The sequence below is a fragment of the Antechinus flavipes genome, chromosome 2 (genome assembly GCF_016432865.1).
Source record: "Antechinus flavipes isolate AdamAnt ecotype Samford, QLD, Australia chromosome 2, AdamAnt_v2, whole genome shotgun sequence".
Taxonomy (NCBI): domain Eukaryota; kingdom Metazoa; phylum Chordata; class Mammalia; order Dasyuromorphia; family Dasyuridae; genus Antechinus; species Antechinus flavipes.
The window spans coordinates 683,735,182-683,870,657 of NC_067399.1; the positions used below are offsets into that span (position 1 = coordinate 683,735,182).

Genomic DNA, 135,476 nt, shown 5'->3' on the forward strand with positions numbered 1-135,476 from the left:
GCTATAATAAAAATTAAAAAAGAGAATAATAAATCAAATCATATTGCCAGTCATGTGGCTCCTCCCACCATCGCAGGCACTTCCCAAACAGAATTCCTTTTCCTGGCCACACACACACACACACACACACACACACACACAGAGAGACACACAGACACACACACACAAACACACACACATACACACACACAATCACACAATCACACAATCACACACACAAAATGCTCTCCTTTGAGGAGAGGGACTGTCTGCTTTCTTATGTGCATCCCCAGGGCTGAGCCAGACTTTAACCAACGCTCGTCTCTTCCTTCACCCATCCACTTCAACCCACATTTGAATAAGCATCTGGGCCCTAAAACTGCTCAAATGTCCATAGCAGAAGACCTCAAGTCAGAGAGCGCTCCCAATCTCCTCCATTCTACCACAGCTCCAGGAAAATCTGTGAGGAGCCGCTGGGTGACGCTGCAGTGGATAGAGTGCCAGCCCTGGAGGCCAGTTAGGTGGCGCTGTCGTGGACACCATGTCTGAAGTAAGGAAAACTCACCTCTGTGAATTCATATCTGGCCTCAGACACTTATCATAAGACTCTGAACAAGTCATTTCACCCTGTCTGCCTCAGTTTCCTCATCTGTAAAATGAACTGGAGTAGGAAATGGCAAATCGCTCCAGTATTCTTGCTAAGAAAACCCCCAAAAGTCAGACAATTGAAACAACTCATCAACAATAAAGCAAAAAGCTCACTTTTCAAAGGTCCTGTTTGTCCCTTCAGAAATGACTTTTCTTTCTTTATCTCAACCAGATGACAGCTGTTGGGGCGGAGGAATAGGAGGAGCAGTAGGGGGGCAGGGAGGATTCAAAATATAAGTTTTCATGACTTTCTCAAATATGTATTTTAATCCATCTTTAATCACTTTCCTTCCCAGCCTAAGTCCCGCATTCACCCTCTCGAACTCCCAGTCTGGTTCTGACAGAGTTGGAGGGCAGCTTCCATTTAAAATAGAATCACAGGCAAATGACTTCATTTGCAAGGGACTTAGTGAAGATGACAGAGTGGGAAGGTGAGGAGAAATGTCAGCTCAAAAAAACACTTCTTTCTTTGAAATGAATTAGATGATAAAATCATAGATTTAGAGCCGGAAGAGACCTCAGAAGCCCCCGAGTCCAAGATTGAAATTCTGCAAATAAGGAAACTGAGGTAGAGGGCATGATTCATCCAGGATCACACAATTAGCAGTCGTCTGAGGCAGGATTTGAATTCTGGTCTTGATTCTAGATCTGGTCCTTTACTCATGGAGCCATTTCATTGCCTTTACATTAAGCATGATTTCATCAGGATGGCAGCTCCCCTCAATGCCACGGCATCCTTATCCAATGCAATCAGCAAATTGTGTTAGGCTCTCTCTGTCTGGCCCTGCACTAAGGATGGGCCCAAGGCATACGCTGCCAGAGACGCAGAGATAAATGGGAGGGGAGCACTAAGCCTGCGGGGTCCGGAAAGGCTGCCTAGAGGAGGGGGCCGGATAACAAGTATGACATATGACTATAGATGCACTGTGCAACCTGAGAAGGAAGGCAGGAAGAGGGAGGCAGGAAGAAAAGCATTCTGGGCAGAGAGGCTGACTAGGAAAAAAAGTATGGAGGAGGGCAACGCGGTGGCAAAATCCGAAACCAGCCGGCAGACCAGTCTGGGGGGATGGTGGGGTTCGTGACGAGGAGGGTAGAAGAGGCTGGGCGGATGAGTGGGAGCCAGAAGTTTATCACCGACCCAGAGGCAGAGGAAGTTTATCACCGATCCCAGAGACAGTGGGAGCCACTTTTTCTCTGAGGAGGGACTGACATGATCAGAAAGTCCCATGGCAGTGATGTGGAGAAGGGAGACTGAAGCCCCCCAACCAGCAGCAGCAGGTCACCGGGTCCTTGTCCCTCATGGGGCAGAGGAGGCTTCAAGTGGGAAGACAAAGTCAGTGGGTGGCAGTTCTGACCCAAAACCCAGTATTTCCCCCTCCACTACACTGCAGCTCTTTAGACCTGGAGCAATGAGGACCTACAAGAATCGGGGTTCTTCCCATGAACGGTCACTGAAAGCAAACCCCTAACACTCCTCGAAGGCAGATTCGTGGCTCTGAACCACCTTGGTCTTGGGCAAGACAGAACTTTTTAGCTTTCGCTAACTTGTCTGCACAAGAGGGATAAAAAGTATTCTTCTTGTTTACCATATATTTCTACCATGTTTAACATATATTGGATTACTTGCCATCTAGGGGAAGGAGTGGGGGAAAGGGGGAAAAAATTGGAACACAAGGTTTTGCAAGGATTAATGTTGAAAAATTATATACATATATATATATATGTTTTGAAAATAAAAGACTTTAATTTTAAAAAATACAAAAAAAAAAAGAGGAAAAAAATACCCTCCTTACATCTCTTTGAGGATCCAGAACCACGTAGTGGATAGAACCATGTAGGGTGGAAGCAGAGGGAAAGGCCCAGAACACATCCTAAAGGGAGAGAGCTGCCAGGGACTCCAGCTCGGGGGGAGCCCAGGCTGGCGGGGACTGAACGGGGAGGAATCTCTCAGGTAAATGGGGGGAAGAGGCGCTCTGAATGAGCCCGACCTGCTGCTGGGATTTCGGGGGACACGGATGCCTGAGAAATGGCAGTTTTCTTCTGTTTTTCTGCAGAGAATCGTCTTGGAGCTAGAAAGGGCAGAACAAAAGTGGCTCATGGGAAGTTAACCCCCAAATTGAGGAGGGGCAGCAGCAAGTGAACCCCTAAGTGTCTTTGAGGGGTTGGGGTCCCCTTGCCAAGTGTCTTTAAGGATTGAAGGAGAACATGGGACTGCAGAGTCACTGCCGGGGACCTGTAGGAGAATGTGGCAAGTGAGAGAGCGGCCACGGGCAAAGATCATCCTGGATGGCCAAAAAAAAGGAGGGAGAAGACCGTGTACAAACAAGAGGCCAGTGAACTTGACCATGACGCCTGGCAAGACAGTGAAGGCGGGGCAAGAAGTCCCGAGAGGGACCGTGGAGCCGGAGCCGCCCGACCCTGGCAAACAGCGTTCGACCGGTGCTTACTGGGGGGTGTCTGATAGAACGCAGGCTCCTGGAGGGCAGGGGTTGTTTTTGCCTCAGGGCCGAGCACCCAGTAGGACTCAGAACTTGTCATCAGGCGCATTCAGTTAAGAAGGCCGCCCTCGTCACTGCTTCGCGACAACGCGGCAGGAGGTGTCCCCAGGGTGCTCGTGATCGGGCCCTTGGAACATGTTCATCAACAGCTTAGACGAAAGCATGAGTAGTGAGGTCTCCGGGTGTGCCGGGAGCCAGAGGGAGCAGAGGCTAGCTCACTAAAGGACGCTGGGTGAGGGCTCGGAGGTCAATGGCCTGGAACGGTGGGCACAGACGCAGCGGGATGGGCGGGGCTGCCACCGCAGGCCAAGGTCCCCCGACACTGGAGCCATCCAAGCTGCTTGGGAGGAGGCCATGGAGGGGCCTTTGTCCAGGTTTTCTATGGGCCCTGAGGTCCTTTCCAGCCCAAGGAGACAATGTGTGCAATGAACCACAAAATGCTCAGATATCCGGGCCATCAGAGCGCCGTCATTTCATCAACGAACAAAACTGCCATCGGGGATCCTTCAGCCGAGCGGTCCGAATTACGGGACAGACCTTTGCCAGGAAGGGGCGCTGCCCCCGTGAGCCCGGCTGCCTGGGGAAGGGGACGGCAGCTCCTCCAGGAAGTCTCACCGACTGGGGGGCTGCAAGCGGGCCCGAGCCACTCTGCTCCTCACAACGGTAGAGCAGGATTCCAGAGGCCGCCCACCCCGGGAGGGCAGAGGGAGACGTTTCCTTTTTGCTCACAGCCTGAGCACACATTTGTGAAAGAGGTTCTATTGTTCTTGCTTTCTCAAAGGGGCCAGATAAAAACAGGAAGCTGGGGAGAACATCTCTGGGGATGTGCCAGAACTTTCTGTCACTCGGCCTTCCTTCTACAAGGAGGGCAGGAGGTTCTTCTGCCCTCACATTCTCCCCCAAACAATGAGAGCCCCGAGCTCCTGGAGGCAGGGGCACGAAGGCCCTTCTGCTTTCTTTCTTCCTCCCTGGGTACAGGTAAGAAAATAGCAATCCTCTACTTATCACTGCCTAGCTGTGTGACCCTAGCCAAGTCACTTACCCCCAATTATCTCAGCAAATAAAATAAAATAAAATAAAATAAGTAGCAATCCTGAGGAAAAGAGCTTCTTTCCAGCTCGGGTCAATCTCACAGATGAGGTCTGGATGACAGGGCAGCAAAAGCCAACAGGACCCCAAAAGGCTTACTCTTCATCATCAGGTAGGCAGGGCCTCCACCACTACAGATTGCAGCCCCTCTTGGACGGAGCAGACTGCCTTCAGGAGCGTCTCTGGGGGACAAATCCCTCATCCGAGGCCCGCTTCTGGGAAGGAGCCGACCGTCTGTCCAGGTTCAGGATATCCCAGGGCCTGGGCTCCTCTGGAGGCATTTTCAAGATGTTTGTTCATCCCTGGGCCACGAAGAAGACGTACGACTGGTCGAGTTCAGCAGCCTTTATGAAATGCTGCGGGAGAGGCAAGAACGTGGTTCGGCCCTCAAGGAGGCCCCCAAGGGAGAGTCTAATGGGGACCGTGGAGGATCATGGTCCCAGAGTGTGACTGGGGGGCACTCTTGGGACCACCTCCTCTCCTTTCGGTCACCGGTTGGGGCTCAAAGGTGGACCCGGCTCCTTAATGACCTAGATCCGGTCGGGCTTCTCTGGCAAGTTTTGTGTAAAATAGGACCAGGAGCTATGATAAAGTCGGGCCAAATTCAGTCCCCAGGAGTCCCTCCCTCAATAATAATGATGCTCATTCCCAAGGGCCGTAATGTTACCCTGAGGAAGGTCCTCCCAACATGGCTAGCCCTCTACGCAGAAGAGGAAACTGAGACTGAGACAGATCAGCTGACCAGCGCAGGGCCACAGAGCTAGCAAACAGGAGAGGAGAGGTTTTTACCCGGGTGTCCACGCCCAGGGCTTCAGCCAACACCCCACAGTCTCCCCTCTCTTCCTCAGACCTGCGCAAAGCTGTCAATTCTTACATTATTTCCAAAATAGTTGGCTAATTTTTTTTTAAGAAAAAGAGGCTTATTTTTAGCATTCTAAAATGTACATCCAGATGGACAGATCTAAGATGGAGCTGAAACATGCTACACTAAAAAATTGTCCTATAAAGTACAAAGTTCATCCTTTACCAACTTTTTCGGGAATGGCTCTGGGCGGGGGACTCCTCCATCTCAGACTGCTGGGGGCTGGGAGAGCTGACCACCCCCGCCCCAGCTGCGGAGGTGACGGCCTGGGCTTCCGAGAACACATCTCGCCACCTAACTGGGGCACTGAGGAAAGGGCGGTGACATTTTCCCAAGACACTGTGTCTATCTATACACAGGGCTTGGAAAGAAATGCAGACACCAGCCACAAAAACTCACCTTTAAATAGGTCTTAGTTCCCTCACCGGCACCCTGGGAAGTGAGTCCATTGTTATTACTCATTCTCATTTTTCAAAAAAGAAGCTGTTGACATCTCTATTCAAATCAATGTTTGGATTACTCAAATTGATTGTACCCCAACTCACCCCACCCCACCCAAAGAAGCTCTCCTCACAACTCCTGAAGTCACCTCAGCCGCTTCCCAGCCGGCAGCTGCTCCCCTCACCTTTGGGGAGTTCTGCTTCCTCCAAAAGCTTCAGTGTCCCCAGAGTCATTTTTAATGATTTTATCTTTTTTTTTTTAATGATTTATCTTTTTTTATTTTTGGTGATAGTTTTCATTTCTTCTTTTGACAATTATTCCTATCCCCTGACTAATTCACTATTAAAGAATGACTTAATCTTACCTATATGTTGATATCAATTCTGTATGTAATTTGGATGGTAAAATTTTGTCAGGGATTATAGAAGCACAGAATTCAATGTCAGAAGGGAGTAGGACATCCTCGTGATGATCTTTGGGGGCTTGCATCAGAGTGAAGGGAATGCTGGGGCTCAAGACATGCTGGGTTCTTGGTCCCTGCTCTGACCTTCAGGATGTCATACAGAATAGGTTCACATCATGGTGGGCAATAGGGCCATCTGTTTTTTTTTTTTTTTTAAATAGGTCAGGGAGATATCTCAGGTTCATCTGATTCTCTTCTTATTTCTGATATCACAGTAATGGCGGTATCAGTCACCCAGGTTACACAAGAGATAGTTTCCCATATGGATGATTCCAAATAGAGTCCCAGGCAGCAGTAAAATCCAATTCTAAAACAGAAAAAGTCTCGTCTCAAAAACCTAAGCCCAGAAAATCAGCACTTCTTCTGGACTGCCACTGAGACTATTTTGTTTTCTTAATACATTTTTTTCTAAGTAATCACTTATGTCCTTTAAATTTTCTTTAAATTCAATCATTCCTCCTTAGCTGTTAGTTGCTTTCAAAAACTCAGTTTTGTTCGTTTATTACACTGATTTTTAGTTTTAGCTATTTCTCATTAGATTCACAAAATTTCTTCTTTTGTTCATAGTGTAGGGCTAATTTTATTTCCTACTTTTCCAAACTTCATGGTTACTGCTTTATTCTCTTCCTATTTTATTAATATATCCCTGTGGAGAATTTTTCCTCTGTCCTATAAAGTTGCATATTCATTCTTTGCATTCTCTTTAAAATTTTATTGTTCCTCTGATAGTTCTTTGATATTCTTAGTCTCCAGATGGATCTTTATCTTTTGCTCATGTTTTCTATATAGACATTTGGATGAGTTATAGCATATGAAGAATGTGTTATATTTCTGCTTTTCTATTAATTAGAGAGAAATACAAACTGAACCCACTCTGAAGCGTCACTTTTCTTTTACTGAAAAAGATATAAACAGTAGATGTTGGAGGGACTGCAGGAAGATAAGCATAGAAATACACTGTCCCGAGGAGGAGGAATCGGCCCGACCATTGTGGGAAACAATTTTGAATTGTGTAAGAAAGTGACTGTAGACTGGCTAAATGAATCTTGGCATATGAGGAAAATGGAATATCCTCCTGCCAGAAGAAATGACGATTATGAAAAACTCAGTGAAACTGGAAAAGTCTTGGATGTGCCGGTGCAGAGGACAGAACGCAGAGCCACAAGAGCAAGACACAACAGCTGAGAGAATTTTTGTAAGAGGCACATCAAGTGCTCACTTCTGGCTGGCCCCGGAGGGCTGCTCTTGTAATAATTGTGACTATGGAACTTTTTGTCACTTGCGTCAGGCCCATCCAATGATTTTGCTTAATTGTTTCCTGTTTTTAAAAGATGAAGTTTTAGGGAGGAAGGAAGGGAGACACGTTGAAAAGTGGTTAGACAATAAGTCATAATCCATCAATAAAATCATGTTTAAGGAGTTGAATTATTCTCTTTTAATACCTGGGTTTCAGAGAAAACAAAGATTTAGGACTGGAGAGCCCTAGAGCTGGGGGGGAGGGGCACTCAATGGCCCAGATTTGACATCCCATTTGTCTAGATACTCCTGTAAAAGTTTAGTCCAGCAGCAGCTTAGCTCTCCTTTGGGAGGCAGAGGCAGGAACACAAATCCTGGGGGAAGGTGGTGTTTGATGGGGGGAAGAGACCCCGGCCCCCACTGACGAAACACGTGGTGACTGCACCCAGCTGAACGGGAGGAACACGCCTCCCGATTGGTCAAATGGAGGCGGTCCCCCCAGAATCGCTGCCGTGGTCACCAAGGACACCGAGAACGATGCCCGCCCGCACTATTTCTTCAAGCTGGAATTTACCTGACGCTTGGTTAAATTACCTTCCTCCTCCTTATTTTTTATAAATTTTACGTAATCAATTTGAAGCATTAATTGGCTTTTTTATTTAAGAAAATCGTCACAAGGTCTCCGAGGTCTCCATGGCAACCAGTTGGAACCGGTAAATGCAAGTACAGCCGCACAACAGTGAAACTGCTTGAAATATCCTCAGAAGCAACATTGAAAAAGAAAATAGTAATAAGAGAACGCTGGCGGATTCGGAACACCAAATTAAGTGTTACTAACCTAAAACAGGGGAACAGTGCTCTGGGGCACTGGCTCCTTCCTTGAATACCTCGCGTCCCCTTCCCAAGAGGTTTCGGAAGGAAGCTGGTTCACCTCATCTCAGCATTATGGAGCTCTGTGCCCCCATCGCCCTCCCTCTCCTGTCAAGCCGTGCTTTCTCCGAGCACCTCCGGGCGGCTGACCAACAACAGCGCCCCCAGCAGGCCTGACTCAGGCACCACAGTCAGGTTCTTCTCCCTTCTCCTGACACATTACAGGATACAATGTTGCAGCGTGTGGCTCTGGGAATTGCAGCCCTGACATCCTGTCCCCCGCTGCCAGGCCCAGGAGAACAGTGTGGAGATCGGACTGTGAAGGAAGAATGGAGCGTCAGCACCCACTGGCCAGACCCCTTAATTACTTTTTGAATACAGAACTCAGAGAGGTGGCAAGTTTGTAGTCTCCTGGGAGCAGAAGTGGGCGGCTAAGGGGCTTGGTGGATGGGAAACCGGGCCAGGAGGCGGGCAAGACTATTTTCCCAAGTCTGAATTCAGCCTCAGACGCTCACTAGCTGCGTGACAAATCATGTGACCTTCCCTTCCTCAGTTTCCTCCTCTGTAAAAAGTGCTGGAGAAGGAGACGGCAAGCCCCTCCACCATCTCTGCCAAGAAAACCCCAATTCTTCGGTCACCGAGAATTGGACATGACTGAAACGACCGAGCAACAAAGAACAAATAAATTCTATGACTGTATTCTTTCTGCTTTCTTAATGAACTCCTATGTTTTGGAATGTAACACACTGCTGCACAGGGAGAAGAATCCTGGCTCAAATGGCTGAAAATAGCCTCTATGTTAAGTCCCTTAATTTTGGCTGTTAGCTGCCTCAGAGGTTGGTTGTGCAAAAGTAAATGCCGGCTTCTCCCGGTCTCATTTACCTGTGACGTACCACCACCCAGGAGGCAGGGAGGGAGGAACGGGCTCATGTCCAGGCCAGAGCACCCCTGGCTGCCCGGGATTCATTCCCCTTCCAGAGCTCAGGGCTCAGGGAACCCCCACAGCTCAGAAAAGTCTCTAAAGCAGAGCATCCATGGGCAAATTCTGCGCCGTACCACCAGCCAATTCCTAGACCTGATTTCCTGCTCTGAACTTGAAAGCGCTTGTGGGAGCTCATTGTGTAGCCAGTCCGAGCTCTGCTTCCTGGCCAGTTCAATTTGTCTAAGACAAGCAGCCGGCCCTCAGGCCCGATCCTGACTGAGGGGCAGAGCCAGGATTCCAATCCAGGTCTTGCTCCAAATCCCATCCTTCTCTCCCCATGGCTTTCCTGGCTGCACCTTTTGAAAATGCACAAGGTTACCACTGGTCCTGCGTGGGGGAGATTAGATATCAGAGACTTCTTGCCATCAGGATGCAGGACCTACTTATCCTTGCTAGGTCCTCCAAGAGGTGATCCTTAACATGCTTTTCAGCTCAGCACAGTAAGCGTTTAATAAGTGCTCCTTAACTGGCTGATTGGCTGGCCAGAACGGCGGGCAGTCACCCTCCCTGGGCGTACCTTGGGCCCTGACACAAACCGCACTTCACCTCCATGTTTCCGCTTGGAATAAACACCATTGTGTACTCTGAAATTTACCCACGGTAGCGCTGGTCCTTGGTTTATGTCTTTTGATTTGCCGGGATGGCTAAATTATTTATCAGCATCAAAGAGCTGGCCTTCTTTCCCACTGACACCAGACGCTAGTGAAGGAGAAAGGCCCGGCCCAGCTCCTCCAGATGCCTGTACGTGAAAATTACGGATTTCAACTAGTTTGGAAAATGCAAATTTCAAAAAAAGCATCATGTGAGCCTTTTGATTTAAACTCTGCCCTTTCTGGGTGCTAGGTTTGGACCCAAGCATGGGATTCTCTCTGAGCTTGAAATGCAGGAACCGAACATTCCTAGGTAGGAGACAGAGGGCACCCTGGCCTTGGCATCCAACCCAAAGCCCATGCCAGTCTCCCCTGGCACCTTCTTCCCTGCCTTGGGCTTCCTGGTTTCCTTCAATCCCCAACTAAAATCACACTTTCAAAGAAGCCTTTCTGACCCTTTTAACGCCAGGGTCCTCCTGCTGCTGATTGTCCCCGGTAATCCTCTCTCTCCTTTGTAGCTCGTTCCTGGCATCCCATTCAGGAGCTCCTGGAGAACATAAACTGGCTTTTGCCTTAATCTCAAATCTTAGCGTTGTTAGTGAATGCTTGCGGACTGACTCCCCGTTAGCACTTGGAACTGGACCAAAACCCCTGGACCAAAGGAGACCGGGGAAGTTTCGGGGAAAGGCTCAGGATGGCTTGGCAGAAAGTAAATGGAGCCCCGACCTGACTTCGGTGCTGAATTCATTGTGCCTACCAGGGATGATGAAAGTTCACTTATTTATGAGAGGCAAGGAGGGAAAAGGAGAGGAAGCCAGCCTGTGGGACCCACGCTTTCACTGCAGATGCAGGGACTGGCCCCTCTCCGGAACACGGAGCCGCTTGCTCGGCTCTGCTTGAGAGCACGCCAATGTGATCGTGTTGAAAGGGTCTCGGAAGGGAGAGCCCAAGGCATTCTAGAGGCCTGTGGCAAGGCCGGCTCGGGCTTCTCACGCCCAGGAGGGAGACCCGGCCCACACTGGGACTGAGCACCCGAGCCCAAGTGGGCTCAGATAGCTGCCAGAGTACTCAAAGAGGCTGGAGGGCGGGGGGAGAGGCTCCCTCTACAGATGCGGAGAGAGGTTTGTCATCAATCAGACTGGAGCTCCACATCATTTCTCCACTCGAATCCCCAGGCAAGCAAGTCCAATCAGCTCCAGGGATGGGTTTTGCCTTCTAAGCCCCAGACAATCCATCACAAGTGACACCCTGCCTGCGAATGACAGGCCCCCCGCCTGCAAGTGACACAGCCCTAAATACAGACCCAGGAGGCAGGGAGGGAGGAACGGGCTCATGTCCAGGCCAGAGCACCCCTGGCTGCCTGGGATTCATTCCCCTTCCAGAGCTCGGGGCTCAGGGAACCCCCACAGCTCAGAAAAGTCTCTAAGGCAGAGCATCCATGGGCAAATTCTGCAGGTGAGCCAGGAGGCGCCGTGCCCCGGGGCAGGAGAGGGAGGCAGTGGGGGTGGGGGGTCAGCTCCTGCCAAATAACTGGGGTGGCCCATTCTGTGCACCCCTTCCCTTAAGCTGAATGGGTTTGAGTGCCCAAGGGGGGGCAGGACAAAGAAAGGAGAGGGAGAAGGAGGAAAAGAGATTGAGAAAGACAGAGACGAGGCAGAGAGAGACAGACACAGAGACAATGAGAGGAACAAGAGACAGAGAGATGGAGAGACAGAATGAGAGAGGAAAGAGAGACAGACACACACAGAGACAGAGACAGAGACAGAGAGGGGAAAGAGACAGGGAGATAGAGACAGAGACAGAGAGGGGAAAGAGACAGGGAGATAGAGACAGAGACAGAAAGATGGAAAAAGAGAGAGACAGACGGAGAGAGGGAGGCAGAGAGAGGAGAGAAAGAGATAGAGACAGAGACAGAAACTGAGATAGAGAGGAGAGACAGAAACTGAGATAGAGAGGAGAGACAGATAGAGACAGAGATGGAGACAGTATAAGACAGAGACAAAAAGAGAGAAGAGAGAGAGAAATGACCAAGTGCGCCCAGATCCTGGGAAGAGAAAGCGGGACTCCAAAAGTGGGACAAAAGAGCCGAACGCACAGTGCAGCCTCAGAGCCCCCCGGACCTTCCACATGCCAGGCCAAGTAAGTTAGAGTGCCCCCCCACCCCGCCGCCGCCGCCGCCGCTGCAGCCCCCGCGGGACCGTCCTTGCCAGCCGGCCGCCGCCCAGTGCCCACCGCCCGGTGCCCGCCGCCCGGTGCCCGCTGCCCGCCACCCGCTGCCCGGCGTCCGGGCGCACTCACCATCTTCGCGCTCGTCGAACACCGGCCTCTTGGCCGCGGCGCCCGCGGAGGACGAGACGGACGCTCCCATCCTTTTCTTCCACTTGCTCCAGTGAAACATTGGCGGCCAAGGCGAGCTGGCATCCCCGCCCGCCCGCCCGCCCTCCTGCCCTCCCTCCCTGTGGCTGCTGCGGGCACAGCCGGCTGCCTGGCCCCTCCCGGAGGGAGCTGCCCCTGAGCGAGCCGGGAGTGGAGCGTGCGTGGGGTGTGAGTGTGAGTGTGTGTGTGATGTGTCCGCGCGCGCGCGTGTCTGTGTGTGAGAGCGCGGGGGCGAGCACCAGCCAGAGAGGCACCGGGCCGCTCTGCGGCTCCTGCCCAGCCCAGCCCCAGCTCCGGCCGCACACTCTGGGCGAGCCGACTAAGCCTGGGGCAGGCGGAGCGGAGGCAGGGCGGAGGGAGGGAAGGAGGAGGGGCCCCGGCCTGCCCCGCCCCGCCCCCGCCCGGCACCCGAAGGGAGGGGAGATTAGGGAGCACGGCGAGCAGCCTGCGTCCCTCCCCCCCGCTGAGTCCTCCCGGGTCTGTCGCCCCCCTTCCCCGCCTTCTCCTCTTTCCCAGCCCCCATGCCCTCCTCTCCCTTCTCTCCCCCTGCCCTGCCTCCCGGCTTCCGCCTTCTCGCTCCCCGTTCCCCTTTTTTCCTTCCCCCTGCCCCTCTTCCCTTCCCAACCCCAGCTCCCAGCGCCGGAGCGCGGCCCGCAGCTAGTTAGAAAGAAATCCCCCGGAGCCCGTTTGCAGAGCGAGCCCACTCACGAGGCTCAGCCTTCCTGCCCCCTCTCGGGGCAAACTCGCCCCCAGGCTGGAAGTCGTACCTGGGAGGCACCTTGGAGCGTTTCCAGTTCCACCCCTCCCCCATCTGGCATCGGGAGAAACTGAGGAAGCCAAATGAGAGTCAGAGAATTACCCCCTGTCACACAGCAAGAAAGTGGCAGAATGTGCCCTTTAACGGGGGTTTCTGAGGCTCCCGGCCAGGAGGCCTCCTGGTCCCTGCCGGAGCATCCAAGCTCGGGGGGCTCCGTGGGCACTGGGCAAGCCCCAGCAGGCCCGGACTTGGGTAGAAGAAGGGGGCTTAGGGAAAAGCGGGAAGACTGATCTTCTGTTCCTCCAGCCCCGAGGGAGCAACGTGAAACACTAGCCCAACTTCAGCCTCTTGCCTCAGTCTTTCCAGAGTCCCTTGGGCCCAAGTGCAGGAGACAGAGAGACCGGGCATTTGGACACTTGGCCCTGGCAGAAGAGACTGGAGGCTGCCCTTGTATGTCCTGCAGAACTAAACTGGGAATGTGATTCTGGCTCTCCTGAGGTTGGATCAAGAGCCTCAGCCCTAGTCCTTCGCTCCCTGCCACCCCAAGCTGGAGAGGCAAGTGGCAGTAGTGTCCAAACTTGTCTCTTTTTCTAGCGGGGGAGTCCATTTCCCCCCCTTTGCTAGTGCACAAAGATCAGCCTCTTAGGTCCCATGGGCAAGCCCTGGCTCCCAGTCTCCTCCCCCGAAACCCAAAGGCCATTCTACCGAAGGTTCACTTTGACCCCGGTACCTGTAGATTGATTCCGGGCACTCTTGCCAAAGGTCTCTTCCGTGGGCAGTGAGGCACCGCAGTTCAGCCAACGAGGACTGGGTGGACCCAATAGTGACAGAAAAGCTTTCCCTGCCCTGTAGGAGCCACATTTGTTCCCGAAGTTTATGGTGCCAGAGGAGATCAGCATCTCCGGAAGGGACCTCCTATAGCTGGGCTCCCTCCTCGGGTGCCAAAAACTCCCTCGGTGATCTGCGGTGTCAACAGACCTTCCCTGTGGCACCCGGGCCACACCTAGACCACATCTTGGGTAGAGCGTGTAGGTAGAAAATGAGCATGACTACCCACACTAGTGTGGAAAGGCAAATGAAAAGGGGCCATCTTCTGAGAATGAAAAATCAGATTCTGAACCTGTGCTCTGCTATTTACTGCCTTTGTGATTCTGGGCAAGTTCCTGACCCACCCAACCCTTCCCTTCCTCCTCAGTAGAATTAGGCTTTTGCATTTGGATGGTCCCTAAGATCCTCCCCTTCTTGCTCTAAAGACTAGGAACTCCAGCCCAGACTCTATGAGAGAGTAGAGGAAGGACCACAGTACTGGAATGAAAGTGACAGCTTCTGAAAGACCTCTTCTTGCTTTTCCATGAGCTCCTTGAGGGCTTAATTTTTTACCTTGGCATCCTCAGTACTTAGGGAAGGGCCTGGCACTATGTAAATACTAGATAAATGTGTGGTGGATGGAATTATTTTCCTTAGAAAGCAATGTTAATAGCAATTGGGCTGGTTTTTAACTACTGAGTTACTTGTTCCTAGTTACTAGTCCTTGTTTACCTGCCCAGATGTCTTTATCAGTAACCAGGTGAGCCCTCTCAGTAAATCTTTCAATGAAACATTGTATGTATAGACACTAAGGCTAAAACCAAGGATAAGTAGCAGAAGAATATATGGCTCAATAACTTCAGATGAAAATTCTCCTGGAGTTTATTGCAAAATGTCTCCCACACCCTCTTCCCCATCACTAATTCTCTTCAGCAATGAGTAAGTGCTGGGCAAAGCAAGAGTCAGCCTGACATGGAGATCGTGCTCAATATGTCATCACCTTGATGTTTTAATTTTCAAGTTTTACTCTCTATTGCAGGAGTACAAAGCATGCTGCCTAAAACTCAGTTTCCTTTTCTTCAGTCCCTAATGTAAAATAAATTGTTTCAGAAATTGGGTTGTGGGTTTTTTCCTCTGATTTTTCCCAGTGGAGTACAAGTAACATGTTTTAGGATACCTACTCTAATGGGATGACACCTCCCACATGCTTTATTATCCTAAGAGAGAACTGGGAATTCTAAACATTAAAAAAGTTGCATTCATGTCACTAAAAGTAGAAAAAAGACATTTCTTCCCAAACCCAAAGACAGGAAACAAACCAAATTAAGACTGACAGAATCCATAGGACATTTTCATAAAGGAACCGAAAGTTTGACTCACCTAGAAATTCAATTGTTAGACAGAAGCTTCAATATTAATGAATCTTATAAGCAGTGAGGAAATTAAAGGAATTGAAGAGATTAAGACAGAGAGCAGTTAACTTTAGATCCCGAGTGAACCACACTGGTTGCATCTTGTAACTCAATTCTAGAGCTACCCCACAATATATTCAGTTATGGGTCTGGTCCAGTTGCTGTTTTGGAAGAAAACATTATTCAGTTGTGGAATTAGGAGAAAATCTTTCTTTCCTTTTTTCCTTCCTTCCTTCCTTCCTTCCTTCCTTCCTTCCTTTTTTCCTTCCTTCCTTCCTTTTTTCCTTCCTTTCTTCCTTCCTTCCTTCCTTCCTTCCTTCCTTCTTTCCTTCCTTCTTTCCTTTTCTTTTTTTCTTTCAAGTCTTCTTTCACAAAATGCCTAACATGGAAATGTTTAAATGATTGAAAATGTATAACTTTATATCAGATTGCCTACTATCTCTGGGAGGGAAGAAGGAAAGGAGTAATTTAGAACTCAAAACTTTTTTTAACGTTAAAAAATTAGTTTTAAAATATTATTTTTAATAAGTAAAAGAAAGGCCAGAAGTTCCTTCAAAAGGATTTTTTTTTCTTTTTTAACATGGATGTTCTTAGATCATGAATTGAGCTGTTAAAAGATGATAAAAATAAATATAGGAAAACAAATATTTGAGGGGTATATTTTATTTTAAAACAGATAATGATAACTTTATTATAAAAGGAGTGAGTTTTAATCTGAAAAGAGTTTGACTATAACTCATAAAAATTAAGAAAATGTTTAAGGAGATTTAAAGATGTAACCCTCAATATATCAATATAAGTCAAGTCTCAGGTATTTGCTTAGGTTTGAAACCCCCAGATTGGGTTAGTTTTAATTTATAAGAAAAGAATAAATGATATGTAAGTGTTAGGAAAACATGAGAAATTAGTTAGGTTTCAACTATATCTCTCCTTTTCTATTCATAAGCAAATATCTGTACTAAAAACTAAACTACTGAGAGCAGTAGAAGTTTTATCAGTATAATGAATAGATTGATACTGGAACATCTCTGAGTTCCTATAATAGGATACAAGCATGAAAAATCTTACAATTTTAATCTGTATTGTCAAATTATAATGAAAGGATGATATCTTCCAAAAGAGGGAATTAGACAAAATAATATCATAAAGATATATTTTTTGTATTGATATAAAAGTTTTCCACCAAATGGAAGAGTAAAATTTGAGAAAGCAACAGGATTAGATTTTTTTTCTCTAAGAATTACATGTATATGAGATGATTGATGCCAGTTCCAATGATCTTGTGATGAAAAGAGCCATTTACATGCAGAGAGAGGACTGTGGGAACTGAATGTGGTTTGCAACATAACAGTCTCACTCTTTCTGTTGTTTGTTTGCATTTTGTTTTCTTAGTTTTTTTTCTTCTTTCTAGATCCAATTTTTCTTGTGCAGCAAGATAACTATAAATATGTATACATATATTGGATTTAACATATATTTTAACATATTTAACATGTATTTGACATGTATAGCCAAGGGAGGGGGTGGGAGAAAGGAGGGGAAAATTTGGAACACAAGTTTTGCAAGGGTCAGTGCTGAAAGATTACCCATGCATATGTTTTGTAAATAAAAAGCTTTAGTATAAAAATAATAACAATAATAATAAAATAAAGAATTTTTTTAAAGAATTGTATATGATTGGCTATCAAATATATTGAATTGAATGCACTGAAATTCAATCTTTGAATAATAAGTTCTCAAAATGGGATAAATGATTTTACATATAAAATTGCATTCATAACTATGAAGAAAGTGAAGTTATTTCCCCATTTTTAAAGTACCTGTCTGCTAATTTTAAAAAGACAAAAGAGTTCATTTTACAATTTAAACCCTTATGACTTTTTTTTGAGATTCTTATCAGGTACAAGGTTTAGGTAAAGTCAAAAACAGCAAGTGATATGCAAAAAACCCTGAAATTCCTTGAAGTTTCAGAATTGGAGAACCAAATTTAAGATATTGTAATAAATTGTATTAAGCCTTATTATTGGCAGATTTTAATCTAGTAACCTCTGCAAATGATTTGGAACCAGAGAAGCAGATCCCCCTTCAAAGTTGCCCTGAGAATAAGGCCTCCAGATTTCTCCCACCAAAAAAACCAGAATTGTGCCTTAAGGCAAATATAGACTAGTGAAAAACAACTCGGACTTGGGGCAGGACTCGGGGCAGAACGGGGGACAACAAGAAGACCCAAAGAAAGACTCCAGGCCTGGGGTTTAATGGGTGTGAAGTGTAAACCTCCAGGCTGACTCTGCAGTAACAGGATTGGGGAATCCTGGGGCTAATGGGGTCTGAGGGAGCCTCAATCTGAATCTCCTAGAAAGTGTGGGGAGTCTGGGAAAATTGAAGGAGTCTCAGCTGATTAGGAGTAGCTGTGCTGCTGGGATGTGACCCTAGCTGAGAAGGAGCCAGCATGCCAGAAGTGGGGCATGGATGCTGTGGGCACTAGCAGGAGGAGGATTTGGGGTGCCAGGTCAGAGGGGAGAGTTGAAATGAAGCCAGAAACACTGCGCCCCCACCCCAGTTTTAGAGATGTTTACACTAATAGTTCTCAAAAAAAAAAAAATGAAAAAGGCCAAGAAGAAAGAATCCAATCGTAGAAACTTACAGTAGGAATAGGCAAATCCTGAATTCATCTTGAGAGGAAGATGGAAAATTATTTTTAAAAAAAAGTCTCTTCTACTTTAAAGAATAATATTGAATGACTTCTTGCCCAGAAAAAAAATTATAGAACTCAAAAAAATTTTAAAATCAAATGAGAGAAACTGAGGAAAAGCTAAAAACTAAATAAAAACCATCCAAGAAAAAAACAAAGATTATAAAAAAATAAATAAATAAAAAAAAAAAAAATAAAAATAGGTAACCAACTAGAAAAGGAAATCCCAGGATCTTTTTTTTTTTTATTTTCAAAACACATACATGGATCATTTTCAATATTCACCCTTGCAAAACCTTATGTTCCAAATGCTTTCCCTCCCTTCCCCTCACCCCCTCCCTAATCCAATATATGTTAAACATATACAATTCCTCTCCACATGTTTCCACAATTATCATGCTGCACAAGAAAAATCAGATCAAAAAAGGAAAAAAAAATGAGGAAAAAAATACAAAATGCAAGCAAACAACAACAAAAAGAGTGAAAATACTCTTGTGATCCATACTCAGTTCCCACAGTCCTCTCTCTGAAGGCAGATGACTCTCTTCATCATAAGACCATTGAGATCCAGAGTCTTTAAGAAAAAAAAAATAATTCTTTGGAAATTAGAATTGGGCAAGGGGAAGCCAATGAAGCTCTAAGAGAAAAAGAAATAATAAAACAAATCTTAAAAATGAAAAAAAAAAACAGAAGAAAATGTGAAACATAAGAAAAACAACAGATCCAGAGAACAAATCAAGAAGAGAAAACATAATTATTGGACTAATAAAGCTGTGACCAAAGAAAGAATCTTGACAGGATAATACAAAAAACAATCACTTTGTCCCAGAGAGACAGAACTGAAGGAGAAAGTAGAAATAGATAAATAAATAATAGAAAAATCATCACCCCAAAGAGAGCCTGCAAGGAAAAACGTATAGGAATATTATTGCTAAATTTCAAAAGCCCAGATCAAAGAGAAAATTCTATAATAAACAAAAATTCAAATATGCTAGACTAAAAAGAAATTGTTTATATTTTTTACATGAAAATGTATATCATATGTTTAAAATTGACATCAGTAATTGGGTAGCTCAAAAGAAAGATTAGGACAGAGCTGAGTATGATCTAACTCTAAAAAGTAAAACTGTCTAGGAAAAGGTAAAATTAATAATTGTTATACAAATGAGGTGCAGAAGAATAAACACAGAGGCATTGGTGGGGTAGAGCTGGTAGTTCTGAAAACTTACTCAGATCAGCAATGGGTTAAATAGGGAACAATGCATATATATATATTTGAAGGGTATAGTCCCCTTCAAAATCTATAAAGAAATAAAGGAGGAGAGAATAGGATAAGATGGGATTTAGAAGGATATATAGATTTATGGCAATGGGACAAGGTGTGTAGGTTAATGGGAAAGGGAAAGAGTGATGGGAGAAGATGAGGGAGAGATCCATGTCTGTGGGGAGGTTAAATAATATTAGGCAAGTTAAAAGCAGAATTTAAGTAGAAGAGTTAGCAGGGATAGGAAATGAGATATATATATATATAAATACTATAACAAGGATCAGGAGTAGAATTCTTTTTTTTTTTTAAAGTAAGGCTAATAATCATTGATCTCAAAGTCAAATTTAAAGATTCAATCAATAGAGAAATCTACATTATATGTCATCCATATTAATATTGGTTTAGATGCATGTCCACATATCTGTAAACTTATATATGTGTATGTAAGGTATATATATGTGTGCATCTAGATATATGCATTGTGCATATGGCTGTGGGTCTGTGAATTTATATGAAATTTATCAGTGCTTAACTGTAACCTACTTTGGGGAGGGGAGGATGAAAAGGGGGAAAAGAATAAAGTAAAAGAGAACAAAAGAATAACATACAAGGAAGCAAAGAAAATATGGGCAGTAGTGAATATAATCTCTTTTATTATATATGCTTTCTTGAAGTGGAAATCTATTGTTATGTATTTTGAATCCTCTCTGGGTACATGAATTTTTTTCTTTTCTTTTTCTATTTTCTTTTCTTATTTTGTAATTATTTTTAATAAATATTTTTTAAAGGATTGAGGCAAAAAATATAAAAACAACACAAATATAAAAGTCTTTTAAAACTATAAAAGTATATATGTCAATAATTCTTACTGATTAGTAATTAAGTAATATTATTACTATATTAATATTAGTACATTTACAATATTGCAAGGTTCAAAGACACACAGTGCCAAAATGTTGCACAGGTCTATCACTAAAAGAAATAGAAATGAAACTGATTGGTATAAATCAGCTGCTTTGTCAATACATGGGATCCATCATTACTAACATTTGGAAACAGTTATGAACAAAATAATAAAGAAGTATCTGTGTCTAAAATGAAAACCAATGGTAGAGCAGACTAGAAATTTTCCTTTGTCCTTACTGAAGAGAAATTCTGAAAGTTAATTAAACCAAAATGAATATTGAGTAATTAAAAGATTAAATGTTCCAGGGATTTTGTTTCTCTTAATGACAGAATTCCAACTCATCATTTCAGAATTTATTTTTTCCAGTCCATCACCAATTCCCCATAATTTCTCCTTCAAATTGTTTCTCTGATTTTCCCTTTCTCTACATTCACACTGTCCCCATCTTAGGCCGGGGGTTTCATTTTAGAATTTTGATACAGATCAACAAATGCTAGTTATTGTAGGCCCCACATTGAAAAAGGCTGGCTAGAGCCTTTAACCGCCCTTCCTGCACACTCAAAGAGCCCAAGCTTCCTATCATAGCCTTCATGTTTATTAGCACATACTCAAACACAAACACTGATTTTTGATGACTTAGCTGTCCTGACTTTGCATTCAGTCCCTACAATCAGAACTCCACAACAATCTTTTAAATTACATTTCAAATCATGAGTAAGAAACTTCGACTTTTCTATGGCAGCCCATATAACTCATCTGAAAACTGACTCCATACTGATCCACCAGTTATTTTTCCATATTTTTTTATTGTTTGCTGACACTTGGGAGGAGTGGGACCCCTTTTTGTGATTTCAGGGTATTGTACCTATTTGCTTTCCTTGTCCCAATCTTTCATCCAATTAGAAATCAGATTAACCCATGTTGTTTTGTTTCCTTATAATTAATTTTTATTTGATTAATTGTTTTTAACATACAAAAGTCTGTCTCTCCTTGTATTGGGGGTCCAGGCCTAAGCTGAGGAGATCTGCTCTTGGTTTGTTAGACAATTGGCAAGCATTGCTTAATAAATCCAAATGTTCAGAAGATCAAACCTTTGTTTTCTGAGTCATTTCATCTTCCACCTGCCACAGCAGCCGGGAAGCAGAAAATCACATGTCAAAAAGCACCAATTTGAATCACAAAAGAAATTATTCAATAAAGATGAGCAGTGACAGAAACTGGAGAATAGTATCATTTTTTTAAGTGAAATCAGCTTTCAACCAAAATTGCCCGCTCTGCAAAACTGAGCATGTTGTTTCATGAGAAAGGTTGGTTCTTTAATTCTGTTTAAAGATTTGTTAGTCATTTATTCATTCAATAGAAACCATGGTTAGATACTCTTTTGACTTAAAAATTGAGAATAAGAATAAAAGAAAAGAAAAAAAGAATAAAAAAGCAAAGTATGAGTAAGTGGTGATTTGATCCATGTTTGCTATAGGAGGAGAGGGATCAGCCAGAAATAGCATCTGGGAAAGAGCTGTTTAAAGGGGGGAAGGGGGTGGAACCACATTCTTATATGAAATGAGAGGAAATTAAAAATATATACCACTAATAGAATCCTCAGATCTGTGTTGGGGGAGAGACAATTGTTTCTCTACTTGCGCAGATAAAAGGGTTATTGTGACAAATAAAATGAGATGTGATGCACCTTGTGCCATATAAATATGTAATATGGCAAACAGGATATCATGGGGAGAAAACCAAGCTTAATTACCAATTTGGATGTTAAAAGATTGAAATCACCTACAAAGAGAGATTTAAAAATATGTTGAAAAAACATGATCCAGATCAACTATGATAGACTTGGTTCTTCTTAGCCATTCAGTCATCCAAGACAATTCCAATAAACTTTGCATGGAAGTTGCCATCCACATGCAGAGAGAGAACTATGGACACTGAATGTGGATCAAAGCATTTTATTTTCATCTTTTTTTCTTCTGGTTTTTCCCTTCCAACATGACTTACATGGGAATATGTAAAAAATGAATGTTCATGTATAACCTATAATATATCTATAATATGATAAATGTTTATTATTATAAATCTATATATAATTTTTAAAGGGGGAAAAAAAGAAAATATGATCCCCAAATTATACTGATCCCAGGAAACCCATCCAAAATATAGGTGCGCATACAGATTTAAAGTGACACACTGGAATGGAATATGTTGTTTCAGCTGAACAACAACAGTAGTTTAAATCAGAATTTCTAATAAAGCAGTAGTAAAAATTCATATCTCAAAGAGACAAATAGGAAAACTGCAAATGTAGACAATAAAACATTATCAGTTTGAAATTCATATGTACCACATAACATAGCAGCTAAATATTTATAGAAAATATTATGAAATGCAAAAAAATAGAGATATTAAGGCATCGGTAATAGGAACCTTTACTGTTATTCTTTTGGACCTTACAGAAAATTATGGAACTGAACAGAATGTTAGGAAAAAACTGACGTGCCTAAAGAAATTGCTGAATTCACAGAGAATTATGAAAATTGTATTGCTTTCAGATTCACATGGAATTATTATAAAAATTGAGAGTGATCCCAAGCAGTCCCAATAGACTTCGGCCAGAAAGTGACGTCTGCATCCAGAAAAGGGGCTAAAGAGACTGAATGTGAATCAACACATGCTATGTTTGTTTTTTTTTCTGAATTTTTTTCATCTCTTCTATGGTTTTTCCCTTTTTGCTCTGATTTTTCTCTCCAATATGATTCATAAAGCAATGTGTATTAAAAATAAATAAATTTGAGGTCAGCTAGGTGGTGCAGTGGATAGAGCACCAGCCCGGAAGTCAGGAGGATCTGAGTTCAAATGTGATCTCAGACATTTCACACTTACTAGCTGTGTGACCCTAGGCAAGTCACGTCACTTAACCCCAATCACCTTGCAAAAATAAATAAATAAATAGGAAATAAATTTACTAGGGAAAAAAGAAAAAATATAAATAAAACTTGATTCTGCTAATAAAAAAATAATAAATAAATAAAACAACAAATGAATAATCCTGAACCAAGAACGATGATGGAAATGTTGAAAATCAAAGTCAAGATAAACAGAATGGGTTTTAACAACTCATTTTTTAATTAAAAAAAAATAAAATGTATGTAGAATTAGCCTACATGAAATAAAAATTGGGCCAGCTAGGTGGCATAAGGAATAGAGTACTGGACCTAGAGTCTGCATGATTCTTTTTCTTGAGTTCTAATTTGACCTCAGATATTTACTAGCCGTGTGACCCTAAACAAGTTATTTGATCCTGTTTGCTTCAGTTTCCTCATCAGTAAAATAAGCTAGAAAAAGAAATGGCATGAAAATCCCAAATGGTCATAAAAAATCAGATGCAACTGAACAACAACAATAAAATTAAAACTCAAATAAAGTGGATTAATAGTTTTTTTTAAAAAAGTAAACTACCCAAGGAAATAGGAAATAATCCCAAAAATCCAATCTCAAAAAGGGAAATTAAGCAATCAAAACACATTCACTTTCAAAGAAGTGAACTTCAAGATCAGATTTACAAGGAAGTCCTGTTAAATAATTTTAAAAAGAAATGTCCCCGGGTTACATCAACAGATGTAATCTCCAAAGCAGAGTAAGATGGCCCTTCTTCCGCTCCTCCTATGAGACATAACATGTAAACCAGGAGCGGCAAAGGTGAACAACTAAGACTATTGATGCAAAAATATCAAAGAAGAGTCTGGCAAAGCGGCGCAAGGAAAGCTCGCTCATTAGGACCAAGTTCGATTTTTAGTGGTTCAACAATGATTTCAAGGAATCACTTTATCCAACGAGGGGAGCTTGCGCTCCAGTAGACCTCCCTGAGGGGACCTCTCCCTCTGCTTATGCAGATTGTGGCCCATCTCCATGCCTGCTCTGGCAAAAGTCACAGGCGATGGCCCACTGCGGCATCGGGTACTCCGGTCACACTCTCACCACATGATGAGGATACTGAGGGTCAGACGGGAGCCCAGATTTGAGTGGTCATAGTTAAAAACTGGACAATAAGCTGGACCTGAAGGCAGTTCTTGCAGTGGAGGAACTGCCCTATGTCCCCCTAGTGACGTTTGAGTAAGGAGGGGGATGAGGAAGATGAGGAGAGAAGGAGAAGGAGAGAGGAAAGGAGGAAGAGGAGAAGGGAGAGCACCTTCATTTGAATCAGGACTACAGTCAAGTTAGGCTCGCCTTCTTAGTCTTCAAATACAGGGCGTTTTCTGCCCTCTGTTCTTCCCACTTGTTGCGGAGGGAGAAAGGCTGGGAGGACCGTGTAGCAAGGCCGTACCCGCTCGGAAGGACATCCCAGGCTTGGAAGGACAGAAGGACGTCCCGGCTTGGCAGGATGGAAGGACGTTCTGGCTCGGAAGGACATCCCGGGCTCGGAAAGACAGAAGGACCTCCCAGGCTCGGAAGGACATCCTGTGGCTCGGCCCACCAGCTCGGGCCAGAGCAGCGCTTCAGGGCAGAGCAGGGGTGTAAAGTCCGGGCAGGAGAGCTTAGGGAATCAGGATAGTGGTCGACAAGGGCCATTGGACTTTCCCATGTCTGTGCACCTCGTTGGGTGCTCACCCTCCTCCTGGATTCAGGTCTGCCGGGACCCGCTGGCATCTGCGCTAGGCTCCAAATCCCCCTTCCTGGGGGGTGGGGGGGTGGGTGGGGAACGCTGCCCTTTTGGATTCTATCTCGACTCAATTAACGCTGGCTCGAGCCAAAGAGCAGCCAAAGGACCTGCCCGGAGCATCCCAAGCAGGTCTCTGCTCACCACCCCCACCCCACCCCCAAGTTCTCTGACTTCTCCACATTTGAGCTCCGTACCAGAGGCAGTTCTTGCTTTTTGTGGTTCACATTTCACAAATCCAACTTTCCGTAAAAAACTCTGAAGGACAGTATTGTTTGCAGACAGCAGATCATCCGGAAGATGGCAGCGAGCCGCCGGCAGAGCGTCTGATAGGCTGGACGATCTCCTGTCAGCGGGGAGGGGGTTCGTGCCGGAGAGCCCGTCTGCGGAGAGGACGGTGGGAACCGAGCCGGACCACAGCAGAGCTGCTTCACCTCGTTGATTCTCGTTCGCTTGTATTTTGTTCTTTCTCCTTGTTTTTTTCCTTTTTCATTTCATTTTTCTTGTGCAGTGTGATAGTTGTGGAAACACGTACCAAAGAACTGCACGTTTCACATATATTGGATTACTTGCCATCTAGGGAAGGGAGGGGAGAAGGGAGAGAGAAAAATTGGAGAACAAGGTTTTACGAGAGTGGATGTTGAAAAGTATCCATTTGAAATGAATATAAACTGTTTGCATTTTTGTTTTTCTTCCCGGGTTATTTTTACCTTCTGAATCCAATTCTCCCTGTGCAACAAGAGAACTGTTCGGTTCTGCACACGTATATTGTATCTAGGATATATTGTAACCCATTCAACATGTAAAGGACTCTTGCCATCTTGGGGAAGGGGTGGAGGGAGGGAGGGGAAAATTGGAACAGAAGTGAGCGCAAGGGAGAATGTTGTAAAAAATTACCCTGGCATGTGTTCTATCAATAAAAAGTTATTAAAAAAAAAAGAAAGAAAAAGAAAATTATCCATACACGTGTTTTGAAAATAAAAAGCTTTAATTTAACAATGCAAAAAGAAGGTACCGCAGCCACCCCTGGGATAAAGTGGATACGGGGGGAGAGCGGGGAGGGAGGGGAAATAGGCCCAGACTAGAAATCGACTTTCCTGCACAGCGCTGTTAACTTTACGTCAGAATTCTGTTTGTTGCGAGTGTTTACTGTCTGGATTTCGCTATTTTGTGACTTGTGGAAAGGCATTATTTTGTGTATTATGGATCACACGGGCCGCCAGCCACTTGGAGACGCCCCGGCGCAGCCAATGGAGAAGTCTGGAACGTGGCGGAGTTCTCCTGCCCCGGACTTTACTTTCCAGGGATGTCCGCACCGAGGATGAGGTCGATGAGCAAGTCTCCAGAGCTAGCTCCGGGCTCTGAGCCAAGTGTGGCGAGGGGAGGTATTAGACTGACCGGCCGACTGAGGGAGCCCTTGTACTGACCCCCTTGTGTGGCCCGTGAAACCGGGCCGTGGACCAGCGCCGAGCCAGCAAAGTGAACTGCTACATTTGGATTCTCTTAGGGAGCTGTTTAGAATCACCTGGCAGGAGAAGGTACAAAACAGCGGGGCCTGGAGCTAAACTGCCAGACACTGGAACTCCACGGCAGAGAGCACAGCTCTGACCGGCTGCCACGGGGCTGGCCACGATTTTACTGGCCATGGGGCTGCCACGGGGCTGGTCATGGGACTGGTCCCATCCAATGCTAAAGGTATGGCTGCCAGAAAGATTGTTTTCTGGAGAACTCACACAAGGCAGGCTGTCCCACAGTGGTCAGAAAAAGTGGTAGGAGGGCACTGACGATGTCTCTGAAGAACTTTGGAAAGGACTGTCTGATGAGGGAGACGGCACAGGACCCCCGGCCTGGCGTGACCTCTTCAGAGTGGGTGCCGTGCTCCCTGAGTAAAAAACTGAATTATCTCAGAAGAAACAGGAGACTCCACCCCAAGGGTTCCCACGGGCCTTCTGTGCCCAACCTGTGCCCCAGCATTCCGCGCTGGAGCTCTTCCTGGTCTGGTCAGCCACAATCCGCCCCTTGTGACCTGGCTCTAACATGGTGGGGCCATTTTATTCCTTTTTGAGAATAAAGGACAACCTAAACCTAAACCTTTATAAACTCTGAAGTGACCAGCTGGGGGCAAATCCCCACGGCATGAAAATAGTTCTTTATATAGGGTCTGTGCCAGGGATCACCTGGCCAAGCCAGAACCCCCATCTGGCATATGACAATGTGCTCCCCTTTTCCTGCTCCACCGGCGCCTACTGCCCCCAAAGGTGCCACCGGCCTGATTCTGGTGCTTATGGGGACTTTTCCTCTGACTCTGACGCTCTTGGGGTGGGTGCTTGGTCATGAGACTCGGGCTCCCTCCCAGGGTTGGCTCCCCTTAAGGGTTAGCCCATTTCCAAACACCTCCCTCCCCCCCAGACTGGACTAGCCAGTTCAGCGCCCCCTCCTACGACTCCCACTGCCCATCCCCATCCACCCAACTGAATAAGTCTAATGCTGCTTGCCAGCAGCCCTTAGAAAGCAATTGCCGGCCTCCATCCCTGACCCTGGCCAGCTTCTCAGCCCCAGCACCGGGCCCTCCATGACTGGGGGTCGCCATCCTGTCCACAAGTGGGAGGTTTGGTCCGAGCTCTCACCATATCCACAGCCTGGTCCGGCCCCATAGAAAAGGGAATGGGGTTCAAAGGAGACCTCGGGTCCTCGAAACCAGATTTTGGACATGGAGCATCCTAGCACCAGGCTTAGCGGTCCCAAGGGCAAGCAATTGGGGGGGGGGGGGCTGTGGCTCGGGATCAAAGGAGATCCCAGCAGCTGATGCAGCCCTCTGAGGGGACCAGTCTGCCTGAAGGGACCAGCCCATCCCAGGGGACCAGTCCGCCCAAGGGGACCAGCCCCATCCCAGGGGACCAGCCCACCCCAGGGGACCAGTCTACCTGAAGGGATCAGTCCACCCCAGGGGACCAGCCCACCCCAGGGGGACCAGTCCGCCTAAGGGGACCAGCCCCATCCCAGGGGATCAGCCCACCCCAGGGGATCAGCCCACCCCAGGGGACCAGCCCCATCCCAGGGGATCAGCCCACCCCAAGGGACCAGCCCACCCCAGGGGACCAGTCCGCCCCAGGGGACCAGCCCACCCCAAGGGATCAGTCCGCCCCAGGGGATCAGCCCGTCCCGTATCCCTCTGCACGCACTTCTTTGCTTTCTATGGCCGGGACAAGCAGCCCAGGATTTCCGAGCAAGGGGCGCTGGCCCACCGCAGCCCCTAAGGAGTGAGTCCATCGAGCAGCCGCCCCAGCCCCAGTTCTGCTTACAAAGGGCCAGCTCTGCTCTCTCCCTCGCGGCCCCGCGCTTTTGCCCAGCCCCGGGAATCTCGCACTCTGTGCCGGGCTCCCTTCCCTCCGAACCTCGGCCGGCGGGAGCCCCCGGACCGTTGGTGACGTGGTACCAGCGGGCCACAAAAGGGAAGCCGGCAGGGGCTGCGCCCGCTCCCCCGGCACCTCCTTTGAGGACAGGGCAGGGCCCGGGCTCTTGCCAGCCGCTTTGGGCCAGCAGGGGCTCCCGGGCCAGGCTGTGCCCCGAGCCTGGGCTTCTGGCGCAGGACATGGGGGAGGACCCCGGGAGACCACAGTTCTCCCTCCCCTGCGAGGTGGGCCGGCGTCCCGGAGCCCCCTGGAAGGGCTCCCTTGTGTGGAAGCGCCCCCTAGAGACGTGGAGTCAGTCTGAATGGAGAGCCAGGCGAGGGAGAGCCGGTGCCCGCCGGGGACAGTGAGGTGACTTACTCCCCCAACCCCCCTCCCCTCTGCTCTGGGCTCCGTGTCCTCCCTGGCGCTTCCTCCCTCGGACCCTCCCTCCCTCCCTCCCTCCCTCGGACCCTCCCTCCCTCGGACCCTCCCTCCCTCGGACCCCCTCTCTCTCTCTCTCTCTCTCTCTCTCTCTCTCTCTCTCTCTGAGCGCCTGCCTTTACTTCCCTGAGAAACCCCCGGGGCTGTATTTGCCCTAATCCAGGATCTCTGCTGCTTTGTGGCCTAAACTCACGGGGGTTACCCCTGGGCCCCCAGTCCCTTCCTCTGACTGGCCTCCCCCCTCACCGGCCGGCTCGGGTCAGCCAACCGCACGCTCTCCCCTCGGGGCCGGATCTGCGGGTGCCGGGGTTTGGATCCCTCCGTTCCGTCTGTCGCCCCTCCCCCTAAATAAATCTACCTCTGGCCAAAGAGAACGGCCAAGCGAGGCAGGCACGGGTTTATTTGGATCTGGGAGCTCTGACCCGTCCATGTGAGCGGGCTTCGGCCAGCGGGGAGATCCCTGAGCCCTGGGGACTGCAGCGGGGCGGGCCCTGTGGGGCAGGAGGCGTCCTCACTGCCCAGGGCTGGTCTATACCGGGCAGGGCCGCGGGCGGCGTCCAGATGAGCCGGCCCAAGCCCAGGAGGGGGTTGTCCGGGGCGCGTTAGAGCGGGGACCGGGGCTGGCCACACCTTCCCCCCCACCCCGCAGATATCAGGTGGCCTCTCTGTAAAACCTTGTCTTCCAGGGATAGCCAAGGAGCGCGCGGTGAGCACCTAATGTGTGCCAGGGCTCGGGCCAAGGAGGGGATGGCGATCCGCGCCTGCCCTCGGGGCGCCTGCCCTCTAACGGGGTGGGAAGTGAGAACTGGGTACCACGTGACCCCGCCGTGCCTCCGTAAGTTCCACCTGGGATGGTGCCCCCAGGCGGGGGGCAAATCCTGAGGAGAGAAGCCAGGCCCGGCTCGAGGCGCAGGCGCACTGCTGCAGACCGCCGCCAGCAAGAGCCGGTCCATTGCGCAGGCGCACTAACCTCAGGCCGCGGGCTCACGAGGGTGAATGTCCCTCAGCGGCCGCCGTATGCCCTTCTAGCGTGTGTTGGTTCCCATAGTAACACCTACCGTGGCCCCGCCCCCGGCTTTATTCCTATGCTGGCTGTGGGAGGGAGGGACCTGGCCAGCTGCAGAGGCAAGCACAGGTCCGAGGGTCGCTGCAGGTAAGAAGTTCACTGAATCGCTCGGTTTCTGGTTCGAGTCATGGTATTCAGAGCCGGGCTCTGGGGTCTCCCACTCCTGGCCCCCAAAGGATAGAAAATACGGGGGGAGAGAGAGGTGCTCTCGCTGGACCCCTCCCCATAACCGTCCCTGTTACACCTGCGGGAGGGGAAAGGTTTGGGAACCAGTATTTATTAAACATCTATTGTGTGCTCAGCGCTTCTCTCCTTGTATCTTCCCAATAAGCTTGCGCGATTGGTGCTGTTATTAGCCCCATTTTACAGATGAATAAACTGAGGCAGGCAGAGACAAAATAGCTGGTCCAGGGTCACACATCTAAGAAGTGCCTGAGGCGGGTCTCTTGGTCACAAGCCTAGTCCAATCTTTATTTTCTGTGATTCTGTCACACTTGGCTTTTCTTCTACCTTAGTGGAAGTCCTTAGTGTGGTCCGAGATCTGCTGAAGCAGGACTCCAAGCTGCCTCCCCCAAGCCCAACAGACTGGTGTTCTTCAGAGTATTATGCATTCACGTTATGCATCACCATTCATACACTTTATTTCCTAGAGACAGTAAGCACCTTGAGGGTAGGACTTGTGTTCACTTCTGAATTTGTATAGTATAAGTGCTTAATGAGTTGGTTAATTAAATGACTGATAACATACTGCTGTTGCCCACCCAGATAAAAGGCAAAATCCTTGAGGATGGAGGACTATATATCTTTTCTTTTTGTATCCCGTGCCTGGCAGCCAGCTAGTCAGTAAGCATGTATTAAATACCTACTGTTTGGTCTGCACACCCCACTAAGCGCTACAGATATAAAAAGAGGCAAAGGAACAGGCCCTGCCTTCAAGGATCTTACAGTCTAATGAGGGAGACCACAGGCAGACATATGTAATTACCTGCAGGATAAACGGATGATGATGAACAGAGGGAAGGCACTGGAGTGGAAAGGGGTTAAGGAAGCCTTACTGTAAGCGGTGAGATTTTAGCTAGACCTGGGAGGCCAGAATAGAGGAGGAAAAGCTTCCCAAGCATGGAACGTAGCCAAAGAGAATGCCTGGAACCAAAAGATGGAGAGTCTTGTGGGAATGGAGTCAGGAACTAAAAGTGTGAGGAGCCTGGAAAGAGAGAAGAGGCACGTTAAGAAGAGCTCTGAAGGCAAACAACATTTTGTTTTCTCCTGGAGACCATAGGGAGTCACTGGAGTTTATTTATGTTCTAACCTACATTTTAGGAAGACTGCTTTGGTGACTGGATGGATAGATTAGCGTGGGAAGCCAAGGCAAGCAAACTACTGACTAGCAGCTAGTGCAATAGTCCAGGTTTGATATAATGAGGGTATCAGGGTGGGAGAACTGCCTGAGCAGGGTGGGGCATATTAGGGAGATGCTAACCAATGAAGGTTGCTGCAGAGCTGAAACTGGACCAGAGCTGATATAGAGCTGAAATGGACCAGAACTGAAATAGATCAGAGCTCGTGCAAAGCTGAAATGGACCAGAATTGAAATAGACCAGAGCTGGTACAGAGCTTAAATAGACCAGAGCTGGTACAGAAATGAAATGGACCAAAGCTGGTGCAGAGCTGAAATGGACCAGAACTGGTACAATGGTGAAATGAACCATAGTTGGTACAGAGGTGAAATGAACCAAAGCTGAAATAGACCAGAGCTGATACAGAAGGGAAATGGACAGGAGCTCGTGCAGAGGTGAAATGGACCAGAGCTGGTATAGAGGTGAAATGGACCAGAGCTGAAATAGACCAGAGCTGATTCAGAAGGGAAATGGACAGGAGATGGTTCAGAGGTGAAATGGACCCGAGCTGGTACAAAGCTGAAATAGACCAGAGCTGGTATAGAGGTGAAATGGACCAGAGCTGAAATAGATGACCTGTGCAGAGGTGAAATAGACCACAGCTGGTGCAGAGATGAAATGGATCACAGCTGGTGCAGCTGAATTGAACCAGAGCTGGTGCAGAAGTGAAATGGACCCGAGCTGGTATAGAGCTGAAATAGACCAGAGCTGGTATAGAGGTGAAATGGACCAGAGCTGAAATAGACCACAGCTGGTGCAGAGATGAAATGATCACAGCTGGTGCAGCTGAATTGAACCAGAGCTGGTACAGAGGTGAAATGGACAGAGGTGATGCAGAAATGGACAGGCATTGGCACCATATTGGGCTGAGGGTAGAGAGAGACATTGTGGCCAGAATGACTCCTAGGTTAGGAGCCTGGTGGCCTGGGAAGATGGGAGTATCCTCAGCAGTAATAAGAAAGAGGGGAAGGATGAGGGAGGCTTTATTAGTGCAGAGGGAAAGGGAATGAGTTTGCTTTTGGACATGTTGAGTTTGAGATGTTGATGGGACTTCCAGTTTGAAATGTCCAAAAGAAAGGCCATGAGAATGTTGATGAAGACTGTCAACTTCATGGCATGAGCATTGACTAAAGGAACTTGAACTATGTACTTAGAGAAGGTGCTGAGGAGAAAATGGAAAGGGGGACAAGATGCTTTCTCACTGTCTTCAAGTGAATAGCAGGAATAGAGAGAAGCTGCATGGATATTAATATACTGAACCTTTCAGTAATTGGTCATTGTTTTTGTTGGATTTTTTCTCTTAAGTATTTAATCACTGAGACCTTGAGAAGATCTTGACATATAGAGTGCACTTGTGCAGAAAAGTTGATCTGTATGTAAACGTGTTGATGGTGAAGAGTGTTTTGGAGGACATGCCTTTGCTGTGCCAAGCTAAGCGTTTGATAATTGGTCCCACGCTGCACTTTAGTGTTGGAGAAGAGGAAATTCTTCCTCACAGAGACTTAATTTTCAGCTTTGCTTCTTCCCGTGACTTCTGGTCTTATCCTCCAGTCCGATGCAGAACAAGGCTAGTGCCTCCATAAAACAGCCACACAAATGGGGAGTGGGAGGGAAGGATGAGGAGACAGAGAAGGAGGGAGGGAGAGAAAATCCGTACATGCAGGCATGCACATCCCATTAATTAAGCTCATATTGTGTGTCAGGCACAATGCTAAGTCCTGAGAACACGGAAGGAAGTGTGGTGACAGTTTCTACCCCCAAGGTGCTTGCATTCTAATTGAGGAAGAGGTCATCAGAAGGTAACACCACACCTAGAACACCTAGAACACACCACAGCTCTGGACAAGTCACTTTTCTCTGTTTGCCTCTGTTTATTCATCTGTAAAATGGTTTGGAGAAGGAAACGGTAGACCACACTAGTATCTTTGCCAGGAAACACCCGGATGGAGTCAGGGAGAGTGGGGCACAGCTGACTGAACTGGTTGAAAACGAGAGCTGAAAAGGAAGGAGCTGGGCCAGCCGGCCAACTAGGCAGGACAGCTCCTCTGTGGAAGATGGCAGCCTCGGAGCCAGAGGCACCCTCAGCACAGTGAGAGAGCCGTGCACGGGAGCTTTGTGCGGAAGGAGCCTGGCCCCCTGCAGTGCCCCACCCCACCACCTTCCGGGTGCTCTGGACTCTTCAGCCTCATTGCCCACTCCCCATGGTCACACACAACCCCCCTTCATTTCTGTTCTCAGGTCACCCCTTACCACAAATCATGAGTCCTGCTTGGAGACCTGGTCCTTTGCTGCGCTAATAGACAGGAAGGGGCTGCTCACTCAGAGAGCCCGAGTGGCCGATCGGCCACATGGAGAGCCCCGTCAGAACCAAGAACCTGTCTGTCAGCGTCCCCAAAGATGTTCACAGTATTATTGAGGGGATCGTCTCCTCTTTTTCCCCTACTCTGGACTTGAGCAAAAGAGGCCTTGAACATCTAAGTGAAGAAATCTTCAAAATCTCTCATCTGAAAGTAAGTGCCGGCCGTGCAGCGACCTGTGACCTGGGGGGAGCTAGGGGGGCGCCCACGGGGGGGGGCTCCCACTGTCCACAGACGCTCCTTGTCTCAGTAGAACTCTCAGCCCTCCGTGGGAGGGGCCGGTGCCTCGAAGCTTCAAGGCTCAGTCTGCTGGGGGAGGAGTAGAGATTGAGGTCACTTGGAAGAGCCAGTGTGGGTAAAAGGTTTCAGGCACAAAGCCCTAAGCGGTTGCTGCTTTGAACTGTATTTAACTGGTCAGGAGAGACCCTTGGGCTCTGACCTGACGTTGAGTTGTGTGTGTGTGGGGGGGGGTATTCCAGCCCCCACACACATCCCCGGGCCAGGAGGCAGCTTGTGGGAGGCTGGGTCTGAGAGCGCAGGGACAGCCGGAGCCCGGGGGGCCGCCCAGAGCCTGCTCCCTTAAGGAGCCTCTCAAATAGCTGTGCCCCGTATTTAAGGGGACATCCATGGGTCTGTTGAGATGTCGCGAGCCGAGCGAGCCCGCTTTGCTCGCTGGGGGCGCCCCGGCTTGGCCGTGTCCGGGTGTATCTGGGCCAGCACTGGCGGCGGGCTCGGGGAGGGCAGGGGCTGGAGAGGGAGGTTCCACAGGGAGGGCCCTGCCCGAGGAGCCAGCTTCCCGAGAGCTCAGGAAGCCGAGGCTGGGGGGGCAGGGGAGCCTCAGCCGGGAGCGGGGAAGGAGCTGGTCAGCCCAGGGACCCCACTCGGCCTCGCGCCTTGCCGTGGGCTGGCGCCATGGAATCTAATTCTGTTTTTTGTCGTTATTGTTGTTTGTTTGTTTTTTGTTTTCCTGAAAGCAATTGCATCTCCAAAGAAATGAACTCAGCATAATTCCTAAAGATTTCTTTCAGCTCCTGCCAAATCTTGTTTGGCTGGATCTCCGGCATAATAAAATTAAAGCTATTCCTTCTGGAATTGGATCTCACAAGTAAGACTTACGTTTTGTTCCTACAGCGTAAAAAGTAATTTGGTTTGTGGTCTGTTTGAATAGACCGAGGGGCCGGTTCTTACTTTTCTTCAGCAGGCACCTCAGTATTGGGGCTTCCCGCTCAGGGGTCCGACAAATGACCGCATGGCGGGGGCCCCAGGGGCCCCAGGCTGGGAGGGAGTAAGTCCGAGGCCGGCTTCTCTCCTTGGAGAGCCCAGGTGGGAGATGGTGACCCAGGCCCTCCCCACTCAGCCTTCAGAATGAGGAGAAAGCCTCCCGGCCCTTGGGAAGTGTGAACACAGGTGGTGACCTCGGGCCCCGATGGCAGGGCCGAACGGGTGAGGAGGAAGCTCTGGCTCCCCTTCGCCTCTGGGACCCTTGGCCTGGATGCCACGCGAGCTCCTGCTCGGGCCTGGCCAGCCCGGGAAGCGTCTAGCTCTGCTAAACTGAGGTGTGAGAGGGCACAAAGTAGGCCGGTGAAGGTGGGGATGGGACCCTGCTGGACCCTCCATCCAGCCGCTCTGCCCTTCCCGTGTTCCTCCTCTCGATCCCTCCCCCTGCCCATCAGTCCCAGTGTCATGTCACCCGCTCACTCCCAGATCCACAGAGCCAGCCCCCAGCTTGCTCCTGAGCCCCCGGCCAAAAGGGAGCCGTTGTCCTTGTCTCCCCCTCCCCCCGGCCCCAAGCAGAGTGGAAATGGAGAAGCTGCTCTTGGTGTTCCCTGTTGTGCAGGCGGCCCGAGTTCTAACGTCTTTCTCTTCCAGTTTGTTCTTGTGTGTTTTTCCAGACATTCAGAACCTCCTCTCTTGGGGTTCCACGGGATTCCCTGTTTCATTGGGCATAGACGTTTGTAATTGCTTTGATATTTTCGTGCTCATGATTCCAGTTTTAAGTAGCCTTTCTATTGACTTACCTGTTTGTGTTCCAGGTCTTAAATTTTCTTCCTCTTGTAATCTTGAGTGGTTTGGGGCTATTTTCCTTAATATTTTTGAGTCTCTGACTCCCCTCATCCCTTTAATAGCAAATTTACCACAGTTATTGAAGCCACATCTTCCTCCTCTACAGGGGGATTTACTTTGCACTGGACTTCGTCCCCTCCCTAAGAAAGCAAGACTGTCCTGTGGCCCCTGATGCTGTCCCGGCTCCAGGAAGGTGGGGCGAGCCCCCTGCCCTCCGTTCTTGGGTCTGGGCTCAGTTGTGATCTGCTGCTTGTAGAATGGTTTGGGACTCACGGGGGCTGCGGGAAGGCAGTGCCTTCATGGGATTAACATCCTCCATAGGGGGCTTCTTGCTTCCTCATCTCATGAATCTGGCTGATTGCTCTGCCTTTGGAACATGCTTCCTCTTCAGGAAGCTTTTGAGAGCTAATGGGGACTAGAGAATATGGCTAGTGATTTATCTTTTTTAAAAATTTTCAATTGTATTTTATTTTCCGAATACACGTAAATGTAGTTTTTAACATTTGTTTTTGTAAGACTTTGTGCTCCAAATTTTTCTCCCTTCCTTAATGTCCCCCTCCCCAGATAATCTGATGTAGGTTAAATATGTGCAGTTCTTTTAAGCATATTTCTATATTTGTCATGCTGTGCAAGAAAAATCAAATTAAAAGTGAAAAAACCATGAAAAATAAAACAAAAAGTGAAAATACTATATTTCGATCCATATTCAGTTTTCATAGTTATCCCTCTGGATGGGGATGGCTTTTTCCATCCCAAGTCTATTGGAATTGTCTTGAATCACCTCATTGCTGAAAAAAGCCACGTCCATCACAATTGATCATCACATAATCTTATTGTTGCTGTGTACATTGATCTCCTGGTTCTGCTCATTTCAGCATCAGTTCGTGTAAGTCTTTCCAGGCCTTTCTGAAATCCTCCTGCTGCTCATTTCTTACAGAACAATAATAATCCATAACATTCATATACCACAATTTATTCAGCCATTCTCCCATTGATGGGCATCCACTCAGTTTCCAGTTTCTGGCCACTACAAACAGGGCTGCCACAAATATTCTTGCACACATGGGTCCTTTTCCCTCCTTTATGATCTCTTTGGGACACAGGCCCAGTAGTAACACTGCTTGGTCAAAGGGGATGCACAGTGTGATAACTTCTAAATTGCTCTCCAGAATGGCTGGATGTGTTCACAACTCCACCAACAATGCATCAGTGTCCCAGTTTTCCCACATCCCTCCAACATTTACCATCCTTTCTTGTCATTTTAGATAATCTGAGAGGTATGAGGTGGTACCTCAAAGTTATTTTTAATTTGCATTTCTCTAATTGATAGTGATTTAGATTTTTTCAGGTGACTATGGATGGCTTTGATTTTGTCATGTGAAAATTGTCTGTTCATATCTTTTAACCATTTATCAATTGGGGAATGACTTGTATTGTTAGAAATTTGACACAATTCTTTATATATTTTAAAAATGAGATCTTTATCACATATACTGGCTGTAAAGATTTTTTTCCCAACTTTGTATTAACCTTTTAATCTTGTTTCTGTTGGTTTTGTTTCTGCAATGTTGGAATCTTTACAAACTGTTAACTCATTAGAGTTGATAGAGACAAAAATTATATAGTTTAACATGGTTCAGTGTCACTGATCTGATCTTACAAGGAGATGTTTTGGGCCATAACCTGAAACAAGGTGCTAAGTAGAACTAATTGATATAATGCTTGTGTTCACACCTTTACTCATTGGAGTTCACAAGTATGGGAGATTCACAAAGTTAACTGTGTAACTGTGAATTCACACCTCCCCTGAAAGCTCTTAGGCCAGAGAGCACTCTGGGAGAAATCCCACAATCCCTCTCTCTCGAAGGAGCATAAATAGAACTTCAGGGAGTCCAGTCAGCGAATTCAGCTGAAGATTGAGAAGGAAGCATCAGTTCAGTGGAGGAGAAGCCCTCTCTCGGAGGCACAACCAGATTCATCTTCATCTCACACCATTGTGGTGGCTGGGCTTCTGCACCTCCCCCACTGAGACCAAGCTAGTCTGAAAGACTCTCCAGAAAGCTGCTCAGCCTCAGACAAGGAGACAAGAGATCCATTCCATCTTTGTGCTGATTGGAGGCTGAAGAAAGCAGAGGCAAAGGACAAGCTGCAAGAGCTCTTAGAACCAAGGAGAGAGAGAGGCCTCAACTAACCGGGCTATTTTGGAAGGAGAAAATAAACTTTTGCATTTTAACACCTACTTTTGCATTTTAACACCTGGCTGCATTTGGGTGATTATTATTTTCAACTGAAACTAAGGCTGCCTCCAGAAAACCTCCCCAAGAAACCTGCTCCCAGAAAGAACCATTATTATATTTTAAAGAAGGAAAACACCAGAGTGCAAAAACTTTATAACTTAACATAATCCAAGTTGCCCATTTTGCCTTTCGTAATATTCTCTAGTTCTTCCTTGGTCATAAATTCCTCTCTTCTCCAGATCTGAGAGGTAGACTATCCCTTGCTCTCCTAATTTGTTTGTGGTATCATCCTTTACACCCATTTTGACCTTATTCTGGTATGGGATGTGAGGGGTAGATCTATGCTGAATTTCTGACATATTATTTTCCAGTTTTCCCAGAAATTTTTGTCAAAGAGTGAGTTCTTATTTCAGAAGCTCTTGTTTGGGAGTTTATCAAATATCAAATAGATTACTATAGGTCTTAATTATTGTGTCATGTGTATCTAATCTATTTCAATGATCTACCAAGCTATTTCTTAGCCAATACCAAATGATTTTGATGTCTGCTGCTTTATAATATAGTTTTAGGGTTTCTAAGCTACAATCCTTTATATATTTTTTCAATAACTCCCTTGATGTTCTTGACCTTTGTTCTTCCAGATGAGTTTTGTTATTTTTTTCTAGTTCTAGGGAATATTTTTTGGCAGTTTGATTGGTATAGCACTGAACAAAGAGATGAATTAAGGCAGAATTGTCATTTTTATTATATTAGCTTGGCTTACCAATGAGCAATTGATATTTTTTCTAGTTCTTTAGATTCGACTTTATTTGATGAGAAATATTTTGTATATAATTCTTGAGTTTGTCTTGTCAGGTAGACACCCAAATATTTTATTTTGTCCAATTATTTTAAATGGAATTTCTCTTTCTATCTCTTGCTGATGGACTTTGTCAATAATATATAGAAATGCTGATGATTTGTGTGGGTTTATTTTATATCCTGCAACTTTGTAAAGCTGGTAATTGTTTCCAATAGGTTTTTGGATGATTTTCTAAGATCTTCTAAGTATATCATCATATCATCTGCAAAGAGTGATAGTTTTATTTTTTCATTGACTATTCTAATTTATTTTTCTTTTCTTCCTGCTAACGCCAACTTTTCTAGTACAATGTTGAATTTAAAAAATGCTCTCATTGTTAATAGGAATTGGGTGCTATATTTTGTGAAAAGTGGTTTTCTGCTTTATTGAGATTATCAGATGATTTCTGTTGATTTTATTATTGATATGGTCAATTATGGAAGTAGTTTTCCTGATATTGAACTAACCCTGCATTTCCTGGTATAAATCCTACTTGGTCATAGTATATTTTCCTATTGATAAATTACTGTAATGTCTTTGCTAATATTTTATTTAAAAATTTTGCATCAATATTCATTAAGGATATTGGTCTTTAATTTTCTCTGTTTTGGCTCTTCCTGGTTTAGGTATCAGTGCCATATTTGTGTCATAGAAGGAATTTGGCAGGACTTTTTCTTTATTTGTTTTTCCAAATAGCTTACCTAGTATTGGAATTAATTATTCTTTAAATGTTTGATAGACTTCACTTGTGAGCCCATCTGGCCCAGGAGATTTTTTCTTATGGAGTTCAGTAATGGCTTTTTCAATTTCTTTTTCTGAAATGGGACTATTTAAGTAATTTATTTCCTTTTCTGATAATCTGGGCAATGTATATTTTTTGTAAATATTCATCCATTTCGGTTAGAGTGTCGGATTTACCCATTGGACAAAATAGCTCCTAATTATTGCTTTAATTTTTTTGTCATTGGTGGTAAATTCACCTTTTTGATTTTTGATGCTAGTGATTTGGTTTTTTCCCTTCTTTTCTAATCAAATTAACCAAAGGCTTATCTATCTATTTTGTTGTTTTTTTTAAAATAAAATCAACTCTTAGTTTTATCAGTTAGTTCAATAGTTCTTAGTTTCAATTTTCATTACTCTCTCCTTTGAGTTCCAGAATTTCTAATTTGGTATTTAATTGGAGAGTTTTAATTTGTTATTTTTCTAGCTTTTTTCGTTGCATGCCCAATTCATTGACGACCTCTTTCTCTGTTTTTTTTTTTTCTTGTAGCTATTTAGAGATATAAAAATTTTCCTAAGAACTGCTTTGGCTGCATCCCATAGATTTTGGTATGTTTCCTCATTATTGTTATTTTCTTGGATGAAATTATGGACTGATTCAGTGATTTGTTATTTGATCCACTCATTTTTAAGAAATAGATCATTTAATTTCCAATTGTTTTTTAGCCTGTCTTTCCCTGGTCCTTTATTGAATGTTATTTTTATTGCATTGTGGTCAGAAAAGGAAGCATTTACTATTCCTGTATTTGATTGTGAGGTTTTATGCCCTAATACATGGTCAGTTTTTGTGTAGGTACCATGTACTGCCAAAAAAAGGTGTGTTCCTTTCTGTCCCTATTTAATTTTCTCTAGAGGTCTATCATATCTAGATTTTATATGCAAAATTTTCTATTAACCCTTCCTAGTTTCTCGTTTATTTTGTGGTTTGAATTGCCTGATTCTGAGAGCAGAAGGCTGAGGTCCCCCACTAGCATAGCTTTGCTGTCCGTTTCTTCCTGTAACTGGCTTAAAATCTTCTCTAAGAATTTGACTGCTCTACCACTTGGTGCATACACATTTAATGCGTTACTACTACATTGTTTACAGTACTCTTTATCAAGGTGTACTTTCCCTCCTTATCTTTTAATTAGATCTATTTTTACTTTTGCTTTATCTGACATCAGAATTGCCATCCCTGCTTTTTTTTTAATTTCAGCTGAAGCAGAATAAATTTTCCTCCAGCCTTTTACCTTTACTCTGTCGGTGTCTCTCTATGTCAGAGGTGTTTCTTGCAAACAACCTGTTGTAGGATTCTGTTCTTTCATCCACTCTGCTATTTGCCTCCGTTTTATGGTGAAATTCGCCCACTCACATCGTCAGAATAACCAGCTCTGTATTTCCTTCCATCCTGTTTTCTCTCCTGTATATACTTTTGCTCACTCTCTCTACCCTGTCTATAATAGCAGGGTTTTTTTTCTGGTGTTTCTGACCTCGTTTCTATCCTGTCCCTTCCTTTTCTGTCTCTTTTCTCCTCCCACTTCTTTATAAAATTAGATAAATTTCTATACCCAACTGAATGATTAAGTTATTCCCTCTTAGAGCCAGAACTGAGGAGATCAAGCTTTAGACAATGCCCATCCCCCTCCCTTTTTCCTTGATCTTTTGCACCTCTTCATGTAAATTGTCCCTTTATTCCTCACCTTTCCTCTTTTTTCCCACCCCTTCACGTCTTTTTCTTTAATGTCATCACATTGCAGTCCATTCACAACCTTACCCTCAGTCCCTGTAATGTCCTCCTCCTCTGCCCCGGTGACAGTTCTCAAGAGTTACAGATGCCATTTTCCTCTCTAGGGATGTAAACAGTCTAACCTCTAAATAATATATATATATATATTCCCCGTTTGCCTTTCTATGGTTCTCTTGCATCCTGTGTGTGTAGATTAAATTCCCTGTTTACTTCTAGGGTTTTCAATAGAAATGATTGAAAATCTCTTCCTACACTGAAGAGTCCTACATCATGTCCCCTGAAAGAAGATGCTCCATCCTGCTGGTTAGCTAATTGTTGGTTGTAACCCCAGGTCCTTTGCCTTCCAGAATATGGTACTCCAGGCCCTCTGATCCTTTACTGTAGAAGCTGCCAGGTCTGGGTTAATCCTGGCTGTTGCTTCTTGATATTTGAATTGTTTTTGTCTGGCAGCTTTTCCTTGAGATTATCCTTCTGGGTTTTCCTTGTGGCATCTCTTTCTGATGGTAAATCCGTGAATATCTACCCCTCTGTTGGGGTAATCTTCCTTAATGATCTCTTGAAGCATACACTCCAGGCCCTCTTTTTTTGGTCATGACCCTTCAGGTAGATCAGTGATTTTTACATTGTCTCTTCTGGATTTTTTTCTCAGGTTAGCCGTTTTTCCAATGAGATAATTTCATATTTTCTTCCATTTTTTCATTCTTTTTAGTTTATTTGACTGATTCTTCTTGTCTCATAGAGTCATTAGATACTTTTCTTATTTTTAATGTGTGATTTTTCTTCAGTTAGCTTTGGCATCTCTCTTTCTATTTGCTTAATTCTACTTTTGAAGTGTTGTTTTCTTAAGTGGATTTTTAAAAATTTGCGTTTGGCCAATTTTATTTTTTAAGGAATTACTTTCCTTTTCTAAGCCATTGACTCTTGCACACCTCATTTCATTTCTCCTTTTATTTCTACCTCTCTTACTTCCCTTGTGAAGTCTTTTATGAGCATTTCCAGGACACCTATTTGGGAGATAAATTCCAGTTTATCTCATTCTGCATATTCTGTCCTTGTTTGTGTTTGTGTTTTGGTCTGTCCGGTCACCATAGTAGCTTTCTGTGGTCAAGGTGCTTTTCTGTTTCTTTCCTTTTCTTTTGGTAATTCCTTTTTTTTTTACTTTTATGCTTGGGCTCTCCTCCTGGAATAAAGGGGGGCTGTCCCAAGCTTCCTGTGCAGCTTCAAGCTTCAGCTTTGAGCACAGAGGGGCCCCTTGTGTTTGCAGGGAGCAGTTTGCCTTCTCTGTTCAGAAAACAGCCTGGTTTCCCAGAATTTGCCTTCTGAGCTGGGACTGGAGGCTGCCCCATTGATCTGTTTCTCTACTGAGCCAGGACTGAGGAGCTCAGTTGCTGATTTACTGTCGCTGAGACCTTCTCACTGGCTTTCCCAGAGTCAGAGTTGGGCTAAACCCCCTTTTTTCTCCAGTGAGACTGATCTTTTTTGAATTTTTTTGGTCCATCTTGAGCTGGAGAAGGGTTCCATTCCTTCAGACTCGGCCCAGAGGCTTGGTTCTGTATGGTTTTTCAGGGAAACTGGGAGAGCTCGAGCAGCTTACTGGCTTTACTCTGCAGCTCCAGCCCTGGACCCCTGTCTTCTGATGGACATCTTGAAATCTTAGTATTAATGTACTTTATTCCAACTCTAGGAGATCAGTAGTAATGAGGGCTATAGCTCAGCAGTAATAGTTATCTCTTCCATATCGTGACCTTACCCATCATGATTTTGATATATCATAGGTTGACATAAGAAATTAAATGGGAATTTTTTAGGAGCTTTGGAGAAGCCACAGATGACACGAAGGCCAGCAGATGAGCCAAAGGCTATAACCATTTAATCCCAGATTTTGCAAGATTCTGTAAATACCTCATAAAGGAAAAATAAAAAATTCAAGCCCTCCTATAGTCACACAGTCAATAAATGTCTGAAACTGGGTTTTCACTCAGGTCTTCCTGTCTTTGAGGGAGCTAATATCAAAGATGGAAAAATACAGAGAGAAAAGTGCAATTCTAACAAGATGGGGGGGGGGTAGGTGGGTTGTGAAGACCACCTTGTGAGGGGCTATCAAAGCCAAGCAGAAGGGCACAGCCAATATGGCAGAGGAGGAGGGAGCAAAAACCCTCTCCCTCTGCAGCTCCAAGAAGAAGGCTGCATTTAGTTGTAATCCTCAAATCAAACCAGCGGGTTATCTTTATGACCCCGAGATCACCGATCCAGAGGACTGGCAAGGGACCAGGAGAGGAAATGTGGAACAGAAACAGGCCTGGATCATGGACACAGTGTCCAGAGCCCAAACCCTCAAAAGGGAACAATCATCTGCAAGCCAAACCTCCCAGAAAAATATGACTCGCCCACGGATCAGTTAAAATTCTTAGAAGAAATGATGTAAGAAAGTATAAATGAATGAGAGTGATAGAGGAAAGAATTGGAAAAGGAATGAGGACTATGGAATGTAAACTTGGATAAGAGTCTCGCACAAGAGCTTTCAGTCTCGAATAAGTAAAAGACTTCCTCAAAGTAAGAATGGACCAAACAGAGGTGTTTGTGACTCTATGAGTTAGGAAATAGTAAAAGTCAAAAGATGGAAAAAATTAGAGACATGTAAAACATCTCTCTTTTTTAAAGCTGTTTTGGGCAGAGATCATTTAAGCGTCTTTGAAACAGAGATGAGATTGATTCATAAAAGAAAACTGCCTGGATCTTTGAACCAGAGGGCAGACTAGAAATAAAAAGAATCCTCACCAATCACATCTTTAAAGAAAATTCCAAATCAAAACTCTCACGAATGTCAGAGCCAGAGGAGCTGGTCAAAAGAAAAGGAGTCCAGTCCTTGTTCTGTGAGCGGGCAGAAGAATTCAAGTGCCAGAGAGCCCCAGGAGGGATGATGCAAGATTTATCAGCCGCCACCCGTTAGGAGCGGAGAGCATGGAACACGGTATTCTAAAAGGCAAGAGTTGTACTCAGCAAAAATGAGTGTAAGCCAGTGAGGGTTGTGGGGGATGCGGGTAAGAGACAGGTAAGGCCAGGAAAAGAATAGAGGACTTCTACATTCCTGATTAAAAAAAAAAAACCCAAAGCCAGATAGAAACGTGGACATAAAGAGAATCATAAAAAGGTAGCTAGAATGCAAAGTGAAAAGGAAGCATTGTGCACAAACGAGATATTCTAAATTATAACATGAGAACAGTTCTGAAGGCTGCTGAAGGAAAATGTTCTAAACCTCCAGAGAAAGAACTTGTTATGGAAGCGTGTATTATATGCTCCCGCATATATATATAGCAAATGTTGGCCTTCCCTAATGTGTGTTGAGAGGGAGGGAGACAACTCGGAACTTAAAATGTAGCCAAAATATAAATAAAAGAGAGAGGATTTTTTTAAAGTAAATGTAAGCTAGTGATTAGAAAAGACTAAGGATGGCACAAATGATCCAGACATCCCCAGAGACCCAAAATATCAGAAGTCACCCAGGAAATAAGGGAGGAGGGCCAGGAGTGATTTGGGATGATTGAAAGGGGGAAAAAAAAGTTGGAAGCATTAGAGAAGAAAATGGGAGAAGTGGTGTGATATAATCAGGGGACTATATGAACCAGGATGGGGAGGGGCAGGAAGTCCTTAAATGGACCTACCTTTGAGGTACTAGAGTGAACTTGTGCAATCTGAACCATCTCATTAACATTGTGAAAATGAACATTAGAAAAATTTAAGAACTTGCATGAACACAATGATTGATTATGCTTTGAGGACAGATGGTTCAGAATCAAATTCTGAAGAGCTTGGGGAGACATGCACGGTAAGATGTAGTTTCACACGTGGTCAGTAGGGAAATTTGTATTTATTTATTGCAGGGTCTTTTTGGGAGGGGGAGAGGAGTGGGGTTGTGAGTGTTTGGTTCTGATTTTTTCTCTCCAGTTAGAGTGGCAAGGGGGGGGGGTGGAGTGGAAGGGAAAGAAGCTGGGGGAGGGGGTAGAAAGGAAAGAAGCTGGGTGTTTGTCAACTTTTTAAAATACACCCAAAAGCCAACTGGAGTCATTGCCATTGAATTTGAAGGCAGCCTTTGGAACTTAGCAGAGAAGGGACCAACATGATCAGAGTGGGCCGGTTCCGGGACAGACGGACGCGGGGCCGGTTCCGGGACAGATGGACGTGGGGCCGGTTCTGGGATAGACAGATCTGGGGCTGACTGAACCACTTAGTCCAGGTGTAAGGAGGGGATATTCTGAACCAGGGGAGATGGATGTTGGGCACCTGTGCAGCCTCTGAATCTTAAGTCGGGAGCTGAGTGTGGCGCCAAGGGGGCCGGCCTAAGGTGGGGGGGTGGGTTGGCAGGGAAGGTGAGGGTCTGGACAGGATGTGCTGGAGGCGCCGTCTGAACATTTGGTGTGAAATGTAGGCTGAGAAGCGAGAGTCTGAGAGGTCAGCAAATGAGAGGAAGGGGCCCATGGAGCCCTGGGGTTGCCCCCCACTGGGGCGGAGAACCCCCGGAAGGAGAGACTTGCCACCAAGAGAACGGTCAGAGGGAAGAGAGCGGCTGGATGATTCTGGCTGGATCCTGGTCTCTAGAGGGGGTAGAACGACCTGCCAGAGTCACCCAGCCCGGACGGGTCAGCGGCCGCCTCTGCACTCAATGACTCCTGACTCCAGGCTGCACCCTTTGCACCGCGCCAGCTGCTGCCTGGAAGAACGGGGGCTGATGGGAGGCCGTCGACAGAGCCCTTAAAGAAAGCAGTTTGAACAGGGCTGAGGTAACAGTGTAGATGGTGTAGAATGGAATGGCAGAAGACGTTAGGGGCATAGACCTTATAGGGGCCCCACTGTGGGGGAAGGATTGCCCCCGGAGGGCAAGGGCCCGGGAATCTGGCACAGAGAAGGATCGCCCCCGGAGGGCAAGGGCCTGGGAACCTGGCACGGAGAAGGATCGTTCCCGGAGGGCAAGGGCCCGGGAGTCTGGCACAGAGAAGGATCATACTTGGAGGGCAAGGGCCCAGGAGCCCGGCGCAGAGAAGGATCGCCCCCGGAGGGCAAGGGCCCGGGAACCCGGCACGGAGAAAGATCACCCCCAGAGGGCAAGGGCCTGGGAACCTGGCACGGAGAAGGATCGTTCCCGGAGGGCAAGGGCCCGGGAGTCTGGCACAGAGAAGGATCGCCCCTGGAGGGCAAGGGCCCGGGAGCCTGGCACAGAGAAGGATCGCCCCCGGAGGGCAAGGGCCCGGGAGCCTGGCACAGAGAAGGATCGCCCCCAGAGGGCAAGGGCCTGGGAACCTGGCACAGAGAAGGATCGCCCCCAGAGGGCAAGGGCCCGGGAGCCTGGCACAGAGAAGGATCACCCCCGGAGGGCAAGGGCCGGGAGCCTGGCACAGAGAAGGATCGCCCCCAGAGGGCAAGGGCCCGGGAGCCTGGCACAGAGAAGGATTGCCCCCGGAGGGCAAGGGCCTGGGAGCCTGGCACAGAGAAGGATCGTTCCCGGAGGGCAAGGGCCGGGAGCCTGGCACAGAGAAGGATCATACTTGGAGGGCAAGGGCCCAGGAGCCCGGCGCAGAGAAGGATCGCCCCTGGAGGGCAAGGGCCCGGAACCCGGCACGGAGAAGGATCGCCCCTGGAGGGCAAGGGCCCGGGAGCCCGGCGCAGAGAAGGATCGCCCCTGGAGGGCAAGGGCCCGGGAGCCCGGCGCAGAGAAGGATCGCCCCTGGAGGGCAAGGGCCCGGGAGCCCGGCGCAGAGAAGGATCGCCCCCAGAGGGCAAGGGCCTGGGAACCTGGCACGGAGAAGGATCGTTCCCGGAGGGCAAGGGCCCGGGAGTCTGGCACAGAGAAGGATCGCCCCTGGAGGGCAAGGGCCCGGGAGCCCGGCGCAGAGAAGGATCGCCCCCGGAGGGCAAGGGCCCGGGAACCCGGCGCAGAGAAGGATCGCCCCTGGAGGGCAAGGGCCCGGGAGCCCGGCGCAGTGAAGGATCGTTCCCGGAGGGCAAGGGCCCGGGAGCCTGGCACAGAGAAGGATCGTTCCCAGAGGGCAAGGGCCCGGGAGCCTGGCGCAGAGAAGGATTGCCCCCGGAGGGCAAGGGCCTGGGAGCCTGGCATGGAGGAGGATTATTCCCGGAGGGCAAGGGCCGGGAGCCTGGCACAGAGAAGGATCATACTTGGAGGGCAAGGGCCCAGGAGCCCGGCGCAGAGAAGGATCGCCCCTGGAGGGCAAGGGCCCGGGAACCCGGCACGGAGAAGGATCGCCCCTGGAGGGCAAGGGCCCGGGAGCCCGGCGCAGAGAAGGATCGCCCCTGGAGGGCAAGGGCCCGGGAGCCCGGCGCAGAGAAGGATCGCCCCTGGAGGGCAAGGGCCCGGGAGCCTGGCGCAGAGAAGGATCGCCCCCGGAGGGCAAGGGCCTGGGAACCTGGCACGGAGAAGGATCGTTCCCGGAGGGCAAGGGCCCGGGAGTCTGGCACAGAGAAGGATCGCCCCTGGAGGGCAAGGGCCCGGGAGCCTGGCGCAGAGAAGGATCGCCCCTGGAGGGCAAGGGCCCGGGAGCCCGGCGCAGAGAAGGATCGCCCCTGGAGGGCAAGGGCCCGGGAGCCCGGCACAGTGAAGGATCGTTCCCGGAGGGCAAGGGCCTGGGAGCCTGGCACGGAGAAGGATCGTTCCCAGAGGGCAAGGGTCCAGGAGCCTGGCACGGAGAAGGATCACCCCCGGAGGGCAAGGGCCTGGGAGCCCGGCACAGAGAAGGATCATACTCAGAGGGCAAGGGCCCAGGAGCCTGGCGCCGAGGGCAGGGATCACCCAGTGAGGAGCTGAGTCGTAGCAGGTTTGGAAGGAGCTGAGATGAAAGGGAAAAAGGGACAAGGGAGAGGGGGGATGATAGTAGCGCCGGCTGCTGGAGAAGGGGCTGGGCTTGGGTTCGGGGGGGGGGGGCTCACTGCCGCCGAGCGAGCTCTTCCGTGAGCGTGGGGACCCTCCGCAGCCCCAGGAACCGCCAGGATTGAAAGACCAGGGGCCCAAGGGCTGGGGGCGGAGGAAGCTCTCGGCAGGAAGCCGTTGGTTCTGGGGCAGTGAGTTCTCCTTATGCCGCTGAGGACGGCCTGAAGCAGTTGGTCAGCCCGGGGTCAAAGGGCCTGGGAGGGGATGGCCTTTGGGCCCGGAACCCCAGGGTCACGATGGTCAGCGCGGTGGCCAGATCCGAGAAGTTCCTCGCGCCCCCGTTCTCAGCGTCGGCCCTCGGACCCCCCCGCACGCGTGAGGGGCCAGCGCGGGGCAGCGGGTGGAGGCCCCTGGGAGGGGGGGGCACGGGCGGGGGGGCGTCCCCAGCAGCCGGCACAGAGCAGAGGAGCCGGGGGGTCCGGAGCCCAGCAGGGCGGACCCTGGGCCTCCAGGCTCAGTTCCCAGGCCCGTGGGCTTCCGGGCCCAAAGACGGGCGGGGCAGGAGCGTGGCCCGAACTTGTAGCTCCCAGACGCCCTCGCTCCGCTTTCTAATTTTCCTCTTTTGTTTTAAAGGAACCTGAAAACTTTGCTTATGGAAAAGAACCCCATAAAAGCACTGCCGGTGGAGCTGGGTAAGCGCTTTCTCCTTCAGCAGAGCTTCCCGCCAGCCAACTTCCCCTCCTCCGCACAGCCCGGGTCCCTGGGGAAGGAAAGTCCCCCTGATCTCGGCCAGCCCGGGTCCCTGGGGCAGCGGGAGGCCGGGGAGCACCCGTCCAGCCCAGGGCCCGGGGAGGTCGGCAGGAGCCCCCTGAGAACCGCCGAGCCGGTGCCCACCGTGACCGGGGGTCCCTGGCCAGGGGGTGTCTCTGCTTGGGGGCAGGACTGTGGGGGCGTGGGCGGTGGCCCAGGCCCCCTCCTCCCAGGTCAGGGCACGAGCAGGAGCCGGGTGAGGAGGAAGCGGCCCCTCGGTGCCAGCCTGGAAGAGCTGAAGGATCCTGGAGGAGCCCCCAAAAAGGGCCGCACAGACCCCGCAAGCTCAGGCAGGGCCCCCAGAGCCCCGCTTGGGCAGAGAGATCAAAGTCCAGAAATCGGCTGGAAAAGGAGCAAAATGGAGAAAAATCTGGGAAATCAGAACGTGCTCCGGAGAAGCCTCTGGGAAAAATAAAATGGGGCTCCCCATGGAAGAGGGGGAGGGGATTCTGAAAGTCGGGTAAGAGGCGGGAAACGGGAAGAGGAGCGACCAGGGACACAGGAGGGCCGTGACAAGCGAGCCAGCGGCGGAGCAGAAGGGAGCGGAGGCCTCCTGGGGGGCAGTGAGGCTCAGGGGGGCAGGGGAGGGCCAGGGTCCCCTCTGGGGGCTGCCCAGGCCGAGAAAGACCCAGGAAAGTGCTCACCGGCCTGGGGGCCCTCCTGGCACCTGGCACCTAGACCGAGACGCACCCCAGGAAAGTGCTCACCGGCCCCCCTTTTTCTTTTGCAGGAAACTTGATGTCACTGAAAGCCCTGAACCTGAGGAACTGCCCTCTGGAGTTCCCTCCCCCCCAAGTCATCCACAAAGGCCTGCCAGCCATCCTGGCCTTCCTCCGCGCTTGGGCCCTGGAGCACTCTGCCTCCCTGCTACAGCAAGGTGGGCCATGGGCCCGGAGGCCCCCCGAGCACTGACCCGGAGCCTCCGGATATGATGGAGCCGGGCGCCGTGGTCAGGCTCGCTTTATCGCTGTAGGGGCAGTGAGTGAGAGGTGGGGGTCTGTCCCAGAGGGGCAGCGCTGTCAGGGCCGCACTGTCAGGGACGCACTGTCAGGGGCCGCACTGTCAGGGACGCACTGTCAGGGGCCACGCTGTCAGGGCCGCACTGTCAGGGGCCACGCTGTCAGGGCCGCACTGTCAGGGGCCACGCTGTCAGGGGCCACACTGTCAGGGGCCACACTGTCAGGGATGCACTGTCAGGGATGCACTGTCAGGGGCCACGCTGTCAGGGCCGCACTGTCAGGGGCCACACTGTCAGGGACTCACTGTCAGGGGCCGCACTGTCAGGGACTCACTGTCAGGGGCCGCACTGTCAGGGACGCACTGTCAGGGATGCACTGTCAGGGGCCACACTGTCAGGGGCCACACTGTCAGGGACTCACTGTCAGGGGCCACACTGTCAGGGATGCACTGTCAGGGATGCACTGTCAGGGGCCACACTGTCAGGGACGCACTGTCAGGGGCCACACTGTCAGGGATGCACTGTCAGGGACGCACTGTCAGGGATGCACTGTCAGGGGCCACACTGTCAGGGACGCACTGTCAGGGGCCACACTGTCAGGGACGCACTGTCAGGGGCCACACTGTCAGGGATGCACTGTCAGGGACGCACTGTCAGGGATGCACTGTCAGGGGCCACACTGTCAGGGACTCACTGTCAGGGGCCACACTGTCAGGGGCCACACTGTCAGGGACTCACTGTCAGGGGCCGCACTGTCAGGGACTCACTGTCAGGGGCCGCACTGTCAGGGACTCACTGTCAGGGGCCGCACTGTCAGGGACTCACTGTCAGGGGCCGCACTGTCAGGGACTCACTGTCAGGGGCCGCACTGTCAGGGACTCACTGTCAGGGACTCACTGTCAGGGGCCGCACTGTCAGGGACTCACTGTCAGGGGCCGCACTGTCAGGGACTCACTGTCAGGGACTCACTGTCAGGGGCCGCACTGTCAGGGACACACTGTCAGGGCCTCACTGTCAGGGACGCACTGTCAGGGCCGCACTGTCAGGGCCGCACTGTCAGGGACTCACTGTCAGGGACTCACTGTCAGGGACGCACTGTCAGGGCCGCACTGTCAGGGACGCACTGTCAGGGACGCACTGTCAGGGACGCACTGTCAGGGGCCACACTGTCAGGGGCCACACTGTCAGGGACTCACTGTCAGGGGCCACACTGTCAGGGACTCACTGTCAGGGGCCACACTGTCAGGGACTCACTGTCAGGGGCCGCACTGTCAGGGACTCACGGGTCAGGGGCCACACTGTCAGGGACTCACTGTCAGGGGCCGCACTGTCAGGGACTCACTGTCAGGGACTCACTGTCAGGGGCCGCACTGTCAGGGACTCACTGTCAGGGCCTCACTGTCAGGGACGCACTGTCAGGGCCGCACTGTCAGGGCCGCACTGTCAGGGACTCACTGTCAGGGACGCACTGTCAGGGACGCACTGTCAGGGACGCACTGTCAGGGACCACACTGTCAGGGGCTCACGGGTCAGGGGCCACACTGTCAGGGACTCACTGTCAGGGACGCACTGTCAGGGCCGCACTGTCAGGGACGCACTGTCAGGGGCCACACTGTCAGGGACTCACTGTCAGGGGCCACACTGTCAGGGACTCACTGTCAGGGGCCACACTGTCAGGGACTCACTGTCAGGGGCCGCACTGTCAGGGACTCACGGGTCAGGGGCCACACTGTCAGGGACTCACTGTCAGGGGCCGCACTGTCAGGGACTCACTGTCAGGGACTCACTGTCAGGGGCCGCACTGTCAGGGACTCACTGTCAGGGCCTCACTGTCAGGGACGCACTGTCAGGGCCGCACTGTCAGGGCCGCACTGTCAGGGACTCACTGTCAGGGACGCACTGTCAGGGACGCACTGTCAGGGCCGCACTGTCAGGGCCGCACTGTCAGGGACTCACTGTCAGGGACGCACTGTCAGGGACGCACTGTCAGGGACGCACTGTCAGGGACCACACTGTCAGGGGCCGCACTGTCAGGGGCTGCACTGTCAGGGACTCACTGTCAGGGACTCACTGTCAGGGGCCGCACTGTCAGGGACGCACTGTCAGGGGCCTCACTGTCAGGGACGCACTGTCAGGGACGCACTGTCAGGGACGCACTGTCAGGGACCACACTGTCAGGGACGCACTGTCAGGGCCGCACTGTCAGGGACGCACTGTCAGGGGCCGCACTGTCAGGGACTCACGGGTCAGGGGCCACACTGTCAGGGACTCACTGTCAGGGGCCGCACTGTCAGGGGCCGCACTGTCAGGGACTCACTGTCAGGGGCCGCACTGTCAGGGACGCACTGTCAGGGGCCTCACTGTCAGGGACGCACTGTCAGGGACGCACTGTCAGGGACGCACTGTCAGGGACGCACTGTCAGGGACCACACTGTCAGGGGCCGCACTGTCAGGGACTCACGGGTCAGGGGCCACACTGTCAGGGACTCACTGTCAGGGGCCGCACTGTCAGGGACTCACTGTCAGGGACTCACTGTCAGGGACTCACTGTCAGGGGCCGCACTGTCAGGGACGCACTGTCAGGGGCCTCACTGTCAGGGACGCACTGTCAGGGACGCACTGTCAGGGACGCACTGTCAGGGACGCACTGTCAGGGACCACACTGTCAGGGGCCGCACTGTCAGGGACTCACGGGTCAGGGGCCACACTGTCAGGGACTCACTGTCAGGGGCCGCACTGTCAGGGACTCACTGTCAGGGACTCACTGTCAGGGGCCGCACTGTCAGGGACACACTGTCAGGGCCTCACTGTCAGGGACGCACTGTCAGGGCCGCACTGTCAGGGCCGCACTGTCAGGGACTCACTGTCAGGGACGCACTGTCAGGGACGCACTGTCAGGGACGCACTGTCAGGGACCACACTGTCAGGGGCCGCACTGTCAGGGGCCGCACTGTCAGGGACTCACTGTCAGGGACTCACTGTCAGGGGCCGCACTGTCAGGGACGCACTGTCAGGGGCCTCACTGTCAGGGGCCACACTGTCAGGGACGCACTGTCAGGGACGCACTGTCAGGGACCACACTGTCAGGGACGCACTGTCAGGGCCGCACTGTCAGGGACGCACTGTCAGGGGCCGCACTGTCAGGGACTCACTGTCAGGGGCCGCACTGTCAGGGACGCACTGTCAGGGACGCACTGTCAGGGACCACACTGTCAGGGACGCACTGTCAGGGGCCGCACTGTCAGGGACGCACTGTCAGGGGCCGCACTGTCAGGGACTCACGGGTCAGGGGCCACACTGTCAGGGACTCACTGTCAGGGGCCGCACTGTCAGGGGCCGCACTGTCAGGGACTCACTGTCAGGGGCCGCACTGTCAGGGACGCACTGTCAGGGCCTCACTGTCAGGGACGCACTGTCAGGGACGCACTGTCAGGGACCACACTGTCAGGGGCCGCACTGTCAGGGGCCGCACTGTCAGGTGCACAAATTTCTTTCTCTTCCCCTCCCCTCCCCTCTTTTCCTCCCTCCTCTTCCTTCCCCTCCCCTCCCCCTCCTTTCCTCCCGTCCTCACTAAGTGAAAGGTCCCGGCCCGCAGGCCCCAGGAAGAGCGCGGGGAGGGGGGAGGACACCCACCCCCTAAGCCTTCGCTACGGGCTCTGCCCCCCATGGCTTGTCCCCCCTGGAATTACACAAAGGGAAATGACGGGGCCTTTGCCCCCGTTCCCCCTCCAGGCCTGGGGGCGGCGCAGGGGCCTGAGGATGGAGCTCTCCGTTGGGGAAGGGCTAGTAAGTGGACTCCTGGGGGAGGTGCAGGAGCCCAGAGTAGCCAGAACAGGAGAACGGAGCCGCCAGGGCCAGGCGACCCCCTCCCTCGCCACCCCTTTGTTCTAACCTAAGTGGGGATGGGGGATAGTGAGGGGAGAGGCCACGAAGCAGGGTCACGGGGCAGGGTCACGGAGCAGGGTCATGGAACAGGGTCACAGGGCAGGGTCATGGGGCAGGGTCACAGGGCAGGGTCATGGGGCAAGGTCACGGAGCAGGATCATGGAACAGGGTCACGGGGCAGGGTCATGGGGCAAGGTCACGGGGCAGGGTCATGGAACAGGGTCACAGGGCAGGGTCATGGGGCAAGGTCACAGGGCAGGTCATGGAGCAGGGGCCACGGGGTAGGGTCATGGGGCAGGGTCACGGGGCAGGGTCACGGGGCAGGGTCATGGGGCAAGATCACGGGGCAGGGTCATGGAACAGGGTCACGGGGCAGGGTCATGGGGCAGGGTCACAGGGCAGGGTCACGGGGCAGGGTCATGGGGCAAGATCACGGGGCAGGGTCATGGAACAGGGTCACAGGGCAGGGTCATGGAGCAGGGTCACAGGGCAGGGTCATGGGGCAGGGTCACGGGGCAGGATCACGGGGCAGGGGCCGCAAGCGGCTGCTTTCCCCGCAGAAGCCGTCCCGATGCAAAAGGCGAACTCTGTGAAAGAGCTCTCCGGGGCCAGGTCGGAGGCCGAGCCGCCGGCCTCGGCGGGGGAGGACTCCCGGGGGAAGGACTACCACTTCCCGCTGGTGGAGAGACTGAACCTGGCCGGGGTCACGGAGTCCAGTCCCGACCTCTCGGAGGACGTGTCCAGCGACGAGGGGATGAAGCAGTTCTGGCAACTGAGGCAGGAGATCGTGGCCGCCGAGAAGGCCGACATCCTCTCCAACCAGCTGCCCCTCGAGCTGCAGAACCGCGCCAAGGAGCACCTCCACAAACCCAAGTACAGCTTCAGGTAACTTCCCCGGGGCGCCGACCTGTGTGCCCCGGAACCTGTGCCCCCCCTCCCCCCGGCCAGCAGCAGAGGGATCTGTTTCTTGGGGGAAGCGTTTCCGAGGGGAGACGTCAGGGCTCTCCCCTGCCGTGCCTGTAAAGCCCGGAGCCGTCAGCCCCTTCCTGCCCCCCCCCCCCCCCCCGTGCTCAGACCCAGGCGGGCCCAAAGCCGCCCCCACTGACACCTGGGAGCCCCTGCTGGGGAGCCCAGCAGCCCCTGCCCCGGGTGGGAGAACCCGGCCCAGGGGGTCCCAAGAACCTGGCGTTCTGGGGTTGATCAGGGCGGGGCTCGCTCCCTCCCCTCCACGGAGACCCCCTCCTGAGCGCTCGGGCCCTGGGGCTGGGCCCTCTCCCTGTCACCTCCCTCCCTGCCAGGAGAGACGCGGGCGCCCGCCATCCCCGAATCCCACGGCAGCATCTCCTTCCGGGCTTCCTCAGAGCCCTCCGGGGGCGGGGCCGGGCACAGGTCCGAGTGGGGGAGGGTTAACGGCGGCCGGTCTCTGACTGGGTCCCTCCCTGAGAGGGCACAGGAAGCGGGAGTGGGGCGGGGCCCCCAGAGCGTGAGTGACGGGCCTCGGGCGCCCGAGGGAGGACTGAGAGGGCACAGGAAGCGGGAGGGGGCGGGGCCGGGGCCACAGACGTGAGAGAGGAGACTCCCCGACACCCAGGCCTGGGGCTGTGATGGGGGAGGGGGTGCACGGAGCCGTCCGAGGTGATGGTTGGACTGCAGGGGGCGCAGCAAGGCGGGGTGTGAGTGTGACGGCGCCCGGGGCTCCCCAGGGGGAGTGACGGGGCCAGGGACCCCCTGAGTGTGGGAGAAGCTCCCTCCGGGCCGGGTTCTCGCTGCCTTCACCTGCGCCTGCCCGAGGGTCCCGCGGCCTTGTCCTTTTCCTTCCGGTTTTCAGCCTGCCGGGGAGGCCGCGGGGAGGCTGCCTCGGGGCGCAGGGAGGCCGGTCCGGGGCCGCAATGTCCTTGTTAGAGGCTTTGGGCGCCTGGGCTTCGGTTCAGCCTTTAAAGGGCCCCGAGTCGCCCTCGCTGTCTCCGGGCTCGCTCGTGTCGGCTGCAGTCGGGGCAGCTTGGGGCGCCCTGTGGGGGCGGCCGGGGCGCGGGTGACCTAGTTCTGCTGGGGCCGCTCCCTGTGAGGGGCCCGGACACGGGTTTTCTGCTGCCCGAGGGCTGGCTCCAGAGGCTCCGGCGCCTTTTCTCGCTGCCCCCCGCGGTGCTGCCCCTGGGCCGGGGGAGTTCCAGAGGCGGGGGCGGCTCACGGCCTGCCCCGGTCACCCCGGACATCGCCCCCGACCACGTCTGTCGCGGCGCGGGGGGCGGGGCAGCTCCCAGAGCGGGGGCCGACACGGAGCCTGGGGGGGGGGGCACGATGCGGAGCGGGGATTAGGGCTGCTTTGTGGGCTCTGCTCCCACGGGTCCCACGGTCAGGGAGAGAGCGAGGGACCACTTTCCTTCTCGGCACAGTGACGCTCCCAGCTGTGCGTCCGTGGCAGACCTTGGGGCGCTGCACTTAGGGGAGCTGGCCGGGGAGGAGGGAGGTTCATGGAGAGACCAGGCCTAGGAAGGTTCCTCAGCAAAATCGGAGACAAGCAGCAGACTGCGAGCGCCCCCCACCGGCTGCGACGAGGAACCGTGATGAGTCACCATGAGATTGGATGAAGGCTGGGAGACCCTCCTCAGCCGCCCTGGAAAGGGGGCAGCTCATTCTGGAGAGCAGATGTGGTGGGGAATCCTTGGGAGGGATGGAGCTGGAAACAGCCTCAGCAGGGGCCCTTCCCACCGGAGACCGTGCTCCCCATGTCCCGGAGACTGTGCTCCCCACGCCCGGAGACTGTGCTCCCCACGCCCGGAGACTGCGCCCCACGGCCCGGACGCTGTGCTCCCCACAGCCCGGAGACTCTGCACCCCACGGCCCAGAGACCCTGCTCCCCACAGCCTAGAGACTGTGCTCCCCACGGCCTAGAGACTGTGCTCCCTACGGCCCAGACACTGTGCTCCCCACAGCCCGGAGACTCTGCGCCCCGCGGCCCAGTGACCCTGCTCCCCACAGCCCAGACACTGTGCTCCCCACGGCCCAGAGACTGCGCGCCCCATGGCCCGGACACTGTGCTCCCCACAGCCCGGAGACCCTGCGCCCCGCGGCCCAGAGACCCTGCTCCCCACAGCCCGGAGACTCTCTCCCCACGGCCCAGAGACCCTGCTCCCCACGGCCTAGAGACTTGCTCCCTACGGCCCAGACACTGTGCTCCCCACGGCCCGGACACTGTGCTCCCCACGGCCCGGACACTGTGCTCCCCACGGCCCGGAGACTGTGCGCCCCACGGCCCGGAGACTGTGCGCCCCGCGGCCCGGAGACTGCGCCCCACGCCCGGAGACCCTGCGCCCCGCGGCCCGGAGACCGTGCGCCCCACGGCCCGGAGACTGCGCCCCACGGCCCGGAGACCGTGCGCCCCACGGCCCGGAGACTGCGCCCCACGGCCCGGAGACCCTGCGCCCCGCGGCCCGGAGACCGTGCGCCCCACGGCCCGGAGACTGCGCCCCGCGGCCCGGAGACCGTGCGCCCCACGGCCCGGAGACTGCGCCCCACGGCCCGGAGACCGTGCGCCCCACGGCCCGGAGACTGCGCCCCACGGCCCGGAGACCGTGCGCCCCACGGCCCGGAGACTGCGCCCCACGGCCCGGAGACCCTGCGCCCCGCGGCCCGGAGACCGTGCGCCCCACGGCCCGGAGACTGCGCCCCACGGCCCGGAGACCGTGCGCCCCACGGCCCGGAGACTGCGCCCCACGGCCCGGAGACCCTGCGCCCCGCGGCCCGGAGACCGTGCGCCCCACGGCCCGGAGACTGCGCCCCACGGCCCGGAGACCGTGCGCCCCACGGCCCGGAGACTGCGCCCCACGGCCCGGAGACCGTGCGCCCCACGGCCCGGAGACTGCGCCCCACGGCCCGGAGACTGTGCGCCCCACGGCCCGGAGACTGCGCCCCACGGCCCGGAGACTGCGCCCCACGGCCCGGAGACCCTGCGCCCCGCGGCCTGGAGACCGTGCGCCCATGGCCCGGCTTCCTAAAGCTCCGTGGATGCTCCAGGCAGCGGACACCAGCACTCATCAGTCTGTGTCACTGCGGGGTGGAGGCCATGGGGGGCCTGGGGCGCTCGCCACCATGTGGATCTCCCAGAGTGGGGGCCGCCCGGCAGGACCCGCCCCAGGGGGCGCAGGGAACGCTGCCCACATGGCTGCCGGTGCCTGCGGAGACTTGGGGCCGGCACTCGCTGACATCGGGACGGTTTGATGGGAATGAGGGGAATCTCTGAAGCTTGAAGGAGAACTCGGTGGCCGACCAGCAGGAAGTCGTCCCTGAGAAGGCAGCTTTTCCTCCCTTAAAAGGACCAAGGGAACCAGGGACACAGGGACTCGTGGCTCCGGAGGGAGGCGCCGAGGTTCCAGTTGGGCCCCGGTGCTTGGGAGGGATGCCCGAGGGCAGGGAGAAGCCGGAGCGCTTGGGGCATCTCGGCCGGTGCTGGCGGCCCCCTCCCCACCCAGGAGAAGGCGGGTCCTGGGGAAAGGGCTGGGCTCTCCCAGGGTTCTTAAAGACGTCAGTCAGCAGCGGTGATGACTTTTACCCCAGCCTGAAATTGGACCTTCTCTGGCAGACTGCCAGCCCAGGAGGGGTCTCTCCGGCGGTGACGGGCTCAGGCCGGTTCTGGCCGGATTTATGAGGTGCAGGGGCTGCTGCCCACAAGAAGCCCACCCAGCTTCTGAGCCGCGGGGGCGGGGGCGGGCCCAAGTCATCCCCAAGGAGGCAGCGCCCCCATCGCCTTCCAGGAGCCGTCACCCTCGCAGGGAGGCTCTCCCGGACGTGCCCCCGATAACGCCTCGCCCGCTCGGCCTTTGGCTCCACAGGAAGGTGGGGGACGGGGCCAGGCCGGGAACAGAAGCTGCTCAGGCTGGCCTGGCAGGTGAGGGGCCCTCCCCCGGAGCAGGCGCTGACCCGGCGGCCCGAGGGGTCCCTGAGCGACGCGGGGCTCGAGACGTGGAGGGGCCGGCGCCGTGGGTCCCTGCCCGGAGGGGCCGCCGAGCTCAGGGTGCGCGTCCTTGGGGCCGTTAGTGGGTCTGTAGCGGGAATCCTCATGGTGAACCGTGTGGGGGCCGCGGATGACGAGCCTGGGGCCCCAGAGGCCCCTGTGGCCCCAGCCCTGAGCCAGCAGTGATACTCGATAAAATGTTACAGGATGAGGGAAAGTCTTAGCAAAAGGGGAATAAATAATAATAAAGATGTTCTTGAACAAGGAAAATAAAACCTTTTCGGAAGGGAGAAGACCCTTTCCTTGCGGCCACGCACTCCCGGACCCCGCCTCCCCCACTGTGTCCTGAGAAGGGCCGGGTGCGCAGTGGGCGGAGCCCCAGCCCTGATGTCGGGAGGACCCGAGTGCAAATCGTGGCTGGGGACCCCGGGCACCGAGCCCGCTGCCCCAGCAAACATACCCAGGGGCACATGTGTTTTTGTTAAGGCCGCCGCTGAAAAAGCCGTATAATTCTCGAAAGAAAACCCCTTCCTCCAAGAGCATATTTCCTGAAATCCCATCCCACGAGACACAGATTCAGATCAAGAAAGACGAAGAGAAACACTTGGCCGCCCTCAAGGAGCTAAAGGAGAAGCAGGCGTTGATAGAGCAACGGAAAAGGTAAGATGGCGGAGGCGCTCACCAACTTTGCGCCGCTCCCGGTCCTGGGGATCGCCGACTGAGGCTGCGCGGGCCCCGGGGTCTCCAGCTCCTCGGGGATGCGCCCCGGCCCCTCCCGCTGTTCCCTAGTGTGCCCGAGGCTCCCTCCCTCGCTGCTGACACCACGGGTCCGGCCCCCTTGGCCCTGGCGGCCTCCCCCATTCCTAGAGGTTCCTCAGGGGCTTCCAGGCAGGGTCCCCCCGCGCAGCAGCTCTGGGGGAGGCGGGGCTCGTGGCACTGGTCTGTGTGTCCAGGAGGGCCTCGGGCCCAGGAAGGAGCTGGACATTTGGGGAGCCGAAGGCCCCTGGGCAGCCCCCGGACATCCTCCGCCCACAGCGCGGGCCGGCCGCTCCTGGCGACAGGTGAGCCCCCATAAAGGTGGTTGTGGACGGGAAAGACCCCCCCTCCGGTGGTGGGTGAAGGTGAGTCGCTGTGACGCGGACGGCGGCACTTGGGGTGGGGGGCCCTGCTCCCAGGCCCATGGGGACGCCGCCGGATCCAGGAAAGGCTCTTCTCCTTCGTCCTCGAGAGCGGTGTCTAAGCTGGGAGGCTCTCCTGCCCCTCCCTGAAGCGCCCGTCCCCTCGAGGCCCCAGTGATGGGAGGTCCCAGGGAGTGTCCCCCAGTGACTCATCCCGGCTCCCCCAACCTGGCAGGTGGTCTCTGACTACATCTCCCCGTGCCCCCAGTGTGAGTGATTGCCCACCCGGAATTAGTCTCCAGCCCTTTCGAGTCCCAGCCCCCCTCCCCATCTCAGTTCCTTCCGCTAGTTCCTTGTCCCGGGCCGGCCCCCATCGCCGAGTTTCAGTGGCTTTGCCGAACTTGTTTCGTTTCTCGGCTGCTCTAGTTTTCGTCACTGTGGAAACTAAACTCTGGTCCAGGTCTCCCAGCCGAGCTGCCCTTTGGGGCCGTGGGTGTCCTCAGGGTCTTCCATAACCCACCATCTCCCCTCCCCCCTCCCCTCTTCCTCTCTCCCTCTGTAAGAAACAAAACGTCCTCCCAAGAACTCCTCACCCATGACTGCAAAGGCTGCCTTTTATTCCTGTCCCGAAGAGCAAGGCCCTCCCCCAGGCTCATCGTGGGTCTCATGGACTTGGTGATTCTCCTCCCCAGACCTGGCCAGGCCCTGCCCCCGGGGGGGCAAAGGGGCCAGCCTAGAACCCATTCTCTGGTGCTCTGGGGGGTTTCATTTTTCCAATTTAATTTTTCTAGCTCTGTGGAAACCAAATGTCCATCCATTTCTCATCCTCCCTCCCTTCCTTCCTCCTTTTCTTCCCTCCTTTCTTCATCCTTTCCTTCCTTCCTTCTTTCCTTCATTCCTTCCCTCCATTCCTTCCCTCCTTTCCTTCCCCCTTCCCTCCTTTCCTTCCTCCCTCCCTCCCTCCCATTTCTTCTCCCTTCCTTCCTTCTTCCTTTCTTTCCTCATCCCCTTTCTCCCTTACCTTCCTCTCTGCCTTCCCTCCCTGCCCTCTTTGCACACAGGGTACCAGACCCTTACCTGCAGGTGCTCTTAAAATGTTTTTTTCCTTCCAATAGCTGAAACCTTCGGAGAATCTTGGGCTTCCTGGCTAGATTTCCTCCTTGCGGACAGGCCTTCAGCCCAAACCGCTCCCACACTTACTGTTGGCTACCAGTCCATCCCGGGCCAAGCCCCACGGGGTCACTGCCTGGGTCCTGAGTGAACATGAATTGCAGCCATCTCTGCTTTGGCCAGAAGCCCTGAGGGCCTCTCCCTCCCAGACTTATTTCTTTAGTTTTTTCCTCTTTTTTGACCTCTCCCTCCCAGACTTATTTCTTTGGGTTTTTCCTCTTTTTTGACCTATCCCTCCCAGACTTATTTCTTTAGTTTTTTCCTCTTTTTTGACCTCTCCCTCCCAGACTTATTTCTTTAGTTTTTTCCCTCTTTTTTGACCTCTTTCTCCCAGACTTATTTCTTTAGTTTTTTCCTCTTTTTTGACCTCTCCCTCCAGACTTATTTCTTTAGTTTTTTCCTCTTTTTTGACCTCTCGCTCCCACACTTATTTCTTTAGTTTTTTTCCTCTTTTTTGACCTCTCGCTCCCACACTTATTTCTTTAGTTTTTTTTCTTTTTTGACCTCTCCTTCCCAGACTGATTTCTTTAGGTTTTTTCTTCTTTTTTGACCTCTCCCTCCCAGACTTATTTCTTTAGTTTTTTTCTTCTTTTTTGACCTCTCCCTCCCAGACTGATTTCTTTAGGTTTTTTCTTCTTTTTTGACCTCTCCCTCCCAGACTTATTTCTTTAGTTTTTTCCTCTTTTTTTGACCTCTCGCTCCCACACTTATTTCTTTAGTTTTTTTTTCTTCTTTTTTGACCTCTCCCTCCCAGACTTATTTCTTTAGTTTTTTCCTCTTTTTTGACCTCTCCCTCCCAGACTTATTTCTTTAGTTTTTTCCTCTTTTTTTGACCTCTCGCTCCCACACTTATTTCTTTAGTTTTTTTCTTCTTTTTTGACCTCTCCCTCCCAGACTTATTTCTTTAGTTTTTTCCTCTTTTTTGACCTCTTTCTCCCAGACTTATTTCTTTAGTTTTTTTCTTCTTTTTTGACCTCTCCCTCCCAGACTGATTTCTTTAGGTTTTTCCTCTTTTTTGACCTCTTTCTCCCAGACTTATTTCTTTAGTTTTTCCCTCTTTTTTTGACCTCTCGCTCCCACACTTATTTCTTTAGTTTTTTTCTTCTTTTTTGACCTCTCCCTCCCAGACTTATTTCTTTAGTTTTTTCCTCTTTTTTGACCTCTTTCTCCCAGACTTATTTCTTTAGTTTTTTTTCTTCTTTTTTGACCTCTCCCTCCCAGACTGATTTCTTTAGGTTTTTCCTCTTTTTTGACCTCTTTCTCCCAGACTTATTTCTTTAGTTTTTCCCTCTTTTTTGACCTCTTTCTCCCAGACTTATTTCTTTAGTTTTTTCCTCTTTTTTGATCTCTCCCTCCCAGACTTATTTCTTTAGTTTTTTTCTTCTTTTTTGACCTCTCGCTCCCACACTTATTTCTTTAGTTTTTTTCCTTCTTTTTTGACCTCTCCCTCCCAGACTGATTTCTTTAGGTTTTTTCTTCTTTTTTGACCTCTTTCTTCCAGACTTATTTCTTTAGTTTTTTTCTCTTTTTTTTTGACCTCTCCTTCCCAGACTGATTTCTTTAGGTTTTTCCTCTTTTTTGACCTCTTTCTCCCAGACTTATTTCTTTAGTTTTTCCCTCTTTTTTGACCTCTTTCTCCCAGACTTATTTCTTTAGTTTTTTCCTCTTTTTTGACCTCTTTCTCCCAGACTTATTTCTTTGGGTTTTTTCTTCTCTTTTGACCTCTTTCTCCCAGACTTATTTCTTTAGATTTTTTCTTCTTTTTTGACCTCTTTCTTCCAGACTTATTTCTTTAATTTTTTTCCTCTTTTTTGACCTCTTTCTCCCAGACTTATTTCTTTGGGTTTTTTCTTCTTTTTTGACCTCTTTCTTTCCCAGACTTATTTCTTTAGTTTTTGCCTCTTTTTTGACCTCTCGCTCCCACACTTATTTCTTTAGTTTTTTTCTTCTTTTTTTGACCTCTCCCTCCCAGACTGATTTCTTTAGGTTTTTTCTTCTTTTTTGACCTCTCCCTCCCAGACTGATTTCTTTAGGTTTTTTCTTCTTTTTTGACCTCTCCCTCCCAGACTTATTTCTTTAGTTTTTTCCTCTTTTTTGACCTCTCGCTCCCACACTTATTTCTTTAGTTTTTTTCCTCTTTTTTGACCTCTCGCTCCCACACTTATTTCTTTAGTTTTTTCCTTCTTTTTTGACCTCTCCCTCCCAGACTGATTTCTTTAGGTTTTTCCTCTTTTTTGACCTCTTTCTTCCAGACTTATTTCTTTAGTTTTTTCCTCTTTTTTGACCTCTCCCTCCCAGACTTATTTCTTTAGTTTTTTCCTTCTTTTTTGACCTCTCCCTCCCAGACTGATTTCTTTAGGTTTTTCCTCTTTTTTGACCTCTTTCTCCCAGACTTATTTCTTTAGTTTTTCCTCTTTTTTGACCTCTTTCTCCCAGACTTATTTCTTTAGTTTTTTCCTCTTTTTTGACCTCTTTCTCCCAGACTTATTTCTTTGGGTTTTTTCTTCTCTTTTGACCTCTTTCTCCCTGACTTATTTCTTTAGATTTTTTCTTCTTTTTTGACCTCTTTCTTCCAGACTTATTTCTTTAGTTTTTTTCCTCTTTTTTGACCTCTTTCTCCCAGACTTATTTCTTTGGGTTTTTTCTTCTTTTTTGACCTCTTTCTCTCCCAGACTTATTTCTTTAGTTTTTTTCCTCTTTTTTTGACCTCTCCCTCCCAGACTTATTTCTTTAGTTTTTCCTCTTTTTTGACCTCTTTCTCCCAGACTTATTTCTTTAGGTTTTTTTCCTCTTTTTTGACTAGGAGAAGGAGGCCATTCTTTGCCTCAGTTGTTTGCTAGCCTTAATCACTGAACGGTTGCGGCCTGGGGCAGAGAGAGCTCTTGAAGACCCGCTGCTTACTAAGGGCCAGGTCTCCGTCTCCAGGGGTCCTGATTGAGGTCTGGCCACTGGACCCAAATGGCTCCGGAGGGGACAGTGAGGCTGGTGACCTTGTCCCCTCACTCCCCTGGCCATTGTAGTATCCCCTCCCAGAGGTCCTGGGCCTCTTTGAGAAGGAAGGACAAACAGCAGTTGAATAGGGGGTAACACCATCAGATATACATAGTAGTATTGAGGTTAGGAAGGGACCCCAAAAGGTTGAGGGTCGCAGACCGGAGTCACAAGGTGTCTCAAAAGAATTTGCAGGCTTTTCCCCATCTCCAAACCAAGGGGTAAAGTTGACTGGGATTGTAAGGCCGGCGGGCTAAGTTCCAAAAGGATTTAGCAAAGCCCCAAGAGCAAGGAGACCTTTGTCCTGTTCCTCTTGTCCTGAAGTGTTCATTTTGTGGCCAGGGCTAGAACCGAGGAGGGGTCTCGGGGTTCTCCCTGCCCAGCAGATCACCTGTCTGGCCATCAGCAGGCTTTGCAGGGCCATCCTGAGGCCAGAAGGCTTTAGAATCATGGACAAATTGTGTGAGCAGGAGCCCTCCGAGGTCAGTTTACCCTAGCAGGAGCCTCGAGGCAAGGAGGTGAGGGCCTGCCCATCTTGGGGGGCCGCTGGGGGGAAGGGGCTGCAGCAGATGGGCAGGCAGAAGGCCCGACCGTGGGCACGGCCCCGGGGGTGGAGGGTGGGGTACCACAGACAGAGAAGGGGGGCAGCTGTCCCTTCACATTGGCTTGTACTCAGCTCAGCCTAAGTCTCCTCTGAGCCCCACCAGCTGGAGGCCCCCGGACAGACCTTGCAGTGACGGCTCCTCCCGTCTTCCCCTCGCCAGCTCCAGGTCATCCGCCATCACCCTGCCCACTCCTCTCCACCGTGTCACGCCCCGTGGCGACGTCCCGGCCAGCTCTCCCCAGGCGCCCCTGCTCTGCCTGTTTGGGGAGCTCCCTGAGACCCTGCCGGCTCCTTGGAATCTCGTTTTCCTTCCCGGAGGGGCCCTCGACCCAGCTTTAATGACTGACCGGAACAGAAGGAGGGAAGCTCCAATGCCGCGCGTTTGCAGATTCCGTCAGCCCCTTTCACCGTCCCAGGCGCGACACACCTCCGCCGGCCCCTCCATCTCCTTGTCCTGGGACCTCGGATTCTAGTCGAGGGCGCCATCTTGCTCCCTCTGCCCTTTCCCACCCAAAGCCGAATTAGAAGCAGAGGGAGCGGCTGAGCCTCGGGCCTGTGGCCCGTTGGTCCTTCGGCCCCTGCGCTGGCTCGCCAGCCGACCCGCCCCAAGCGCTTCTGTTCTGTTCTTTACTGACTTATGATTTATTCTATTTGAGCTTAGGAAATAAAGAAGCGTTTCCATAACAGTAAATAAAAAGGGGGAAAGATGATTGCCCGTGACACTGAAAAGCCGTTCCGTCCCACCGCCTCTTCCTCTTAAATGCATAACAAGTGTCACTTAGCACGCTTCCTTTTTCTTTCTCCCCCCTCCCCAGACCACCCAGAGGTGGCTGCTGTTAGATACAAACGTGGGCGTGTGTAAGAAAGTCATCCGCTGCTACTTCTGCTTTTCCATTTTCCTTCCCAGCTGCTTTGGGGTGAATTTGGCCATTTATACTAGAACGACTCGGTTGCCCAAAGCTGTTCTTAAAACAGTATTGCTGGGGCAGCTGGATGGCTCAGTGGATAGAGCACCAGCTGGAAAGTCAGGAGGACACGAGTTCAGATCCCGCCTTAGACACTTAGCACATCCTGGCTATATGACCCTGGGCAAACACTTAACCCCGATTGCCTCAGCAAAAACAAAGAGCTGCATTGGTGTTACGGTGGACGGCGCCGGCCACTCTTGTTGGCCTCCCGGGCTGACGGCCATCCCCGGCTCTTTGCCACCTCACAGAGGGTGTGCAGCCGGTTCTCCTTTCCATTGGAGAGCAGACCCGGGTGGTCAGGGCCAAGGGCTAGCAGTTTCAGGGCTCTCCAGTTTGCAGTCGCACCAACTACAGTGTTCCCTCCCTTCCTCCTTCCCCCTTTCTTCCTGCCCCCGGGGCTAGCTTCCAGGTGTTCTCCATCAGTGATAGGTTTAGTGGGTGGGATCTTAGTCACGGGTCCCTGCCCCCAGCGTGGGAGGGGAGATGATGGTGTTCTCCGAAATGACTTGCTTTGGCCTGAGCTTTAACCATGGACCACTATGTCCCAAGGCAGGATGCCGATCTTCAAATCCAGCCACTTGGGAGCTGTGTGAGCACGGGCAAGTCCCTTCACATCGTGTACCTCAGTTTCCTTGTCTATAAAATGAGCTGAAGAATGCCCCGCCAGTATCTCTGCCAAGAGAACCCCCAGTGGGGTCACAGAGACTCGGAGCGAAGGCCATTTAAGCGTCTCCCATGACATTCGGTTAACTTAAGGCGCTGTGACTTGTCTAAAATGCCCTTTGTTTGTTCCAGAGAGAAAACAATGCTCCAGAAATGGCGACAACGAACCAAAGGAACAAAGAAAAAAGAGGTCCTTGGGGACACGCGCCATCTGCCAAAGGACATGGTACGTTCCGGGTCTGAGGAGTTATGGTCACTAGGGGGAGAAGAAAAGACCACGGGGTCCTTGGGAAAGCCGCCGACTGGATCCCTGCTTTCTCCAAGAAGTGGCTCCGGGGGAGCCGACCCGCTCGTCCCCTTAGGGCCCAGTGTTTCTGTCCACGGCAGCCGGGGGGCTGGACCTCGCACAATCGGGAGGAAACTCGGTTCGTCCGGACGCACCACTCGTTGGCGCTCATAAGGACGGCTGCATAGGCCACGGAACTGGGAGCTTGGCTTCTCGTAGCTAACGTAGAGTTTGCAAGGATTAAAAAACAGGATGGAGGGGGGTGAAAGTCCTGGTTTCCGATGGTTGCGAGGAAGCAGGGGCCCTGCAGCGGAAGGGCGGAGGGGCGTTCTTGCGTCAGAGGACAAAGAGATTGGGCCGGCTCCAAAATCGTGGAGCTGGAGACTTCACAAAGTTGGGGGCAAAAAGACAAAGTGGAGTCATTAATGCAGATCCTTAACGGACCTTCCCCCGAGCGCCCATTCAAACACTTGGTCTGTTTAGATTTTGGATGGATCCGTCGTAAGGGATGTGGGGGCGGGGGGAGGAGAGGCCAAAAGTGGAAGCCAAGTCACAGTCGTGATGAGAGAGAGCGCCTTGAACACTCCCCCTCTGCTCTGTCCCTAAGTCGGGTTCCCGAGGGTTCAAGGCCCTATTGGAGAGGGCAGATTTACATATCATCGGGCAGACAAATGACAAAAAGGCAAAGTAACACAGTAACGATCGTCAGTATTAAGTAACACCGTCTCCCTGTAGCCCACTCCTCGTCCGTTTATTGAGCACGCTTCATCCGGGGGCCCAGATGTTCCCGGGACTCAGCAGTCACTGGAAATGCCTTCCCTTGGACTCCGAAGGGGCTCGTAGAAGATTCGCTTCTCTGATCTGGAATCACTCGCACCTGAGATCCCTGGTAGTTCTGCCCAAATCTGCCGGTAAAACTTACTACAGTCTCCTAACCTTGGCCTTTCGGTAACTCACTCAAACCTTACGGTTCTGATTCTGTTAACAGAGCTTTAAGAAGAGCTTTGAATTAAGAATCCGTAATTCACCTGAAACGGCAGAGAATTTCACTTTTTACACACTACTTGCTACTTCCTAAACCCTCACGTGCACAGGCTGAAGGACGGACCTTCAAAAGAAACTGATTTGGCAAATGAGCCTGTGTCTAATATTGCCAGCCAGAAACTTCTAAATAAGGAAATAAGTTTGCTTTCTTTATTATCATCAATGCCATTTAAAATCTGCAATCCTTAATCTGGTTTTGAGAACTCATTACTTCCAATACTCAGGTACAGCAAGGTCAGCCCTTCCAGAAGATCGTTCCAAACTGGAACTTCCATTTCACACGCAAAGTCCTAGGGAGAGAACTCATGGCTAAAAGGTCCCGGGCTCTGAAAGCCTTGTTTTCCCTTTGTGGGATTCTCACGATGTTTGCCTCCGGTGTAGTCCTCACCCAGGAGGGTGTTTTCTTAAGTAAAATAATCTCAGATCATCGGTGAATCAAGGGAAAGGTTGGGGGAGGGGAGAATTACCTGTCATAGCGATGGAGGAAAGTAGATGATGATGACTACACAAGATTAGAGGGGATCCTGGAAAGTGAAATGTGTCATTCTGATTTGATGAAATGTAAAAGATTCAGCACAAACAAAGGCGATGCAGCCAAAATTAGAAGGGAAGCAGTCAGTGGGGTGGGTGGGAGACGAGAGATTTTATTGCAAGGTTTCCTGATAAGGTCTCCTTTGTCAAATACAGAAGAAGTTCAGCCAAATTCATCAAAATGAAATCCATTCCCAGTGATCAAAGGATATAAAGTTTTCAGGAAAAAAACCAAAGCTACCGATTATCACGTGAAAAATTTCTAAATCACTAATAATGAAAGAAATGCCCAAACATCTGTGAGATTTCACCTTACAGCTCTCGGATTGGCTGACATTATCGAGAAGAAAAATGACACATGCTGAAGGGGACATGGGAGAAGAGGGGCACTGAGGCTCTCTTGAAGTGTGAAGTGAGCCAGCCGTTCGTGGAACTACGTCCGAAGGGCTGTCGTATTGTGGATCCCCCTCTGTCCATCAATACCACCATTGGGCCCGTATCCCAAAAGAGGACCGGGAAAGGAAAAAGACTTTGTTTATTCAGAAGCATTTATGACAGCTTCTTGTGGAGGCAAAGAATTGGAACCCAAGGAGATGCCCATCCGTCGGGGAACGGGCTGTGCTATGTGACTGCGATGGAACACACTGTGCTGTAAGGAATGATGGGGATCATTTCAGAAGAAGCTGGGAAGAGTTCCCCGAACTAAATCAAAGTGAAGTGACAGAACCAGAACGTTGTACACAGTAAGAGCAGTTTGGGGAAACAGATTTCAGAGGGTTCAGAGACGGAATAGACAAGGGGCTGCTCCCTATGAATCCACATCAATCTTTTTAGGCAACCCCCCTTTTTCCTCCTCCTCAGCCTTCCTAGAGTTAGACTAACCCTAAATTCCTCTGGAGCTCTGGGTCAGAGTACTCTCCTGTCTAGCCCTTCCCCTTGAGATCTGTTTCCCAAATGAGTGAGTGTGTCCCCCTGTGACCAGCTCTCCTTCCCTCATCCATCACTTGTGACCTGCTTGTGCCCGAACTCTCTGGTCCAAGCCATCTCCCTTTTGGGATCCTAAGAAGGCCACTGAGAGGTCAAGGGTCTTCCTCTTCAGCTCCGATGCCTATTCTAGGTCTGGCCCATCCTGTTTGCCCCAGCACCAAGTGCTTCTAGTTTTGCTTAAACCTTTAACATTGATTTACAAAGGAACATTTACTTCAAAGACGGAAGGAAACGGCAGAATGAACATTCTGCCCCATTTCCCTTTCTCCAGCCCCTCAGAGGCAAACTCTCTCCTGCACCTCCTTCGTTTCTGGGGAGAATAGGCTCAGGCCGGATGCACTTTCTGCCAAAACTGGACAGGGAAGAGTCTGTGGGTCCGTTTTTGGCCTAATGAGTTTGCTATGCCCGTGGGACATCCGGATGGAGAGCTCTAGCCACGGCCACGCTCCTGTTAGAGGCTCCCGCTAGATTTTGGTTATCCGGAAAACAAGCCCAAATAGCAGAGGGCAAGTAAACTCTGCATTAGAAGGGACCGAATACAAATGGCTGACGGACAGTCAGAGAGTCACCTGGCCTGGATGGACCAGCAGACAGGGTCCCTGATACCCCAATACTCAGATGGCAAAGGTGGGAGCGGGAGGGGACCAGGGCCCCATTTCTGGAAGAGGAAGCAATTCTGCAGGCTCCGGGCCACTCTCGATGCTGACTCCCGGGGAAAGCCGAGTCTGGCCTTTAAAAGGAAGGCCCGTGAGTACCTCGGAAGGGAACGCGGGCTTTCGGAAAGCCAGCATGGTGGCTTCGTCCAGAACAAGCCAGGCCGGACGAAGCGCACCTCCTTCTGTGACTGAGCCGGTAGTGTCGGCCGAGCCCACCGGGATGTGTCTCTCTGGTTTATGAAGGAGCGGGGATCAGGCAGTGGTACGGTTGGCGCGGTCAGCCGCAGAGTTAATGGCAGGAGATCTGCGGGGGCCCTCTGCGTGGCCGTGGCTGCCTCCCCCGGAAGGCCGGACCCGGGACAGACGCGGCAGACGGCACCATCGGCGCCAAAGCGGATCTGCCAGGCTGGAGCAGCGGCTGAGCCGGGAAAAAGAAATTTGCCGGGAGCACAGGTAACAGTTTTGAAATAAGGTGGAGGAGGCATGGAGAGCCCTGCACTCAGCGGAACCGGAGGTCCAGGCAGCTCTCTGGAGTGGGGGCAGGGCCAGGTGGTGACCAGGACCCAGAAGCCTCCCGGCCCTGAAATAGGTATGTTCCGAAGAAGAGAGGGTTCTGGCTGTCATCAAGAACTTGAAAGGCTGCCGTGTGGAGGGAGGATGCGAGAGCAGAACCGGAGCCCAAGGCTGGCAGCTGAGAAGAAAATTCCTCTTCACGTTGGGAGAGTCTCCCTCCCAGTGAGAGTTGGGGGGCAGGGGGAGCTGTCCAGCAATGACCACCAAGGTCCCTGGCGCGTCTTCAAGGCAGCAAGACTGAGCGGAAACGGGAAATCGGGAAGGAGTTTTCTGGAGTGAGTCCCAAGGGCAGAGCCCCTGGCGCTGCCCCTCAGGTCCAGCGGGGCGCCCCCCTGCACACGGACCAGAAGAGGGCTCCGGGCCTGCCCTGCAGCCCCTCAGTACGACAGAGGACATTTCTGTGAAATTTAATGACATTTCGGGGCTGTTAGCTCCAGGCCTGGCTGCCAGGGGCAAGAAGGGCACGAGAGGGGCCCAGGGACATCTTGTCTCTGTCCTCGGCCCCAGAAAGATTGGGCCAGACTTGTGGAACACACAGGGGGCCGTCTCGGGCATTAAAGGGATGGACTCGCCCATCTGGGAAGGACAAGGTGGGTGCGAGGGAGGGGCCTGGTGAGCCAGGAGATGAGCTATGGAACTGAACGTGCAGCTGCCGGACCTCGCGTGCTCCCCTTAGGTTTGGGCTCCCCTTCTGCCTCCCTGCCTCCCTTTTCCGTCTCAGTCCATTCTCCACTGCCCAAATGATCCTCCCGATGAGAAGCTTCACATGCCCATTCAGCAAACTCCCACGGCTCCCCATCGCCTCCAGGAACTTGGCCTTCAAAGCCCCTCGTGACCTGGCTCCCTCCTCCCTTTCTAGCTCACCATCCTCCGCTGCTCCATGAGCAAGGCCCTCCATCCCCTGGTCTGGGCATTCCTCCCCCACCTGGGGGCGCCCCCTCCTCCTGCCTTCCCTGACCCTCCTCAGGCCTCAGATCCCCCCTTCTGCAGGGGAACTTTTCCTGGTCACGTCACTCATGTCGCCTTGGAAAGCCAAGGCCGAACTTGCATGGACGTTGGACAGATTGGCCAGAGAAACACGGACGGCTCCGCATTCACTCCCATGGGCTCCGCGTTCACTCCTCGGGGGTTTCCTAGGTTTGTTCAGAGCAGCAAAGAAGTGGGCTCGTCTCAGTCGGGGTGGGGGGAGTTTGGGGGGGTGATTGGTCTCAAACACTGGCCCCACGCCTCCTCTTCTAACTGAAAGCAGTCGCCCGATAGACCTGCCCAGATGCATTTTTCTGGGAACAGGCAAGGACTTTGGTGGGGTCACCCCTGGGCACTTATGTCCGTAGATGTCAAGGGCATGCTTCCAGTCGGGGGGAGTGGGGTGGAGGGGGGCTTCAGGCCAATGCATGAGAACCTGTAGGTCCGACCTGTCATCTCGGTAACCGAGTGGCCATCACTAAAAACTTACCTAGCCCGCTGAGCTTCAGGCTTCGGGTCTCAAAGCTACGCTCCTAACCATGTTTAAAATTGTGTTTAAAACCTTGAATCATTTAAACAATAACAACCACAAAGTTCTACGGGATCCCTCGGGCTCAATTGTTCTTATAGATGTTATTGATGGACTGTCATCGCAAGGAATCTGATGTGTCATTTTGAGCCATTTTCAACAAGGCGGCAAGTATTTAATCGTAAGTGCTCATAAATGTTTAATTTGAAAATTCCTCTTTCTCGCTAACTGTAGCAAAAAGAAGAGAAATAGAAGGAAACAAAACCATCGCTCTGCAAATGAAATGATGGTTTACTTAGAGGATCAACTAAAAATCTAGTTGAAATAACTTCAGCAAAGTCACAGGAGCTAAACTAAATGCATAAACAGTCAGCACTTGTACATATCACCAATAAAATCCAGCAGGAAGAGGCAAAAAGAAATCCCATATAAAATAACTGTAAACAATATAAAATATTGCAGAGTCTACTTGCCGAGACAAACCCAGGAACTATACAGACACGATTACAAAATGCCTTTCACATAAATAAAATCCCATCTAAAGAATTGGAAAAACATTCATTGTTCCCAGGCAGGCCAAACCAATAGAATAAAATGACAATTCTACCTAAAGTAGTCTGATTATTCAGTGCCTTACCAATCAAACTATCTCCCAATTATTTTATAGAGCTAGGAAGAACAAAAGGACATCCATCAGTGAGGAAAAAATATGAAGGAAAGTGGTCTAGCCTTATTACATTAGACTATTGTAAAGCAGCAGTCATCAAAACTATCGAGTACTGGCTAAGAAATTAAGAGTAGATGATCAGTGAATAGGTTAAGTACACAATACATGATAGCAAAGGATCATATTAATTTAATAAACTCAAAGGTCCATGTTTGGACTTTGACCAAAAAAATCTGGGATAAATGGAAAACAGTATGGCAGAAACTGGGCACAGATCGACCATGTGCTAAGATTAAGTCAAAATGGGTACATGGTTTAGACGTGGATGATACCGTAAGCAAATTAGGGGAATGGGGAATGGTTTACTCATCAGATCTATGGAGAAGGAAAGAATTTAGGGCCGAGGACCAACCGAAGAGAACATTATGAATGCAACATGGACAATTTCGGTTATATAACACTTGACGGTTGGGGTACGCTGCTACCAAAATTACAAGGAAAGGAGAGAAGGGGGGGTAAAAAAAGCATCTCTGATAAAGGTCTCATGTCTTAAATATGCAACTGAGTCAATTTTGTAAGAATACCAGTTCCCAGTTGATAAATGGTAAAAGGGATATGAACAGGCAGTTTTTGGACAAAATCTTATAGTTATCTATAGTCAGATTAAAAAATGCTTTGTCACTGAAAAAATCTAAATCGCTCTTTATGACAGAAATGCAAACTGAAACTACCCTGACACACCACTCACACTAAGCACACTGGCCAATATGGCAGAAAAGGAACATGTAAACTGCTGGAGTTGTGAACGGATCCAAATGTTTTGGAAAGCAATTTAGAACTATGCCCAATGGGCACATCGCTCCGACCCAGCAATACCAGTACCAGATCTGCATCCCGAAGGAGAGGGGCGGGGAAGGGGGAGGAGCTATCTGTACGAGGGGATTTGTGCCGCTCTTACTGTGGTGGCAAAGAATCGGAAGTTAAGGGGCTGCCCGTCTGGGGAACGGCCCGACGGGGGCTCCGCGATTGAGAATGTCACCAGGCTGGGAGAAATGGCCAGGAGCCGGTTTCAGCTGAGCTGCAGTTTAGAAACTGAGGCAAAGTGGAGTGAGCAGAACCAGGAGCACATTGTACCCAGTCACAGTCCCGCACGAGGGGCGACTAGGAAAGATGGTCTAGTCTCAGCCACGCAACGATCCAACAAAAGCCCAAGGCCTCGTGATCAGACGGACGTCTCTGTTGAGGAAGAATTGATGGTACTTTACAGACTGAACCATTCTCTGTCTCTGTCTCTGTCCTTTTTAGTTCAAATTGTCTTCCACAAAGTGACTAACATAGAAATGTTTTATAGGATTGCTTATGTTTTACCCATATCCGATTGTTTGCCGTCTCAGGAAGAGGAGAAAGAAGGGGAGGCTGAAATTGGAACTCGGAACACCTGTTTCACAGCCAATTGGGTGGTTTGGATTTTCTTGCTTCTGAATAATTACCCAGACACCTTAGACTTCATAATGTAATAATGGCCACCTTTCATATGGGGCTAAAGTGGTTACCTACATTGCTACCCTGGAAGGAGTTACTTTAAGTTCCTTACAGCCAGGGAAACGGAGGCAAGCAGGCCGAAGATCCTTGCTTAGGATCATACGCCTGGGGTCTGAGGCCACATTTAAGCTCACCCTCCCAGCTGTAGGTGGGGCTCTGCCCACCACCCCATTAGCGGTCCCTCAGACTAAAGATCAGGAGCACCTCAGAGCCCACCCATCAAGCCCTTGTTTTTCAAAGGTCTAGAGAGGTCCCTGCGCCTCCTTTCCCGGCCCAGTGTTACTGCTTGTGAGAACCGGCTTGGTTAAAGCAGAGCCTTGGAAATACCCAAGAATGGACTTGGAATATCCCCTTATAAAACAGCCGCGCGCTCTCGTGGGCCGGCCCTTGTCTCGGGGTCAGCCGCGCTCTCGTGGGCCGGCCCTTGTCTCGGGGTCAGGCGCGCGCTCTCGTGGGCCGGCCCTTGTCTCGGGGGTCTCGTGGGCCGGCCCTTCCCGGCTCACCAGTCGGCCTCGTGGCTCCGGGGCGCTCATCGCGGCCCGGACGCTGATGGTTGAATTTTGCAGGTAGTAGAAAAAGCGCCGTTTGCCACCCAGCCCGAGGAGGAGAAAAAGGAACTTGAAAAAAAGAAAGCGATCCAATTGAAAGTGGCGCCGTACCCGGACGAGCGCAGGTCAGTCGCTGGGCCGGGCTGCTCGGTGCGCCCGCCCAGGGGCCAGTCTGGGTGGTTGGCCAGTGGCTCCGAGCGGAAAAGTAAAAGGAAGTGTCTGGAGACGGGCTTGACAAGTCGCTACTTTTAATTCGATTCAGCACAGAGTAGGCACCTGCTGTGTGCAGAGCCCCGCCCAGCTGGCTTCCGGGCCAATCTGGCGCTTAGCACTGGGCACTCTGCCGGCGCCCTTCCCCCCCCCGGGCGTTCTCTGGGTTCCGGGCTCTCGAGAGGCGGTTCCATGCGGGGGCTCACGTGAGGGGGTCGCCCACAGTGGTGACGGTCACTGACCTCTGGCAGGACGGGGAGGCTTTCCTCCGAGAGAAGCGCAGGGGACGCGGTGTGTGCCCGGCCAAGGACCCAAGGGACTGGGGGGGGGGGGAGGCGTCCTCTGCACCACAGGGGCGCATCGAGCCTCGCCCCATCCTCCTGGGCAGAGCCCCCAGCCGGGAGATCCTGCCGGGCTGCTGCCGCTCCACCTGGGGGCGGCCCCTCAGAAGCCCCCAAGTCCGGCCTAGGGGGGCGTGCCGAGGGCTGCAGGGGCGGGCTAGGCCGGGCCGAGTTCGGACCCAAGGACCCCCGGAAGTCCTGCCAGGGCCAGGCCGCGCCCGGAGCCTCCCCTGCCCGCCCGTCAGGGTCTGTGCCCGGCCCTGGGCCTGTGAGCCCCCCGAGGCAGAGCCCACTTCGTCCAGCGGGGGAAAGGGGCCTGCGATCCCCCTCGGGCCCCGTGCTTGTCGGTCAGGCCCTGGGGCGCTCCCCGAGAACGGGCGCGGCTCAAGGCGGCCCCACCTTGTGTCTTCTCAGAACCTCCAAAGACAGGGAGATCGAAGAGCGCATAAAGCACCACATGGAGGCCCTGCGCCAGAGGAGGAGAAAGGCCAGAGGGGCGCCTCGGGAGGAGACGGTGGGTGCCGCGGGACGGCCGCCCGGCTCCCTCCTCCCGGCTCCTGCCGGACTCCCGAGGCAGTGGGGGCAGGGGCCGGCCGGACGCCAGGGGAAGGGCGAGGGAGGGGAGGGGAGGGAGGCTAGCCAGGTGGGGGAGGGGAAGCCGGCCAGGTGCGGGGGAGGAGGCTGGTCAGGTAGGATTGGGGTGCGTGCAGGGGCCGGCCAGGCGCTAGGATCCGGCAGGGAGCGAGGGGGGGGGGGGCGAGGCAGCCGGCGCGAGATGGGTGCGTGCAGGGGACAGTGCTCACGGTGAACGATACCCACTGATCTACCTGGCAAAGCAGAAATCAGACGGTTTGCACACTTAGGAGAGCGAAGGGAGGGGCCTTCGCTCCGGGAGAGGCCGCTCTGCGAAGCCGCCTGTGAGGGGAGGGACGATGGAGCCCCCCCCACTCCACCCTCACACACACACTAGTACGTCAGCGGCCTCCGAAGGAGGAAAGGGGGAGGCAGCTTGTGGAGGGAGGGGGCCGCCGAAAGTACCGATTTAGGAGCCCGAGGGTCAGGTTGGGCCCATGGCGGAGGGCCCGAGGCCGGTTCTGAGGGGGAGAGGCCCGAGATAGCGCAGTGGCCGAGGACATCTTAGAGGAGGAGGGTCAGCAGCCCCCCCAGCCAGCTCTTGGCCCAGTGGCCGCCCTCCCCCACCCCTCCCCTCTCTTTTCTTCCCCCCTCCCTCCTTTCTTCAGTCCAGTCCCCACTTGGTCCTGGTCCCTCCAGTGACCCGCCTGCTGGGCCTACCTCTCTGGCTGCCCTTCCTCCGCTCCGCCCACTGACCTGCCTGCCCCCGGTAAGGTCCCAGCATTCTCGGAGGCTGCTTCTCCCGGGGAGGCTCTCCAGGGGCTCCTGGCCACACCCCCTCATGCAGAGCTGGCTGCAGGTGGGGCAGAGGCCGGCCTTGGCCCCTTGTTTGTGTCCTGGGCGCTTGGCTGGGGCCCGACGGCTGGCTCTTGGCTCACTGACCCCCGGTTTCCTTCCGTCACGCGCCCACAGGCCAGAAAGCTACATGAGGACGCGCCCCGTCCGGGCCCGAAGAAAGAATATCGCTTCACTGCTTTCACTGGCGAAGTGGCTCTTCAGTCGCCCATGTGCCAGCCCCAAAATATATTTTCTAACATGAAATTTTAGGGTTTTTAGCTCATGCAGTAGCCCCTCCCCCTCCTCCCCCCCCCCCCCCCCCAGCCCTGGAGCAGTTTTGGATGTGAAACTGTTGTGTTCTTTCCCCGGTGAAGAAATATTGGAATAAGTCGTTACCTCAGTCACCCGCGACCTTTTCCAGTGTGTTGCTTTTTCAAAGGATGTAAAGTGTTTTCACGGATTAAAATGAATGAGCCGCTGTCCCAAGCTCTGCGTAGACATTGCCACCTTTGCAGCCACCTGATGGGTCATTTTCAGTATCAATAAACGTGCAAGCCATCGAGAGCCCCCCTCCTTTTGTTCCAGCCCAACGGGCCGGTTCCGGACTCGGCCACGGAACCACCTGCGGCGGGAGGGGACACCCCAGAACCGGGCGCCAGGTCCTCCGCAGGCGGGTCTCTAACTGCAGGCAGGCGCTCTTACACACTTTCCCCGGGGCTCCTTTTGGAGGCAGACCCTGGCGAGCCCCGAAACCAGCCGGGGTCACAGAACCAGAGGCTGGCTCTCCTGATGCCCCCTGGGGAGGGGGTGGCTGTGCTCCCTGGGCAGCGAGATCCTCAGCAGAGTCTGACAAGTGAGCGCCGAGGGCAGTGGGGGGTGGGCGATAATGCCCTGACCCCCGTGGGGGGGGGAGGGTCTTCAGCATCCCGGCTCCCTCCGGGGCCCCTTTCAGGGTCGGCTTTGCCGGGCTCACTGAGGACGCACTGAGGCTGTACTGATAGTCTGAGGGGCTGCCCACGAGGGACTGGCGTCTCAGACTGGGAGGCACCTTGAGTGGTGGTGATGCTTGCAGGGGACCGTCCCTCCCCTCACGCAGATAGCAACCCCAAGTGATTGATGGGGGTGGAAGGTGCTGGAGCTTGGGCGGGCCCAGCTGCCCGCCTTCGAGGACCAGTCTCCTCCTTGCCAAGGTGGCGCCTCGGGTCGGGAGGGAGGAGGAGAGCCCGAATGCTTCCCCCCCACTGTGGCGGGGGTCCGGCCGTGGCTGACCCCGCGCACCCACCGGGTCCTCCTGGCACAGATCCCAGCTCTTTTTACAGATGAGGAAACCGAGGCAAGCAGGATCAGGGACTCGGTCACACATTTGAGCTCCGGCTTCCTGATTCAGGACCCGCCCTCTAGTCTCTGCGTTTCTGCACAGGAACTCCTTACTCAGAAACGGAAGCCATGCTGGGGGCCTGTGCGAAGTGGGGACTGGGGAGCACCCACTTCTGGTCCCCAAATCAGCCGGTGTTTTCTGGCTTTAAGAGGAGACACTGAGTGAGGAGAGGGTCCCTGGGTGCTCCCGCGGCGCCGCCATCCCTCCCACCCCAGTGCCTTGTCGCGCTGCGAGGTGCACGTGGTGCCGAGTTCAAGTCCAGCCGGAGACACTTCATCCCTTAACCAGTCTGACTCAGTTTCCTAATCTGTAAAACGGGAAAATTTTTAAATTACCCCCTTCCCTGAATGGTCCTGAGGATCAGAGGGAAACTTGTAAAGCTCTTAGCACAGTTAAGTGTATACAGTAAGTGCCATATAAAGCTTGGCTCCCATTTCTCCCGTAATGCAGCGTCCCCTGTGATCCTGGTGAGCGTCTGGCTCTCCTGGGCTCGCGACCTCCTTGCCAGGGCCGCGGCCATGGCCCCCCCGGGAATCCAAGGGCGAGGAGGGAGGCTCTGGACGGTGGGGGGAGGGGCGGGGGCGGGCAGCCGCTCCCTCCTCCGCAGCCGGGCCCGGCGGCCCCTCCCCTGGTCTCCGCGAGGCTCTCCTCCCGGCACTCCTCCGGAAGTCTGTTTTGTGGTTGGCCGAGGCCTCCGGCCCAGGGGGGCAGATGAGGAGCCTCCGCCCCTCCGGGAGAGCCTCGCGGAAGCTGGCAGGGTGGGCAGCCGTGGTGGCGGGGCCTGTGCTCCCGGGCGGGGGCCGCTGGGGGCCCAGGACTGCTTCCGAGCGGCTGGGCGGGGTGGGGGCGAGGCTTGGGGGGGGCTTCCCAGGGGGAGGGAATAGAGGGCGGCCCCGGCAGTGAAAAACTGGGCAGGTCTTGGCAGGACGCCAAGGAAGGTGACCGCCCTAAAGTTAGTCCCCCACAACTCCAAGCGGGGGCGCCCCGGGAGCAGAGCGTGGAGCCCCCGGCCCCTCCTCGCCCGGGGGGCGGCCCCCAGGAACGGAGCCCCCGGCCCCTCGTCGCCCGGGGGGCGGCCGTATTTCTCTGGAACCCAGGAGCAGGGAGCCTCCCCCCACTCACCTGGCTCATCCTGTCCAGTGGGTGGGGGGCCCCTTGGGGAACGGCCCCCCAGGGCACTCGGAGCTCTGGGCTCTGCCCTTACAGGATCCGGAGTCATGTCCAAGGACAGGACCAAATGATGGGGACCTCTGACCCCGGGCGCCGAGGGAGAAGAGCCTTAGGCTTTGGGGACTGTCCTGGGTCCTTCCATAGCGCGCTGACCACCAGACCGTCCCCGAGCTGCGTCTGGTATGGTCCCAGCCTCCTGGGCTGGCCGAGAACCCCGGGGCGCTCTTGTGTTTGCTTGGGGCCTCCGGGACCCTTCCCCAGCCCGAGGGACCCTCCTGCTGCCGGCTCTCCGGTAGGGAAGGGGGCTGCTTTGGGCCCCCAGCTCCGCTCCTGAGCTCTCCTGGCCTTCTGTGGTACTAGCTGTGTGGACTCCCCTCCCCCCTGCCCGCCCCAGCCATGAGCCCCCCAGTCATGGCCACACAGTCAGCATAAAGAAGGTTGGGGGGGGGGGCAGCTGGGCGGCACAGCGGGTGGGGCCCCAGCCCTGAAGTCAGGAGGACCTGAGTTCAAATATGGCCTCAGACATTTAGCACTTCCTGGCTGTCACTTAGCCCCCCACTGCCGCAGGGGGAAAAAAGGCAGCTCCCTGGGTCCTGCCGGGGGCCTCGGCTCCCATTCAGGAATCAGAGCCCTAGCTGGTGTGTGGAGAGCACCTACTGTGTGGAGAGCACCTACTGTGCGCAGGCCCAGCGCTGAGCCCTAGGCCTCCGGGGACCCTCCCAGCCGCCCCGCCGCCCCGCCTCCCGCCCAAGGCGTCCTCCCCCAAGTCAGACACACCTCCAGAGCCCCGCCCCTCCAGGATCCCTCAAGGCGTCTCCAGGGCTGTCACTCAGCATCTGATGGGCCTTGGAAGGAGCATCCTGCTCTGCCCCCCCCCTTTCCCCCCCTCCCCCTTTGCCACGGGACCTGGGGCAGCCAAATAAGGGCCATTTCTTGGGAATCCCCCAAATGCAAAGGGGGGGTCGAGAGCGCTGGCCCTGTGAGAGAGCTGGCTGCCTCTGTGGCAGAGGCCCCTCGCTGCCCTTTCAATTGTCTCCCGAAGATTCTGAAGCTTGTCTGGCAGGACCGGATGACAAGTACTTTCTCCAGCTCCACTATCTGCCCTTTGAACTCGAGGTCAGAGAGTGCGGCTCTGCTGGGCAGGCCATGGGGCCGAGAGGGGCCGGAGCCCGGCCGAGGGGCCAAGGGGGGCCGGAGTCTGGCTGAGGGGCCGAGGGGGGCCAGAGCCCGGCCGAGGGGCCGAGGGGGGCCAGAGTATGGCTGAGGGGCCGAGGGGGGCCAGAGGGCCTGGCCGAGGGGCCAAGGGGCTGAGGGGGGCCAAAGACCCCCTGCCACAGGCCAGACACAAATAGTCCAGGGGAACTTCAGGGTGGACCGTCAGGCTTTGTGCATCTCGCATGCCTTCTGAGCTTTGCTCATAGAGCCGTAGCACATGCGCACGTGCCCAAGAGACTGTTATGGGGAAGTCACAGGAGGCGAGCCCTCACTCCGAGTCCGAATCCAAGGACACTAAAGAGCTCTGCAGTCGGTCGGGAGACGGGGCAGGCGCTGGGCCAGGACGCCCAGCTCGGCGTGCCCGCGGGAGGGGCTGTGCCCGAGCTCCCCGTCAGAGCGGGACCTCCCAAAAGGGACCAGAAAACCAGCCAGCAGCATCCCCGCGGTGCTCACACGCCCGGGCCCGGGTCGCCTCAGCCTGGGGTCCTGGAGCCATGATGTCGCCTGAGCCATCCGGACCTCAGTTTCCCTAATGAGCCCAAAGGTCCCTCCCGGTCCCGCCAGTGTGGCTCCCTGCCCCTCAGCCAGTTTGCAGAGCTGAGCCCAGAGCGTGCCTCGGGCACAGCAGGCTTCTCCAGATGCTCCACAGTTTGCAGACAAGGGCACTGAGGTAAAGCAGGTGCCATTTTCACTGAACAGGTTTAGGGAGTCCCGGGTGAGCTCCCTGCCCGTCTCCCCTCAGGGAATGAGAGAGAATCACTGCCCCTCCCCCAGGCCGGATGACATGGATGGAGACCTGAGGTCATTATTTGGTTGTGGTTCCCAGGAAGGGCCAAAGCCTCGGGGCTGGTGCCTCAAAACCTAAAGGGAGCCGGGTTGGGCCCAAAACAAAACACAACAAACTGGATATGGGGAAGAGAAGGAAAGGAAAAAAGGGCCTCTCGAGCCTTTTGTCTGCGCCTCCCACTCTTCCCACCTCCCACAGCAGCCTGGACCCTCCCTCAAAACAAGGAAATACAATCAAGCCGCCTCTTCAGGCCTCTCCTTGCTCATAGGGGTCCCGGCCCCCACTGGAGAGCCATCAGTCACCTCCTACCCCACCATCAGGGCTCTCTGGTCCCGGGCACGTGGGTGAATCGTGGCTTTTCATTGGCTCAGCCCCCATCCCCCGTGTTTTCTCCAGTTGTGGGGCCCTAGCCCCCTGTTCCATTTAGCCACTTAACAGTCAGATTTAGTAAAGGAATCTTTACTCAAAAAGCAGACATATAACCCCCCCAGTACCTCAGGGGCTTAACCCCCACACACACCTCAGTCTCGGGGTGTTAGACCCGCCGAGTCCCAAGTCCCAAGCCCTCCACAGAGTCTGCGGCTTAAACCCCGGCTTCTCCGGCTCACTTGCGTGAATGGTTGCGAGTGGCTGGCGTGGACACCAAAAGTTGGGGCTCGGCCAGGGAAGAGTCCGCCGCGGCCTTCCTCTGGTGAAAGGCGGGGTTATTTGGGGGAGAGGTTACAGACAGATGGAGGGAAACAACAGATACTGGGGAGGGTAAATAGGAAACAGAGTGGGAGGGCAGAGGAAAGCCGGCTTCCTCCGTGGCCCTCACAATTACCCGGTAGAAAGGGAGCCCCCCTGAGGTGGGGAATGCCCTTGGCTGCGGGCTCAGTCCTGAAAGGGACCTAGCACCTGCCAGAGTGGGCTCTAAGGAGGAGCAGTGGGCTGGGGAGCCTGGTGGGGTTAGGGGAGATACCCCGGGGCATGGGAGAGGGGAGATGGACTCCGGGAGGAAGGCCCCTTGGCGGGCCGACCCAGTGAGGGCAGCGGCCGCCACGGCCCCTAAGCAGATATTATGGGGAAAACCTAACCTCAGGCCTGGCGAGGGGAGGCTGCTGGGGGCGGGGGTCTCGGGGACCTGACCCCGCCCAGATTTCTGACTTCCCAGAGGGGGGACCCGGGACTCCATCAGCCCTTGCCCCAGTGAGCAGGTCTTTAGCTTCTGTGTCTGACACAGCATCCAGGAGCTCCTCAGTGGGAACGGATAACCTGGAACCCCAGGGGGGCTCTGCTTCCCACACCCCAGGCTGCCAACGAGCAACAAGAGACCCAAACGCCAGGCCCGTTGCTCCAGCTGGCCGGAGGGGAAGGGAAGGTGGCCCGCGAGCCCTTTTCCTCAGCGGGTACATCAAGTCTTCCTTCGTGGGGGGGTCATCTTACAGATGCCGACCTTTCCCAGCTCCTCCCCACAGGGGCCCAGACTGTCTCACATGGGCGCCCCCGCTGGTGGTTTGGGAACCACAAGGCCCTCGGTCAGTTGGTCACTTCCTACCCAAAAAAGCCTCGCTGACCAAACTCTGCCAGTCATTCCCCCCATTAACGGCCTCATTTGCTTCCAGGCCTTTGCCACTCCCCCTCCATCCCCCCCTCCCTCCACCCCCGTTCCCCCAGGACTGCTCCTCTGAGTATTCTTTTCCTCTGTCTCTGGCTGCCTTCCTCGGGCTTTTTTTCCACTTTTCCTGAATAATCACCCCCCAGAATCGGAAAGGGCTGCACTGACCGGAACTGTACATACAGAGGCTCGGGGGTCTGGCTCCCCCTCCCCCTGCCTCGACCATACAGACGGAGGCCCAGGGGTCTGCCTCCCCGACCACACAGATGGAGGCCCGGGGGTCTGGCTCCCCCCCACCCCCTTCATAGGCCGTGGCTTTTGTCAGCTCTGACAATTTCCATGGTTTGCAGGTTTCTCTCCCTCTGCTCGGCCGTTCTTTCTTTAAAACCTGTTTGCCTCCTTCCAGCCGCTCATTCCTGAGGATCTGCGCATGGGAGAGATCCCGGGGCCTTGGCTCTAGCCTGACCCACTCAGAAGCTCCCCACTCTCCCCCTGGGCTCCGGTTCCTGCCGGATTGGGACCAGCCTGATTGATGGAGAGTTCTTCCTCACATCGAGCGGCAACGTGTGCCCTGGGACTCCCCTGGCAAGCACTGAGTGTAGAAACAAAGAACACTCTTAGGGCCAACGTGAGCAGAAATGCCAGTGAGTGAAGCCTCATCTTCCCCTCCGAGTAGCCTGGGCCTGGGTCTGGGTCTGGGCAGGACTAGGAGGTTGGAAGCTCTGACTTTAGCTGGGGCTGGGCTCAGGCTGCCCCTGTCTGGCTGAAAGCCTCCCTGCTCCCCTGGCCCCAGAATGCCCTGGGGCTGCTGCTGAGCTGTCCCGTGGGGCCCTCCCCCTTCCCTGGTGCAGCCCTGCACGGCTCCAGGATCTGGCGGCTTCCGCCCTTCTCCGCCCGCCTCGGCCGGAGCCCCTTCCCACTGGCCGCCCCTCTGCACTCACGCTTTCCTGGTTCCTTCCTCCTCTCATATGCGAAGGGACAGGGAGGGAACCAGAAGAAAAGTGAGCGTCTGCTGCCCGTTCTACTCTCCTCCCCTGGGCCAGAGAAGAGGGATGATGGGGCAGGACGTCTCCTCCCCGGACTGGGGGACCCCAGCCTCCTCTTCCCCCCGCCCCCACTCTCCAGCCTCCCTGGTGAGTTCCCGTTTGCGCCTGCCTCCCAAGGGCCACAGAAAGCCCAGCCAGACCGCGCAGCCCAAGAGAAGGCAAGTTCAGGACGAGCTGAGCCTGCGGTCAGAGAACGGTGCTCCTGGAGCCCTTCCCCGCTGTGTGGCCCGCAGGGCCCGGGCTCCCCCCTGTAAAAATGTCACGAATGGGTAGTTCATGGCTGCCCCCCTCCCCCCTCCCCCCCAAGGCGGGCCTGTGCTCCTGTTCTCTGGCACTGGGGCTCATGAGCCCCCGCTGGTACGTCCTGAATTCTCATTCAGCCTGTCACCTCTTAGTAAAAACATTTACACAGGTTTGCAAAAGAGAAAGAAAAACCCCAGCCCCGCACTCCGGTCTCCTCCCGCTTTCAGCTTCAAGCCCCCTCTGCCCCAAATGCACGATGCCCGAACTTGGCGACAGTGAGGCGAGCTGCTGCGTGCGGGTTCTGGGCTGCTGCTCCCCGCAGGCCCCCCAGAGTTTCCCTTGTGCCCATTTTAAGGAACGTCAGTTCCCTGAGCTGTTGATGAGAAGGAAGGCCCAGGATGCGGTGGCAGGAGGCCCTTTCCAACTCCCAAGGACTCCCAAGGACTCCCTGCCACGTCTGCTGGCCTGAGCCTGGCATTCACTCCTGGGGGCAGGCCCTGGAGCTTGTTCACTAGGTTAGCTCTGATTGCAAAATCGTGACCTGGAGCCCCGCGCCCAAATCGTGACCCGGGGCCCCGCGCCCTAATCGTGACCCAGGACTCTGCGCTCAAATCGTGACCCAGGACTCTGCGCCCAAATCGTGACCTGGGGCCCCCATGCCTAATTGTGACCCGGGGCCCCGCACCTAATCATGATTCAGGACTTTGCAATAACCAGTTGAGCGGCACAAAAAGCTGCAGGTGTTCCACTGGAGGAGCGTTCCCCTCCTGTTTTCCCCCAACTCTTAATCAGCATCTCAGTGCTTCTTTAAAGGCAATTTATTCTCTCGTTTCTGGGCCAGGTTTCCCTTTAGAACGTGAGCCCGGACTCCCCCAGACAGCGGGAGACAAGGCCGAGGGCCCCTCTGTGCAGTGGAACCTTGTGTTTGCAGCTCGTCCCTGGCCCTCCTTTAGCCGAGCCCTTGTCCGCTAGGAGTTGCCCTGCCTCCCGAGACCGGACAAAGCCCTTTTTGCTTTCCTCACTCTGAAAGTGGTTTCGTGGTCACTATTGGCCCCCTCCCCCCCACATGCACCCTCCCAAACCCAGTAGACCCGAACGATCCCAGCTCTCGATGCCAGAGAACTCACTCGGTCCCACGTCCGAAGAGCGGCCCGTGAAGTGAGGCTGGCAAACGAAGGCCTCGGGGAGACCCAGAGGGACACGCTTTTCCTCCCGAGCTCTGAGCCGGGGGCAGGCGGAAGAGAGCCTGCTCTGCAGGAAGGGAGGAAGAAAAGGAATTCAAAACACCAGAGCTGGCCTTGAGAGAATGCAGTTTAAGTATTGGTCAGGGAGCATTTATTAAGTGCTAACTGTATGCGTGTAGAATGAAGGAAATAAAATCAAGAAGGGGATAATGCAGCTCGATGGTGCAGTGAGTAGAGAACAGGCCTTGGAGTCTGAGGACTTCAAATCCAGCCTCAGACACTCTTCCCAGCTGTGTGACCCTGGATAAGTCATTTAACCCCAATTGCCTAGCCCAGAAAAAAATGTAAAAAAAGAAGAATGTTTTGGCTACTATAAGTGATAGGATCACTAAAACAGAAGCAGGATTTACAGTGGAACGGCCCATGGGAAGGCGCCATCTAGCACGCACTCCTCCTTCCCCAGAGAGGCCGATCGAGGTGGGCTGTCTCATCAGCCATGGCGATCGTGCAGCTTTTTCTTACCTATTTTTCTTTGTTACAAAGAAAGATTGAATGGTGGTAAATGGGCAGGCGGGGTGGGATCCGGCCTAGCTCTCCTGAAATCCTGTTAAGTTTTAAAAAATATTGTTAAAACATTCATTTAAAAAGTAAATAAACTGAGGGCTCCAGAGAGCAGAGCCTGGACTTGGGTCGGGAGTGGAGATCTGTTGGAATCTTTACAAACTGCTAACTCATTAGAGTTGATCTAATCTTACAGGAAGATGTTTTGGGCCAGAACCTGAAGCAAGGTACTAAGTAGAACTGATTAGTACAATGCTTGTGTTTGCACCTTTACTCATTGGAGTTCACAAGTATGCCAGCTTCACAAAGTAAACTTTGTAACTTAGTGATTTCACACCTCCCTTGAAGCTCTTTGGGCCAGAGAGCACTATGGGAGAAAACCCATAATCCCTTTCTCTCAGAAGAGTCAGATATAAGGCCAGTGATGAGAGATCTATTCCAGAATACATTTTCCACTTGGCTGCTGGTGGCAGATGAAGAGTTTTCAGAGGATAAAGCTACGAGTGAGAGTTCAGGGGACAACCAGATTCATCTTCATCTCACACCACTGTGGTAGGTGGCTGGGCTCCTGCACTTCCCCCACTGAGACCAAGCTGGTCTGAAAGACTCACCAGAAAGCTAGCCGAGCCCCAAGTGAAGGAGACAAGAGATTTATTCCATCTTTGTGCCGGCTGGAGGTTGAAGAAAGCAGAGGCAGAGGCTGAAGGACAGAACCTTTGGATTTGGCGACATTCGGAGGGCCCTAAGCTAAACCGGCTGAGTTTTGAGAAGAACAAGAACTCCAACATTTGAACTCATAACAGAGATCTGCTCCCAGACACCTCCTGACAGGGCGACCCTAACCCTGTCTGCTTCAGGGAGACCCGATGTAGCTATAGTGAGCTGTGCAGGAGACTGTGCCGGGAAAACCCAAGGGGGGCAGGGAGAGTGACCGGAGCAGCCCCTGGTGGGGGCCTTCAGGCACAAAGTGGGGGATCCGGTGAGATGGTTCCCTAAAGCACTTTGTCTCTATTTCTTGTGAGCAGAGGAGGCTGGGGGCTGGGGCTTCCGGAGCTCCCCCCGAGCCGCCATGAATGGAGGCCACCAGGAGGCCTCCCGGAAGCTTGACGAGACTTGGAAGTCATTGGATGGGGTGGGGGCGTCAAGGAGAGAGCATCTCCCTCTGTCCCCATCTTGGCCTCCTGGGAGCCAGCAACAGTTGGAACAGAAGCTCCCCTAAGATCGGGAGACCCCGAAATCATTGCTGGAAGACATCGGTCAGGTGGGCTCTAGAAACGAGCGCCTTTTCTCTGGAGTTCTCTGAGCTGGGGCAGGTCAGAGATAGCCCGGCCTCCCCAGATCTGAGAACACACACCACTGTCTCCTCTGCCCCGGCCTCCACCCTGGGCCGGACTCAGCCAGACCGGACAGCAGCACAGCAGGAGGGGGGGAGGGGGCGCTGGGCCTGCCTCAGCTTCTCCCCCCTCGGCCACCCTCCGCTTAGCCCGGGCTGACAGGACCCTCCCCTGGGCTCGGGGGGAGTGCCCCCCCATTAGACTGTAAGCTCTGGGACAGAATGCCTTGGTTCCCTCTTTGCGTCCCCCAGACTTTGTACGTTTGTCCTTCAGTCGTTCCCCACCCTTCGCGACCCATCTGAGGTTTTTGGTAGAGACGCTGCAGGGGCCGGCCATCTCCTTCTCCAGCTGATTTGACAGAGGAAACCGAGATGGACAGGATGAAGTGACCTACTCAAGGTCACGTAGCCAGGAAATACCTAAGACAGGATTTGAACTCAGGACTTACTGCCTCCAGGCCACTGCACCACCTACTTGTGCTTGGGGAGAACACCATGGGTGCTTAATAAATGCTTATCAACTGATAGATATAGCTTTCCATCCAATTGTGTTCCCTTCCAGAAAAGGAACACTAGGCCCCTGGGGCAACTTCCTCCCGCCTCCAACTTTGCCTAGAATATTGTCCTGACGGGACCCTTTCCACCCCCACCCCAGCCCAGCCACTGTGGCAGCCGCCTGGGATCCCTGCCTCCCCCCCACTCCGGCCATGGCTGAGAATCTGCATTCTACAGTGCAGAGCCCCCTCCCCCCCAGACCGCCTGCCCACCTCTCCAGGCCGCGAGGGATGTCGCAAAGTGCAGAGCCCGGGGCTCCCCTGCTGCCCCCTCCAGCCCCCACACTGACACACGCCGCAGACACGCAGTCATACACACGGCCACAGCCCACACACACGTGCTTACGGGCATCCGCACTAACGCACGCGCTCCCACTCCCGCCTCAGTCATATGGATGCTCACACTCACACACACTCATACACATTAATACACAATCACACACGTACTCATGCACATAATCACACACTCACACTCGTCCTCACACGTTCTCACTTATGCACATTAACAGTCACACACACTCATGCACATATCACAGACACACTCACGCTCGTCCTCACACATTCTCACTTATGCACATTAACAGTCACACACACTCATGCACATAATCACAGACACACTCACGCTCGTCCTCACACATTCTCACTTATGCACATTAACAGTCACACACACACTCACGCACATATCACAGACACACTCACACTCGTCCTCACACATTCACACTTATGCACATTAACAGTCACACTCACACACATATCACAGACACACTCACACTCGTCCTCACACATTCACACTTATGCACATTAACAGTCACAGACACTCATGCACATAATCACAGACACACACTCGTCCACACAAATTCACACTTATGCACATTGTCACACACACACACACATACATACATACACACTCATGCACATATCACAGACACAGACTCCCACACTTTTGGCCGTGACTTCGCTCTGAACAAATCTCTCAGGGGCCCGAGGCCTTCGGGGGCCCAGCCCTTGCCCAGACTGATGGCACCCTCAGCCGTCTCTGCCCCGGATCCAAAAACCGATGAATGCTAAGGAAAACAAGCACCAGCTCGGGGCTGGGTGGGCTGGGGAGCAGGGGATTCAAGACCCCTTTTTTTGTCACTGTTACAGTCGCCTTTGAAGCCACAGCGGTGACTGGCCCGAAGCCTCTCAGCCCGTCCGTGCCAGAGCCGGGGCCGAAGCGTTCTTCCCGAGCCCAAGCTGGGCCCCGAGCGGAGCTCCCTTATTAGGACCGGGCGATTCTGGCAGTCTGTGCCCCGTCCCCCTTCTGGCCGCCTTCTCTTCTCAGCACTAACACACTCAGGAAATGCTCCTCGCAGCCACTCTGCTTTTCCTTTTTTGGAGGTGCCCTCTCCCTATCTGGCTTCTCCTTCACAGCTTCTTCTCCCCCAATTAAAAAAAGAAAAACAAAAGCCTTTGGTAAATGGGCAGAGCCGAGCTCGTCGGATTCTCAGACCGTGTCCCCTCTGTCGGGACAGGCAGGACAAAGGCACCGCAGCAAGCTCACTGGGTCTCTTCATATTCTCCCAGGTTGGTCCAAACCTCATCCTGTCCCTGACGCATGGAGGGCTCAACGGGACTTCCTCTCACGTTGCCATGGTAAAATTTCAGAGCCATCTGATGGTTTAAGAGGGTAATCCACTGTGATGTTTGAAATTGGAATTGCCCTGGAAAATCTGAAGATCCCTGGCCAACTCTCTCATCCGGGGATGGGGCCAGGTGAGCTGAGGTCACTTTCTCCTCTGCAGCATCTCTTGCCAATTCCTCAGCATCTCTGATCAATTTCACTTCTACAATGTCTTCTGTCAGTTTCACTTCCCTTGTCAGTTTCACTTCTGCACTAGAACTTGGTGATTTCTCCTCTGCAACATTCTCTTGTCAATTTCACTTCTAGAGCATGCCTTGTGGGTTTCACCTAGCCCCACCCCTCCTCTGACCACTATCACCACAGGCCTCCCCTCCCCCTGAACTATTGCCATAACTGCTTGGGAAGGGGAGGGGGAGGGCCATGGTAGTACACATCTGCCTGCCTCAAGCCTCTGCCCATCACTCCCACACTGCCCTACTCAAGAAACTGCAGTGGCTCCCCATTGCACACAAAACGCTCTCCCGGGCGTCCGAAGCCTCCCAAACTCCTTCCTTTCCTGCCTTCTAACAACTAGTACTCTTCCTCCGATGACACAACCCTCTGGCGGTGTTCCTCGGTTCTGGTCGTTCTGTGGGGCTGCCCCACCGCCACCCCCAAGCCTATAATAATCCTGCTCCTCAGCTGATGGCTCAGCTGCCTTCCAGCCCCTCCTCCTGTCTGTGGTTGCTTTGTGCATATTGGTTTCCATGTCATCTCCTCCTTATTAGATTTTAAGTTTCTCAAAGCCATCTGTTTATACAAACACATCTTTTTGTATTCCCAACCCTTGGCTGTGCTCAACACATAGTAGGAGCTTCCTGAGTGTTTACTGACTGACCGCTGGGAGTCTCAGGAGCAGTTTAGGGTGGGAAAGGAGTTCCGTCCAGGTTCAATTCTCCTGCCCTTTAATAATCTACAGCCTCCTTCCCCAGAGGCGTCCCTTTCAGTGCCACATGTGGATCAGAAAGTTCTTGCATGGAGGATGGGGGACGAACTCGTCAGAAAAGACACCACTAGCTCTGCTGCGGGCATCATGGGTGGCTGCAGGGCAGGGTCCCGGGAGGGAGGGCCCCTGGATTCTCAGAGGCTATTTTGGACACGAGCCTCCCGAGAACTTTGCTCGCGTTAGCTCCCCATCCTTCCCTGAACAGAAGAAGACGGCCTTGTCTTTGTCTCTCTCAAACGTGGAAGCCTGGTGCAAACACAGGCCCGACTGCCGGCGGCCGATCCGGGGCTCTTGCAGGCTGGCACAGGGGCGGCTCACCGCGTCCTTTGGTTCCCAGTTCCGGCCCCAGCTCCCCTCGGCGTCTCTCCATTTTTAGGGCCACGCCTGAGAGCCGGTGGGTTCCAAGCAGGTGCTGGTAACCAGTGTTTCTCTGAGACGGTTCCAAAGTTCCACCACATAAAGAACTATTTAACCTCCTTCTCAGCCAGCAGAAGATAAACAAACCTAAGCTCCTCTCACGTGGGCTTCCTTCCTGTCTTCCCCGAACAGTGACAGCCAGGGGGAAGCCCAGACGGACGGCAGCTTCCCATTTCACCACTTCTCCATGTGAGCACAGAGGGACCGGAGGATCCTGCACCAAAGGACTTTGGGGCTCAGACGGGAACTTCTGGAGGGCGGGGTTTGCCAGCCAGTATATTTTAGGGCCGGGTAGGTGCTTCATTCATGTGCTCCTTGACTTTGTGGTTTAACATCTAACTTCCAGGACCTGGGAGGAGCCTGCAGGCTCACCCCCGAGCATCCCCCAGGATCCCCCTGGAGGCCCCCTGGCTTCCTCGGGGTCACAGACTTCCTTCCCAGGCCCGAGTCTTCCTGCTCAGGCTCTGGGGGGCTCAGGATCCCCCGGCCGATGGCCTCCGAGGGGTTTGTTCCTCTGTCTTCTGTCAAAATATTAGCTGTTGGAGGGCTGGGGGCCTCCGTCCGCTTCATAGCTGTGTCCGTGGCCCTGAGCACAGAGCAGTCAGTCGGTAAACAGCTCCAAGCTGCCCGGCTGTGCTAAGCTGTGGGGGCAGCGGAAGGCGGTCCTTGCCGGCCAGGAGCTCGCTGCTCCCGCAAACACGGGACGGACAGAGCAAGAATATACACAAACAAATGGGTTGTTCCGTCATTTCAGACTTTCTTTTTGGGGGGGGGCGGAGTTCTCAGCAAAGACTTTCCGAGTTCGCCGTTTCCTCCTCCAGCTCATTCGACAGATGAGGAAACTGAGGCAAAAGGAGTGATGCGGTCCAGGCCCTGCGCTCTATGCACTGGGCCTCCCGCCGGTCCCAACAACAGCTTACAATCTACCGGGGAAGACAAATGTATATGAAGCGAACACATGCAGGCTAAATAGGGAGACCTCTAGGGAAGGCTTCCTGTAGGACGTGGGCTTTAGTTAGGATTTATAGGAAGGGGCGGGAGATCAGAGGTCAGAGGGGAGGGGGACTGAGGTGTGAGACACCAAGAAGGGGAGCAGGGCCCTGAATGCCAAAGCCAGGGCTTTCTATTTGCTCTTGGAGGCCAGAGGGGCCAGTGGGGCGCCAGTTCCCCTCCTGCAGAGACTGGACTTTCAGACGATGCTATTTTGCTGGGTTTCCCCTCTGTGGCGCTGCCCCTCCCGGGATAGATCCTCCCTGAGCTCCTCTCTCCTCTCCCACGGCTTCCCTTGGGTGTCCCAGCCCCTCCCCCTGCCCTGGCCAGCTTCCAACTCCAGATTCCACAGCCCCCTCCCCAGGGGGTGCCCGGGGTCCTGCCCGTTTGTGTCCCCTGAGCACAATATTCCAGAGGGAGGGACAGCATTTGCCCTGCCCCCATTGGGATTTCCTGGCAGACACTGGAGTGCTTGCCCATTTCCTTCGCGGCTTATTTTGTAGATGAGGAAACTGAGGCACACAGAGTCCAGGGTCCCCAGCAAGGCTGGATTTGAATCCGGGACCTTCTGCCACTAGCTGCCCACCCAGAGCACGGAGTAAGTGCTCTCCACCCTCGCCTGGAGGCAGCGGGAGGCTGCTGGGGGAGCTTCATGTTCCTGTGGAAGTCCCCGGTTTGAGAGAGGGCAGAAGGCCTCCAGCCAGACACGGGACGCAAGGACAGAAGGGGAGGGCCTCCTGGGGGCGCTAATGCAGACGCTGCCGGGACAGGGAGCCAAGGAGGGAGACCACGGGGTGGCAGGACACTCCCCTCAAACTGTGTTCCCTAAATTCCCGCCTCCGCCGGGAGGAGTCCGAGTGCAGCGGGCGCTGGAGGGAGCTGCCAGGAGGCGCCCGCCTCCCTTTGCAGCCCAGCCCTGCCCTTGGTGCCATCCGGCCCATCTGACAGCTGCCGCCGGTGACCTCCACTCCGAATGGCCTTGGTCCTCGGGTGCTCCCTGACCTTCCCTGCCCCTCGGGTACAGTCCCCGCCAGCGGTTTCTCTCATCCTCTTCTGGGGACTCGATGCCAAGGGCCGGGCCCTCAGAGAGCCATTTTCCCCTCCCTGCTGGCCGTCCTCCCCTCCCTGCTGGCCGTCCCCCCCCCTGCTGGCCATCCTCCCCTCCCTGCTGGCCGTCCTCCCCTCCCTGCTGGCCGTCCTCCCCTCCCTGCTGGCCGTCCTCCCCCCCTGCTGGCCGTCCTCCCCCCCTGCTGGCCATCCTCCCCCCCTGCTGGCCGTCCCCCCTCCCCCTGCTGGCCATCCTCCCCCCCTGCTGGCCGTCCCCCCTCCCTCCTGGCCGTCCTCCCCTCCCTGCTGGCCGTCTTCCCCCCCTGCTGGCCGTCTTCCCCCCCTGCTGGCCATCCTCCCCTCCCTCCTGGCCGTCCTCCCCCCCTGCTGGCCGTCTTCCCCCCCTGCTGGCCATCCTCCCCTCCCTGTTGGCCGTCCTCCCCCCCTGCTGGCCGTCTTCCCCCCCTGCTGGCCATCCTCCCCCCCTGCTGGCCGTCCCCCCTCTCCCTGCTGGCCGTCCTCCCCTCCCTGCTGGCCGTCCCCCCTCCCCCTGCTAGCCAACTCGGGCAGCATCACCCCCCACTCTCTCCCCTGGGGAGCAGCCCTGTCTTCTCCTGTGTCTCCTTGGTGATCGGCCCCCTCAGGGCCGGGCCAGATGCCCTCCATTCTCCCTGACTGCCAGGTCACGTGATCTGTTCTGGATGAAGGCTTCCCGCCAGCTCTGCCGGCCATGCTCTGTCCTCCTCGGGCCGGGCCTCCTTGTCTTCCCACCGGCCTGACCGCTTCTGGGGCCCCACCCTGTCCCAAGCCTTCCTTCCCTGACTCTGGGGGAAGCGCTGCCACGTTGCCAGGCAACTGGTGGGTCCCGGTTGCCCACGGCAGCCTGTGACTCACGCCCTCCTGCCCCTTCCCCCGGAGCCAGCCGGCTGCTTCTTTCCCGACTCCCCCTCACCTCTGCCTCCCACCCCAGCGCCCTCTGCCTGCGCCGTTGGCATCGCGGGCCCTTCCTGCCCAGGGGCCTTCCTGAAGAGCTGACTCAGCACATCACCCTCAAGAAGGGCTGGGGGCTCCCCCTGCCATGGGGCTCCAGGCCTCCTCTGGGCCAGACACGCACCCGGCTCGGCCACTGCCCGGCTTCCCATCCCTCTGCCGCCTGGAGTGCGCTCCGCCAAGGTGGCCAGAGGGGCTCTCGGGCAGCATCCCCTCCTCCCGTGGCTCTCTGCGGGCCCCCAGCCCAGCAGGGGGCGCACGCCTGGAGTGCGCTCCGCCAAGGTGGCCAGAGGGGCTCTCGGGTCCGCATCCCCTCCTCCCGTGGCTCTCTGCGGGCCCCCACCCCTTGCCAGCCCAGCAGGGGGCGCGGGCAGCTGACCGGCTCCGCTTGGCAGGCTGGGGCGAAGCACTCTGGGGTGACAAAAGGCTGCAGAGAAGGTGCCGGGCCCCTTGGGAGAGCCCAGCTTCCCCATCAGTGCTCCCTGGTCCCAAGCCGGTCCCAGTCCGAGGATCCACCTAGCAAAGGCCGGAAAGCACCGGGAGGCTGGTTCCTACCGCCCGGATCCCGCCAGTCCCCAGTGGCATTGGATAAGCCGTGGCCACTTGGGGGGGGGGGGGGCGGGGAGAGAGGAAACCACCCGGCTCCTGCACTGCGAAGGAGCCGGACAAAGGCCCGGGAGCACCACCTAGGGGGTGGGGCTGGGGCTGGCTCCTGCCCGAGCCGGCAGGGGGCGGACGGGGAGGGGGAGGGACGTCCCGGCGGGGCCCTCCTCCCTCCCGGACCTGGGGTTTAAAACCCTAAGGACCCGGATGCGGGTGCTCCCGTTTCTGCAGTGGCTCACAGCCCGGCTCCGGCCCATCCTCGATATACTTCTATTAAGTGCCTACTAAGTGCTTGGCCCGTGCTAACAGCCAGCCTAAAAAAGGAGGGGGTGCGATTTGGAAACGAGGCGTTTCTCGGGTGTCTACGCCACTAGGGGGAGCCCTTGCTCGGCTCAGCCTTCGGTTTCGCTCCTCGAGGGGATGGGGGCCCCGGGGCCTTTCGTTCCCGGAGGGCGGGGCAGCTCTGCTCCTCAGCACGGCGGTCGGCAGGGTGGGAACCACGTTGTCCCTCGGGGGAAGAACCCCGTCCGCGTCGCCGGAAGACTCCCCGCCCCCAGCCCCAACGGACCAGCAGCCCCGTGGTCACGAGTTCTCTTCCTTTCCAGAAGAGGAAACTGAGGCGAGATTACTGAGTGCCTGGTGGGGGCGATCCCTGCTCCAGGTGCTGCAGAGGGAGCTGGGAGGCGGCCAGGGGAGCCGACTATTGGCCCAGGGTCAGCTCAGGCTCCCCAGGAGCTCCTCGCTCAGGCCGGGCTGGGGTCGGGAGCGCCCGGGAGCTGCCGGGAGGCGGGGGCACATCGGTCAGGCCGGCCCCGCGCCAGGCGTGGAGACGCTGCCGGAAGGAGCCAGCCGGGGTGCCACTCTCCCTCGCCCAACCCAGTACCCGCCTCTCCGGGCCCCCGCCCGCGCACCCCCCACCCCCGCGCCTGGGGCTGCAGCCCCTCTCCCGCCACTAGGGGGCGTGCCGACACGAGAGCTTTACAGTGTAACCCTTTCTGCCCCGATACGACGGAAGGCTCCCCCCCACCCGAGCCCTGCCCCCGAGCCCTGGCCCCGGCCGTCGGTCGGCCGTGTGACCCGTGGCGCTCAGGTAACGCAGCCCCGCCCCGCCCCACCCCACCCCGCAGCGCTAGGCGCGGCCTTCAGGGCTTGCCTCCCGGCTGGGACAGGCCGCTCGGCGTTCGGGTGAAACCTCCCCCCTCGCTCCCCTCCCTGGGCTACGGCCGCCCCCCACCCTTGGGCCTGCTGAAAGAAGCTGCGGCAGCCGGCGCCCGGTGAGTCTGACGTCCTAGCCTGGGGGGGAGGGGGGAGACCGACCCCGGCATGGGCGGCCAGAGCGGGCCCGCCTCCGGGCACCGCGTGTAGCCAGTAGCACCTGGACCCCGTCGCCCGGGAGCTCGGAGGCTGCCCCCTCCCCGATTTGGATCGAAGGCCATCTGGGAAGCGGGGCCCCGGCCAGGCGGGGGAGTGGGGCTGCGACTCCATTTCCAGACCCCTAGTCCCGCGGCCGGGAACGGATCGGGGGGAGGGGGAGGAAGGAAAGGTGGTAGGCAGCTTCCCCCCCCCCCTCCCCTATCCCTCCTGTGTGCCCCAGCAGCCCCGGCCGACCCAGGAAGGGCCCCTGGCCCCGATGACCGAGCTTCAGGTAACCTGAATCCCGGGAAGGGCGAGGCGGGCCGGGCCGGGCCCAGCGCCAGGGCGGGGATGTTTGCCCCGAGAAGAGCGGCGGCCGCTGCCCTGACCTTAGCCCCCGAAAGTTGGGGGTAGGGTAGGGTGGGGTGCTGGGACCTCGGGCCTGGGGCTCCTCGCCGGCTGCCCCCAGCTCGCGCCTCCCCCTGGCTCTGGACGGCTGGCCCCCCTCTGGCTCCACCTGGGTCCATACGTTGGACCCGGAGCCGGCGGCCTCCCGAATGCCCCCAGTCTGTGCTCTGGGTCCAGGGTCCCGACCCACTGGCGGGGGAGGCTGGTGGGCTCTGGCCCCGAGGCTTCGGGACCTCAGCTAAGAAGGGCGGGGTGGGGCAGACTTCGGGGGTCGCCCCGGGCTCGGCCTCAGAGAGCGTTCTCGGGCCCTCGCTGGTGCGAGGTGCCGGCCGAGACGCGCCCCCTCATCATTCCCATCCCCCAATCCCGGTGCTGCTGGGGGAGGGGCCTGGCGGGAGGAGGGGCCGAAGAGCTGCGGCTGCTGCGTGCTGGGGGCGGAGAGGCTCGGGGCGCCGCGCTACGGCCCCGCCCCCTCCAGGTCGCCGGCCCGCACCCACCGACCCACCCTCCGGGGGCTGCTACCCCTTTAGAGTCGAGCCATCTACCCCCGTCGCGTCCTCCCTCCCCCAAGCAACCTAACTGAGCCCGGGTGGCGCCGGTGTCCCTGCGAGACTTGCAGGTGGCCCTCCTCCGTCCTTTCTTCCCGATTAAGCTGAAGGGTCCCCGCCCCCAGCAGCGGAGCCCCCGCCCCGTGCAGCCTCCCCCTCCCTCTCCTTTCTGTCCTCCCCTCTCCTTAGTCCTGGGGCGCCCGGTTGGCCCGGCTGGGTCGCTCCCCCGCCCCCGGGGGTGGCTGCCCCCTTCCCATCCTCCCCGGCCCGGGCGGGGGGCGGGAGGGGGGGGATGGCGCGGCTCGGGCGCCTCCCCCCTTCCCGGGCCTGACCCGGGGCCAATTGTTGCAGAATTCGATCGCGGAACGTTCCCGGGAGCGGAGCATTGTGACGTCAGCGCCCCCAGCCCTCGCCGGGTCCGGCCGGCCGACGGGGAGCCATGGCGTCAGCGCGCCGGCCCCCGCTCTAGTTGGGCCCGGAGTCGGCGGCGGCGGCGGCGGAGGCCGAGCAGGAGGCGGCTCCGGGGCCGGCCCGAGAGACCCCAGGCGCCAGGGCAGCCCGGCCGGCCGGCATGGAGCCGGGCGCCCCGGAGCTGCGGGTCGGCTGCCGGCTGCCGGTGCGGGTGGAGCAGATCGTGAACGTGGACACGCTCGTGGTCACCCTGAGCTGCGGCGAGCGGAGCTTCACGGGCATCCTGCTGGACTGCACCAAAAAGTAAGGAGGGGGCTCCCCGCTCGGCGCCCGCCGCCCCCGGGCCAGCTGGGCAGGGAGAGGGCGCCGGTCCGCGGCTGGGCGGGGAGGGGGCGCAGCGCCCGCGGAGGGGGAGGGGCAGGGCCGGGGCAGCAGCTGGGCCGGCGGTCAGGTGAAGGAGGAGGCTTTCTGGGCAGCTGGGGGTGGGGAGGTGTGAGGACCTCCCCCTCCGGCTCCTGCCGCTTTCGTTTTCTCTTTAAGAGCCGCTTTAAAGGGAAGCTGGGCCAGGCCGGTCCGGCCGGGACCTCCCCTCCGCCTGGCAGCCGGGCACTCGCTGCCTGGGGATCCACGGGGGCCTGTGCGGAGCGCTCGGGGGCAGGGGCCCGGTGGCTGGGGGAGGGGCGGCCCGGGCCGCCTGCAGGAGCCTGGGGGCCTGCGGCGGGGAGAACACCGGCCCGAGACCTGCCCGGGCCTTCCCGGGTCACTGGGGTTCCCACGGTCCGGGCCTGGGGACTCGCTCCGGCAGCTCCCTTTGTTCCCAAAGCCTCCCTGGGAGAAGGCTTGGAGGAGGCCGGGATGTGTCTGCTGCCGGAGGAGGCCGGGCCCCGAGAGGGCCCAGGGGCCCGGGGAGCAGCCCAGGCCGCCCTCCACCCCTGGCCCCGGGCTCCCCGCGAGGCTTCCCTGCCTGGGCCCTGGCGGCCGCGGGCACAAGTCCCACTTTCCGGGGGTCACCTGCCTCCTTGTGGAAGGGGCGCCCTCAGCTTTAATCTCCTTCCTCAAATGCTGGGGCCCGGCTGCTGGGAAGCCATGAGCTGACAGTTCCCTCTGACGTTATCGCTTAATTACCAGCTTCCAAACCAAAGGCCCGGAGCGGGGCCTCCCCCCATGGCAGCTTCTGGGCCTGGGTTCAGGAGATGGGAGGGGCCGAGAACCACAGAAGCTGCCCCTTGTTCCTCCCCCGGGTCGGGGGCCTGGCACCTGAACCCCGGGGGGGGGGTAGCTTTTGCTGGCAGTTGTCAGCGCCCACCCTCACCTCCAGCTCCACCTGCTTCCTTTGGAGGGGTCAGGCTGAGGGGGAGGGGCCAGCTCTGCAGTGCCCCCCCTCCCCCGGCCCTCGCCTGCCCCCTCTGCAGGAATGGCTCCCGGGCTGCACGTGGCAGGCCAGCTTCTCCCAGAACTGGCGGGGGCCAAACTGAGGCTGGGGGAGGCCAGGCTGCCACTGCCACAGCCGCCGCGTCTCCAGGGCTCGCATGTGGTCAGGTCGGTGCCCTGGGGGCTCCAGGCCCGGGCTGGGCGGGGGCAGGTTGGCCGCCCTGGGGCCGCCCACGGGGCTGCTGGGACTCTGCTGGGGGAGGGCTCTCGGAGGCCTCCTGGGGCCTCAGGGTCTGGGGGCTGCGTCCGGGGCATTTCTGGTGCTGCCAGGGGAGGGGCAGGAGGGGAGGGCCGAGCCCCTGCTCAGCCGGTCGGGACACCCCCAGGGGCACGGGCACAGAGCCGGGCCAGGTTTGTTCCCAGGGCCAGCGGGCAGCTCCTGCCTTTTGTGCTTCAGTGGGCTCTGCCCCTCTCCGTGGGCAGGCGGCGGGCAGGTTGGCCCCCTAAGCTCTGCCAGCCCGGCCCCTGCCCTCCCGGGGAGAACTCTCTCTCCTGGGGCCACGCCCCTCTCAGACAGCACCTTCCATGTCCGTCGAACCCTCTAGTGGCTGGGCTGCGGGGGCAGCGAGGAGAGCTGGGCTGGCTGGATTTGGCCCCAGAACCGGGGGTCGGTGTCCGTGGGCGCCCGCTGCCAGCCCGACCGGGGCCTTCCTCCCTGGCGAATCGGGCCTGTCAGGGCTGCTGTAGGGTCCGGCAGGGCCGGAAGTGGGCCCCGGGCGCTGGGCCGGCTTCGGCTCGAACCCCCCACGTGTGCGGCTCCATGCGGGGTCTGGGGGCCGTGGGGAGCCCTGGAGGGTTGTGGGGGGAGGGCACGGGGTCACACTTGGGCTTTAGGAAATTTCCTTTTGGGCCCGAGTGGAGGATGCTCCAGGGGCTGCGGGCCTCGGCCTCGGCCCAGCTCTCCGCCCCCCCTCCCCTCGGCCCAGCTCTCTGCCCCCCGGCTCTCTGCCCCCCCTCCCTTTGGCCTCGGCCCGGCTCTCCGCCCCCCACCTGGCCCACGTCCTCGGCCCCTCTCACCTCGCGTCCCTCTCTCTCGGCCCCTGCAGGTCCGGGCTCCTGGGTCTCCCGCTGTCCTTGCCGAAGCGAGATGCGCCCCCGTCGGATAGCTGCTCCCGCCAGGAGCCCCCGGAAGAAAAAGGAGCGGCCCTCCCGCCCCCGCCTCCTCAGGAGAAGCCCCCCGCGGCGGCCGACGGCCCGGAACCCGCCCCGCCCCCGGCGCCCCCCCTGCCCGCCGGCAGTGCCCCGCCCTTCCCCCCCTATTTCGAGGGCGCCCCCTTCCCCCACCCACTGTGGCTCCGGCAGACCTACAGCCAGTGGGTCCCCCAGCCCCCCCCACGGACGATCAAGCGCACCAAGAGGCGGCTGTCCCGCAACCGCGACCCGGGCCGTCTGATCATGAGCACCATCCGGCTGCGCCCGCGGCGCGTGCTCTGCGAGAAGTGCCAGAGCACGCTGAACCCCGAGGAGGGCCCGGCCGGCCGGCCCAGCGCCAAGCCGCGGCGGCGCCCGGGAGGGCCGGAGAAGGAGCCGCGCAAGCTGGAGGAGCTGGCGGGGGAGGCGCGGCGGGCCAAGCGGGAGCGGGGCACCGCGGCGCCGGTGCCGCGCAGCCCGGTGATCAAGATCTCCTACAGCACGCCGCAGGGCACGGGCGAGGTGGTGAAGATCCCCTCGCGGGAGCACGGCTCGCTGCAGCCCTTCCGGCCCCAGCGGGCGCCCGAGGCCGGCCAGCCCGCCGCCATCCCCAAGCTGAAGCTGACGCGGCCCGCGGGCGACGCCCCGCCGCCCAAGATCCGCCTGAAGCCGCACCGGCTGCCGCGCGGCGGCCGCGGCTCCATCTACAAGGCCGAGCTGGTGGAGCAGCTGGGGGGCCGCGAGCCCGAGGCCCCCGCCGCCTTCCTGGTGGGCCAGTCCCCGCGGCGGCGGCTGGCCGAGCTCTCCTCCGGAAGCTCGGGCGAGGACGAGGAGCCCTTCGGCGCGTTCGGCGAGGGCGGGCGCGACGGCCTGGCCTTCCTCATGAACTACAAGAGGAAGGCCGACTCCTCCAGCCTCTCGGTGGGCAGCGACAGCCTGGACGAGTCCAGCTCGGACGCCGCCTCCCCCGGCGGCTGCGACTTCCTGCCCGGCGACGACGCCTCCGTCTCCTCCTCGTCCCGCGAGGAGCGCAAGACGGTGCCGCCGCTGACCGTGCGTCTGCACGCGCAGAGCGTGGCCCGCTGCGCCACCGAGGACGGCCGCACCGTGGCCGTGGGCGACATCGTCTGGGGCAAGATCCCCGGCTGCCCCTGGTGGCCGGCCCGCGTGCTGGACCTCAGCCTGGGCCAGAAGGAGGACGGGCAGCCCTCCTGGCGCGAGGCGCGCGTGGCCTGGTTCGGCTCCCCCACCACCTCCTGCCTCTCCCTCTCCAAACTCTCCCCGTTCTCCGAGTTCTTCAAACTGAGGTTTAACCGCAAGAAGAAGGGCGTGTACCGCAAAGCCATTACCGAGGCCGCCAAGGCGGCCGAGCACCTGAGCCCCGAGGTCCGCGAGCTCCTAAGCCAGTTCGAGACGTAGCTGTGGCTCCGGGGTCAGGTGAGTGTGGCCGGGCCCCCGGAGGGGCCGTCCCCAGGGCTGCGGGGTCATTTAGGGGAAGGGGCCGTCCTGAGGTCTGCGGGGTCATTTAGGGGAAGGGGCCGTCCCTAGAGCCTGTGCGGTCATTTAGGGGAGGGGGCTGTCCTGGGGCCCACTGCGGTCATTTAGAGAAGAGATTGTCCCAAGGGCCTGCGTGGTCATTTAGGGGAGGGGGCTGTCCTGGGGCCCGCCGCAGTCATTTAGAGGAAGGGGCCGTCCCGAGGGCCTGCACGGTCATTTAGAGAAGGGGCCGTCCCTAGAGCCTGTGCGGTCATTTAGGGGAAGGGGCCGTCCCGAGGACCTGCGCGGTCATTTAGGGGAAGGGGCCCCTGGAGGACCTGCGTGGTCATTTAGGGGAAGGGGCCATCCTGGGGGCCACTGCGGTCATTTAGAGAAGGGGCTGTCCTGAGGGCCTACACGGTCATTTAGGGGAGGGGGCTGTCCTGGGACCCGCCGCGGTCATTTAGAGAAGGGGCCGTCCCGAGGGCCTGCGTGGCCATTTAGAGAAGGGGCCGTCCCTAGAGCCTGTGCGGTCATTTAGGGGAGGGGGCTGTCCTGGGGCCCACCGCAGTCATTTAGGGGAGGGGCCCCTGGAGGGCCCGTCCTGAGCGACTGCTGCTCACATAGGGAGACTCCCCACCCGCGCAGGCTCCCTGGGCCTCTCAGGGGAGACACTTGTGGTCAGCAGAGGCGTGGGAGCCACGTGGCCACCTTGGCAGAGCCCTCGGGGGCAGGGCGCTCGCCTTGGCTCGGAGTCTCCCTGGGTCGGGCCCCATGGTCACGGCCCGGGCACGGAGCGGGTTCCACGGGAGATCCCGTGGTTTTGGTCTCGTGGCCCATCCCGGGCTCCGCCCTCGTCCTACCTGGCGGTGCCAGCAGTGGCTTCACGTGGCTGGGCAGGTTCTGTCAGGGGCAGGTGGGGGAGGGGCACTCCCCAAGGGCCCCTGGGCTCCCATCAAGCACTGGGGGATCGGGGTCCAGCTTGGCGGTCTCGGGAGCTCCCAAGAGGCCCGGCCTGGCCCACTCCCCCCTCCTGTGCCTTGGCACGGACTGGCGCCGTCGGGCCCCCAGCGATGCCCGGGGGAAGCCGTGAGTAGTGGGCTCCGGGCGTCCCTGGCCCCCAGTCTGGCTCGGAACGGCCAGCGGGGCCCCACGGGCAGGGGCGCGAGGGCAAGGGAAGGTGCCCAGACCAGGGCAGACAATGTGCTGGTCTCCACGGGGCAGGCACCGGGTGGCAGGGGCACCAGGGGAAGGTGGGCTGGAGGCTCCTACATGGGATCCAGGCAGGCCGTCCACAAGGGGAGGCTGCTTAGCCAGTGTAGACGCCCCGCCAGTGTAGCCCTCTTCCTCGCCACGGCCACGGCCAAAAGGAAGGAAAAAGCAGGAACGGGACTTAGGCCCAGAGCGGCCCTTGCCAGAGGGCTCTGACACCAGCCGGGCTTGGCTCCGGGATAGGCTGGAACTGCAGCTGTCCAGGCACCTCGGGGGCTCGGTGGTGCCGGGGCGTGTGCCCGGTGCTGCCCACCTGGCACCTCGGGGGCTCGGTGTGCCTGGTGCTGCCCGTCTGGCACCTCGGGGGCTCGGTGGCGCCGGGGCGTGTGCCCGGTGCTGCCCGTCTGGCACCTCGGGGGCTCGGTGGCGCCGGGGCATGTGCCCGGTGCTGCCCACCTGGCACCTCGGGGGCTCGGTGGCGCCAGGGCGTGTGCCCGGTGCTGCCCGCCTGGGGCACCTCAGGCTGGGCACACCGTCAGGAGCTCGGATAACCCCCAGCTGTCGGTGCTGTCTCCCCTGGCCCGCCTCCCCCCCATCCTCCACGTCTCTGCCTGGGTGCCTCTGGTCAGTGGCGTCCGCAGCAGAGCCTGCCTGGCGTGAGCCGAGGCCTTGCAGAGGTCTCTGGGGCAGCTCTTAGGGGACCGGAGCCAGGAGGGTTGGTCTGGTGAGTCTCTTCCCTCTGCTGGGAGGGAGCTCCTGCCCTTGAGGGACAAGTCCTGCCGGGAGGCGCCCGGGGAATAGTGGGAAGGACCCTGAGGGCACGGGGCGGGGGGTACTTCCCTCATCCAGGTCTGCAGTGTCGGGGCAAAAGATGGGGTGACCCCGGGGAAGGGAGGGGAAAGATGGGGTGACCCTGGGGAAGGGAGGGCTCCCCTCACTCCTGGGGACTCTTCCCCAGAGACAACTGGGCCCATTCTTTGCCCCAGCTTCTGCCTGCTGCCACTGGGCCGGCCCCCATCTCCCAGCTTGGGAACCCCAAGCTCTGGGGAGGGGGTCAGACTCATGGGCACAAGCAGCGCTGACTGGGTTTGACCTAATCTGCTTCTGGGGTTCCCAGCAAAGCAGGGAACGACTTCAAAGCTCGGGGTGGGGGGGCCGGAAGGGGCTTTGGTCGGGGCTCCCGGTTCTGGGGAGATCCGGCCTTTGCTGGCGCTTTCAGTCGCCGCCGCAGTCAGACCGGGCAGGCCCTGCCAGCCATCCGTGGGGGTGGGGCTGGCAGTCTCGCTTTCCGGGGACCTCACCCCTGACGACCGGGCCTGGGGCCGGGGAGCCCCGAGGGCCTGGCATACAGTGGTGCCGCATAAACGCTTGGCTGGTTATTCCCATTATTGCTGCTGTGTGCTCCAGGGGCGGGGAGCAGAGGCCCTGGCTGGGACCCAGCTGCTGTGGCCCTGGGATGGGCCGGGAGAGGAGGGGGGGTGTACCCACTAACTTTTCCCCTCCCCCCAGATGACGGAAGCTGAGCGCCTAGCTGTTGTCCCAGCATCCTGCCACGCTCCCCACGACGGCCTGGAGGATGCCCCTGTCCGGGGTGGGCATCGGGTGGGCTTCTGACTGCAGGAAAGGGAAGTGAGTGAGCCCCGGCCCGGCGGAGGCGACACGCGAGACCGAGGCGCCCAGCGAGGAGGGCCGCACTCCCCCGCTCTGAATGTATTTATTCTTCCCGACTCAAGATACCAAGTTAGCTTAGAGCCGCGGCCGCCACGGTGCCCACCATGGTGCCCGCCACGGCAAGCTGCTGCTGCTGCTTTGAAGAGGACGCCCTCCCCGGCCTGCGGGCCCCGGGCCCCCGCCCCTGCTGCTGCCCTGCCCCGCATGATCCGTCTTCCACTCCAGCCTCTGCCCGCCCGGTGGGGAGGGGGGCAGGCGGCGGGCGGGCTTGGGGGGGCTCCTCCTGTTGTCACTTTACAGACCAAAAATGTGTGCTTGGAGCCAGGCGACTCTCACTGGTTTAAGTGTACAAAGATCCCAAATAAATGTGTGTGTCAGTCGCAGCCGTGGCTCCCGTGTCCGTGGGGGGGCAGCAGGAGGAGGTGGGCCTGCTGGGGGCTCCCTGAGGAGCATCTGCCCTTCCCCTGCCCCAGAGCAGGCCGGCTCCGTGTGGATGGGAGGAGGGGCCTGCAAAGGGAGGGCCGGGCTCGGGCGCTGGGTCCCGCGGGTGCCCCCTGAGCGGATGGTCCTCTGCCAAGGATGGGGCAGAGTCCGGAGCTCTCCCGTTCTAGCCCAGTCCCACTGCGGGCCCCTTCCCTGGAAGAGGAGCTCTGGCCTGGCGGCACTCGGGGTGCTCTAGTAGATTCTGCCATCTGGGGCCCGTGGGGGGGGTCGCTTGCTAGGGGGTATTGGGGCTGGGGACCAGAAGGGATGGGAAGGCCTGGGGGGGGCACAGAGGCTGCCTTCTCCAGTGCCCTCAGATGGAGGCTTCCCGAGGGCAGGCCCTGGGCATTTAGCACAGGACTGGGCACCCGGGAAGCTGCTCTGGGGAGCTGGGGGCTGACAGGGCATCTGGGAGGGGTCCCGGTCCTTCCTCCTCCAGCCAACAGGACCGCTTCCAGTTTAGCCTGCCTGAAGGTCTGCGGTGGGGGTCGACATGTGCCCCTGGCCTTGTCCCTCATCCCTCTGAGCCCGGATTCTTCGCCAGCCGCTCTGACTAGGTTCTGTTCAGGGGTTCCCGGGGTGGTGGGGCCCCTGTAGTAGCCGGGACCCCTCTGGTCTCCAGCTCAGAGACGCTGAGATTCTGGGCCTCCCCCCGGTCGGGGCAGATTGTAGGTGACAAGGAGCCTCCTGGGGCTCCCCCCCCACCCCCCGCCAGCGGGCCTGCGGTCATCCTCCGGCCCGTCACCTGTTCGCGCTCCAAAGGGAGTCCCGGCAGCCGAGCCCAGCCGCCCGCGGAGGCCATGAGGCGCGGGCCTCTGCCTCTGCCGCCGGTCCCAATTAACCGGGAAGTTTCGCCCCCGGCCTTCCCCACCAGCAGAGGCGGCCTCCCCGGCCCGCGGACCTCTCAGCGCCCAGCGCCGGCCTACGTGGTCCTGGCACTGACCAATCGGCGAGCGCGCCTGCGCCCCGCCCACGGCCGGCGGCTGAGGCTGGGAGACGCCGCGGCCGAGAAGGGCCTGGAGCCGAGAGGCCAGAGCCTCCCCTTTGCCAATGGCAGGTGCCCCCCACTCCCGGGCGGGCCTGCGCCGTGCTGGGGGGCGCTCAGCCGCCACGCCCTGCCCGCGGGGAAGCTCGCCTTCCGCTCTGGCTCCGGGGTCCTACGCCCCGCCCCCGCTGGGACCCCGACTTCCTCGGGGATGCCCCTCCCCGCTCTGGTCCGAGACTGGAAGCCCGGGCGCTGTCCGAGGTCTGGCCGGCCCCGAAAGCCTTCGGAAGGCCCGCGGCGGGACAGTGTCCCCGCCCTTAAGTGGCCAAGGCCCGGAGGGGACGCCGCCTCCTGGTCACTTCCCTCAGGCTGCCCCCCGGGAATGGGGGAGGCTGGGAGGGGCTCCGGGCTCCTCGATGTCCCACAAAGGAGGGGGAGGGGAACCGCAGCCACTTGAAGGCCTTCAGGGTTAGGGTTGGAGCGCGTGATGGGGGGAGGGGTGTGACGGCAGGACTGGATGGTGGGGGGCTGAGCCGACCTCGCTCTGCCGCGGGACGTGGGTGGGAAGGCCTAGCTCGGAAACCCCCTTCCCCGCGGGCCCGCCACTGGGAGAGGGGGAGCTGGCCCGGGAGCAGCCCGGAAGAGCTGACCGCGGGGGAGGGGCAGGGTCAGCTGATATAACGACAGCCTTTAATTAAAGCCGGCCGGCAGCTCGCCCGGTGAATCCTCGGGCTGCGCGTGTTGGGGGTGGAGCGGAGAGGGGGCGAGATTCAAACTCAGGGCTCGGGGGCCCGGCGTGCCCTCGGAGACTCCAGGTGGCCTGACTCCCGGGCGGGGCCCTTTTGCATCCCCATTTTCTTTAGAATTGACTGAAATAATCCCGAAGGACGGGACGAATGCTCGCAGTCTTCCTAGCCGAGGGACGTCCGGCGCCTTGCTGCCCTTGGGGCCTCAGTTTCCACCCCGGGAAACCATTCCCCCGGCCCTCCCGGGGTGATGGAGGCCCGGGCCGCGGTGGCCCGCGTGCGGAGCGCCCGCCCCCTTGAGGCTGCCTCGGCGGACCTGTTTGGCTTTTGCCCGGGAGCTCCCTTTCGCAGGCCCTCGGGAGTTTCTGTGCCTGGCTGGGGTGGGGAAGGGGCTCCGGCTCTGCATTTGGGAGGGGGCGGATCGAGGACTCCCTCTGTCCGGGGGGGGGGGGCTGCCTGCTTTAATTAAAAACCGTCTTACAATCAGCTGACCGCCCTTATCTGCGGGCTCCCAAACGCTCATCCCGGAAGGCCCCTCCTAGACCGGCTCGCCCCCTCCCCCCAGGCCTCCGTCGCGGCCCCGCCCCCAAGGCCGGCTCCGCTCTGGAGCGCGCTCATTAATTATCCGCGGTAATGAATGGCCTTCTCTCCCCACGCCGGACCCCGGGGATATGCCCCCAACGGCCTCTGCGGCTGGCGAGCCCGGGCCAGGTCCGGCCCGCTTTGTTCTGCCGCTCGCTCGGCTCGGCCGCTTGGGTCTGGCTGGGGACCTGGGGCCGCCCGAGGCCCCCGGGAAGCCACACACCGGAGGGAGGGGTCGGGGGAGGGCGGGGCCGGTGACACGTGTCTGCTGGCAACTGCCCGGCCGTGGGCGGGGGCGGGCTTCGCCCCCAGAAGATCTGGGTCCCCTCCCGAGCAGCTGGCATTGTTCACCCCCGGCGCAGCCCAGCTCTGAGGGGCTTCCTAGACTGACGTTCGAGGCCCGAGGGTCACAGCCCGCCCTCCGAGGGATGCTGGGTCTGCCCGACCCCGGTGGGGGCCCGGGCGGTTTTGTACTTGGCTTCGGGCGGAGCCCGGGGCCAAGGGAAAGGGGCCCGGGCAGGCTGTCCCGAAAAGGGGTCCGGCCCCACCCCCGGCGCCCCTCGGTCATTCCGGTCCTGCCGGTCCGATTACAAGTAGACGCCCCTCCCCCAACACCGCGAGGGGGGGCGGTGGGCGTGGCCCGGAGAATGCAACTGGCCTCCGAGGCAAAACAGCGGGGCTCCGACGCTGACCCGCCGGGTCCTGGGATGTGGGGCGAGCCGCTTCTCCCCGGGCCTCAGCTTCCTCATCCGAGAAATGGGAATGCTAAAACCTAATTTCCAGAGGCCGGGGGAGGAAAATATTAAACCGCAAATGAGAACCCGGGATGGTCCCGGAGCCCGCGGGCGCCTCCCTAGCTGCGCTCCCTTCCGCCTTCACCCCTTCTTTCACCGAGCAGTCCCTTCGGGACGGACGGCCGGGCTGGGGGGGACAGGCCGTGCTCCCCGCTCCCGTGAGCACAGGCCCTCGGAGTCAGGCGTGGAAGAGATCGCGGGCAAAAGGGAACGGGCCGATTCTGGCCAAACCTGTTCTTCCTGGGGTTGCCAGGTTCCCGAGGAAGTTAGTCTCGTCCTCCTCTCCCTCTTCCTCTCCTCCTCCTCCCCCCTCCCCTCCTCTTCGTCCTTCCTCTCTCCCTCCTCTCCTTCCTCTCCCTTCTCTCCCTCCTCCCCCTCCCCCCTTTCCCTCCTCTCCTTCCCCTCTCCCTTCTCTCCCTCTTCCTCATCCCCCCTTTCCTTTCCTCATACCCTTTACATCCCTCTTTTCCTTCTTTCCCTCTTTCTCCTTCCCCTTCATATCCCTCTCTCTTCCTCCTCCTCCTCCTCCCCCTTGCCTTCCTCCCCTTCCTCTTCTCCTCTCCCTTCCCCCTTTCTCCTCCTCCTCACCCCTCTGTTTGTTTTTCCTGTGTCCGCTGGGCCTGTTTGGCCTGAACACTAAGAGCCTGTGGCTTTAGCGCTGGCTCCGGGCCCGGAGGAGGGCTGGGCCCAGGGGAGGAGAGGGCGCCCTGGGCCTGCTCTTCTCTGCCAGGAAGTGTTGGGCCCCGAGCATTTATTAAGCACCAGGGGCTGGGCTCCCTCGGACACAGGAGCAGCTTCTGCCCTGGAGACTAGCAGGGGACGGACAGATGAGAGCAGCCCTCCTTTCGGGGCTTGGATTGGACGGGGACAGAGAGGACCCTGGCAACGGCAGCCTGGGCCTGGGGGGCTGTGAGGGGGCTCTCCGGTTGAGGAATTCCGGATGGTTTCGGCCCCAAGCCCCAGATCCCGGAGCACCTTCCCCGCCTTTCCTGCCCCTCCTGCCTCTGAACAGGAGGCTCTGACTCGGCCTCCACAAGTGAATGGGCCCAGAACCGGACACTGGCCCCAGGAGGGCCCGAGGCCAGCCTGAGCTCCTTGGAAAGGCCCCCTCCTCAGTGGCTCCTCCAGGGGAGGCTCCGAGTTGGGGGGGCAGCGGGGACGTGCGGGAGATGGGGGCTCTGTTCTCTTCAGGGTCCCAGGCCCGAAGGACGGTGCGCCCCTCACACATCTTTTGTCTGGGGGCGACTTTCGGTTCCAGCTGCACTCCTGACCAGGGTCCCTTAATGAGGGGAGAGGGCCCGGCTCCAGAGCCAGGCCCGGGGGGCCCTGTCCCCCACGGCGGTTCCACGGTGAGCACGGGTAAGGAATAAGGAACACACTCAGGCGTCCAAGGCAAGAGCAAGATAATGGGAAGGAGAGCCCCGAGCTCTGAGTCAGCTCAAGGGAGGGGGGCAGAGACACAGAGACAGAGGGAGGGAGAAGCAGAGAGGGAGGGGGAGAGACAGAAACATAGATGGGGGGAGACAGAGAAGGAAGGGGAGAGATAGACCAGACAGAGGGGACATTGCTCATGTCTGCAGAGGACCGGCCTGGGGCCGCTTCCTCCACCTTCTTGCACCTCCTGGGGCCTGAACGAGGCTGGAGCCCTGGATCTCTGTGAAAGCTGCAGGGGAGCCACAGGGCGGGGGGCGCTCAGTCCCTGCCAGTGAGGGCCGTGCCAGGGCCAGGGACCCTCTCCCCGGTGGGGGCGTTCCCAGGCTCGCTCCCCGGGTCCCTCGCTTACGGGGTCACCGGCCCGAGCTGGGCTCTAGGTTCAGGGGTTACCTGTGCCCCAGGAAAGACAGTGTATTCAAAGGGGTAGGCGCTGGGGAGGCCGAGGAAAAGCCTTCCTGTTCCCTCCCAGAGTGGGCGCTGGGGAGGCCGAGGAAGAGCAGCCTGGGGTGCTCCCGTTTTGAAAGCAGACGGGTTTCCTTTCGGGCCAGGCCGGTGGGGGACGGGGAGGGCTGGGGAGCTGGCTGTGGCCCCCTGGGATTGCCTTCTCCAGAGACGGTGAGGGGAGTGACGGAGGCGGGGTTGGGGCCCAGGGTTCAAATCCTGATTCTCTCCCTCGCTGGCTGGGAGATTTGTGGAGGAAGAGGGGTCCCTCGCTGCCCCTGGACGCCAGCGCTTGATTCCATGGAGGAGCCCCGGCCAGCACAGCCCCCGAATCGGGGACTCATGGGGTCCTCAGCCAGCTGGGAGGGGGCGGGGTCTGCGGAGCAGCCCCTCTTCCTGCAGGCCGGCCGCTCACACCCATTTCTCCGCTGGCCCCGAGGAGCCCGGGAGAGGCTGCACAGCAGCTTGGCCCGAGGGAGCCGGGAGCCGGACGAGCTTCCTCCCGGCTGGATGCCCCATCCCCACGGTGCTTCGGGGGTCCCTCTGACCCTGGCCACGGCCGCTCCATTAGGGGTCACCTCTGCATGTCCCGGATGGCCCAGAGCCGCCCTCGGGAGAGCAGGGGCCGGCGGCCCACTGGCCAGGCATGTAACCAGGGCGTTCCCCCTGCTCTTCCCCACCCGGCGCCAAGTGCTACTGTTTGACACGGGAGGAAACAGGCCGAGAGAGGCGGAAGGAGGGGCCCGGCTGGCCGGGGTCCCAGGAGTGGGCCTGGGGTCCCGGCTCTCCCATCCCAGCTTCCCTCTCAAGCCTGGGACAAGTCCGAGCTTCACGGAAGGAGCCAGACCCAGAACAAAGGATTGAGAACGCTTCCCCTGGACACCCATGGCACCGAGACTCTGGCCAGGGCCAGAGTGACCCCAATTCCCCTGGATGCCCGTGGCACCGAGACTCTGGCCAGGGCCAGAGTGACCCCCAATTCCCCTGGATGTCCGGCTGCTGGGAGCGGGGGGCTGGGGGCTGCTGCCACCAGGGGCCTGGGCGGCCCCAAGAGAGCAGCTGGTCTGCACTGGGCACTCGGGTGGGAGGGCACAGGGGCCCCAGAGTCCCCAAAGGGACTTGGAAATGGGCAGCCAGGCTGGGAGCTTGGGCCAGGGGTCCCGCAGCCCCCCCAACACCAGCTCTCCCTTGGGGGAAGGGAGGGCATGACCTGATTTCTCTGGCCATTCAGTGTAGTGTTTGATGACAAGGACGTTACAATGACCTTCCTGTCACGTGGCCCCCTCTGGGGCCTTTGGAAACCCGGCAGATGGGGAGAGAGCTGGTCATTGATCCGCTGATTCTTTATTGATCTCCACTGGGCCTGGCAGCATTCAGGGCTTTCTGGGAAATTCTGAGAGCCCCCCCTCAGTTCCTGGGGGTCCGCAAGGGGCAGGGACCCCCCGGGGATGCCCGTCCTTTGGCTCCCTCCCCGGAGCTGCTGGGCTGGGATCATGGCCGGAGAGTTCTGGCCAGAGAGACAGAGAGCCAGGCACTTACTAGCGCCCCTTCCCCTCACTTTGCCTCAGTTCCTTCATCTGTAAAATGATCGTTCCAGCCCAGGTCATATTGGGAAGTACCTGGCATAGTGTCTGCTGCAAGAGGGCCGGCTCCATCTGGGGGCTGGGGGTCCCTGTGTCATGGGCACCTTGCTCTTCAGAGCCTTGTTTGGCAGAACTGTGCAGGGACTGACCGCCCGCTAAGGATGCTGGGACTGACTGCCCACTGAGGATGCTGGGACTGACCAGCCCCTAAGGATGCTGGGACTGAGTGCCCGCTGAGGATGCTGGGACTGACCAGCCCCTAAGGATGCTGGGACTGACTGCCCGCTGAGGATGCTGGGACTGACTGCCCACTGAGGATGCTGGGACTGACCGCCCACTAAGGATGCTGGGACTGACTGCCTAAGGATGCTGGGACTGACCAGCCCCTAAGGATGCTGGGACTGACCGTGGGCTGTGCTGGGACTGACCAGCCGCTAAGGATGCTGGGACTGACTGCCTAAGGATGCTGGGACCCTGTCCTTCTGAACAGTCTTGCCAGGACAGCGCTCTGTCTGCAGGGCTGTGCCAGGAGCAGTGGGGGAGGGGGGATCTGCATCCTGCAGTGGTGGGGTCTGGGGAGCCTCGTTTTCCCCTCTGGGCAGCCCCTCCCCCAACTCCGTGTTCTTTGGGCCCCAGAAGGGTCCCGTGAGGGGCTCTCACAGCACTCCCAGGTCTGACCAATGGAGTTCTGGGCTGGGGCCTTATTGGGGGTGGGGGGCTTGTCTGTAGCCCCCTCCCCAGGGCCCCGGGGACTTGTAGCTTGGAGCCTTCCAAACCCGGCTGATTCCAGAAAGGGAAAGGGTGGGGGTGGGTGGGAGGAGTGACCTCGGGAATGGGATCGTCCTGACGGCCGCCGGCTCGCCTCTGCTTCCGCCGTTGACCAGATTCCTAAATGAATGAATGAGAGAGGCACTGATTGGGCGCTTACTGTGTGCACAGCACTGGGGCTCCCCTAGATACTCACACACAGTCCCTGCTCTGGAGCAGGGAGACAGCGCGGAGGGACGGCTCCAGCCCGAGTCTCACAGCCCCGGGCCCTCAGGGCCAGATGGAGCAGGCCAGGACACGCGGCTCCGCCATTTCCCCACTGCCCGCTGGGCCCCGTTCATTCACCGCAGACCCCAGGCCTCTCCCCATAACTCAGCGCAGGAGAGGAGGGAGATGGGCCAGGCTCAGGCTCCTGGGGAGGCCACAGGCCCCGGGGCATCAGCTGCTTCTGGCCCAAGGCAGCCGGCCTGTCCGAGTGCAGGGAGGGCTTCTTTAATATCTCCGTGTGTGTGTGTGTGTGTGTGAGAGTGTGTGAATGTGAGCGTGTCAGTGTGTGAATGTGTGTGAGCGTGTCAGTGTGTGTGAGTGTGTCAGAGTGTGTGTGTGAGCCTGCCAGTGTGAGTGTGAGCATGTCAGTGTGTTGTGTGTGAGCCTGCCAGTGTGAGTGTGAGCATGACACCGTGGGTGTCAGTGTGAGCGTGAGCATGTCAGTATGTATGTGTGTCAGTGTGTGTGTGTCAGTGTGTTATGAGTCTGTCAGTGTGTGTGTCAGTGAGTGCATTTATAGCTTTATTTGTAAGTGTATGTGTGGCTGTGTATGTCTGCGTATGAGTATACTGCATGTATGTGTACATGTGTGCGTGGGGGGGTATGCTTGCGTGTGTGCATGTTTGTATATGTACGCGGGATGGTGGGTCCCCGGGGAGGTTGGTACAGAAGGGAACGGCAGCCCCAGCCGGGCTCCGGAGTCCCCCGATGCCGACCATGATCCTCAGCCCAGCTGGTTTCTCTCCTGGGGGGGTGGGGAGTGGGCCCCACGGAGGGGGAACAGGCCGACCCCCGGCTGGCCATGGGCCTGGGCCTAGGTCTTAGCCTCCGGCCTGAGGGTCCCGCTTCCAACGACACCCCTGGGGAGAGTGGGTTCCGGCTGGCTCGGGGCTATCCTGCGGCCTTTTATTTTTCTCACCAATTACACATACAAACAACTTCTAGCATTTTTAGAGTTTTGAGTCCTAATTCTTCCCCAACGGCCAGCGTTCACCCCCCCCCTTGCCCAGCCCCCCCTTCCCTGCTGCTCAATGAACAGCACCCGCGGACCCCTCCTCATTCCCAGAATGCCTCAGAGGGGGAGGGGGAGGAGCCCTCAGCGGCCAGGTTCCAGCTGTCCAGCCAAAAGCGCGACAGCACCCCCTCTCCTGGGAGAGGTCAGCAGCTCTCCCGGCCCCAGGGCTGGAGCTGGCCGTGAGCAAACAGTCCCGGCCCGTGGGACTCGGCGGCCCGAGCGGCGCCCTGCTGCCGGATGGGCCGGTGACCCAGTGGCCTTTAAAAGGGAGCCGCTCGGCCCACCCCGCGGCCTTCCTCTGCGCTCCGGGCAGGGTTAAGGGTGGGAGTGCGGACAAGAGCTACTCGTTATTCTGCTAACAATGGAGCAATCTCTGCCTTCCTGGGCCACGTGCCGAGGAAAAGCCCCCAGACTTGCCAGCTAAGGACTGCCCCCATTTCTGGTGGGCACCAACGCCGGCCTTGCTTAATGAAGCCCAGGTAAACAAACTCAAGCAGTACAAAAGTCTTTAAAGCTCCTTGAGGGAGCGAGCTTGGCCACTGAGAGGACGCCATAACTTAGGGAAAAGAGGAGCAAGTGTGGTCCCCGAGTGCCTAGAATGCTCTCGGATTCCTGGCAGGGTTCTAGGGGGCCGAGGAGGGAACGCTCCACCCACCTCTTCGCAGGGAAGGGAAGGGATAATGAGACAGAGTGTTTTGGACGGGGCCTATGTGAAAGTGTTGGTTTTCATTGGCCCAACCTCTTTGGGATTTGTTTTCTCAGTTATTGGAGGGAACAGCAAGAAGGTGAATCACATTGGATAAAAACAAATCAATAAATAATTTTAAAATATTGCTAAGATCACACTCATTTGAGCATGGCTGGATGGCAATCCGCATCAGTGGATGGAAGTGATTCCTGTGGGTGAGACAACGGCCCCTCAAACAAGTGATTATTTTTTAAGAGAAATTTTCCAGGGCTTTGTGGTCCTAGAGATGCAAAAACCTTTGTGGTTTTTTTATGTAAATCCAAGTGCATTTACATTAAAAACTCCTGGGTTTCAATCTTACTCTTTGGCTTCTGAACTTTTGGCTGTGCAAGAGTCGCTCTTCCTCGCCGCCGAGTGCTGTGGGTCTTGATGGGCTCTTTCGGCTTCACGATTGCTCTAAGGACATGTGTTTGTCACTCTGGCTCCAATAGCCTCTGGCAGAAACTTTGGTGTGACTATAGCTTTAAGAGTGGAGGAATGGAATCCTGGGGAGTGACAGTTCACCTTTCTCGTGCAGCGAGACAGTTGGTAATGGCTGAGAGAAAATGGGCGAGGCCCCGAGACAGACAAGGAAGAGAAAGAGTGAGACCCAACCATGGTGGGAGAAAGAGTCCCAAGAGCATTTTGGTGGAGCCAATATCAACTCTCGGCCTCTGGACGGTGGGACTCCTGGTGTGTGTGCAGGAGTCAGCAGTTGCCGATTCCATGGCTGAACATTTAAATACATCTGGCCTGTTTCCCACACTATCAACGAGAAAGTGTTTGACCAATAACTTTGATGTGTATTTAAAATCGGGAGCCTAGAAAGAGAAGAGAAACAGACATACATCGTCACGGAGACAGAAAGACAGTGACAGAGCAGAGACAGAGAAGGAAAGACACAGAAAAGACTGAGGAAGGGGAAGAGAGAGAGAAAGGAGCTTTCTCCTGTTTGGGTTTGTTTTTTACTGAGTTGCACACATAGAGCTAATTGAATGATTAATGACAGAAAGGGGGTATTTTTCTTAACTTATAAAAAAATCAGAACATCCCCCTTCATCGCTTTAGAACTCGAAGAGGAAATTAATAAGGAAATGGGCCAGTAGCACTTAGAGAGAGGTAAAGACTGGTGTCATTAGCTCTTTTTCTTCTGCTTTTCAAAAATATTTATTTTCTCCAATTACATGTAAAAACAATCTTTAGCATTCTCATTTTTAAAAGTTCTAGCCTTTCCTCCCTTCCCTCCTTCCCCAAAGTGGTAAACATCTGCAATGACGTAAAAATATCTCCATATTTGTCATTTTGTGGAAGAAAACTTGAAAAAGGAAGGAAGGAAGAGAGGAAGGAAAGAAGAGAGGGAGGGAGAGAGGGGGAAAGAGAAGGAGGAAGGAGGGAGGAAGATAGAAAAAGAATAATAGCATGGCTCATTCTATATCCAGAAACCACCAGTTCTTTTTCTGAAGGCAGATCAAAGGCTTCATCCCGGATCCTCTGGGATCATCTTGAATTGCTGTATTGATGAGAAAAGCCATTTCCTTCACAGTCATGCATCATATAAGATCGCTGCTATTGTGGACTGTATTCTGGTTCTGCTCGCTTCCCTCCACATCAGTTCATTTAAGTTTTCTAAGTTTTTCTCAAATCATCCTGCTCCTGATTTCTTTCTTTCTTTCTTTCTTTCTTTCTTTCTTTCTTCCTTCCTTCCTTCCTTCCTTCCTTCCTTCCTTCCTTCCTTCCTTCCTTCCTTCCTTTCTTTCTTTCTTTCTTTTTTGGAGTGTGCTAATAAAATGTTTCATAACCAGCTCTCTAGAGAAAAAATACATTAAACACACTTTTAAAATCTTCACTATTAACAATTTATCCAAGTGTCCTAATTCTAGACAACTAATGGACAATAAATCCAGCCTAGGTTCCTAATGTTTGCCGGTTTCCAAGATTTAAATGCTCACACTGAAAATTTAACAACTGACTTTTGCTCATTTGCTGCTGCTGATTTCTTACAGCACAATAATATTCCATTACAATCCCATGGTTGGCGTAATTGTAAACTGGCGTGGTCCCTACCGCGGTCCACCCAGTGCCACGTTAGGCTGGCTACACATGGAATATCAGTTCTCAAACCTGCCCCCCGTGCACAGGGTTATTCTGTTTGCAGCCAGAGATGCAGGCTGCTCCCGGAAGCGTGGCACTTTTGTTTCAGTAGCAAAGGTATCAAAGAGAATCCATCTCTAACCAGCCATGTGATTTCCCTTAAAACTGCAGGCTTTCCATTTCTAGTCATAAAAAAAAAATGTTCTAGATCACTATTGATTAGAGAAAAGCATATTAAGACAACTCTGAGGTACCACCTCACACCTGTCAGATTGGCTAAGATGGCAGGAAAAGATAATGCGGAATGTTGGAGGGGATGTGGGAAAACTGGGACACTGGTACATTATTGGTGGAGTTGCATTCTGGAGAGCAGTTGGGAAGTATGCCCAAAGGGATAAAAAATTGGGCATACCTTTGGTTCAGCAGTCTCACTCCTGGGCCCATATCCTAAAGAGAGCATAAAAAAGGGAAAAGGACCCACATGTGCAAACATGTTTCTAGCAGCGCTTTTTGTAGTGGCAAGGACCTGGCAAATGAATGGACGCCCACCTGCTGGGGAATGGCTGGGTAAGTGATGGCACATGAATGCCATGGAATACTATCGTTCCCTAAGAAACGACCAGCGGGAGGATTTCAGAAAGGCAGGAGAGACTGACAGGAACGGATGCTGAGGGAAGTACGTTGTACACGGCCACCAGATTATACGATGACCAACTCTGATGGACGGGACTCAAACAGTGACATGACTTGGGCCAGTTCCAATGCTCTTGTGACCGAGAGAGTCATCTACGCCCAGAGAGAGGCCTGTGGGGACTGAGGGTGGATCCCAACATGGCATTTTCACTTTTTTTGTGCTGTTTTTCTTGTTTGCTTTTTTTGTCTTGCTCATCCCCCCTCTCTGATCTGATTGTTCTTCTGCAACATGGTAATTGTATGTTTAGAAGAATTGCACGTGTTTAACCTGTATTAGATTACTTGCTGCCAGATGTAGGGGGGGCAGGGGCGGGAGGGAAGGAAGGGAGAAAAATTTGGGACCCAAGGTTTTGCAGGGGTAAATGATGAGGATGTATTTTGAAAAATAAACAACTATCACACACACACACACACACACACACACACACACACACAGGCTTTCCTGGTTGGTTCTGGTCTGTGCCTTCATAGCCTCTGAGCTCAGCCGGAGCCAGACGTTCCCCCAGTTGTCAGTAAGAGAACTGAAGGTTCGCAGATTCCGCTCCCGGGCCCGGAACAATCCTTAGGGCCCGTCTGGCCAGATTCACTCATTTCCCAGAAGACAGAAGCCGGCGCAGGGAGGGAAGGGGCTCGGGTCAGGCGGCCGGAGTGAGGAGCCGGGCAGGGCTTCCCTGGGGAGGCCGAGGGGAGCGGGAGATACGGAGTTGACAGCAAATGCCAGCTTAGCTGGCTGGCAGCTGTCTCTGTGAGGGAACCAGGGGTGACGGGGCTGCCCCTTCCTTCCTGCCCGCCCGGAGGCTGAGAGCCTGGAGCCAGCCATGTCCTCTAGAACAAGGTGACCACGGGCCGCCCCCTGCTCTCAGCCCGGCCTCTTCGCCTGGTGGGAGGCCCGGGCCTCCGAGCTCCCAGCGGGGCGCCCCTTCTCCCGGCTCCCGGGCACAGCAGCCGCCAGCTTGGGCCTGCCAGCGGTTGCAGCACGAAACGGGAGGCGGCCCAACCCTGCAATTATCCCCCCTCCTAATGCCTCTTGTCTCCAAGGGGATTTTCCTGCCCAGGGCACTTTCCTGATCTGATACTGATTAGGGAGGCAATGGAGAGGCCCAAGGGCGCCAGGAGCAGAGGCAAGAGAGCTGCTGCCTGTGTCATTTACAAGCAGTGGAAAGCCCCCCCCCCAGGTGTCTGCCAACCAAACCCACCTTCTACATATATACGCAGAGCTTGTGGAAACTGAGGCACAAAACTTCATGGGGGGGCCATGCTTAATAACTACTACTAATGGTAATAATAATAGCTCACATGTGCTAGGCACTTTACACATATTACATCTGAACCTCACATCTCTAAGAAGTGCTGTTATTCCCATTTCATAGAGGAGGAAACTGAGGCAGATAGTGACTTGCCCAGGTTCACACAGCCGGTAAGTGTCTGAGGCCAGATTTCGCCTCAGCTCTTCCCGGTGCCCTCTTCACTGTCTGTCTTGCTGTCTGGGGGGTTTAGAGGCCATCAGCTCTTCCCGGTGCCCTCTTCACTGTCTGTCTTGCTGTCCGGGGGGTTTAGAGGCCATCTTTGAGGACCCTCCTCTTGGGCAGACTGCAGCCCCTCATCCCTTAGTAGAAGATGTTTGAGAGTTCTGGCGTGCCAGAGGTCGCAGATGACGGTTCATGGGGAACGGGCCCCGAGGATTTTCCTTCCTGGTTTCTCACGTCAGCCCAGAGCAATGGACCCAAGGGTGTTTATGCCGCTTCTCCTGAAGTTTCGGGTGCCTCCCGGAGGGAGTTCCCCACAAGACCTGGTATTCAAGACATGGAGACCTTGCAGCTGGGACTGCGGGTCTGGGGTACAGCCCTGAACCCTCAGAGGGCACCGGGGACTCCACCTGGGGGGGGGGTTGAACTTGGGACTCTGCTCTGTGGGAATCCAGCTAAGCTGGGAATCCCCTTCCCCTTCCTAGGGATTGAGGTGGTACAGAGGAATTGTGCCTCCTACAGGAGGAGCAAGGGACAAAAACTGGGTACAGGCAGAGAGACAGAGACAGAGACAGACAGAGAGGAGAGACAGAAAGAGAGGGAGGAGAGACAGAGACAGAGAGGAGAGAAAGGGAGGAGAGAGAGAAACAGACACAGACACAGAGAGGAGAGGGAGAAAGAGAGACAGAGACAGAAAGGAGAGAGAGAGACAGAGAGGAGAGACAGAGGAGAGAAAGAGAGACAGAGACAGAGAGGAGAAACAAAAAGGAAGAGACAGACACAAAGACAGAGGTAGAGACAGAGAGATGAAGATGATCCCAAGAGAGAAACGGAAATCCTGGGGCTTGGGAGGCTGGTGATGCCCTCAATAGAAGCAGGGCAATTTGGGGCAATTTGGGGCAATTTGGACACCCCGGCTTGAGACTCCTTATTCGGCCGCCCGGGGCTGGGGGCACCTCGGGCTAGGCGCCGGCTGCTACGGGATGGTCACTGCCCTCAGCATCCAGGACACCGTGAGGAGGGGGGGATACCCAGTGCAGGGAGGGTGCGCGGTCAGCCCCGAGCTCCCCAGCCGTCTCCACCGGCTTCAGCAATCACAGAGAAGGCAGAGCAAGCCCCCAGCGAGGGGTCTCCTGGCCTTCCCCTTCAGCGCCCCCTGGCAGGACTAAGCGGAGAGGTAGGCAGCCAAGGAAAGTCCCTCCCCCCAGGCTAATGTGAGGCTTGGGCAGCCCCCCCCCAGCCTCTCCCCCCCTCCCCCGCCATCTTTGCTCTCCCTCGAAGGGGCGGGTTGTCGGGACTCGGTTTCCCCAGAAGCTGAGATGTTTCTGCCCCGGGTGGGAGCAGTGTGGGGCGGCTTGGGAGAGGACCCCGACGCTCCAGGTTCCGGCTGTCCTTCCGGGCTGCGGCACCGCGGGGCCGGCGCCCGGCCCGGCCAGCTCAGGGGGCGGGGCCGGGGACAGTGCTCACCGCCCAGAGCTCGGAGCACCGGAGCAGAAAGCCCTCTGGGCCCCGCCCACGCCGCCCCGCCCGCCCAGGTTTCCTGGTGCCCTGATGCCCTGAGTGGCCCGGGGGGCTTCAGCTCACGCCGTCGGGGGAGTTTTCTCCGCGCAGGCCCCGCAGACAGTGCGCGGAGTATCCACAGCAGCCATCCACTTAAACGCCACAAGCACTCATGGAGCGCCAGCTGTGGGCGACATCTGGGCCGCGTGCGCCTGAGACCGCCCGCCTGCCGCTGGGGGCGCTACGGCGCCGCCCACAAAGTGTATACAAAGTAGCAAACACCGCAACGAAGTACAAAGTAGCAAAGCGGCAGATACAGAGAAGCAAAAGCTTCCGGGGGCGGCGGCGACTGGGCTGGAGCCGGGGCATCGGCCGGAGGAGCCGGGCTGCGGCCCCGCGAGCTGAGGCGGGGCGGGAGCTCTCGCCGCGGCCCCCGGGGTCTGGCTAGAAGGGAGCGGGGGTGGGGGGGCGGAGAGGGGGAGGAGGACTACTGCAGGAGGACTGGGGCGCGACTGTAGAGGGCTTTAAGGGGGCATCTGCTGATGGCCGCCCGGGGGCCCCGCCCCCGGGCGGGAGCCACGGCTCAAATAGCAGAAGCTTCACGACTTCACTCGGCGCCCGTCGGGGGTGATTTGCAGCCCCCCTAATGAACAGCGACAACGATCTCCACAGCCACGTACGGCCTGCCATGTTCACAAGGCACCGTGCGTTACTGTGCCTTTAAGAACCAAATGGAATACTGTGAAAAAGTCACTTGCGTCCGTGTTTGGGGGGGAGGGAGGGGACGGCTGCAAATGTCTTCGGTCGGAATCAGGCGGAATCTGGCCTTTTCTTCTTAATCTCTTGCCTTTTTTTCCCTCTCCTGGCAATTGGGGTTAAGTGACTTGCTCAGGGTCACACAGCTAGGACGCGTTAAGTATCTGAGACCAGATTTGAACTCAGGTCCTCCTGACTTCAGGGGGTGCTCTACCCACGGCGCCACCCAGCTGCCCCAGGCTCTGAGCTTTTCCGAGAAAACCAGGAGAAACAGAGAAAAGGGGAGAAAAGTAACTCAAAAGTTCGAATCGCCCTGAGCTGGCCTGTTGTGAAGAAACAGAATTCCCTGAAATTGGTGACCTGGGAAGCTGATAACGGAGCAAGGACAAAGGGACAGAAAAAAGAAACCACTTCACGTCTCAATGTTTACCTGGAGGCTTAATTTAACTCGTCTTGAGCAATAACGAGTAGAAGCTTCGGGGAGATGGCAGCAGCCTTTGGAGTAAACAGGGTGAGGAAATTGGATTTCTGGGAGCCGAGATGTTCAAAGGAGCCGCTGCCTTTGTTTATTAGTTGCTTGATTTCTTAATGCGCATGCGTGCTGATGCTGTTTATTTATTGCATTAGAACTACCGCCGTTCACTTCGATAAGGATCCACAACTTTGTTCATGTTCAATAATATTATTTACTTGATCACAGAGATGATGGGGGTGGAGAAATGAGAGTAATTCTGAGGAAAGCTTTCTTCGCTTTATTGAGTAATTTCAGGCCCCGGGTCGAGGCTCAAGATGATTAAAAAGGAGAAAGAGGTTGCAACTTGATTCATCGGACCCCTCCTGGATGCTCTAGAGCTCAGGCTGCCAAGTTGAAGCTGAGGCGATGGGCACCTCCTGGCACTCGTGTCTTCCTGTAGGCCCCTCTAAAGAGAGCGGGAGGGAGAGCTCCCCTGGGCTGCCGCTGTCAGCCGGGGCGTGCCCCCCAAGCCAGCCCGTCAGTCACCGCGGGGTTCTCGGGTGAGCCGCAGCAGGCCCCCCAGCGCTCGGCCATTGGGGCAAACGGAGCAAGCCCACGTGGCCCCCAGAGCCCTCCAGGGTCCGTCCCATGGAGGATTCTGCTGAGCTCAAGCTCCAGTGGACGGCTCCACAGGCCCGGCACTCGGTGGGGCTTAGCACATGCCCGTTCCCTGCGGGACAGAGCCACCTAAGGAAGGCCCCAGCCCAAGCTGAGAAGTCCCGGAGGGTTCTGGGGGTCGGCCGTTGTCCTAGGGCCGGCACGGTTTGCGGATTATGGCGAGAGAACCAGCATTCCCTTGGAGAGAAGGAGAATCTGGCGGCTGGAGACGAAGGCCGAGGCGGGGGCCTGCCAAGACACGGCCAGCGATCCCGTAAAAGGAACAAGAAGCCACTAGACACAGGCGAGCACCAACTTCCCGTTCATGAATTGGCGGGAAACCTCACTTAAGTACGCAGGGCTAAGAGGAAGGAACAGAATTGGGAAGCCCCAATGGCTTGTATTTGGGTAAACAGAGTCGGAAGAGTGACGGTCCCAGAAGGAGCCTTGCCTGGCCCTTCCCAAGACACGCCGAGGACTAAACTGCTCCTCATCGGCCCGGAGCTCTCCTCCAAGGCTCAGGCTCTCCTGCTGCCTCCTCTAAGAGATTTCTCCATCTGTCTTTCCCCATCATCCTGCACTCTGGGGGAGGAGGGGTTGGGGCAATTGGGTCACACAGCTAGTGTCAAGTGCCTGAGGCTATATTTGAACCCAGGGCCTCTGACTGGTGCTGCCCCATCACTTGATTTGGAGTTGGAAGAGGCCCCAGAGCCCCGGGCTCATTCCCATGCCTCTCCCCCCTCAGGTGAAGGGAAAGAGCCCAGAGCGTCCCCATGGCCCAGGCTAGGTTGGTAGCAGGGGGTTGCCCCGTGTCCCGAGGGGAGCCTTGCGGGGCACAGAAACCAAACCAAACTGTTCCTCTCCCCCCAATATCTTCAGCTTTTCCCCACATGGGCTGCCCAGGGAGAGGGGCGCTGCCCCCTCGCCACAAGGACCCTTCCTTAGTAAATGCTGCCTAGAGGCAGTACCAGGAGGAGGGAGGAGGGAGGGAAGGGAGGAAGAAGGAGAGGAGGAGGAAGAAGGAGAGGAGGAGGAAGGGAGGGAGGGGGTGGAGGAGCCACTTTTCCCACGGCTGCTTGGACTGGAGCCAGATGCTCCACCCCTCGGGTCCTCTGCCTCCTACAGAGCCTCCCCCAGAAGGGAACCTGGCTGGCAGCTCTTTGTTTCTCACCTGGAGAACCCCTTCTCCCCTCCCCCTCTTTTGTGTCTTCTGTGTCTTGTGTGAATGTGTGTGTATTTGTGTACATGTGCGTGAACGTGGTTTATGTATGTGTGTGCCCGTGTGTGTGCATTGTTTGTGCCTCTGTGTGCACACATGGGCATGTGGGTGATGTGTGTCTGCATGTCAGTGTGTGTGTGAGTGTGAGTGTGTCAGTGTGTGTGTGTGTCAGTGTGTGAGTCTGTGTGTGTGTGAGTGTGTCTGTGTGTGAGCATGTCAGTGTGTGTGTGTGTGTGTGTGTGTGTGTGTGTGTGTTTGAGAGAGAGAGTGTGTGTGTGCCCACCTGCAGGATGGAAGGGAGGCAGGCGGGCAGGCAGAGAGAAGGGACCGGCTGCCTCCAGACTTCTTAGACCTGGGGAGAACCTCCAAGCCATCAGGCTCCACGGGCCCATTCTACAGAGGAAAACCTTGAGCTTCCTGAGACTAGTGAACAAGGCGGCTTTCCGGGCCTGGGGACAGCCCTCCTGCTAAGCCATTTCTGGTCCAATACACGTGGCCCCTCTGGGGAGGGGTCCCGTCTCAAGCCACCAGGGGGCTCAGGGTCCGTGTCCTGCCTCTCAGCCCAGGCCTTTTTCTGACTCGCTGCAGGAGCCCTCTGACTCGCTCCAGTCTCCGGGGGACCCCCAGGTCCCTCGCTCCTCTCCATCCTTAGAGCATCTCACTCTGTGCCCATCCCAGAGGATGGGGAGCGCGGAGGGAGAGTCAGGCGGAGTGGGCGACTCTGGGAAGTTCCTCCCCAGGACCAGCGGAGAGATTGCCTTAGGGTGTGGCGGCCACCACGGGCCTGGCGCAGAGAGCGAGCCTCGCGGTGTTTGCCCACAGGCCTGGCATGGCCTTCATCCTGTGCTACGGCAGCGAAGCCGGAAGCTGGGAGACAAGGATCAGCCGCCTCTGGGCTGTGGCCCAAGCGCCTGGGGCCTCCACGTTGGCATCTGGGAAGCCCAGTGGGAGGCAGAGAGCAGAGGAGGCAGCCTCGGCCCAAAGCTCCCCAGAGGGCCAGGGCCCAGCGGCCCCGGTGGCCGGCAGGCCTCTGGCTTAGTTTTCCAGGGAGCTGGCGGGGTCTGGTCCCGGCCTCCTTATGGGAGGTGGGGTGCGGCAGGCCGGCCTCGGGTCCTTCCTGGGCCTCTATCCTCAGCTGTAAGGTGGGGGCATCGGGCCAGGGGAACCCCGAGGACGGCCAGCTCCAGGACTGAGACCTGGCACAAAGTCACTACTTAATAAATGGCTGTTGATTGGTTGGTAACAATAGCGATGGCTCAGGCTGCCCAGGGCTCCAAGGAAGCTTCTCTGGGGCTTGTTTAGTCCCCCCCTCCCTCCGCCAGCTTGAGACTTGGAGCCCCTGCAAGCTGACTGACCAATGGCCGACAGACCGACCTACGTCCCTGTGGGGCAGAGGCCCGGCTGGATGTCCCGTCCCAGGCCCCAGAGTTGCTTGGGTGGGCCAGGCTCGGGAGCCGGGAGCCAGCAGCCAGGCCAAACATCCTTGGTGGTGATGTGGGGCCGGCGCAGGTTAATTGTTCATCCGTCCCCCCCTCTCCCCCCCCCCCCCAGCTTGTGTCCTGGCTCCCCAACCTGAGGTTTCAGGTCACTAGCCAAGACAGCCAGAGATCGGGTACAAGGCCTTTCTGAGGAAGCCGCTAATTCTCTTCCGGCTCCTCGAGCTTCCTGATTCACTGGAGCCCCCAAGGACACTGATGGAGGATGGGGAGGTAGTATGGGGGAGACATGGCCCTGTGGGCCTGACCTGAGCTGGGGAGCTGGGGAAGGGAGGTCAGGCCTGGACAGGAGATAGCCAAGCCCCTTCTCCTGCCTCCGAGGGCTACTCAGACACCTCCCCCGCCAGGCAAGCTCGAACCGTGGCAGTCAGGGGTGCTGGTAAATGTGGTCATGGCTGGCACAGGTCACTTCAAATCCCCAAGCCTTGGTTTCCTCAGGGTGAGACTGGCTGACTCATGGCTTCTGAGGTCTCCTTCCTCCCCACCCCCAGATGTGGCATTTGCTTCTGCTCCTTCGCTAGGCTGAGTGTTAAATCTTCAGTGTGAATGTTTACATTCAGAAATCGGCCACTGCCACAAATTGGGCTTGGTTTATTCTGCTGATTGTCTAGGTTAGCAAAAGTGAGGGGGAAAATGGCAAAACAGGAAGGGAGGGAGGGAGGGAAGGAAGGAAAGAAGGAAGGAAGGAAGGAAGGAAGGAAGGAAGGAAGGAAGGAAGGAAGGAAGGAAGGAAGGAAGGAAGGAAGGAAGGAAAGAAGGGAGGGAGGAAGGGAGGGAGGGAGGGAGGGAGGGAAAGAGGGAGGGAGGGAGGAAGGGAAAGAAGGGAGCCCCGCTAGCATGACTCCCTGTTCCTCTCATCCAGATTGTGGCTGCTCCTGGAATTCTCCTTCCTAGTCTCCATAAGACAAAGTCCTTCTCATTTTCTTAGTTTCTCCTTCTTTTCTCCCACCCCTTTTGCCCCCTCCCCTTCTTTCCTCCTCTCCCTCTTCCCCTCCTCTTCATGTCCACTTCTTCCACAGCACCTTCATATGGTGTGGACTGAAGCCGCCCTCATCCTCCTGTCTGCCTGCTCTGGGGTCTAGTTTATTAGCACCTCCCCAAAGAACTCTAAAGTAGCTAGTTGGAGAATGACAGCAATTGCCCTTTCAAAAAAGGTTGTTTCTTTTGAGAAAGAAGCCGCCCCTCTCCTAGGGGTGCAGGTCCGCTTCCAGTAGCACCCAACCCCTGCCTCTCAGGCATCCCTGGAGGGCTTACAAAGGCCAACGGAAGGAAGTGGCCCAGCTTCTGGATCCCATCTCTGGAACGGGTCTCACAGGGCATCCAGACTCTGGCCCCTCATTTTATCCATGAGGCGGATAAAGGCGGGAAATCTGGCTTAAGTCCCTCAACAGGGGATTGCAGAATTGGGATTTGGACCCAGGCCTTTGGACTGCAGATTCAGGGCTCTCCTGGGTAAACTTTATGACCCTTTCCCCATTTCCACTTCCAGTCTCTCCTCTGATAACTATCCTTGGTGACACAGGTCACCCTTCATGGCATTTACTCTTGTGCGGGTTGGCAGGACGCCATTTTTTGGTGCACTCAGAGTGAGTCCAGCCCTTGAGATCAAGAGTAGCTTTTACCCAATCTCTTTGACATGACATCTCTTGCTTATTCTGTTTAATGTCAGAGAATGGGGGAGGGGGGCACCAGGACCCCAATGTTAGGGCTAGAAGAAGTCTGTCAGGCAGAGGAAGGTGTTCTGCCGCTGCAGCCCCCCAGCCCCTCTGGGGGGACTAGTGATCTGGTGTCTTCCTTCACCGAGACAAGAATGCCTGCGTACCAGGCATTGTATTTTACAAATATCATCCTCACAACAACCCTGGGAAATAGGTGCTGTTAATATATTTATTTTACAGCTAAGGAAACTGAGGCAAGCCGTGGTTAAGTTGCTTTCCATGACTTGCTGTTTGATCCACACATTTTTTTAGGGTTAACTTGTTTAATATCCAATGAGTTTTGAGTCTATCTTTCCATACCCTTTATTGCATATAATTTTGATTACAGCATGCTATGAAATGTATACATTTAATATTTCTGCCTTTCTGCATTTAATTGTGAGATTGCTACATCCCAGTTCATGACCAATTTTCTCCAAAGTCCTATCATATCTAAGTTTTCTAAGATTCTATTCACCTCCTTAATTTTTTTCTGCTTATTTTGTGGCTAGAATGATCTAATTTTGAGAAGGGGAGGTTGAGGTCCCCCATTAGTATTGTTTTGTTGCTTATTTCTGCCTGTAACTGATTTAGCTTCTCTAGGAATTTGGTATACCACTTGCTGGCGCGTATATATTTAGCATTGATATTACTTCATTGCCCATGAAGCCTTTTAGCAAGATATAGTTTCCTTCCTTATCTTTTTAAATTAGATCTATTTTTGCTTTACTTTTGTCTGAGATCTGGATTACTATTCCTGCCTTTTTTTTTTTTTTTTAACTTCAGCTGAAGCCCAATATATTCTGCTCCAATCTTTTACCCTTAGTCTTTGTATATTTGTTTTAAAGGTGTTTTTTGTAAACAACATATTGTAGAATTCTGGCCTTTCTCCAGTGATTTCTGCCCTTCCTCTTATCCATTCCTTCCCTTTTCTTGCCCCTTTCTCCTCCTCCTTTTTTATAGGGCAAGATAAATTTCTATGCCCATCTGAGTGTGTCTGTAAATACCTCTTTGAGCCAAATCTGATGAGATTAAGTTTCAGACAATGCTCATCCCCCTCCCTTCTTTCCTTCTACTGTAATAGGTCTTTTGAGCCTCTTCATGTGATCTAATTTATCCCATTTTCCCTCCTCTTTCCTCTTCTCCCAATACAACCCCTTAATGCTTTTTTTTTTTCTTATAACATATCAAAGTCAACTTATACTCTCTGTCTACCTATGCCCCCTCTAACTGACCTAATAAAAGATGAAATTCTCTAGTTACAAATATCATCTTCCCACATGGGGATGTAAACAGTCTAACCTTCAAATAATATATATATTTTTTTCTGTTTAGCTTTTTATGCTTCTCTCGAGTCTTTTATTTGAAGATCAAATTTTCTGTTTAGTTCTGATCTTTTCATCAGAAATGATTGAAAGTCACCTGCTTTATGGAAGGTCCATCTCCTTCTCTGTAAAATGATGGGCATTCTTGGTTGTAATCCAAGCTCGTTTGCCCTCTGAAATATCTTCCAATCCTTTAGTATGGAAGATACTAAAGCCTGGTAATCCTGACCATGGCTCCTTGATACTTGAATTATTTCTCTCTGGCAGTTTGTAGTATTTTCTCCTTGTCCTGATAATTCTGGAACTTAGTTATAATAATTCTTTGAGCTTTTTTTTGCATCTTCTCTTTCAAGGTGAGTGATGGATTCTTTCCATGACTATTTTGCCTTCTGGTTGTAGCACATCAAGGCAATTTTCTTTGATGAATTCTGGAAAGACGCTATCCAGGCTCTTTTTTTTTTTTTTTTATCTTGGCTTTCAGGTAGTCCAGTAATTCTTAAATTGTTTCTCCTGAATCTAGTCTCTAGGTCAGTTGTTTTTCCAATGAAGTATTTTATATTTTCTTCTTTTTTTTAATTCTTTTTAATTTATTTGATTGATTCTTGATGTTTCATAGAGTTATTAACTTCTATTTGCCCAATTCTAGTTATTAATATGATTTTGTTCAGTTAGCTCTTGTATTGTAATATGCCCTGGCAGGCCTTTGGCAAGTTGTAGAGGGATGTTGTAGGCCCTTCAACCAGGTGTAGAAAGTTTGGTTCCTGATGAGTGTTTCAAGAGCTGAAGTTTGTTAGTTCCAATCAGTGATTGACCCTTGTTATATAAATATCAGGCAAGTTCCTCAGACCAGAGAGTTTTCTGATGCTGCTTGGTTGCTTTTGAGAGAAACTCTCTTCCTCGGAGAAGTCCAGGTTTGTTAATAATTTTTATCTATTGAATTTGCTTTCCCACCCCAGTATCTCCTTTTCCATTTGGCTAATTCTACTTTTAAAAGTATTGTTTTCTTTGGTGGATTTTTTTTTTTTTAATTTGGCCAACTGTATGGAAGTCATTGTTTATCTGGGTCAATTTTTTTCCTTCCTTCTCTAAGCTGTTGACTCTCTCTTGTATAGAATTGGTACTATTAAGCCACCATCCTTTGTGGTTTTTTCCCTATGAATTCCCTTGATATTCTTGACTTTTTGTTCTTCCAGATGAATTTTGTTATTTTTTTCTAGTTCTATAAAATCACTTTGGTATGACACTGAACAAGTAGAACAATTAAGATAGAATTGTTATTTTTATTATATTGGCCCAGCCTACCCATGAGCAATTGTTATTTTTCCAATTCTTTAGACTAGGCTTTATTTGTGTGAGGAGTTTTTTATAATTGTTTTCATATAGTTCCTGGATTTGGCTTGGCAGGTAGATGCATAAATATTTTATTTTGTCTACCATTATTTTAAATGGAATTTCTATCTCTTGCCAATGGGCTTTGTCAGTAATATATAGAAATGCCTATTTGTGTGGATTTATTTTATATGCTGCCACCTTGCCAAAGCTGTTAATTGTTTCAAGTAGGTTTTTGAATGATTCTATAAGTTTATCATATCATCTTCCAAGAGTGATAGCTTTATCTCATTGCCTATTCTAATTCCTTTAATTTCTTTTTTCTTTTCTTATTGCTAAAGTCAACATTTCTAGTACAATATTGAATTATAGTGGGTGATAATGGGTATCCTTGTTTCACCTCTGATTTTATTGGAGATGCAGCAATTTCTTGCTGATGGTTTTAGATAGATGCTGCTTAACATTTTAAGGAAAACTTCCTTTATTCTTATGCTCTCTAGTATTTTTAACATGAATGAATATTATATTTTGTCAAAAGCTTTTTCTGCATCTGTTGAGATTATCATATGATTTCTGTTGGTCTTATTATTGATATGGCCAATTATGGTAATAGTTTTCCTGATATTGAACCAGCCCTGCCTTCCTGGTATAAATCCCACTTGGTTGTAGTGTATTATTCTGTTGATAAGTTATTGTAATCTCTTTGCTAATATTTTATTAAAATTTTTGCATCAAGATTCATCAAGAAGATTGGTCTGTAAATTTCTTTCTCTGTTTTGGCCCTTCCTGGTTTAGTTATCAGTGTCATATTTGTGTCATAGAAGGAATTTGGCAGTATTCCTTTACCTATTTTTCCAAAAGTTTACATAGTATCGGAATTACATGTTCTTTAACTATTTGGTAGAATTCAATTGTAAACCCATCTGCCCCTGGAGAGTTTTTTCTTAGGGAGTTAATAACACCTACTTCTCGGGGTTGCTGTGAGGATCAAACAAGATATTTGGACACTAACACAATGTCTGGTATATAGTAGCTGCTTAGTAAATGTTTGTTTCCTTCCTTCCTATCTGTCTGACATCTGGGGGCCCTGGGTTCTTTCTGTGTGACTCCAAATCCAGCTGGCTAACCATTGTACCACATGGTCTTGTCATAGAATGTGGGTTCTTCCAGGGCAGAGATCATTTGCATCTCCTTTCCTGGCATTTAGCAGATCATTATAATGGAGTAGCCATGATCCAGAGGAGACTTTGTTCTGAGCTGTGTAGACAGGTGACAGGTCCTCCCCCTCCTCCTGCTGTTCAGCTCTGTCCCTCAGGCTTTCTAGGGATTAAAGAAGGGGGAGGAGTGAGCTAGATGGAGCAATGAGCCAGTTCCCAGAAATCAATAAGGAGGCATAAACATTGCCTGTTTATCAGCAAAGCTCTGGAGGAAAAACTGGAGATTTTACCCGAGGCAAGAGGTGTGCCAGCTCTCCCCTTTCACCTGCTATCAAGGTGGAGGGAACCCCCCACATACTGCTGGGGGCTGGAGACAAGGGGCTGCAGGTCAGAGCACCTGGAGGACTCCCACCTCTCATCCTCAGGCTGGAGAGGGGGTGGGGCTGTCAGCAGCCTAACATTTCAGGTCTTCTAGTTCCTTTCCTTTTGTGGCTAGAAGAAGAGTGGAGAAGGAAAGGAAGCTTCTGTCTGGGCACAAGCCTTCTGTCCTTAGGGTCCCCCCTGTCCAGGGATACCTGGCTGCTTCCAACTCCTCTGGAATGGGGGGAGAGGGGCACCTAGCACAGCAAGGACAGTGCCTGAGCTCGGAGAGGTGCTGGGTGGGGGGCTGTGGGAAGGTGGCCTGGATTTGGAGAGGTGCTGGGTGGGGGGTTGCAGGGACTTGCAGGTACCTGCATTTACAGAGGTGCTGGGTGGGGGCCGGATCTCTTGCCATCTGGACTCACTTCAGGACAAGTAGGAAGACTGCTGTGAGAAGCCAGGAAAGGAATAAGCATTTATAGAGCGCCCACATAAGCACTTTGTGTCTACAGTCCCTCCCCAACATGAACCCCGGGCTTCCACAAGTGCTTTCCTTCTGAATCATGCTTCCTTCTTCCCAGCTCCAAAGTTCCCTCGGGGTTTGGGATTCTGCCATGGAGGGGTGCTCCAGAAGAGGCCCCATTCTCTAGCCCCTCTTCTCTGTGGACTCCTGACTGACCCAGCCAGGCTGGTAGAGCCTCTGGGAGGGCAGCGGGGCTGTGATCCGAGGTTCTTTCAGGGGTTCGGAAGGGGATTCCCCTCTATCTCCAGCCCTGCTGCACTTCCTGCAGGGGAAAAATGAGCTTGGTTCTAACCCTGCCTGGCACAGGAGTTCATCAGTCACTCAACAATCATTTATTATACTCCTGCTGTGTGTCGGGCCATGTGGGAAGGCAGAAACGGTCTCTGCTTTCAATGGCTCATGGCCCAAAGTGGGAGATGACGTGCAAAAAGTATGCACCAACTGCATAAATGCAGGCAAGGGAGGGCCCCTGGCAGGAGGTAGGGCTGGAGTCCTCCACTCTTGAAGAAGTAGAAGTAGTGGAGGACGGGAGTCCGGGCGTGGAGGACGGCCTTCCTTGGCATGACCTTGGCAGATGTCACATCCTGTTTGAGGAAGAACAGGCCGGCCTGCCACGCCATTGGGTGAGCGCCAAGTGGGGATCCAAGTGGGGAGGATTTTGTGTTTGATTCCGAAGCACAGAATCGGGCCATGGGGACCCGTGGCTGTTCTGGGTTATCTTGGCTCCCCGGGGCCCGCCTGCTGCCCAGAAATCCCACTAGACCCCTGCAGGGGCCTCTGTCCGCATGGTGCTCCTGCTGCCTCGGAGCCCTGAGACCCCCCCAGGTTGGCCCCCGAGAGCCCTTCAGAGCAGAGCCTGGGTGGGGCGGGGACATCTCTGCCTCCCAGCACACAGGGGACCTTTCCGGCAGTCTCATCCCAGCTTTGAAGGGCTAATGGCAAGGTCCGCTCCTTGGCATTCCCTGTCTCTGCTTGATTCACCAAGTCTGGCCAGAAAAAGCCCAGATCTCTCCAAGCTGGGTCCTCGGGAAGCTGCCCCCCGGCAGGCCCAGGGCTGCTGTTGGAGCCCTCCGAGCTTTGGGCCCTCCTGGGCCCTGAGCCCTTTTCTGCCAGCTGCCCCGTGGCCTTGCAGGCTGAGCAGAAGGGGCTTCATCCTCCTGGCTTCCTTGGGCAAGCATCCCTAAGCAGAGGGACATCAGCAATTCCCTGAGAATCCCGGCACCATGGCCCATGGGCCCATAACATGTCCCGGCCCAGGCTGGGCGCCGGCCCTGGGGGCTTTGAATTCTGCAGCTGCCACTTGTTACCTGGGAGACCTCGGGAAAGTGATTTCATCTGCCTGGAAAGAGGCTCTGACTGGAGATCCAAGGCCCCGGCTCTGGGCCAGGGCTAAGCCGATTCAGGCTTCTTCCAGCTCCGGGGTAGAGGCCAGGACATCCTGCCTCCTTCGCCTCCTGAGCAAAGGGAGCTGGGAGGAAAGCGGGCTGAGGGGCCTGGGTTTTCTGGATGACCCTTCTGGGGCTCGTGGTACAATGTCTCAACCGAATGGGCTGAGAATGGGTCCTCAGGGTCGAGTCTGAGATGGCCTGGGCCCGGCTGACTCCCAACTCCAGCCATAAATACCAGGCCCCCACTGGCCCTGAATGCCAATGGGTCGGGGGGGATGGGTGGGGAGATGGGACAGGTAGCAGCGTGGGTGGGGAGATGGGACAGGTAGCAGCGTGGGTGGCAGGATGGGTGGATGGCCGGACGGGTAACAGGATGGACAGATGGGTGAAGTACAGCCAGTGGCTCAGTTGGAGAAAGCCCACGAGCCTGGCGGAGGAGGATCTTCTCTTCGGGATCCACAAGGAGATCCGGAATCAGTGGGACCCACAGAATGTCAGGAACAATGAGTGCGTGCATGATTTTCTTAACTTGGTCGCAGAGACGCCATCTTTGCCTGGCCCGCCAGTGCCCACCTGCGCTCTCTGCCTGCCCCAATGCCTCCCTCTCCTGGGAAGGCAATCCCATGGCAGACACGGCAGAGCATTTGCTCCCCCGACCCCAGCTTGGTGAGCAGCTGCTAATCCCAGACAGATTCCCCTAAAAACAGCCACTGGAGGCTCGGGGATGAGAGGAAGAAGAGGAGTCACAGTGGTCCAGGAATCCCTACCTCCTCTTCTCGCCCCTTACCCCTGGGGCTCCCCCGAATGGGCACAAAGAGGCAGGAGACGCGGAGGCTGAGAGAGGGAGGCAGGAGGTTCAGAGGCCTTTGGAAAGCTCCTTGTCAGAGCGGGGACTTGAAGGAAGAGCGGAGGTGGAGATGAGCCCTAGTGAGCCGGGGCTGGGAGAGCCGGGTGTCCTGGGAATGGAACGGCCTGGGCGTGAGTGCCCCCTCGGAGTATATGAGAAGCCTAGAGAAGTTGGAGGCAGCTTAAGGAGGGCTCTGAATGTCAGGCAAAGTTAGTTTAATCCGGGAGCTACTCTAAGAAGGGGTGTGTGTGTGTGTGTGTGTGTGTGTGTGTGTGTGTGTGTGTGTGTGTATGTGTGTTCTGTCTCTTGTCTCTGGGTCTCTGTCTCTTGTCTCTGGGTCTCTCTCCCTAGGGGCCTCATCCCGAGATTCCTCACTTGCTGCCTTGTGGGGCCCCTCTGGGCTCCGTGGGGTCCCTGGCAGCTCCTGAACAGGCCCCATCACATTTCCCCTGTTTCCATCTCTTTTCTATTCTGTTCTGCACCATTTTGTCTAAAATATGACTGGCTCCGCCTTCCCCTGCAGCCGGAGCTGAGGAGAGCCAAGCGCCTCATTAAATGAGATCTCCGAAAACCGCCTCGGCTGTCCGAGATGTGCCCCCCCTTTAAGGGGTCAGCCCAGGACGAGCTCCTTAAAGCCCGGAGCCAGTCCCCTCTCCCCGGTGGAAAGGAGGACTCCTAAGCTGGTGGGATCCGAAGATAGGAGGCCTTGGGCAGCCCCTGCTCTGGGAGACTTTTTCCCAGGGACCTCTCCATGCTCTGGGTGCTCACCGGGCTGTCTCCCTCACTACCACAGGCAGCCCGAGTCACTGGGCTCTGGTCCACCCCAGAGCCACATCCCCATTGGTGTGAGGAGGCTCTGAGGGCCAGTATCCATTGTCCTCTTGGCCAAACGTTTCTAGGCAGCTCCCCCGGCTCAAGGCTCCTCTCCCTCATCAAATATGGAATGAACAGACTCGGGAGCAGCCAGTCAGGGACAGGAAGAGGTCCAGCTGTGGGGGGAGCCTTGTGTCCCCCCCTTTTTCCCCCCCCTTCCCAAGGAGACAGATCCCGGTCAGAGCAGCCGCCTTAGCTTTGGCGTTATGGGTCCTGTTGGCAGGCACAAAAGTGCCGCTATAAATACGTTTGTGCATATCTGCCCATTTCCTCTGGGGGAGATGTCTGTCTTGCACTGGGGTTACTGAGTCAGATGGAATACACAGTTTACTAGTTTGGGGCTATGGTTCCCAATGGTTTTCCCACAATGTTTGGACTCCCCCACTTCACAACTCCACCAACAATGCATCGGAGGATTTGTTCTTCCGCTGCCTTTTCAATGATTCTTCCTTTCCCGGTTTGTCCTATTTATGGAGCTGGTGGTTACCAGGTAGGACCTCGGAGCTGTTTCAATGTGTACTTCTCTTATTAGTGACTTGGACCCTTTTTCATGTCACCGTTGATAGTACGCCATTTTTTTTTGACAGCCGGCTGAATGTAACTCTATTGGAGATGGACCATTTACATATTTACCTCAATTATGAGATTTTGGGCCATAAGATTTTTCCCCCAGTTTGTTTCCCTTTTTATTCTCATTCATTTATTTTGTTTGTGCAAGAACTTAGAAATTTTTGCTTAATCATAATTGTCCATTTTATCTTCAGTGATTCAGAACTCTTCCCTAACTATGGGTGAAAGAAGCAATGCTCTTCCTGCTCTCCTAGTTTGTATATAATATGATCTTTTATATCTTCCCGCATCCATTTTGTTTGTGAAATTTATGCACCTCTTGAAAAAAAAGATTTTTTGCTTTATTAATGTACTTACTTATGCATGCTTTATTTTTTACATTATGCTTTAAAAGCATAAAAAAGATTTTTTTTAAAAAGCATAAAATAAAATGCATAGGCTTACAAAAGAAACCAATTTTATAGAAACTCAATCTTATGCCTTGGTGGACTCTAGGTAAAGATCCTCTGTCCTCAAAATAATTTCTGCTAGAACCCATTCCAATTCTGGCAGCTTTTGCTAAGTAGTGTGTCACTTCCTCAATATTTGGAATTACTGGATTTATTAGACATTATGCAACTGTGATATATGGATGTGGTTCTCATGTTTGGTCTCTTCCACTAATGAATTGCATTATTATTTATTTATTTTTAAAATTTGTAAATAACATTTTATTTTCCCCAATTACATTAACATTCTTTTAATTTATTTTTTGAAGTTTTGACTTTCTAGTTTTATCCCTTCTTTCCTCTCCTCCTCCTCCTCCTCCCCTGAGACAGTAAGCAATTTGGTATATGATATGTGTGCAATCATGTAGAACGTTTCATTTAACTCATTTTCTTCAATAAAATTCAAAAGAAATAGAAATGAAGAAAGAGAGAGGTGAAAGGTAAAAATTGGTGAGCTTCAGTCTGTATTAAGATAACATCAGTTCTTTCTCTTAGACAGACAGCATTTTTCATAAGTACTTTGGGATTGTTTTGGATCATTGTATTGCTGAGAATATTTGAGTCTTTCACAGTTGATCATCATACAATGTTGCTGTTACTATGTACAGTGTTCTCTTGGTTCTGCTCACTTCACCCTGCATCAGTTCATTTAAGTCTTAAATCATCCTGTTTGTCACTCATTTCTTATAATGAAATAATATTTCATTATGATAATATAACACAGTTTATTCAGTCATCTGATGGGGATTTCCTTATTTCCCAATTCTTAGCTACCACAAAGAGCTGCCACACATAATTTTTGGGTATAAATAGGTTCTTTCCCCTTGGTTTTTAAGTCTCTTTGGAACACAGACTTAGCAGTGGTATTGCTGAATCAAAGGGTTTTATAAAGTTTTATAGCCCTTTGCATACGAACTTCTCTTTAAAAGGAAGATTCTTGACTTTTTGCTCATCCAGATGAGTTTGTTTGTTATTTACTAGTTGTAAAAAGTGAGAGTGGATGGGTATGACCTGGAATCTGTAAATTAGAATGATCAATTTATGATTTTTTATTATATTGTCATGGTCAAGCTATGAATAATTAATATTCATGCAATCATCTATCTTGAGAGACATAGACACAGAGACAGAGATGATCAATTTATGATTTTTTAATATATTGTCATGGCCAAGCTATGAATAATTAATATTTGTCCAATTATTTATCTGAGAGACATAGACATAGAGAAAGAGAGACAGGAAGGGACTGAGGTTTGGAGAGTGAGGAAGAGCAGC

General features: G+C 54.8%; 4 protein-coding genes and 1 long non-coding RNA gene across 14 annotated transcripts in view; 2 read left to right on the plus strand and 3 right to left on the minus strand.

The window, feature by feature from the left end:
• Positions 1 to 12,076, minus strand: part of STK32C (serine/threonine kinase 32C) — a 160,798-nt gene extending 148,722 nt beyond the window's left edge. The window contains exon 1 of the mRNA XM_051982780.1: positions 11,957 to 12,076. Within this exon, the coding sequence (XP_051838740.1) occupies positions 11,957 to 12,056 (100 nt within the window). The 5' untranslated portion in view covers positions 12,057 to 12,076. The remainder of the gene's footprint in view (positions 1 to 11,956) is intronic.
• Positions 12,077 to 27,972: 15,896 nt separating this feature from the next.
• On the plus strand, positions 27,973 to 76,681 carry LRRC27 (leucine rich repeat containing 27). 7 transcript variants are annotated; one of them, XM_051982781.1, is made up of 12 exons: positions 27,987 to 28,297; positions 33,071 to 33,342; positions 34,164 to 34,294; positions 48,348 to 48,406; positions 49,255 to 49,401; positions 53,928 to 54,252; positions 58,805 to 58,978; positions 59,272 to 59,379; positions 65,965 to 66,058; positions 74,180 to 74,286; positions 75,127 to 75,226; positions 76,258 to 76,681. In XM_051982781.1, the coding sequence occupies exons 2-12, from the start codon at positions 33,181 to 33,183 to the stop codon at positions 76,390 to 76,392; spliced, it is 1,542 nt and encodes a 513-aa protein (XP_051838741.1). In that variant the 5' UTR covers positions 27,987 to 28,297; positions 33,071 to 33,180; the 3' UTR covers positions 76,393 to 76,681. The 7 variants fall into 7 exon arrangements, with proteins under 7 accessions (XP_051838744.1, XP_051838746.1, XP_051838747.1 ...); XM_051982782.1 differs by lacking the exon at positions 27,987 to 28,297 and adding an exon at positions 29,425 to 29,522; XM_051982783.1 differs by lacking the exon at positions 59,272 to 59,379 and having other exon boundaries at positions 27,990 to 28,297.
• On the minus strand, positions 59,392 to 63,933 carry LOC127552227 (uncharacterized). Of its 2 annotated transcripts, none has more exons than XR_007951300.1 (6): positions 63,359 to 63,933; positions 62,095 to 63,075; positions 61,721 to 61,860; positions 61,441 to 61,533; positions 61,019 to 61,065; positions 59,392 to 60,927 (listed from the first exon to the last, which is right to left on the minus strand). It is a non-coding gene; the product is annotated as an uncharacterized LOC127552227 (long non-coding RNA). The 2 variants fall into 2 exon arrangements; XR_007951299.1 differs by lacking the exon at positions 63,359 to 63,933 and having other exon boundaries at positions 59,403 to 60,927; positions 62,095 to 62,705; positions 62,753 to 62,845.
• Positions 76,682 to 94,715: 18,034 nt separating the features above from the next.
• Positions 94,716 to 103,870, plus strand: PWWP2B (PWWP domain containing 2B). 3 transcript variants are annotated; one of them, XM_051982789.1, is made up of 4 exons: positions 94,716 to 95,120; positions 96,507 to 96,869; positions 99,044 to 100,565; positions 103,326 to 103,870. In XM_051982789.1, the coding sequence occupies exons 2-3, from the start codon at positions 96,727 to 96,729 to the stop codon at positions 100,545 to 100,547; spliced, it is 1,647 nt and encodes a 548-aa protein (XP_051838749.1). In that variant the 5' UTR covers positions 94,716 to 95,120; positions 96,507 to 96,726; the 3' UTR covers positions 100,548 to 100,565; positions 103,326 to 103,870. The 3 variants fall into 3 exon arrangements, with proteins under 3 accessions (XP_051838749.1, XP_051838751.1, XP_051838750.1); XM_051982791.1 differs by lacking the exon at positions 94,716 to 95,120 and adding an exon at positions 95,154 to 95,491; XM_051982790.1 differs by lacking the exon at positions 94,716 to 95,120 and adding an exon at positions 95,535 to 96,226.
• LOC127547025 (putative protein TPRXL) lies at positions 100,572 to 103,415 on the minus strand. The gene is made up of 5 exons (XM_051973881.1): positions 103,368 to 103,415; positions 102,755 to 103,156; positions 102,273 to 102,339; positions 102,176 to 102,220; positions 100,572 to 102,136 (listed from the first exon to the last, which is right to left on the minus strand). Exons 1-5 carry the CDS (start codon positions 103,413 to 103,415, stop codon positions 101,511 to 101,513), a joined length of 1,188 nt encoding a protein of 395 aa, XP_051829841.1. The 3' UTR covers positions 100,572 to 101,510.
• Positions 103,871 to 135,476: the final 31,606 nt, after the last annotated feature.

What these genes read in the sequence shown, in the direction of transcription:
- LRRC27 (XM_051982781.1), top strand. Translation starts at nt 33,181, where the DNA reads ATGGAGAGCCCCGTCAGAACCAAGAACCTGTCTGTCAGCGTCCCCAAA. An exon ending in TCTGGAATTGGATCTCACAA is followed by an intron (nt 34,295 to 48,347) that starts GTAAGACTTACG and finishes TTTGTTTTAAAG; the next exon opens with GAACCTGAAAACTTTGCTTA. An exon ending in CCGTACCCGGACGAGCGCAG is followed by an intron (nt 74,287 to 75,126) that starts GTCAGTCGCTGG and finishes GTGTCTTCTCAG; the next exon opens with AACCTCCAAAGACAGGGAGA.
- PWWP2B (XM_051982789.1), top strand. Translation starts at nt 96,727, where the DNA reads ATGGAGCCGGGCGCCCCGGAGCTGCGGGTCGGCTGCCGGCTGCCGGTG. An exon ending in CTGCTGGACTGCACCAAAAA is followed by an intron (nt 96,870 to 99,043) that starts GTAAGGAGGGGG and finishes CGGCCCCTGCAG; the next exon opens with GTCCGGGCTCCTGGGTCTCC.
- LOC127547025 (XM_051973881.1), bottom strand. Translation starts at nt 103,415, where the DNA reads ATGCCCACCCCGGACAGGGGCATCCTCCAGGCCGTCGTGGGGAGCGTG. An exon ending in AGGCCGTCGTGGGGAGCGTG is followed by an intron (nt 103,157 to 103,367) that starts GCAGGATGCTGG and finishes ACTGTATGCCAG; the next exon opens with GCCCTCGGGGCTCCCCGGCC. An exon ending in CTGGGGAAGAGTCCCCAGGA is followed by an intron (nt 102,340 to 102,754) that starts GTGAGGGGAGCC and finishes CGGTGTGCCCAG; the next exon opens with CCTGAGGTGCCCCAGGCGGG.